At 46.0% G+C, this 138361-nt stretch overlaps 2 protein-coding genes and 1 pseudogene across 9 annotated transcripts; all 3 read right to left on the reverse strand.

Moving 5' to 3' along the window:
* Positions 1 to 22594: 22594 nt before the first annotated feature.
* Positions 22595 to 100397, reverse strand: LOC147008439 (uncharacterized). Of its 8 annotated transcripts, XM_085864758.1 has the most exons (12): positions 99806 to 100397; positions 97672 to 97805; positions 91186 to 91385; positions 90803 to 90917; positions 74785 to 74983; positions 74404 to 74541; positions 58982 to 59158; positions 58599 to 58736; positions 53889 to 54066; positions 53506 to 53643; positions 51656 to 51769; positions 47561 to 47699 (listed from the first exon to the last, which is right to left on the reverse strand). In XM_085864758.1, the coding sequence occupies exons 1-9, from the start codon at positions 99870 to 99872 to the stop codon at positions 53999 to 54001; spliced, it is 1236 nt and encodes a 411-aa protein (XP_085720884.1). In that variant the 5' UTR covers positions 99873 to 100397; the 3' UTR covers positions 47561 to 47699; positions 51656 to 51769; positions 53506 to 53643; positions 53889 to 53998. The 8 variants fall into 8 exon arrangements, with proteins under 8 accessions (XP_085720881.1, XP_085720880.1, XP_085720878.1 ...); XM_085864751.1 differs by lacking the exons at positions 47561 to 47699; positions 51656 to 51769; positions 53506 to 53643; ... (1 more) ...; positions 58599 to 58736; positions 58982 to 59158 and adding an exon at positions 68159 to 70343; XM_085864755.1 differs by lacking the exons at positions 47561 to 47699; positions 51656 to 51769; positions 58599 to 58736; ... (5 more) ...; positions 97672 to 97805; positions 99806 to 100397 and adding exons at positions 22595 to 25048; positions 34876 to 35013; positions 35263 to 35440 and having other exon boundaries at positions 53889 to 54026.
* LOC147008440 (signal recognition particle RNA) lies at positions 76087 to 76225 on the reverse strand (annotated as a pseudogene).
* Positions 100398 to 111045: 10648 nt separating the features above from the next.
* On the reverse strand, positions 111046 to 121043 carry LOC147008441 (uncharacterized). Its single transcript, XM_085865097.1, has 4 exons — positions 120325 to 121043; positions 112422 to 116649; positions 111774 to 111879; positions 111046 to 111211 (listed from the first exon to the last, which is right to left on the reverse strand). The coding sequence occupies exons 1-2, from the start codon at positions 121041 to 121043 to the stop codon at positions 114651 to 114653; spliced, it is 2718 nt and encodes a 905-aa protein (XP_085721223.1). The 3' UTR covers positions 111046 to 111211; positions 111774 to 111879; positions 112422 to 114650.
* Positions 121044 to 138361: the final 17318 nt, after the last annotated feature.

The raw sequence follows: 138361 nt of genomic DNA on the forward strand, positions 1-138361 counted from the left end.
AACTGTAATGTATCAGTCAGGGAAAGCAGTTTGAATGCACCATCAATCTTTTGTTGCACTCCACACACAGAAACCTCAGATCCATTCACGAGCCCAGCCTCCTCATGCCGCCATGTTCCCGCCTCACGATGACCGCACTTCCCGTTGATCTCATACATGAGTACATGACATCTCCCCCCCTCCCATTAAGTGTGAAAATGCATGAAAAATGAACACAAGAGTGATGAAGAGACTCGTAAATAATACAAAGATCATGAATATATGAGTAACGGCTCCAAATCGAGGCGGAGAGGAGACTTTGGAACTCTTGATGATCGTCGGGGTACAAAGCCAACTGACGCTGGTGGTGCTGCTGCTACGGCGTTATTGGGGTCAGCCTCAGGGAGTGGTGCAGTACCAACTTCGCTCTTCACAGGTTCAGGGAGTGGTTTCTGTGAATTTGTGAAGATGACATCATTTGTGAAGATGACAGGATCGCAAGACCGATACCGGACATGATCAAGGTGTCTCCGGACGACTCAATTGTCCTCAAGATTGATCTTGTCGGACAACGGTTGTGAACCCTCCTTGGTAGCCAAGCCTTTCCGCGACCAAAGTTTTTTTTCACAAACACCGGGTCCCTGATGTTTATAGAGTGCTGTACTGCATGTTTGTCATGATGAAGTCTCTGTTTCCACTGATTTTGATGCACGACCGACGCCACGTCTGGTCTTCGACAATCCGGTCGTGTACTCAAACGTGGTTTCATCAACAGCTCAGCTGGTGTCACCCCCGTTGTCGTGTAGGGAGTGATGCGGTGAGTGAAAAGCAAACGTGATAGTCTGGTCTGAAGGCTTCCGCCGTGTATCTTATTTCGACCAGACTTGATGAAACTCACAGAGCTTTCGGAGAGTCCATTTGAAGCTTGATGGTGTGGGCTCACAAACTTGTGGATTATACCGTTCAGGTGGGTGAATTCAGTGAATTCAGAGCTTGAGAAACAGGTTCCATTGTCAGTGACTATCACGCGTGGCAAACCATGAGTGGCAAAGCACCGGCGCAGCCTCTCTATCGTCGCGTGTGAGGTTGCTGTATATGTTACAAAGGCATTGATCCATTTCGTGTGAACATCCGTAACAATAAGGACCATACGGCCGTCGATTGGTCCTGCATCGTCAGGATGAATCCTCTGCCATGGTTTGGTGGGCCATTCCCAGGGATCCAGTGGCGCCTTTGCAGCGGCGTTTCGACTGCTTTGGCACGGATAACAATGTTTCACGCGCTGTTCTATGTCAGAGTCAAGGTGAGGCCAGCAGACGTAGTTCCGTGCCAGTGATTTCATTCTTACAATGCCTGGATGACAATCATGAAGCTGATCCAAAATCTTTGTGCGCAAGTTTGGGGGAATGACCACTCGGCATCCCCACAGCAAGCAGCCATTCTCGACACTTCGTTCATTCTGCCTGGCCTTGCACGAATACAATTCAGGGTCAGCATCGTGTCGAAGGCCCCACCCTTGCCCAGTCGCATGAATGACCTTGGAAAGAAATGGGTCATGCCTGGTGTAGGTCCGTATCTGGTTGGCTTCGATTGGGTTGTGATTCAAAAATTCCATCAGAGATATCACGCTGCTAGGTGCAGGGGGGTGAAACACTTGTGTCCGGAATTGGCAGGCGACTCATGGCGTCTGCATTTGAAATTGTGGAGCCAGGTGTGTACGTCATGTCGTCGTCATATGCCGAGAGTGAAAGTGACCAACGTATGATACGAGGTGGTAAGACCTTTGAGGGAGCTTTTGTTGGACCAAACAAACTAATCAGTGGTTTGTGGTCCGTGTAAATCGTGAAATGTCAACCGAAGACGTACTGATGAAATTTCTTAACTCCGAATACAATGCCAAGTCCTTCTTTGGCCAGTGACTGTAGTTCTTCTCAGCTGGGGACAGTGTATGAGATGCGAATGCGATTGGTCTATCTGTGCGATCTGGCATGATGTGTGACAAAACAGCACCAACCCCGTACTGATCGCATCACACGATAGGACCATGTCTTTGTCTGGTTCAAAGTGAACGAGCACATTTGAAGACTGCAGCATGTCTTTTGACTTCTGGAAGGCTGATGACTCTGGAATGTCCCATTTCCAGCTGATGCCTTTTTATCCCTCAGCCCGAATTGGGCTGAAAAAGGGGTATTGTCGTCATAGGCGTTGTCTGGGCGTCCATCCGTCTGTCAACTTTTGGTTTCCGTCAATTTCGAGGAGAACGCCTTCTCCGATTAAATGCATTTTTGTGGGGCGTGTTGGGGTTGAGTAGAGGAAGGTTCCTTTAGAAAATGGGCGCGCTGCGATTTTCAATGTGGCCTCCATGGCAGCCATCTTGAAATTGGTTTCCGTCGATTTCGATGAGAACGCCTTGTCCGATTTAATCCATTTTTGTAGGGTTTGTTGGGGTTGAGTAGAGGAAGGTTCCTTTCGAAAATGGGCTCGCTGCGATTTTCAGTGTGGCCGCCACGGTAGCCATCTTGAAGTCTGATTGATTTTCAATATGACGTCCAACGTGCTCTAACTGACTGCATCATCGTGATATCACTGCTTCCTTTTACAATGCATGGGCTGAGGGGTTACGCCCGCTTTGCAGAGCTATTTTTTATTTTAACCAGCAAATACAGTGGGCCAAGCATGGCAACAATGTTTGGGATATACCTGCTGTAGTACTGCAGCATGCCAATGTAAGCCGAGAGTTCAGAAATGTTGGTCGGAGATGGGGCGTCTTTGATTGCTCTGATCTTGTACGCCTCCCAGCTTGCTTCACGCAGGTTGAACTCGTCAATACGGCCGAGGGACGTGGTGATCGAGTCGCGTATGCAGGGAAATAACGAGTTGGTAGGCCAACAGCTAACTGCAATAGCTCAGCTTACTTTCCATGCACTCACCAGAATCCCATCCTTGTCACCATGTAATGTGTCAGGCAGGGGAAGCAGTTTGAGTGCACCAACAATCTTTTATTGTGCTCCACACACAGAAACCTCAGAACCATTCATGAGCCCAGCCTCCTGATGCCACCATGTAATTAGTTTTCTTGGACAAGGATAACTCAAGTATACAGCTATAAACTTGTCTGTTTTTTATTTTGCAATCCTCGCAATAAATGATCTGAATTCTGAACCAGAGGAGTTTATTCCATCTATCTCTAATTCCAGCAATCTTTGTGTGCGTGTGTGTGTGTGTGTGTGTGTGTGTGTGTGTGTGTGTGTGTGTGTGTGTGTGTGTGTGTGTGTGTGTGTGTGTGTGTGTGTGTGTGACCGCTGTTTCTCGACAACCACTGGTCCGATGTAATTGAAACTTGCCAGATATATTGCTGGGGACCTGAGGATGTGTCTTTTCAAGGTTTGATATTAATCAGACAAGTGCCTCCCAAGTTATGGCCATTTATTTACCAACCAATGACAGGACACGTTGTTGCGTGGGCGTGGCCGATGGGGGAAGGGAACCTCAGCCGCGCTCCCCATTACGGGTTACAACGTACGGGCTTCCGGATAGTGATGACTTCCTGTATTCGAAAATTTCTCGATTTCTTATGCGCATTTATCGATAAACACAATGCCCCAAGTTATGATCGTTTTTATATTAGACGGTGCATAAATTTCGGTAACATCAGAGTGAGCTGGTATGCTCCGAACCAGGAAGTACAAAAAAATTTCTCTCTCTTCTCTTCTCTTTTTCTTTTTCCTTGCGACGACATTGTGAAAAGGCAAAATACGTTGGCGCTAATTGAATAATTGGCCATTAAAACAAAATTGTGAATAATCGTAACTGCGATATGCGAACTTCCGGGCCACGCACGTACGGGCATGCGATAGCGAAGAAACGGTCTGTGTGGTTGTTGTTTCTTGCCCGCGGTTTGAATTTTTTTTTTTTTTTTTACGGGCACGTACGAGTCTGAGGAAATAAATTCCATGACAGTTTTGGCGTAGTCACGGCAGGGATGCAAACCTGAAGGAACAAGAAACGGTGGAGCCACAGGAACAAGAGGTGAACGCTGACTCGCTGAAAGGACGAGGACCCTGGGTACCTGCAAAGAATTAAGGTGAGGAGCCCTTTTGATTATCCTCAGACAGAAGCTGGAGGACTCGTGATTGTTGGATGATAACAAGGAATTGAAATATAGAGCTCATGTACTTGTGTTATGCTTGGTGTTGGTTTAATGGTTGGAGTGGTGGGCTTGGGATCCTCCGATCATGAGTTTGAATCCCACTCGGCTGTTGAATTAATACCGGGTGTGGTTGACTCTGCCTGTTATCCTTCTGAGTTCAGCAAAATAAGTGCCAGCATGCTGGTATCCCGTGTCAGAGTGGTTACCCGTCCAGGATTGTGCCCATGAGCCAAGGACATGGCTGAAGCTGCTTAAGCACCACCGATGCTCTGCACAGAGAATGGTCCCAATGGATGGATGGTACTTGTGAATTTTTTTTTGTATTAATTTGCATATTGTACATTAAGTGTGTATGCCTGGTGTTGGCTTAATGGTTCGGGTGGTGTGCTTGCGATCCTCGGATCCTGAGTTCAAATCCCACTTGGCTGTTGAATTAATATCAGGTGTGGTTGACTGTCTGTTATCTTTGTGAGGTTGGCAAAATGAGTGCCGGCTCTCTTGGTGTCCTGTGTTCAAGTGGTGACCCATCAAGGATTGTGCCCACTCGCCCAGGAGACTGTCTTGGCAGCACCAGAGCCCTTCTGTGTGGTCCTGATGGATGTGTGGATGGAGGTTACGTGTTTGTATTGTTTGAATTTAGTTTTTTTTCATTTAAGTTGCATATTGTTTTTTTTGTTGTTGTTTTTTTTACACTAATGAGCAAGATGGGTGATAGATCAGAGAAGGTGAGTAAAGTGGATTTACCTTAGAAGGAAGGGTATGTGTGCGAGTTACGTGTGATCATTATGGAGAGGGGTCATCAGGTGATATAGACAAGTGGTATGAGTTGACAAAAGATTTTTGAGGACAGGTTTTCCAAAGAATGGTACATTCGAAAGAGGTAGGCGAGAAAATCTGAGGAAGGAATTGGACAGGAGAAGTGGTGAAAAGAAACTCACAAAGGATGTGGATTGGAGAAAGTTTTCCCATGGGGAGAGGAAAGCAGAATAAGAGATGACAAATCAAAATTGGCTTAGTCTGAAAGATAGCTGACAAAGAGCACAACGTATGATGTCAGAAGTGACAAGGCAAATCGCCATTAGGACAGATGAGGGAAAAGATAAACAAAAGGGGAAGCCCAACCTCCAAATGGTTTCAACACAGGGCTGGAACAGAGACAGTAACTGAGGAAGTCGATGATGAGGAAGAGGTGCCTCCGGCATATCATCATGTTACACCCAGTATGGCTGAGGAACCTTCATCCAGGTATGAACCAGGAGCTCTCAAGGGGGAGCCTTCACTCCGCTTGCAATGCAACCCGATTTTAAAAAGGTAGGTAGTGTTCAAGGTGCAGTGGAGTGAGAAGAATCAGTTACCACAAGTATGACCGCTGAGAGACGAGAAGCAGCGAATCAAGGAAACGATAGCTCCGTTAAGAGCATTCCCAGGGCTGTGAGTGGGACAAGTTAGCTATGTGTCCTGACCTTGGTCATCAACAGAGTTACAAACAATAGCGGAGGAAATATCATCGATTGAGGAATATCTGAGACAATTTGGTGAAGAATTGGAATGAATCATACAATGCCATTGACCAACGATACGCGGCCGAGACATGCTGTTAAAATTGACAATGCGAGAGGGATTATTTCAACAGTTGAAAACAACTGCGGAATGGGAAGCTGTGCCATTTGGACGGGATGGTTTTCCAGAAGCAGCTAAATAGTGAGAATTTCAAACCTTCAGACAAGTTATTGGGAATTTGCCAATACAAGTGGACTGGGATAAGGTTCAATCGTGAAAGCGGAGAGTCGGTGAAGATCCATATGATTATTTGGAGAGGTTGAGAACTGCCTTTAGATCATCTTCTGGAATGGATGACAACAACATAACAGTTCCATTGAAATGAATGGGTTGACTGTCAAACTCCAAGGAGATGTTAAATTGTGTATCGGCTGGGAGGCGAAGGAAATGAGAGAAATACTGGAGGAAGCTGTTCATTGCACAGGACAAATGGAGCGAAATCAAGGGACACATTTCACAGGGCAGGTAGTGAAAGAGTTGTGCTTTGGAGTTGAAAATAAAACAACATTTCCGTTGCCCACATCACCCACAAACTGCAGGAACTGTACAAAGACATTATGGTTTCCTGAAAAATGAGTTAGCCAAGATTTGTGAACAAACTAACATTAAATGGCCGGATGCTATACCATGAGCACTAAATGGCTCTGCGATCAACACCGAGCAGCAGAACAGGTCTTTCTCCACATTAAAGCTCGATGGGTAGACCAATGAGAGTGCCATCCTCAGCCCCCTTAACGACGAAGCAAATGGATATCCATCAGATGGACGACACTATGCTTGAATTCTGTGTTGCATTAACATGTGTTGTGAAAGCATTTCGTTCACAGTTAAAAGAAGCATGACCTGGACCAGCTACCAATGAGTGCCATGGCTTCGTCTCTGGAGACTTCGTCGATATCAAGTCCCATAAACGAAAAAAACGCTCCAGCCAAGGTGGAATGGACTTTACCTGGTGCTACTGACAATACACACTGCGGTGAAATGCGAGGGTCGACAAACATGGATCCACTCACTCCAGCCACTGCAAGAGAGCCAGTGGAGTGGATGGCCAAAACGAAAATCCTTGAACTGTCCGTACACACTTTCATGGCTAATGATAACCCTCTCATGTACCTTCATTGTTTTGTGATAATCAACTCGATGGGGGCTAAAGGTGCTGTGCCACCAGCTGATTTAAGTCCACCTTGTGGTATAAATGTTAACTTACCAAACAAAGAAGCTTACATACTTGCTAAAAATGGGACAAACACCAACCAAAGTACACACCACCAACACGTTAAACACCTGAATAAGATGAAGTATACCATTGCACAAACACATGAGTAAACATCCACTGAACACTTTCTTCGCAATATCTTCACACCATGCTCACAGTATGAACAAGAGTAAGTGTTGGGTTTGTTCACAACTTCCTCACTCATCCAAGCATGGGTTGCCCCTCTTGGCAGTCCCACTGCAAGGGGAAGACATATGCGGATTATTGGAACGTAGACAGAGTAACCCAACTTTGAGGAAAGAAAACACCAGGGGTAATTCAGGAAAAAAGGGGGATACAGGTGTACTGATTATGAGGAATGGTACTTTCCAAAGTTTTAAACAAATACAGTCCAATTAACAAATATGTAAGAATTGAAGGTACACCCACCTCATTTTGAAGTTATGAAAAGATAAATGGGGATGGTTTGTCTCATTCGGCGGAAAGGCGATGGACGTTACTTTGGTAACTCAACATGTAAACATGATGCTGAACAAGGGTGGCAATTAAAGGACTGACCACCGGGGTCAGGATAGGTATGAGTAGATTATCTCACCAAACCCCAGCCAGCCTGAAATAATACCGACTTCATATGTGGACACGGATATCCATGGTTACCTTTTGGATGGGCAGGCTCTTGTTATGCAGGAGCATAACAGATGCAGACAGATGAAGAGAGCTAAATACCATAACAAGGGTTGGGGATTTGGGTCTTCGATGAGGGGTCTCGCTTCAAAATAAAATAATTCCTCTTCTTTCCACCTTTAGAATAAACTCCCTCACTCTGTTCAATCCCAATCTTTCCTCCAAGCCTTCAAAACAGCTGTTCACCACTACCTCTTATCGTCCCCCATCCAAATCCTCGATCTTTTCGACCCCCGTAACCTCTTTCTCTTTCTAACCCACCTCTTTCAAATTCCCTGCTTTCCTTCCTGAAAGTCCCTGGAGTGTGCATCTTGTATACCCAATGTTCCCGCCCCATCCCTCTCCCTTCCACAGATCTAATGTCTCTGTTCCCCACTGTTTTGTCCTTCCCACTCCCACCCCCTGGTCTCATGCCCCCCTTGCTGTGTGTTGGCTCTCATATGAGCCTCGACAAAGCATACAAAAAAAAACGAATATTTGGTGCGATAGGAGCAAAGATTCGATAGTTTATTTTCATTGGATTAATGTTAATCATTGCTGTTATTGTGATTGTGAAGTGCTTGTCAATATTATTAACAAAATGCAGAATGAAAGATGTGACCCAGCTCATGGTTACAGAACCTGAAGGGGTTGGAATGACCCAGGAAACAATAGAAGAGACCTTTGAGGGATTTCACCACATTGAGATCGAAGATTTGTCTGAGGATAAAGAGAAAGCTGAAAATGACGTGACCGTGATGTGATTGAAATGATGGAATTCTGAAAAAAATATATTTTGCTTTCCCTTTTACACTTCAGACACAACCTTCCCTTTAATGTGATTATGCTTCAGACATGTTCTACATTTAATGTGCTTCTATTAAAAGGCTCTGTGCTCTCTGAGTACATTCATACTGCTTCGATTCTCCATGTAAATTACATTCAAAATTGAGTAAAAATTTAATTTAAATTGTAAACTTATGTCGTTTAAATCCGACATTCAAACAATTCTTAATAATGATGATAATTATGATTAATTGGAGGCCAATGATCTTGTCCAACCCAAGTTGGGGTTATTGGACATCTCTTCTGTAATCAGGGCATGACACTTCCTGGGAGGATTGATAGTTACAGTCCAAAGAGCAAGGAGCGGTCTATCCACACTGGTGGTCCAGTCCTGACTGCGTGTCTTCATCTTTCATCAAAGGGTACGCCACGACTGACAAAACGACCAGTGACGGGCGAGATCTCAACGGAGAGGCGGCCTATGAGGTTTCGTCATGTCACGACCCTGCTCCCAGGAAACACCTGGTGAAGGCTGACTCGTCTCAATTCCCCCATGAGGATGGTGTATGCTCTTGATGACAGACAAATTGATCCTAATATCAATTTGAATTGAAGATTTCCAAATTTTAAAATGTGATATTGTCCTTTATAGGACAAGAGGAGGAAATTGTAAAAGTGAAATCCAATTTTTGGATCTTTGTGAATGGAAGCACATTAAATATACTCTGTTCTGAGAGTTTATTGAACTTCAAAGCTAAATGTTTCTTTTAAAAATAAAACAACTTGCTGACACTCAGAGCCACAGTTAAAAGATCCTTGTAAAACTGACAGCTGATCAGATAAGCTGAGCTAAGTAAACATGGGTTGTATGTCACAAGAGTCACCAGAATATGCTGAACTATATTGTTTAACCGAGCTTTATCAAGGCAAATAAATAAGTACTTTAAGTTCATACACAATTGTTGATACACTTTGCAGACGCAATAATAATTATAAGAAATATATTCCTTTAAAGTTCATTCGAATTAATTACAGGAATTTAGATTCATACACATGTATCGATCATACAGTATATATGAAGCTTTTAATTATTTGATAATTGGATGGACAATGTTTCACTGTAACAATGGCTTTTATTATAATGTGTTAATTGATTCATGACTGCGAAATTGTGAGTCTTGCAGTTGTGTTCGGCAAGGGTGACATCTCGTGCCAAGCTTTGTACATTACATCGAGATCACCCAAACTACACGTCTCAACCTTCTCTTACCATTTGAGATTCATCTGTGGAATGAAAATGCTCTTCCTCTCTTTCGTTATCGATCTCACAAGAGAAGTGAATTCTGTATTTTTTCTGTGAGACCCACTTGGCTGTGCCTGGATGGGTTTGAGGGGAGGGGAGTCGCGGCCCAATGAAACCCGAATCCTATCGAGGTTCCTCCTGACTCCGTCTTTGCTCTTTACTTCTTTGGGTTCCTTCTTGGTCTACCCTTTCATTATACTATGAATTCAAGTCTCTAATAATCTGCTAAAAAAATGTTTTCAGTGTTAATTGTACAAGCAAGCCTCTTTGGAGATGTTTTGTTTAATCCCTGTATTACAATGAAAAATTTGCAAAATCTTGAGGTTTGAAAAACAACTTGTAATGACAAAGATGTTAAAAGAAATTTCCACAACCATTTCTGATTAAATATGTTGACAACAGATATCACTTCACAATGTATAAATATGGATTCTGTGTGGCTGTAAAAGTTTTTTTGAAACTTTTCTTGGACAAGGATAACTCAAGTTTACAGCTTTAAACTCCTGTCTGTGTTTTTCTTTTCCTGTCCTCGCAATAAATGATCTGAATTTCTGAACCTGAGGAGTTTATTTGATCGGAGGAAATAAATTCCACAACATCTCCCGCATGATTGTGCGTGCCATGACAAACGAACCGTTACCCAAATTGAATGGAAATATATTGCAAAAAAATAACAACAAAAAAAGAACCATGATTAGTCAAACAATAGGAGCAAAAATGTTATGTGTGATGTCCACACGAAGGTCAGCAACAGATGTAAGTGCTATAGCCCGATACTGGACACTAAGTATTATGATTACTTGACAGAATCGGTCAGATAAGCAGGCGGCCTACGCGATCGAACAGAGGTCAGGGAAGAACAGCCTACGGGTCGTGCTTGGAACCTGTGCTCCAAACGGTCGTCACTGAAGTTGAGGGAATCCTGAACTCCAAACCCTTGGATTATGTGTCTTCAGATGTTGCTGACATCGACGCTGTTATGCCTGGCGTGCTATTGACGGGATGCCATGACGCATCACCAACCCGAGTGGTGTATCCTGCTGCAGAGCTGTTCGGACGCCGTCGTTGGCATCACAGCCAGATCCTCGTGGACCATTTCTGGTCCAACTTTATTAATTTATTTCCAGGATTTTGTTTTTGCACACATTGGATTGAAGAATAAGCGGGGAACGAGAGCTTTAATGTGGTGGTTAAAATGGTACCGCAGGAGGAATCCTGAAGAATAAAGCGTCATGGACACGGAAGGAGCACACAAAATGATATCGAGTAATACTTCTCGAAGCAAGAGAAAAATTTATTATATTACAAAAAAGGAGCACACGAACATTATGGGTAGGTTCGGGAATTGTTCAAAGAAAAAGAATGTTGATGCACTCTGTCTGTCGGATCGTCGGTCACCTTTCCAAATATAGTACGAATTTTCATCAACGACGCATGATGTATGTATGATGTACGTATGATGACATGATGTACTTATCTGTCATCATACGTGTACACGGAGAGCAACAAACACCAGGAACACCAATTATGTAATTGAGGAAGCCCGGAGGGTGCACTCGGCTGGGTCACACTCTTATATTCGGTTCCTATCTTTGACAAATGCTTATTTCGCAATTGTCCTTTGTTTCAACCTAACTCCATGGCGCAGACAGACCGCTCCCTGGGAGGAGTTCCATCCTTCGGGGCAGCTCCAGATGGTCTCCATGGCGGTCAGGGCTCCCCCTGCACCCTTCTAACCCAAGGAGAGAGCTACCCGCTCCACAAAAGATGGAATCGCATGCCAACCCCCGATTAACAAATCACTCAGTAAAATCTCCATCCAAAAACTGCTCGGGCTCAAGGTCTGAGTCTGAACTCGTACTTAACTGATGCACATCCAGTTACATTTTAATATTTATGCCAGAATCTGCAGCATCTTGGTCCACATCCATATCTGCATTTTCATCTTCCTTTCCAAACATTACATACAAATCATCATTCTCAAGTTTAGCTGCTGCAATCAATTGAATAAGTTCCTCATCTTTAATCACAGGTGTCTGGTGCACAAAGGTATACATATTACAAGCAGGTGATACATTGTGGGCAAGGGTGGCAGGGGGGGTGTACAATAGTGGTCGTGGGAGGTGCAGGGAAATTGTCTCACTCATTGGAAAGTCCCTTTCCCGAGCTCCAGAGAAAAGTGTCATCTCAGGTTCGGGCTTGGTTTCGTGCTTCTTGGGTGTTGCCTTCAGATGCCATTCTGTGATGCACTTTCGCAAGCCAGCCATAATGGCTGCTTTGATTTTCGACAACATAATGAACATTCCAATCATCACAGCCAATCCTGTCAGCAATAATCTGAGAATAGTTTCCTGCTCAACCTCCAAACAATCCTGCAACCATGCTCAGATCTTCCACCCGAGATTGTAATTATGATACTTTGCAGCCTTCTTTCTTATGTGTCCTCCCAGGTCACAGAAATATACAATTTAATGATGCCTGGGGATCCACGACATTATTCATTCGTATCCTTATATCTATCCTTGTCCCAGTTATCCCTTCATGTCACACTATGCCTCGTTTCAGGTGTACAGTGCCTAAGTCCCCTTTATCCCGTGTCACACGAGGTGCCTAATGATATATAAGGGTCATATAAGTGTTTTTTTCCCATCCCACGCCTTTCTCATGGAATTGGTCCCAATCTTTACCTTCTTCCATGATTGGCTTACCTTCTCACTTGACAGCTACATTGGGTAACCAGTAATACCTGGAAGGGTCCGGTCCAACGTGTCTTCAGGACGTTCCGCCGTTTGAACACCTTGTTGTTCACCCAGTCGCCGGGCTGGATGCCGCGATGTTCCTCTGCAGCTTGGTCCCAGTAGCGCTTGTCTGACCTGCTGTCAAACTCTTTCACAACCTTTGTTAGAGCAGCACAGAAACTAATCTTCATGCACATAGGTCCATATATTTTACAGACATTTTACCAATATTATAATCTGGTGTTGGCTTTGCGCTTGGAGTGGTGGCTTGGGATCCTCGAATCCTGAGCTCAAATCCCATTGACCACCGAACCAACCCCAGAGGGCCGACTCAGCCTGTCACTCCTCCAAGACTGGAAAAAATGAACATCAGTAATTTGACCTTTGGCACCTCATCGCCTTTGGCAGCAAGTACCCCCAAAAAGGGTTAAGATGTTCCTATAAATCATCCCCTGGTGTCAACCAAATCAGCAAATCATCCACACACTGTACCAGTAAGGCTTCTGGCAAGTTGAAATTGAGCCTCTGTCCAAACAACTGACACCCATCTTTTAAATAACTTCACCATAACATCAGCACAAAAATGCAACCCAAGCTTGTTAATCTTTCAATTAACAAATTATGGCACTACATGAAAATTACAACTGCACCTTCCTTGCTTTCATTGATGCAAATTGGTCTATGATGTGTTCAAAGTCAGTTTTTTTCAGTTTCTTCTCTTTCTACACTCAGCAGAGCGAGATCACAGAGTCTGCCTTGACCCATGGAGGCTCTCAAATACAAAAGTATTCGTTTTAACTTGCTGAATGATCTCTCACAGCTGGCGATGGAAACTGCGATGTTTAGCATTCTCTAAAATAGCAATGCGAAGATCAGGGAAAACGCTCTCTTCACTTGCCAGGAATCTATATATTATGTATGCGAATTTGTATTTTCACATCACCTGCACCCAGCACTTGCTCACCTAAACAAGGCTTGCCCGAAACACGGAAACAAACCCAATTTTGATTCATGACTCATGTCCCATCGAAGCCCTGCACCAAGAACTCTCGAGACAGGCATGCATTCTGTCCGCAGCCCACAGCCGTCACACACAGAAAATGCTTCTCACCACCGTGTGGTTTAAATCATTCTAAGCTCGTTCACATTGACTCATTCCTCATTCTAACATGTCGTACAAACAAAATAATATTTCTCTTCCAAAACCAGTTTGTCCACGATCTCAAAGACGAGCTCACTCCAGCCTCCCTCCAGTCTGGCAAATCTCGCACACGGCCCAAATCATGCCAGGGGTTGGGGTGTTGAAGGTACTCTCTCGGTGTTAGAGTACCCTTGCCCCGGTGCTGCAGACACCGGGGCAGATGATGAGCCATGTCCTGTTATTTGGCTCGGGGTCGGTGCTGATGCAGCCGCATCCTTAGTTTTCCGCTCTCCACCTTCGAGTTAACCCTGAAGCTTTAGCACTCGACCCGCCAAGGTTGCTTGCTTGGCTGTGCTTGATCTTTTATTCGCTTCCTCCTGCCATATTCCGGACGTCAGTGGCGTTTCCTTCATGGACAATTTATGGTGTCTTATCAACTCTTCCTGCAGATTCTGCACGACCGGCAGTTCAAACGACCCGCCATTTGGCCACGGTAAGTCATCCTTTAGCGTCCATTCCGCCCGGCAATCATTTTGTTTCACTGCTACCATCCCATGTGAACATTTGGGAAGCAGGTGTATCCCGAGGAGGGTCTTTCTTCTCTCGTTTTCCTGATCTGTTTCCCATCACTATTGCTGAACCCTTCCCTGGAGTTGTTTTTGGGGCCGACTCGACGTGCAGGCCACCCTCTCGTCGTTTCTCCTGCCTCCTTCACGAAGCAGATCGCAGACACACACAGCCGTCCCCTACACAGCACATCACGACCCCCACCAGTCGTTTGTCATCCAGCCGAGGGCAGACTCGGCATGCTCAGGTTCAGTTTTCTCTCCCGGCAGATTCAGCACTGCCTTTCCTTTTTTCGCTCGCCTCGAAGCCCGACTGCCCAACTCGGTGCTCTCAGTTTTATCACCTTTTCTTTTTGGGGCGCGCCCCTTCACGAAGCCTATTGTCCGGACTATTGTTCACGGACTATTGTCCGGAGAGAGAAAGGAAGAAGAAGAACCTCTCGGTCCACCACCAATGTGCCAATGATGAACAGCCTCTTGCACCTCCCGACACACATGGAGCGTCCTTTTACCGAACAACCTGGCAAAACATGCATTTAATGGGGGATCTGGGCTAATCCTATATTTAAAAACACACTGAGGGCCATTTCCGCAACAATATACTCCATTAAGCTTTTAATTATTTGATTATTGAATGGACAATGTATCACGATAATAATTGCCAAGCTTCGTGTATTACATCGATATTTTCCAAACCACACATCTCAACCTTTTCTTTCCATTTGAGATTCATCTGTGGAATTATAAATGCTTTATGATATTAACACAAGTCTCTAATAAACTGCTGTTATCTTCAATTATATTAGGGTTGGGTTAGAGTTAGGGTTAGGGTGAGTCGTATCTTTCCTTTGTATTGAAAGATGCTTGACCTGCCAAGTTAAGATATAATAAGCAGGCTGACCTTTCAAATAACTTTAATTCAGTTGCCTGTCAGTTAAAAGCTATCTTACTTTCTGAGATTTTTTTTTTTAATAAAAGGCACCAACAAGTTGGACAGGGAATATAAGTTCAGTACAAACTGGAATGTGGGTCGAAGGAAAATGTCCGGATGTATTCACTCAGCTCTAATTGTTTCAAGATGGTATATTTCTCCAGTGTGGGAGAAGCAGACTGATTTTTAACCTCCATCTATCTTTCATTCCAGCAATCTGTGTGTGTGTGTCTGTATGTGTGTCTGTCTGTCTGCAACCACCATTTCTAGACAACCACTGGGCCGATCTGATTGAAACTTGCCAGGAATATTGCCAGGGCCCTGCGGATTCAAGGTTTGATATCAATCGGACGAGCGGTTCCAAGTTACGGCCATTTATCTGTCAACCAATGACAAGACACGGTGCTATGACGTCAAGATATGACGTCACAATTAAATTTTATTTATTTATTTTTTTGCACAATTGACGTCACAATTCTTTTTCTTCTTCGTTTGGTATGACGTCACAATCAATGCTGGGGACCTGAGTATATGCCTTTTCAAGGTTTGATATCGTTCTTCATCCGTTTCAGCTGTTTCCCAAGTGTTTCCCAAGGTTTGAATTAATTGTTCAAATTATTAATTATTCCCAAGGTTTGAATTTTGCCAAGGGAAAGAGCTGTTTCCCAAGGGTTTGAAAGCTGCTTTTCACAAGGTTTGAATTAATTGTTGTGCTTGGTCGACATTTGTGAATACATTTACAGAGAGGGGCGAGAGAGGAGTGGGGAGAGAGGGTGGGCAAGAGAGGGGCGAGAGAGGGAGGGCGAGAGAGAGGGGCGTCACAATTCAAGAGAGGGGGATAGAGGAGAGGGCGAGAGAGGGGGATGGGAGAGGGGGTGAGAGTCGGGGCAAGAGAGGGGCGAGAGAGGGGGACGGGAGAGGGGGGTGAGAGTCGGGGCGAAAGAGGAGGGGCGAGACTAGGGGAGAAAGAGGGGGGGGTCACATATATTCTTCTTCTTCGTTTATTATGACGTCACAATTGACGCTGGGGACCTGTGTATGTTTCCCAGGTGTTTCCCAAGTTATGGCCATTTATGATACGGTTGGTCAGATCTAATTGAAAAAATGCCCCAATCCAGTCGTCGTTTACGAGAGCGAAGGAACGAAGCTGCACATACTGGCATGCACCTTCGGGCCCACACTAGTACAATATAAATAAATTAAAATACTCAAAAGAGTTGAAGTTTGACATCATTCTGGAAATCTGTGCATCATTCGGTGCCGGGAGAGGATCAACACGTCTGGATTTGAAATATATGTTTCAACCATTCAACCAGGTCAAGCTCGGGCTGCACGAAGGCTGAAGCTAAGCCTCACCTGGGGAATGTCAAGACCTGTCAAAGTTGGCGACTGCAGATAAGCTCCAACCAAGGAATGTCAAGACTTGACAAACTGTGGCGCCAGTGTTTGGAAATAAAAAAAACTACTTTACCTTTGTCATGTTTGGAAAAATATAAAAGGACTTGGAAATAAATAAAAGGACTTCGCTTTCTCACGCTTTTCAGAGATCTGGAACGAGTCTGTATTCCGATCACTCCTGTGCGCATATGTATGTGTTTGTTGATGCTGTTTGTTCAATAAATGCTCAAATGTGCAGGATGACTTAGAAATTTCTTCCACAGATGAAACCTCAAAAAAAAAACAACCAAACAAGCTCGGAATGACACCACATTATTAGAACACATTATGATGCCACATGAAAACACCACAATCCTCTAATGGATTACCATCACAATCCTCTTATGGATTACTATCACAATACTCATGGATTACCATCATAATCTTCATGGATTACCATCACAATCCTCTTCTGGATTACCATCACGATCTTCATGGATTACCATCACAATCCTCTTATGGATTACCATCACAATACTCATGGATTACCATCATAATCTTTATGGATTACCATCACAATCCTCTTCTGGATTACCATCACGATCTTCATGGATTACCATCACAATCCTCTTCTGGATTACCATCACAATCCTCATGGATTACCATCACAATCTTCATGGATTACCATCACAATCCTCTTATGGATTACCATCACAATCTTCATGGATTACCATCACAATCCTCTTATGGATTACCATCACAATCCTCTTCTGGATTACCATCACAATCCTCTTATGGATTACCATCACAATCCTCTTATGGATTACCATAACAATCCTCTTATGGATTACCATCACAATCCTCTTCTGGATTACCATCACAATCCTCTTATGGACTACCATCACAATCATCTTATGGATTACCATCACAACCCTCTTATGGATTACCATCACAATCCTCTTATGGATTACCATAACAATCCTCTTATGGATTACCATCACAATCCTCTTCTGGATTACCATCACAATCCTCTTATGGATTACCATCACAACCCTCTTATGGATTACCATCACAATCCTCTTATGGATTACCATAACAATCCTCTTATGGATTACCATCACAATCCTCTTATGGATTACCATCACAATCCTCTTATGGATTACCATCACAATCTTCATGGATTACCATCACAACCCTCTTATGGATTACCATCACAACCCTCTTCTGGATTACCATCACGACATCTTTTCATGTTGTGGGATTGCGATGGATACACACGTACAAGGAATCACAAGGATATTAAATACAGTGGAGGCCATCCAGCCCATCATGCCTGCGCCACATCAACACCGCTCCAATTTATTAACACCAGATCAAAAGAAGAAAAATGCAAAAACATTTATTGAAGTGGTTTTTTTTTGACGTTGTTCCATCACAATCCCACAACAAAAGTAAGTCGTCAAAAGATATCGTGATGTTAAACCATAAGTGGATTGTGGTGTCGTATCGTGGCCTCGTAATGTGGTGTCTTTCTTCATTGTTATTCTTCTTCTTCATGAATCACAATCCCACAACAAAAGGAAAATGTCAAAAAAGATATCGTGATGCTCATCGACAAGAGGATTGTGGTGTCGTATTGTGACATCATAATGTGGTGTCATTCCTCCCTTGTTTGGTTGTTTTTTTTGAGATTTCATCCCTCCATGTTTTAAAAAAAGTTTTTCTTGTGTAAATATTTTCAAGTGTTTAAGTGTTTGTTAGCTCCACCACCAAAGGTGGACGGAAGTTATGTTTTCACCCGTCTGTCTGTCTTTCTGTGAACAGAATATGTCAAAACGCTGTCAAAAAGATTCGGAGGAAATTTTGACAGGTTTTTATTTTTATTTTTACACATTGTCGAGGCTCGAACGAGAGGCAGGCCGACGATGACGTCACTTCAACAACAAAATGTGGTTTTATGAAGATGCTGGCAAGGTCCAAGAGATTTCGATGTAAAAAAAGGTTCCAGAAGCAGCCAGAATCCTGACACCGAAGCACAGGCGGTGGATGATACTCATCATCAGTTCAGGGCGACAACAAGTACGAGCACACCTGTGATCAAGGAATCCGCGACGAGTTTGGTCACGTCCCTGAGTTTGCCATCTTCGGATCTGAGCAGCAGTGACCAACTCAGTGAAGAAGTAAAATCTTTTCTGATGACAGATTGCCTGAAGAGTTAAAGAAGGAGGCCTGAGATGAGGCACCTGCACCGGTATCGTTGGTGCAGGAACCGGTGCCAAAGGAACCGTTAAAGAATAAGATTAACTTCTCAAAAGAAGTCCGTGCTTTAATCACAGCACCACGACATGGTACACACGTCACCAGGCAGGGATCTTCTTCATGTTAAACCGTAAAACCGTTACAAGACAGCCGAACCTCATGGCAACTCTTCTTCCCTTTGTCCATGGCGTTGGGAACAGTCGGAAGTTGAGAAACACAAGACGTCGCAGGTGTCCTCGTGTCCCCGTAAGACGATAAGAGCAGGTTGAGTTCTGTTTCTCTGTTTCACGTTTACCTGTTCATTCTCGAACCATTCATTCCCACAACAACTTCCGGTATTCCTTCAACCACGCCCCCTCGTGATCCACCAATCACATTCTCCCAGGGCGTGTTTTCCCCGCCCCTGATGACGCTGCTCAACCATCCAATCGCAGAACCGCACGAACCTTTGATTGGATGAACGTCCAACGTGAAAGTAAAAAGGAACAGGTGTGAAACTGCAGAGACAAGGTGGAAATATATGGAGAACTGAATACAGAACGTAATACCTGTCTGATAAATCCACCTGACATTCCAATCGGCACAGGTGAGAACCGGATGTCACGAGGCAGCACGAGATTTCACCTTGACCTCTCGGTCACGTGATGTCCACGAGCCAATCGAACGGCTCGGCAAAGAACACTTACAAGGCAATAATTTCATTTATCCACCAGGGGGCAGCACATAATCAATTAACAATAATGGTGAATGTATTACAATAATAACTAGAACGGGCACTCATAGAGCGCATACCTTCGCCGCCACTACTTTTTTTGTTCTTGGTATGAGTGTGGGGAACTGGTTTCATATGAATGGTCTTATGACACAAACCACATGTCTATAATGTCATGAGCCCCCCCGACTTTCGGGGGCTACGGTCTAAACAACAATCAACTCACGTCGTTTTGGCGAGTCTTCACTCGCAAGCTCGGTGAATACAACGTTTCAACAAGAGAAGGTAATCTCGTTTGATGCTGGTTTCATGCAAATCGAATAAGAATTGACTGAGTTATGCCGAAAACCGCATATTTTTCAAGGGCGTGACCCCCCCCCGACATTTTACCCCAACCGGTGACATGTGTTATGACGTCATTGTGTCACAATATTGGGCATTAAATTATGAATATTTTGGTGCTGCGTTCATGTAAAGCGGACAAGAATTGACCGCATTATGACAAAAACCGCATATTCTTTAAGGTCGTGACCCCCTGACCTTTGACCCCTAACCGGTAACAAGAATATGGGCGTCATTGTGTCATATTGCATATCACAAGATGAGGCGTTGAATTCTGAACATTTTGGCGTTCGTTGCATGCAAATTGAATAAAAATTGACCGTGTTATCGTAAAAAGACGATTTTGACCTTTTTGTGACCTTGACCTTGACCTTTGACCCGAACGATCCCAAAATCTAATCGAATGCTTCCTGGCTAATAACCAATCATCCCACCAAATTTCATGCAATTCGGTTTAATACTTTTTGAGTTATACGAATCACAAGATTACAAATAAATAAATAAATAAATGAATAAATAAATACACGCCGACCAAAACATAACGTTTCACAGAATGCGAAGGTAACAATTTTTAAAGTGAAATATGTGGACACCTTGACAGACAGACACAAACGCACACAGACACATCAAACACATTGGACAAATACAACAGTTCAGGAAAGGAAAGAGAACCACCCCCCCCCCAAAAAAAAAATATAATTGGAGACAAAGACCTTGAGTGCTTGGGTGTTGAAAACAAACTCAATCTGGAAATGATAGCTGGAAAGATAAAAAAAAAAACACCAACGTATGAGGAAGCAAACAACAGGAGAAAACAAAATCACATGTTTGAGAGTAACCCGAAGAGATTCTTCCACGAATTAGGGAAACAAAAGCAGAATGTGTCAACTCCCCCTGAAAAAGAAAAAATGGGGAAGCATTCTGGAAAGGAATTCTTGGAGATCGAAAGGAACATAACAAAGAAGCAGAATGTATCGTGGACTTTGAAAAGAAGCACCATGAAGGTCGAGGAAATGTCCAGAGGTATTATTGATGAAGAAATAAATAATTAAAAACAGCTTCATAAAATGCCACCAAACTTTAAAATCCAGGCGCAGATGGAATTCCAAACTTCTGGCTGAAACAACTTGATGCTCTCCACAATCACAACGCGAGGACATTCAAACAACTGATCCAAGAGGAAAAGGAAGTGTGTGAGTGGTTCGGAGAAGGAAACACATTTCTCTTCAAAAAATCTGAAGAAACCCAACTTCCTCACAAATACCGGCCAATAACATGTCCACGGACAACGTACAAACTTCTGACAGGAAGCATGAGAGAAATGATGTTCCAGAACCGAACCCAACAAGGACGTTGAGAGGTTGAACAAAAGGGCCACCACCCACGACTGAACAAGGCCACCCACCTGGATGGACCACAAGATAACTTTTGCGAGTGTTCCACATTCATGGATGATAAAATGCGTGTAAATATACAAAATCAATGCCCAAGGAATCAAACTGATTGAGAAAGCAATGGAACTCTGGAATACCACGTTGATAGTACAGCACTCAGAAGGAAATATCGAAATACCAGATGTGAAGATATGGTATGGGATCTTCCAGGGAGGCAGTCTTTCCCCTCTCTTGGTTTGTCTTTCTCTGGACCCACTAAGTAACCTCATCAACAAACAAGGACATGGATACACCCAAACAACCAACAGAAGAACATCCAAATAAACAGGAAAGGTGACACACCTGCGATACATGGATGATTAAAGCTCTTCCTGACCCAGCTGTTTTAGCTGTTGAAGGTCTGGTTGGGTCCCAATAACACCAACCAAGGAATGAACTGGCCAGAGCAGATTATAAATCTCTCCCTCGCCTTTTCAATGCGGGCTGACTTTCCGACCTCCGGACCAAGGAGCCATGTGTGATCCATCCCAGCACCCAAAGGGCTGCAGTCTTGACACCATTCTGTCTCGAGGATGATCAAAACATGGTTGGATGATCTCACCCCCTCTGAAAACTCCTATCAACCTTTTGTTCAAAAATATTCCTCATCCCTGTAAAATTAGGCTGACCCCCAGATGGCTGCTGCAACAAAACTGCGAGTGATTTTTTCCTGAACCCGCAACAAGTCAGCTATGGCGTCAGCATGTTTGGAGGGTAAACAGACCTCGTCTCACTGAAAACTAGATAAGAATTCAAAGTTTCTATGTTCTGCAGAGTCGGGGAAAGAGTGTGTTGCTTGTGATGCCACGATTCTCCATATTGATGTTTGTGTTTGTTTTTCCTATTTAAATTGACTCAAATGCACAGGAGGAATTGAGAATTTCTTCGACACACGCTTGGAACAAGATCACCCGTTGGATACAGAAACACTGTATATTGTACAGAGAAGTCCCCCAAAAAACCCCAAAATTTCCCCAAAACCAACAACTTTTCCAATCATGAATTTCTAAATTTTTTTTGAGGCACTCGTGGGAGACCTTGAACACAGAAAAGACCCGAACATAACAGAACAAGAACATCATGGAAGGGGGGGGGGCGAGGACATAGCAACAACAGGATGAAGGTACAATGGAGGGTCACTTGGATTAAGAATGGGCATGGGAAAGATTGAGATCAGAGGGAGGTGGGTGGACAATGAGGTGAACAAGCTGAATGCAAGCTCAAACACAGCAAGAGGGGGAAAGGAAAACTAGAGATGGCATAAGAAAAGGATGGTGAGGAAGAAGTGCAGAAAGCACATTAATCTGGAAAGGAAGAGGTCGGTTTGTGGAGGACTTTTACTTTGGAGAGGGCTTGGGGAGGAAAGGAAGGCTTGGAGAGGGGGAAAAAGATCATGAGAATGGATTTGGGGTGGGGGGCGGGGCGGTGTTGGTGAATCGCCATCATGAAGACGGAAGAGTCAGATTGAAGTCTGAGGAAGTTGGTTCCACAGGCTGGAGAAAGGAGTAACAAATGAGTGGAGGTGAGCAAAGAACCTGGATTTTGGGAGTTTCAACAGAAGTGGGTGACTGGAAGACCGAGAAAACCCTTTGGAGCAAAATTCGGGGAAGGGGGTACAGAGCAAAGAAGAGGGGTGCAGGACCAGAAATGAACCTGAAGAAGACAGAGAGACCACAGGTGTGAGGGTAAGAGAACCAGAGACAGCTTCATCGCTGGAGATTCCAATGATTGTGACGGACTTGGTTTCTATGGCATCAAGAAGTGCAAGGTGAGGTAGTGGTGCCAAAATTTAATGAATCGCTTCTACTTTTCACATTATAATGTCATTGTTTGTGTAAAATCATTTGTAAAATTACTGTAAATACAAAACGTATGACAGAGAAGTACATTAGATGCGGAATATGTCATCGTGCTGGGAAAGAAACTCGAAGACCAAGCAATCAAATGAAGCCGAGAAGTGCAAACACCAAACAAGCACCAAAAATTGGGAATCCCATGGAAAATCCTGAACACTATAACGACGACAACTACGACTACATCTACCACGACTACTCGTCAGGTCAGGCCAGATTAGATCTGTGACTTGCTACAGGTATCTTGTAAACATGTACTAACCTGTTCCATGGTCTCCCCCACCAGGCTTTTTGGTGAGGAGGGTGTTTGGATATGGACACTCAGCAGGATTAAAAACAAAACCTGTCAAAGGGCGGAGGAGCTCCTTGTGAGCCAACGGACATCCATATCTCGTGCCAACTATGTCTGCGAAATCCTCCTGCAGTTGGGTTACTTTTTTATTAAGAGGATGGTGGCAGGATTTGCACTCCGGCCACCGTAAAACCCTTCATTCCGCAAAACACAAAAACCCAAAGAAATCTGAAAACCCACTCCGTGGGAGTACCTCCTGTTCAGCTTCCCTTCGCAGGGCAGCTTACCGGATGACGGGATTGGGGCAAAGCCTTCGGGACCCCCAATCTTTGATGATGGGAGGGAAACCACGGTGTAACATTCCCGGATCAGATTAACTGATTTAATGATGTTTAATTTCAGGTTAGTAGGCATCAAAAGGTGAATATTTTGAAAGGAATGTAGATTTTCTGTAAACACTGTACTCTGACTCGTTCTCCATCCCAGTTCACATGACGTCTTCCAAGCCACTGCAAAGGTGCCTTCTTTCTCTCTCCCCAACTCTTTCCAGATCTTTTTTACAATCTTCCTGCTCTTTTCTCGTTCTCCCAGTTGTCTGTGTATATTTGTAGATGTATCTTTTTGTATTTTAAATTTCTCTTCTTTGCAATCGATGGCGCTGGATTTGCTGTTATTTACAATCCCATGTGTGACATCATCCTCACACCTGTTCATGGAAAATTTTTGCTTTGAAGTATTCTTGGATGTCCAGATGCAAATGATGGATGATTAAACGCTTTGTTGCACACAGAACACTTGTAAGTTTTCTCTGCGGTGTGTATTCTTTGATGTTTATGAAAGTTAGATGAATGATTGAATGCTTTGTTGCACACAGAACAATTGTAGGGTTTCTCTCCAGTGTGTATTCTTTGATGTGCTGATAGATTTGATGGATTGATGAAGGCCTTGTTACACACAGAGCACTTGTAGGGTTTCTCTCTGGTGTGTATTCTTTGATGTCTCGATAAAGTTGATGAATGAGTGAAGGCTTTGTTACATACAGAACAATTGTAGGGTTTCTCTCCGGTGTGTATTCTTTGATGTTTATGAAAGTTAGATAAATCATTGAATGCTTTGTGACACACAGAACAATTGTAGGGTTTCTCTCCGGTGTGTATTCTTTGATGTCTCGATAAAGTTGATTGAAGATAAAAGACCTTGTTACACACAGAGCAATTGGAAGGTTTCTCTCTGGTGTGCATTCTTTGATGAGTATGTAAGTTCGATAATTGATTAAACGCTTTGTTACACACAGAACACTTGTAAGGTTTCTCTCCGGTGTGTATTCTTTGATGTGTCGATGCAGTTGATGAACGAGAAAAGGCTTTGTTACACACAGAACACTTGTGGGGTTTCTCACTGGCGTGCAACCTTTGATGTGTCAACAGATATGAATCAGAAGCAAATCCCTTCTGACACACAGTGCACCTGTATGACGTCTCACCTGTGCATATTTCAACACATCCTTTTAAACACGATGAGGAGGTGAAGTTTTTGTTGGTAACAGCAAAATTGTTTGTCTTCTCACCTCTTTGGCTCTCCTGTTGCAAGACAATGATACACCTGTCACAGTTGTTGTTGTTTGAAGACACACCCCTAAACTTGTCAACTTCCTGACAAAAAGTATCTGTCAGGTGATGATCGAAAGAAACTTCTTTGTCCAATGATGAGGAACAGTTGACACTTGAAGACGTATCACTTTTTTTCTCTGCAAATTAACAATGGAACCAAAACATCAATAAATTACTTTTACAACTTAAACAGCACTCGGAGAGCACATAGTCTCACCTTGCACGTTCATTCTGTACAAAATTACCATTATTAACTGAACACCCAATATCATGGCCACGACTATCATGGCCCACATGCTCGTATCATCCATGCACCCTATTATATCAAATTGTTTCTTGGAATGGGTTATTTACGTCAAAAATTTAATTATCCACTCACGTCTGGTCAATGATCGGAGCCTGGTGTTGGCGCAGTGGTTCGGGCAGCGGCTTGGGATCCAAAAGGTCCTGAGTTCAAGCCCCATTGAGCCACTGAATTAATATACCAGGGGGTTGACTCAGCCTGTCATCCTTCCGAGGTCGGCGAAATGAGTACCAGTATACTGAGCCGGTGTATACCCCGGTTAAAATAGGTGTACCATATCCCTGTGTCGTAAGAGGCGACCAGGGTTGCGTCAGGAAGGGCATCCGGCATAAAACATGTGCCAAATCACTATGCGGATCATACGGATGATCGGCTGTGGCGATCTCGAATGGGGGGAGCCGAAAGAAGAAGAAGAGGAGTCTGATCAAAGATCAGATAAATGAAGTTTCAGATTTTTCAGAGGATTTCAATTCAACCAATCATGGCTGGAAGAAGACTTCACTAATGACGTCATCATTATCACTCAACACACCCCATGGGGAGTTGATAACATGCAGTTTCAATTTTTTTCGTTGAGTGGTTTCAGGGAAAGTGATATACAAATGTTCCCTGTAATTCAATATGACTGCCTGCCATACCATGTGACATATGACGACAATGTTAACAATAAAAACAATCTCCATCGGGAGTTCCTCCTATGTTTAATATTTTGTATCGATCGGACAAGCGGAAACAGAGAAAACTAGAGGGGGAGCACTCGGTAGAGTGCAAAACCTCCGCCGCCAATACTGCTCGGTCACTTAAGTGAACCTGATATCCTATTCATTCAATTTGACATCAACAGTGCTCACAGAGTTATAGTTTGCAACTTTCCCTTTTACTTTTAACTTTTACATACTTAATTCATTCGTCATAACCAGATTCCTTGAGACAGAAATTGATTTTACGTGGGTATATCCACCTGAAGTTCCAAAATCAGCCGCAATTATATTTGTGGCATGTTTTTTTGTTGGAAATCACTTATAACATGTAGAAATGCAAAAAAATAAAAAAATCGAAATTTTGTTGAAAAAAAATTTGCAAAATTTAATTTTTAAAGTGAAAATATGAAGATGTGGACACATAGACAGACAGACACAAACGCACACAGACACAACAAGCACATTGGACAAATACAACAGTTCAGGAAAGGAAAGAAAAACCCAAAACTAAAAATGGAGAATTCAAAAAATAAAAAACAAACACAAAATTGGAGACAAAGACCTCGAGTGCTTGGGTGTTGAAAACCAACTCAATCTGGAAATGATAGCAAGGAAGATTAAAAAAAAAAAAACACCAACGTATGAGGAAGCAAACAACAGGAGAAAACAAAATCACATGTTTGAGAATAACCCAAAGAGATTCTTCCACGAATTAGGGAAACAAAAAGAGAATGTGTCAACTCCCCCTGAAAAACGAAAAGATGGGGAAACATTCTGCAAAGGAATTCGTGAAGATCGAAAGGAACATTACAAGGAAGCAGAATGGATCATGGACTTGGAAAAGAAGAAGCAACATGTTGAAAGAGGAAATGTCTGCAGCCATTATTGATGAAGAAATAAACAATAAAAAACAACTTCAAAAAATGCCACCAAACTTTAAAATCCAGGCACAGATGGCATTCCAAACTTCTGGCTGAAACAACTTGATGTTCTCCACAATCACAACGCCAGGACATTCAAAAAAACTAATCCAAGAGGAAAAGGAAGTGCATGAGTGGTTCGGAGAAGGAAACACATTTCTCATCTAAAAATCTGAAAGAACCCAACGTCCTCATAAATACCGGCCAATAACATGTCTACTAACAACATACAAACTTCTAACAGGAATCATGACAGAAATGATGTTCCATCACCGAAGCCAACAAGGAGGTTGAGACGTAGAACAAAAGGGCCACCACCCATTCCAGGCCGTACTTGAAGATTTCAAAATGCGAAGAACCAAATTGTCCACCACCTGGATGTACGACTATAAGGAAGCTTTTGACAGTGTTCCACATTCATGGATGATAAAATGCATGCAAATATACAAAATCAATCCACAAGAAATCAAACTGATTGAGAAAGCAATGGAACTCTGGAATACCACCTTGAGAGGACAGCACTCAGAAGGAAATATCGAAATACCAGATGTGAAGATATGGCATGGGATCTTCCAGGGAGGCAGTCTTTCCCCCATCTTGTTTTGTCTGGCTCCAGACTCACTGAGTAACCTCATCAACAAACAAGGACTGGATACACCCTCACAACCAATAGAAGAACATCCAAAGAAACAAGAAAGTTGACTCACCTACAATGCGTGGATGATTTAAAGCTCTTCCTGACCCAGCTGTTTTATCTGATGAAAGTCTGGTTGGGTCACCAGAACACCAACCAAGGCTGAACTGGCCAGAGCAATGACCACCACACGAGGAGACACCGACAACGCTGCCAAAGCGGACTCAGCAATGGCAACAAAACAAGTTCAGAGACACTGACAGCAGCTGCATTGGCCTTGGCAACAATAAACAACTCTTAATATAAGAGGCACCAAAAGTGAGGAAGATATGAAATACTGACAGTTTGGATCAGGAGACAGAAGAGAGGAATAATGTAGGAGACGAAACGGAAGAGGAAAAGGAGAGAAAGGCTGTCTCCTGAACTGCTCAACTTAATGTGGTGCAAGAAAGGCACATTCTCTGAATTTAATGTGAAAAAGTTAATTTCAAAACTTACTCAAACAGGAAAGGAGGAATCTGGAGTCCACAGAATGCTGAGAGTGGGATACTGTTACGAATTTGGAAGGTTACTGCACTCAACATTCAGGTCCCTATAGAACAGTTATATCGGTAAAGTGTGTGTTTATAGTTAGGGCCCCCTACCTGTGTCTAACGGGAATTACATGTGTGCGCTGCGGAGATTCGCTTACAACAAACCTCCTTCACTTCACTCCACACACCGACGCCATCGCCCACGTGCGTTCGGCCACGTACGTGGGCGGAGATTTCCATCACCTCAGACCGGGACTCCACCCAGGAAGCCAGGGGCATGCCCCTTGTCTAATCAGGCCACAGAAGGCGGTTTTCCCACACACGCCGGCCAATGAGAGTTGAGATGGCCACAGAAGGCGGTTTTCCCACAACACGCCGGCCAATGAGAGTTGACATGGCCACAGAAGGCGGCTTTCCCACAACACGCTGGCCACTGAGAGTTGAGATGGCCACAGAAGGCGGTTTTCCCACAACACGCTGGCCACTGAGAGTTGACATGGCCACAGAAGGCGGCTTTCCCACAACACGCTGGCCACTGAGAGTTGAGATGGCCACAGAAGGCGGTTTTCCCACAACACGCCGGCCAATGAGAGTTGAGATGGCCACAGAAGGCGGTTTTCCCACAACACGCTGGCCACTGAGAGTTGAGATGGCCACAGAAGGCGGTTTTCCCACAACACGCCGGCCAATGAGAGTTGAGATGGCCACAGAAGGCAGCTTTCTTACGACACGCCGGCCAATGAGAGTTGAGATAGCCACAGAGAGGGACCTTCCCACGACGCCCCGTCCAATGAGGGTGGAGAGTGCGTCAGACGGCGATGTGCTCACCCTGGAGGAGAAAGGAATATAAGAAACGCCAGGCTGGGTAGTGAGGGTGGAAAAAAGGATCGAGGTGGTGGAGGTCGTCGTAGTGGTAAAAGGGTTGTGGTCGTCGTCGTGGTGATCATCATCATCATCGTGTTGCGGGTTCGAGTCCCGCCGAGCTGGATCATCGTCGCCTCTGATCTTCTCCTTGGCCTTAGTCGATTGGTGCGTGGCCGATTGGAAAGCGTGGGACCTGGTGGTTGGAGCGGAATCGTGTTGCAGGTTCGAGTCCCGCCGAGCCAGATCGTCGAAGACCACACGAAGTGGACAGGTCCAAGCACAGGCTCTGGTCAGTAGCTCACCTGTCCTCGAGCTGGAGGCCTTCATAAAGACCATTGGGGTCCTTTTCTGTGTGTGTGTGTGTGTGTGTGTGTGTGTGTGTGTGTGTGTGTGTGTGTGTGGGCCCGTCTTTCAGTAGCGACTGTATAAGTACTTGTGTGTAAATTTGCATCCTTTATAGTCGGTTTAACTCTGCCCTTTATGTGTTCCTTCCCCACCTATTGTAAGTAAATATCCATTTGTTGAATGTTTCAGCTTGTCCTCGTCCTTTCCTTCATTGGTTTAGCACGGTGCGTGTTGGGTGATTAAAAAGGCCGTTGCTGCTGTAGTAGTGCATTTGGACCGGTAACTTTTGGTTAATTGGACCGGTAATTGGACCGGTAATTTGGACCGGGACCTCGGTAACCATCCGCTCGGGTTACGCATGGGTCGAGCACGGAAACGGCTCGTCTCGTTTGGAGTCCCTTTATAGAGAGAGTAGCGACATAGAGGGTCCGGAAAAATCTCGTCACGTGATTGCGTAGAGCCATTTTGAGTCCATCGCGGACAGGATCGCACGCATATTGGTCAGCGTTTTAACGTTCCCGCTGTACGGAGCGGGTTCTCATTTGTGTTTTACATCGATTTTACGACAAAATGACAGGTTGTTGCAGCTTTGGGTGCACAAATAGAATGGAGAAGGGATTCAAGATGTATAGATGTCCATCAGATGCTAAAAGACGGAAAATCTGGGAGAACAGAGTCAGTCGTGTTGGATGGAAAGCAACTTCTTGGTCAGTTCTCTGCCAGGTCAGTGTGATGGTGGTCATGGTCCCATATGCGTATATTTGTGTGCTGCGAGTGAGACTGGCCTTTGCTTTGGCTTTCCAGGCTTGTTATTCATTACTCGTGGATTAATTAGCACTTGAAGGGGAAGGCATCTTTATTTAAAATTAAGTTTGAGTTGGAGTCTTCGAGCTGGATCAATTACTATAGGGTCGAGATCATGTCTCCAAAGTCAGACTCAGACTCAAAGTCAAAGTCAAACTAAAGTCAAAACAAAGACGAATGAAAGGAGAACGGGCTAACACGGCTCACTCTTCAAAGGCAGGGTTAGGGTCAACACTAACCCTCATTCTGACCATAACCCTAACCCTAAACCTAAATCTAACCCCAACCCTAACTTTTAAGAGTAGGTTATACCAAAGATTTAAAATCTATTGGTGTGGGTGTGGACTGCCAGATCTCAGGATACGAAACAGGTCGACACCCCATAGAAGCAGAGAAGGGAGCCCATCGAACTTCTGAGTGTAGAATGGTTGGGACTGGCTTTTACCTTCAGGGAATGAGGAAAACATGAGGGAAACATAAGGGAAATGAGGGAAACAGGGAATGAGGGGGCCGGGTGGGGTGGGCTACTCTATTTTTGGTGGGATTAATATATGATCGGCAACATGCAGCAAAGTTTAGATTAATAATTTAATTATGAAAATTAAACAAACACAAATATATACCCACACACGATAAACAAGGTCAAACAACTGCAGAAATACAAAGATAACACTTAACATTGTATTGTACATGTACATGTATAAGCAGGGAGGTGAGAGTTCGAGTCTCGCTCTCGCCTCCCTGAAATTAAAATGAGGCTGAAATAAGCAGCACGTGGACTTGTCGAGTTCATTCCTTCTTTCTCATGATTCTAAATGTCTGTGACTGTTAAATCACAACCAGCTCTGTGAATTTCTTCTTTATCTTATATGGCTCTTCGGTGTCATAAATCTTCTATTTTGTCATCTTCACATAATTTGTCCATTAACAACATGGAAAAGACCATTCCCATCTCTCATACATAGAGAACATCATGGAATACACTGACACGGTTCAACGAACTAGCGCCATACGGCGGCTCCGCACGCACACCGCACTGAATGGACTCAAAATGGCATCAAATCGTGAGTTGTCGCTACTCTCTCTATAAAGGAACTCTCGTCTCTTTCGAGCTCCGTCGAGGGTGTGAATTCCTCAGTAGCTCGCCACGTGGGCTTCAAGGTATTTTGAAGTTTGGCAAATAACCCTGTACACGTGGTTGAATTATTGACAATTCACAGTCCTGTAAGGGACCCGTCCGTACCTTCGGAGTTATCCGAGGGTAACGATCTGAATTCCGCCCCCACCCCCCCCCCCCATATTTCCGCAGGGCGCTCAAGGTCCGCTAACAACCCCCTTCTGGAAAAACTGCCAAAACCAAGAATCACTGCTCACCACTCTTTCATTCCTCTTTTTCCCCATCTTTTGACCCATCAAAGAATGACCTTTGTCAGAGAGGTAAAGAAGAACCCAACCACCATTCTGACAGAACTACAGAGTTCTTTTACTGAGATGGGAGAACCTGTTGGAAGGACGAACGTCTCTGCAGCACTTCAAAAATCAAGGCTTTATGGGAGATTGGCGAGACGGAAGCCACTCCTGAGAAAAAGGCACGTGACAGCACATCTTGAGTTTGTAAAGTCACGTGAAAGACTTTGAGAGCAAGAGGCAAAATATTCTGTGGTCTGATGAGACGAAAATGGAACTCTTTGGTCTGAATGCAAAGCACTGCATCTGGCAGAAACTGAGTGAGGCTCCTCATCCATCCAAAACCATCCCTACTGTGAGGCATGGTGGCGGCGGCATCATGTTGTGGGGATGCTTTTCAGAGGCTGGGACTGCAAGACTTGCAAGGCTCGAGGGAACTATGAATGAACCAAATACAAGCAAATCCTTGAGGAATTGGCTGTCTGATGTTGGCTTAATGGCTTGGGTGCCGGGCTTTGGATCCGAGGGTCCCGAGTTCAAATCCCACTCAGCTGTTGAATTAATACCAGGTGGGATTAACTCGGCCTGTCATCCTTATAAGGTCGGCAAAGTGAGTGCCAGCATCCTGGTTTCCTGTCGGAGTGGCGACCCGTCCAGGATTGTGCCCAATAGCCAAAGACACTGGTTAAGCAGCACCAACGCTCTGCACAGAGTATGGTCCCAATCTCCTCCTCCTTGAGAACCTGCTTCAGAGTGCAAAAGACCTTCGACTGCGGCGAAGATTTACGTTCCAACGGGACAATTACCCTAAGTATACAGCCAAAGCAACACTGCAACACAACAAAGTATTGACTGAGAGGGTTGAATACACATTGACGAAAGACATTTCAGCTTTTCAGTTTTCATTAATTTTTAAAAATTTCAAAATATGTTTTCTCTTTGCCATTATGGGGTATTTTGTGTTGATCAGTGACAAAACATTTAAATTTAATCCATTTTTCAGTCAGGCTGGAACACAACAAAATGTGAAAAAGTCGAGAGGTGTGAATACTTGATGAAGGCATTGTAGGTTTCTCCCATAAAACACCACAAAGGGCACATTGGTGTCTTTATTTTCTTTCTGCCGTGACATCCTCTGGGTGGGTAACTGGTGCACTCGCTTCGGTGCCTCGAGGTGGAGACGGAACACTGTTGTTTGTGTCCTTTATAACATCTTTAAAAACAGTAAGTTTCCTGTTTGGAATGATTTTCAATTTTGTTTCAATTTTGCAGGCAGATTAAAACTATTATCTTCCTCCTCTCCAAGCATGTGCGACCGGGACGGATGCATCGCCAAAGTACTGACAAACTACAGGTTTGTTTTCCGATTAATGTTCAAAATATAACTTTCAACTGAAATGGAGTTGTTCCTCGAACATAAACTGATGTTTGTCGACAGATTGACAGACAGACAAAGTGAACAAACTGCTTAACTCCACCTTTCACTTCGTGTGTGTGCGGCAAGGAACAAAACAAAATAAAAAATAATTGAGCTTTATGTGTTCCACCAGTAGAAGTACCCGTCGCTTCCCTGACGGATTTAATCAAACGACGGAACATTGTACTTGTAAACATTCTGCTCCATTCACTCCATCATTTTTCCGGGGTCACCTTCCCTCTGCTTGGAAGTCAGCTGACATCATCTTCATGAACCATCCTTGCTGCTTCCATCTGCACATGGCGTGAGCAAATTTCACCTCCGCTTCAGTGCGAAGTTCATTCTTGTTTGCTTTGGTCTGAACCTCCGCTTGAAATAAATGAAATGAAACATTCCCCTTCACTCGTGCTGCCTTCTGCTCCTATTGCGCTGCCTTCTCTTCCCCTCAAGCTGCCTTCCCCCTCTCACGATGCCCCTTCCCCCATCACGATGCCCCCTTCCCCTCTCACGATGCCACCTTCCCCCATCACGATGCCCCCTTCCCCTCTCACGATGCCCCCTCCCCCTCATGATGCCTTCCCCCTCACGATTCCCCCTCCTCCCTCACGATGCCCCCTTCCCCTCACGATGCCCCCTCCCCTCATGATGCCTTCCCACCTCATGATGCCCCTTCCCCTCTCACGATGCGCCCTTCCCCTCTCACGATGCCCCTCCCCCTCATGCTGCCATCCCCTCCCGTTGTGCCACCTCCCCATTACCTCAACAGCAATCAATTAGCAGATCACAGCAGGATAGCCAAGAGGTACGTATGATCGCTCTCAAATGTCTTGCCTGGGTTTGCATCCTGACCCAGCTATAAACTGTCATCCCAGTGTTTCACAGGCAGGGTGATTCATAAAAGTGTGTGATGTCTCCCAGATGGGTGTAAAACTCGGCGTCACATCTGCCTGGATCCCCCCTCCTCTCCCCCTCCACACTTTCCTCCCTCCCCTCCCCCTCTCTCACACCTATCCCTTTCTATCCCACCCTATCCCTTTCTCTCATCCCTATCCCTCTTCCTCACCCCTTTTTGTCTCTCTCCGATCCCATCCCTCTCTCTGCTCACCCGATCCTTCTCTCTACTACCCCTCTTCCTCCTTTATCCTTCCCCTCCCTCCTCTCCCTCTTCCCTTGAATATTCCCATCAGCGAAGCGACAGGTAGTATTTGCTGGTAAACAAACACGAATTAAGCTTTAAATTTTACATTTTCACACTTTCCTCAATTAAAAGAGGTTATGATTAACTGTAAATTATTTAATTCGTCAGGTGCTCATGAGAGTTCACGTCCCTGACCCTTCGTGAAGGGTAATGTTGTTAAACGTGTCCTTTATGATCCATCCATGAAGACCACACTGTACAGAGAGAGCATCAGTGCTGCAACAGTCGTTACCTGGGTTATTGGACACAATCCTGGACAGGTGACCACTCTGACACAGGATACTCAAACGGCTCAATCACCCAGCAAGCTGGTATCACTTTGCCAACCTCAGAAGGATGACAAGCTGAGTCAACCCCACCTGGTATTAATTCAACAGTAAAGTGGGATTTGAACTCAGGACCCAAGTAAACCAAGTCCACCACCCTAACCATAAAACCAACACCAAGTATACCTGAATGATATTTCACCAAAACAGATAAACAGAGTCGGGACAAACACACCGATCCCATGACAATGGTTATATAACAGTTCTTGCAGCAGGTCAAAGGTCGAGGTCACATCTTCAGGTCAAAATTTCGTGAAAAATGATTTTGGGTCAAACTTTGACCTTGAACTTGTGACTTCAATCCATCGAGCAGAATTAATTAGTTTCCTGGTAAACTCTCACCAACTCTGCTTTACAAACAGCCGACGAGTTTAGTGGTAACTAAGTTCACCCTTCACATCTTTAAATATAATATTGAACATAATTTGGCCTTAAATAAGTTTGTTACAGGATGAGCTATAAACTCCCAACCTGGTGATGCACAGGGAAGGTGTTGCATCAGTGAGCATACCTTCCTCTGAAAGCAAAGGCAAGTCTCTTGTCTTCTCATCCAGTGATTCCTCGACGACGTTAAAGATGCCACTGGAGTCCTCATGAACAGGCCATTGTGTGCCGGTGCAGAGGCCCATCATCACGAGTAAATCTTCATCTGATTTGTTGTAAACAAGATTAAAGAGGAATCGAATGATGAAGTGATGAGGTATAAAATGATGTCATACAAGATGTCATGTACAAGAGGGAGGGTAACATGTCATGGATGGGATTTCGGTTCACAATTCAATTCCGGCTCCGCTCCAGACATAGTGACATTCACTAAATCAATGAGTTCCTGTGTTAGTACACAGCACGGATCAGTACGGGAAACACAAGTTCTCGGTACGGAGTGAACGTCACGTACCGGGTCTGGACTCCTTGTCCTCGGGTGAACCGACCATGGACCCGCGGTCTTCTGGAGAACCTGCTGGACCGACCACGTATCCTCCATCGGAGCCGCTCTGAGATCTCGGGTCATGGTGGACCGCACGTCGTGTCGGGTGAAGGACGGTACGCTGTGGTAACCGAGTGAAGACCGCGAGCTGTTTGGGGAAAATGCGAACCGCGAGATCGCGGTGTCTGATTGGTTCCCGCCACATCACGTGTCCATGATTTAAAATAAATACAAAGATTGAACGTTTCGTTTTAACGGATTGTTTGTGTTTCAGATTGTGTTGTGAAAGTGGAAAATCAAGTCCGAGTTCGTCGATGATTATTCCCTCGATACGAAACAACGTTCTTTATTTTCTGTTTTTGTATTTATCGACAATCTTCCCTCCATAACGGAGTTATATATGGGTATGTGGGTATGTATGTGGTTGGGTGATAAAAATAAACAAATAAAATGTTGCCAATTAAACTTGATTGAAAAGTAAATGTATTGTTGGAACCCTTTCATGAGAAATATCCTCAAATACAACATGATTATTACATTGATGTGCTTGAACATGTATCTGTTTTTAGAATAATATATATTTGCATTTTAAATGACCTTATATATCTTTTGTACTGGAAGAGGATCAATCTGCTTGGTAAAAAGTGCCTTTAATTCCCCAGAACAGATTGGCCTTCCAATTAATCTTTAATTATAATTCAGTGTAACAGAATTACCAATTATTTTATATACTGTGCTTATTAAGGGATTCTCATGTACAACCAGTAGTTATATTGGTGTCTGAAAGTCTGGTTGGAGACACTATGTCAGTTTCAATGGAATGTTTGCTCAAGGTGATATCCAGGTATTTTCTTACACTCTTGTCAGCTTCAGATTATATATTGTTGCAGGCTGGGGGTCGGGTGAGAAGACCACGAGGTTGGGGAAGCTATCTCGGCTCCCACCAGACTCCCCGGAATTGTAGGCCGTCACACACGGATAATTCCGTGATGCGGCGGGTCGCTTAACCGACCGTGGACGCCAATAACTGAACCACGTGACTTAGGGTTTTCCGTCGAGTTAATCCAGTTACCTAAAAATAACCACGTGATTTAATTACCGGGGAACATGCCCTCGGTATGCCTTGTCCGAACCGGATCACTCCACCGGACTGGATGCAGCCGAGCAACACTGCCAAGGACGTACCGGCTTAGTGCTAAAAGGAACGGATTGTTGGGAATAAAGTCCCGGGTAAGCTAGGATTCGGACCATGATGGATCAATGGAAGAAAAGACAAAAACGAGCAGGAAACATTCCAAATAAAAATTTATTAACAATGGGCGAGGAAAGGTATGTGGTACGATCAAGATTTATTGGGGTGTGTTGTGCAGCGATAGGGGAGAGAGGTGTGGTGCAGCAATAAACAAGCAACTTATAAAAGCAGACAGAGCAGACCGAACCCGAAAATAATAATAACGATCTTCTGCAGGCTTACTTACATAGACAGGCGCCAGGACACACACACACACACACACAGAAAATTCGATGAAGAGGGATTGAGGCAAGACAGGAGAGGAGTTGAGGCTACCTTTGTATAACTGGTATCTTTGTATAACTGATACGCGGAACCCGAACAAGCCCGCAATACGTTTGGGGGGAGTGCTCCGTGGTGCCGCACCCCAACTGACACTTCGCTCCTCGCCACCGTGGGCGTGAAGGAGGGGCTTGAGTTGGAAGGGTGTAGTCAGCGTCATGTGGGTGGTAAAGAGGAAGAGGAGCCCAGTGATGACGACAGAAGGAAGTCGAGGTCCAGGTTGAGCGGCAGGGCAGCAGAGAGAGAACGAGGAGTCCGCTCGGACCTTTATACGCCTCGCAGCGCGGGGTGGGGGGCCACTCCGAAACTCGGTGTCGTCACCCGAATCGGGTGTTCTGATTGGCCCCGACCCCCTGCGCGGCCCGGCCACAATGGCCGGAAACTGCAACACTCCATTTCCGGCAAGGTGACCCCGAGCTGTGGGAAGGTCTCACTCCGACCCCACGACATGACACGATTCGCCCACACTGAACTCCACGCCATGAATCGTCTTGCAAGAACCCCCGGGCCTTGCCCTGATGACCGGCCGAGGCCAGCGTCGGTCTCGCACGCACGCTCGTCCCCGACAAGCGCTGGCCAACGCGCCCGCTCCGTGTGCGCCAACGTGGCCCAAACTGTACAACATGCCCCCGCCCGATCGCAGCTTCACTAGTCATAGAGGCGAGGGGACGTTTGCAGGCCGCGAGGACCGAAGGTACAATGTTATGGCGAACCCATGCACAGACAGTAAGATGTGTCCATTCGTGCCCGGCGCTGTATGGTAACAGTCGCGAGCGGCATACGGGTCTGCATTCAAGCACATTCCGTACAGTGCGTGTGGATCCGCCATGAGGCACGTGGCCAGCGCTCGGGTGATGGACGAAACCCGATCGATATAAGTAGTCCAGAAATGGGTTGAAAAGTACGTGTTTCCCGTATCATGCACAACGTGGTGGGGTGTTGTCTTTCTGTTATCGGCCTCGGTACGCGTTCCGTGCAGGGTGAGCGTCGTGCTGGGTGTGTTTCCTGTGTTGTGGAGACACCATCGGGTGGAAATTACCGCTGCGAGTGCGTTTGGCACGCTGTGTTTTGTACGGAGGGTTGTTGTCTGCTTGGCCTTTGCGGAGGACCCATCTCACAGCGAGGGGCGCACGTGACTCAGATTTACCTCAGGAATAATCAGAGGAGTAGAAATGAAATGAAGAAGAAATGATGGAAGCAAACCGAGCTATGAGATCGTCGCAACGCACGCCCCTGTTGTCCCACTAGACAAAAGGGAAGGGACTATCTACACGTATATTAATGGAATAACTGTCTTGGACCACTATCTGTTGGATGCATGCGGTTCCGAGAACCGCAACAATATCTTTCCCTCGCCTTTTCAATGCGGGCTGACTTTGAACCTCCAGACCAAGGAGCCATCTGTGATCCATCCCAGCACCCAAAGGACTGCAGTCTTTACACCATTCTGTCTCCAGGATGATCAAAACATGGTTGGATGATCTCACCCCCTCTGAAAACTCTTATCAACCTTTAGTTCATAAATATTCCTTATCCCTTCAACATGAAGCTGACCCCCAGATGGCTGCTGCAACAAAGCTGCGAGTGATTCTTCCCTGAGCCCTCAACATGTCAACTATGGCGTCAGCATGTTTGGAGGGTAAACAGACCTCGTCCCACTGAAAACTACAAAATAATTCAAAGTTTCTATGCACTGCAGAGTCGGGGAAAGAGTGCGTTGCTTGTGTTGCTCCGATTCTCCGTATCGATGTTTGTATTTGTTTTTCCTGTTTTAATTGACTCAAATGTACAGGAGGAATTGAGAAATTCTTTGACACACGCTTGGAGCAAGATCACCTGGTGGATTCAGAAATACTGATTGCACAGAGAAGTCCCCAAAACCCCCCAAAACCCAACGACTTTTCCAATCATTAATTATTATTATTTGAGACACTCATGGGAGATGTTGAACACAGAAAAGACCCAAACATAACAGAGCAAAAAGAACATCGTGGAAAGGGGGGGGGGTGGAGGCAGGGACACAACTACAACAGGGTAGAGGTATGGAGGGTCACTTGGATGAATAATGGGCATGGGAAAGAATGAGATCAGAGGGAGGTGGGTGGACAAAGAGGTGAACAAGCTGAATGCAAGCTCAAACACAGCAAGAGGGGGAAAGGAAAACTGGAGATGGTATAAGAAAAGGATGGTGAGGAATAAGGGGGAAAAGTACATTAATCTGGAAAGGAAGAGGTCGGTTTGTGTTGGGCTTTATTTTGGAGAGGGTTTGGGGAGGGCTTTACTTTGGAGAGGGCTTGGGGAGGAAAGGAAGGCTCGGAGAGGGGGAAAATATCATGAATATGGATGGGGTGGGCGGGGGGGGGTGTTGGTGAATTGAATAGCTATCTTGAAGACGGAAGAGTCAGATTCATCAGTCTGAGCAAGTTGGTTCAACAGGCTTGAGAAAGGAGTAACAAATGAGTGGAGTTGAGCAAAGAGCCTGGATTTTGGGAGTTTCAACAAAAGTTGGTTCCTGGAAGAAAGCCCTTTGGAGCAAAATTCGGGGATGGGGGTACAGAGCAAGGCAGAGGGGTGCAGGACCAGAAACTAACCTGGAGAAGACAGAGAGACCACCGGTGTGAGAGTAAGAGAACCATAGACTCAGCTTCATTGCTGGAGATTCCAATGATTGTGATGGAATTGGTTTCTCTGGCATCAAGAAGTGCAAGGTGAGGAAAGGGTACCAAAACTAAATGAATCACTCTTACTTTTCACATTATGATGTCATTGTTAATGTAAAATCATTCCAAAAATTACATTAAATAATGTTATGACAGAGAAGTTCATTAGATGCGGAACATCTCATCGTGCTGGAAAAGAAAATCGAAGAACAAACAAACAAATCAAGTTGAGAAGTACAAACACCAAGCAAGCACCAAAATTGGGAATCCAATCAAAAATCTTGAACACTATTTCCATGACTACTTCAACTACAACAACGTCTACTCCGACCACAACGAGTCCGCACGCCCAGCTAAGGGGTGCAGTGATACACTTTTGTGGATTGATCCATTGACATGTCGTTCCCTTGGGACAGGGGGATCCTGAGGTTCGAGCTGACATTTTGGAATTTTTTGCCCGTGGTGCCGAAGATTGTTCGCAAAATCCCGAAGACGCACATTATATTCACTCCCGATTGGAATGTTGTGAAATTCCCACATTTCCATGAAAAACGTTGTTATGAAGTCAATAAGACAATAAAACATCAAATTGAAATCTCCATCTGAATTTGGATCAACAATTATGCCGTGAAGTGATGATGTAATCATGACAAAGGTGATCCCTCAAGACATTTCCCTTCGATGTTTTGTTATTCCTTTTTCAGGATTTCAAACCCATACAGATCCTTGTTCTGCTAGTTTCTCTTCTCATAAATTGCTTTGGATGATTGTTCTAGTTTTTATGTTGTCACAGAATCACTCCCGTTGCTCTGATTAACTGGTGCAATATCAGCGCTCTTTAACGTCCAGGTTCCTTTTGCAGATCCTGGTATCACATTTGGTTCGTACTTGGAAGAGTTCTCTGAGACTGGGATATTGATGCTTTTGCACATGTGTTGGTGGATTGATCTTAACACCTTGTTGTGCCTTTGTGTGTACAGGTGTTCTGACATGAGGTTTTTACATCCCAAGAGATGGTGATGGTGTTTTCTGTTTCTACCTTACAGAATCTGCACCTGTCCTGATTGACTCCATCCGGCCATCTTCTTAAAGTGTCCATGGTGTTGGGTATTTGCAGTGCCTGCAGAAAGTCTACACCAAATTTTCAAATTTTTCACCTTTTGTTGCCTTCCAGCCCGGAATTAAATTACATTAAATCAGACTTTTTCCCTGTTATTTACCCACCGTCACCGACAACTTCTAAATTAAAAAACAAATTCTCCAAATTTCAGTAAAATTAATTAAAAACACAAAACAAGAATATCTTGGTTGGATAAGTGTCCACCCCCCTGAGTTAATACTTGGTGGAACACCTTTGGCAGCAATTACAGCTGTGAGTCTGTTGGGATTGTTCTGTTGGGATCAAGCAATGACAGTGCCAACACATTGATTGGGCAATATTTGCCTATTCTTCCACACAAAACTGTTCAAGCTCAGTCAAGCTGCATGGGGAGTGTTGATGGACAGCAATCATGAAATCATGCCACAGATTTTTGATTGGATTTAGGTCGGGGCTCTGACTGGGCGACTCAAGGATATCTTTTTGTTCCTTCGCGACTCCAGTGTGGCTTTGGTTGTGTGCTTCAGGTCGTCGTCATGCTGAAAGGTGAACTTCTGTCCCAATTTTAGTTCTCCTGCAGAGGGCAGCAGGTTTTCCTCTCGGATCTTTCTGTGTTTTGCTCCATCCATTTTCCGGTCTGTCCTGACAACTCACACCCTCACCATGTCTCTCCGAAAGGACCGTCTCGAACCCCCCATCTATTTTCTCAACAATCGTCTTCAAGAACTCCTTTCATTCAAGCTTCTGGGTCTCATTATTTGCCATGATCTTTACTAGGAAAGCCACATCTCCAAGCTGGCCTCCAAAGTCAATTGCCAACTTGGCATCCTCCATTGTGTGAAGTCCTTCCTTGACACACCTGAGATTCAAACCATTTACCAAGCTTTCATCCGCAGTCTAATGGATCACTGCTCCCCCCTCCGGGGTGGTGTTCATGCCTCACACGGAGCTCGACTTAACGCTGTGGAAACCAAGGCTTTTTGGATCATTGGTAACTCCCTGATCATTGGGATCTCAAGCTGAGTCGTTGGATCTCTCACCAGAGGCAGGTCGGTGGTCTTTTTGTCTTCGACCATCTCCTCCCTGGCCTTGTCCCCGCTGCTCTGTCTGTGATCTGTACCCCTGATATTGTTACGGATCTGGCAGCCATTTGCACACAGGCAGCCAGAGTCCCAGAAGTTCAGTTATTTCGATAAGTATGTGTTATAGTTAGGGTCCCATCCCCTGTATCTAACGGGAATTACATGTGTGTGCTGTGAAGTTTCTTTATAGTTAGTTTTTTCAAACAAATCCCTTCACTTCCTCAAACCACCAACTCCATTGTCCACGTGTTTTTGGCTAAAGGCGTGGGCGGAGCCTCGATCGCATCAGATCGAGGCTCCGCTCTGAGGAAGGGCATGGAGCGTTTCCTCCAGCCAATGGGCGAAGGGCGAGCAGGGCCGAGGCGCTCCAGCCAATGGGAGGCCAGAGTGCCGAAAGCGACTACAGAGCCTCTTCGGGGGGTGGGCCTCCAAGACGCCCCGACACCCCCCCCCGAGACGCCCCGTCCAATCAGGAGGCTCATCTCCTCAGGGCCGGCTCCGCCCACGCCAGATGTCGTGTTCGCCCCGTCCAATCAGGAGGCTCATCTCCTCAGGGCCGGCTCCGCCCACGCCAGATGTCGTGTTCGCCCCGTCCAATCAGGAGGCTCATCTCCTCAGGGCCGGCTCCACCCACGCCAGATGTCGTGTTCGCCCCGTCCAATCAGGAGGCTCATCTCCTCAGGGCCGGCTCCGCCCACGCCAGATGTCGTGTTTGCCCTGTCCATAGAGAAAGAGTAGAGTGGTTGTCAAGACCAGAATACGGGAGTCATTGTGGCCTATTGCTTTTGGTCTGTCGTGGTGGCTTGGTCTCGGTCGTGGTCCTTTGCGGTGGCTCCTCGTGGTGGTGGCGGCTGAGCAGCCAGGGTCGTGGGCCCGTGGATTTCGGGACGTGGGTTCGAGTCCCACCGTGGTGGGTTGGAGTCCGGTGTGACCGCACGAGGCGGGAAGTTACCTGGCCTGGCTCTGTTCCCCCCAGCTCGCCTTCCCTCTGGGCTGAGGGGCCGAATAAAGACCCACGGGGTCCATTTCTTTTGTGTGTGTGTGTGTGTGTGTGTGTGTGTGTGTGTGTGTGTGTGTGTGTGTGTGTGTGTGTGTGTGTGTGTGTGTGTGTGTGTGTGTGTGTGTGTGGCGCCAGTCTGTTAGGTAGAATTGTTTAAGTGTTTCCTTTTCATTGCACATTGCCTGCCTAATATTCGGTTGTAACTCTGCTCTGTGTCTCCCTTCCCGATTATTGCCCCCATTATAAATAAACCCCCAATTGTTAAATGTTCCAGTTCGTTGCCTGTCGTTTCTACCACAGACCCAGCACGGTGCGTTTTGGGAATTCGGGAGGCCGTGTGCCGTAAGTTGTCGTTTGGACCGACGGACTTTGGTAATTCCGCTCAGTTGCACCGGACCGAGGTCGCCAGAGCAACCCGGTTCGACAGAGTCCGTCGAGGGTGTAACTTCCCCGGTAATTTGACGACGTGAGGACTTAGGTATATTGAAATTCGGCAATTAACCCGACCCCACGTCGTATAAATATTGGCAACCACGGTCCGCTAAGGGACCCGTGAGCTTTCAGACTTATCTGAGAGTCACGACCCAAATCCCGGGGTGTTCGGTGGAAACGACCCCACTGCTCTTCCTCGTGGTCGTTTATCGCCACCGAACCCCAGCCCACAACAAAATTTCCTCAAGGACTGACAAAACTCCCCTTCTTCTGAAAATGTCAAAATCAAGAATCACAGCTCACCTTCACTCTTTCATTCCTCTTTTTCCTGCCTCTGGAATAAACTCCCACACTCTCCTCCCTCCAGGTCTTCAAAGCAGCTGTTCACTACCATCTCACATCTTCCCCTATCCAAAATCTTGATATTTACTGCCCCCGTTGATCCACCCCAAACCCACCTCCTTCAACTTCTCTGTTTTCCTTCCTGACAGTCCCTGAAGTGCTATCCTTTTTATCCCATCCCATCCCTCTCCCTTCCACAGCTATCCTCTTCTCTTTTCCCCCCACTATTTTGCGCTTCCCTCTCCCTCCCTTCTTGTCTCCTGCCTTGTGATATGTTTCTGTGTATTTGTTCTCACACAAGCCTCGACTTGGTACACAAAAAACTATAAAAAGTGCCCCAGTCCCTGATGATGAAAAGCATCCCCATGACATGATGCTGCCACCACCAGGCTTCACAGTAGGTGTGGTGTCCTTTGGCTGATGCGCTTTGTTGGGTTTGCACCAAATGTAGCGTTTTGCATTTTTCCCAAAAAGTTCCATCAGACCACAAAACTTTTTTCCACATGGCTTCAGAATGTCTGGAGTGTTTTTTTGTATTCCTCAAACAGGACTCAAGGTGGGCTTTTTTGTGTCATGTCTCCCTTCTTCCCACCTGACCGTAGAGCCCAGACTTGTGGAGTGCTTGGGATATTGTTGTCACATGCAAACCAGTAATCAGTCCTTGCCATGAAGGCCTGCAGCTCTTTCAAAGTTGCCATTGGCCTCTTGGTGGCCTCTGATCAGTCTCCTTGCTTAGTCATCCAGTTTGGAGTGACGGCATGATCTCGGCAGGGTCTTGGTGGTACCACACACTTTCCATTTCTTAATAACGACTGTCTTGACTGTGCTCTAAGGAATATGCAAGGTCTTTGAAATATTTTTATACCCATCCCCTGATCTGTGCCTTTCCACAACTTTATCCCGGAGGTCTTTTGAAAGCTCCTTGGTGCTCATGGTTGATAATTTGCTGTGAAATGCACGACCCAGCAGTGGAAACCCACAGGAACGGCTGATTTTACTCTGAAATCATCAGAATCACTGCAATTTAAACAGGTGGTGGTCAATAAACCTGGTGTGTGATTTTGAAGGTAATTGGTTCCACCTGAGCTGATTTACAATTGCCATTATAATGGGGGTGGACACTTATCCACCCAAGATATTGTGACGTCCACGGGACTTGAACAGTCCCGCCAACGTAGAATGAGCCGAAACGATGGAGGCGGTTTATTCTTATAACCCAAAGATGGCGGTTCTAATCGCTCTACCGCAAACGGGACGAGGAAGGTGGCACGAGTCGCTTTTCACTGAGTTAATGATGTTTATTTCTCTAACCAGAAATAATAAGACTCGGCAAGAGGAGGGATCCGGGGCGATTCGACGGGATGGTGGTGTGGGTTCGGGCGTGGGGAAAACACAGACAATTACAATGGATATACAAATCTCAAACCGTCTAAGGCGCCAGGTACACACACACACACACACACACACACACACACACACACACACACACACACACACACACACACACACACACACACACACACAAAACGTAGCTGGTCCTGGTAGTCAGGCTGGATCGTGGTGTAGACTCAACAGTCCCTGGATTGGCGTCGGACGAGCTGGCGTTGCGCTCGTCAGGGTCAGGAGACACCGTGGTGCTGTCGACCTCCTGGTGTCAGCGCAAGTCCGCTCACAGCCACCAGGGAACCAGTTCTGGCGCCAAGTTGCGAGCAGGAGAGGGAGGCAGGTCCGCCCGCCGTTCGACCCCGTACTCCGAGCCAGCAGAACCCCAGAGCCAACCGAGCTGAGGGACGAGGCACAGCGAGGCCACGATGAATCCAGCATCGAATCAGCGCAACAAAACAGCACGCTCCCAGCACAACAGCCTCCACCAAAACGGTCTTTCTTTGCCAATCTTCTTCCTCCCACCCCTTTTCCCCGAACAGAACCTTTTTATCCTCGAGTCCTCGTCACTTCCAATCGAGCCGTTTTATTGGCCCTCCGCCGTCGCCTTCCGCAAATCGTGATCACGGGGCGGAGCCATCCGCAGCACTGTCCTGTGACGTCACGGCAAGCCTCCAGGGAATACTAAAAGGGTTTACGCAGACAGACTTACCCTAACCCGTGTCCCTATCTAATTACGTGACAATTATCATTTCCCCCTTGAAGAAATGGACATTTACAAGACAACTTATCACCACTGAATTGCTACTTATTACATCGAGATCCTGGTACACTCGAACAGCATGGCATACCTAATTAAACATCCTAATGTTTGAATGTTTGAATTAAACACCCTTTGAATGCATACCCCCCCCCAGACGTAACAATATTTTAGTTTTGTGTTTTCAATTAATTTTCTGAAATTTGAATTTGTTTTTTCACTTGGAAGTTGTGGGTTACGATGTGTAAATAAAGGTGGAAAAACTCTGATTTAATGTATTTAATTCCAGGTTTTCAGGCATCAAAAGGTCAAAATTATGAAAGGGGGGTGTAGACTTTCTATAGACACGGTACTCTGACTCGTTCTCCATCCCAGTTAACATGACATCTTCCAAACCACTGAAAATGCCTTCTTTGTCTCTCCCCAACTCTTTCCAGATCTTTTTACAATCTTCCTGCTCTTTTGTCGTTCTCCCAGTTGTCGGTGTATATTTGTTGATGTATATTCGGTGATTTCTCTTCTTTGCAATTGATGGCGCTGGATTTGCTGAAACTCCATCCCATGTGTGGCATCATATACTCGCACCTGTTACTGGAAATTCATTGCTTTGATGTATTCTTTGTTGTCAAGATGCAGATGATGTATGATTGAACGCTTTGTTTCACACAGAACAATTGGAAGGTTTCTCTCCAGTGTGTATTCTTTGATGTGCTGATAGAGTTGATGATTGATAAAATGCTTTGTTGCAAACAGAACAATTGTAAGGTTTCTCTCCAGTGTGTAATTTTTGATGTCTCGATACAGATGATGGATTAATGAAGGCCTTGTGGCACACAGAACACTTGTAAGGTTTCTCTCCAGTGTGTATTCTTTGATGTGCTGATAGAGTTGATGACTGATTAAATGCTTTGTTGCAAACAGAACAATTGTAAGGTTTCTCTCCAGTGTGTAATCTTTGATGTCCAGATAAAGTTGATGGATTAATGAAGGCCTTGTGGCACACAGAACACTTGTAGGGTTTCTCTCCAGTGTGTATTCTTTGATGTGCTGAGAGATTTGATGACTGATTAAATGCTTTGTTGCACACAGAACACTTGTAGGGATTATCTCCGCTGTGTATTCTTTGATGTCGAGATACAGATGATGAATGAGTGAAGGCTTTGTTGCACACAGAACACTTGTAAGGTTTCTCTCCGGTGTGTATTCTTTGATGTCCAGAAAAAGTTGATGGATTAATGAAGGCCTTGTGGCACACAGAACACTTGTAGGGTTTCTCTCCAGTGTGTATTCTTTGATGTGCTGATAGAGTTGATGACTGATTAAATGCTTTGTTGCACACAGAACACTTGTAGGGATTATCTCCGCTGTGTATTCTTTGATGTCGAGATACAGTTGATGAATGAGTAAAGGCCTTGTTGCACACAGAACACTTGTAAGGTTTCTCTCCGGTGTGTATTCTTTGATGTCCAGATAAAGTTGATGGACGACAAAAGGCCATGTTACACACAGAACAAATGAAGGGTTTCTCTCCGGTGTGTATTCTTTGATGCATATGTAAGTTAGATAAATGATTGAACGCTTTGTTACACACAGAACAATTGTAAGGTTTCTCTTCAGTGTGTGTTCTTTGATGTGTATATAAGTTCGATGACTGACTAAATGCTTTGTTGCACACACAACACTTGTGGGGTTTCTTCCCCGAATGTATTTTTTGTGAACACTTGAACGGTTTGTGCAACCTTTGATGTGACAACAGACATGAATAAGAAGCAAATCCCTTCTGACACACAGAGCACCTGTATGACGTCTCACCTGTGCATATTTCAAAACATGCTTTTAAACACGATGAGGAGGTGAAGTCTTTGTTGGAAACAGGAAAATTGTTTGTCTTCTCACTTCTTTGGCTCTCCTGTTGCAAGACATTGATACATCTGTCGCAGTTGTTGTTGTTTGTCGACACACCCCAAAACTTGTCAACATCCTGACAAAAAGTCTCTGTCAGGTGATGATCGAAAGAAACTTCTCCGTCCAATGACGAGGAACAGTTGACACTTGAAGACTTTTCAAATTTTTTCTCTGCAAATTGACAATGGAGCAAAAACATCAATAAATCACTTTTACAACTTGAACAGCACTCGTAGAGCACATTGTCTCACCTTGCACGTTCATTACCTTCGCATTCTGCGAAAGGTTATGTGTTGGTCGCTGTGTATTTGTTTATTTATTTATTTGTGAATATGTGTGTTTGTTTGTTATTCGCATCACTCAGAAAGTATTGAACCAAATCGCTTGAAATTTGGTGGGATGATGGGTTATTATCCAAGGAACATTTGGTTAGATTTTGGGAGCGATCGGGTCAAAGGTCAAAGTCAAGGTCACGGAAAGGTCAAATTCGTATTTTTACCATAGCGCGGTCAGTTTTGATGTAATTGGCATGCAACCGATGCCAAAATGTTCAGAATTCATTGCCCAATCTTGTGATGGGCGACATGACACAATTACGTCATTACCCTTGTTAGCGGTTGGGGGTCAAAGGTCAGTGGGGTCACGACCTTTCAAAATATGCGGTTTTTGTCATAACACGGTCAAATCAAAACCGATTTGCATGAAACCAACACCAAAATGTTCACTGTTCTGTTCCCCCCACTCTCATGTCAAGAACAAAAAAAGTAGTGGAGGCGAAGGTATGCGCTCTACCGAGTGCCCATTCTAGTTCTGAATAAAATTACCATTATTAACTGAATACCCCACTATTATGGCCACTACTATCATGGATCACATGATCGTATCATCCATGCACCCACAATTATGTTGTCGTCAATGATCTACACAAAATACCCATAATGACAAATTTAAAACATGTTTTTGGAAATTTTAACAAAAAAACCTGAAATATCTTGCCACAATAAGTACTCAACCCCTTTACTCTGGCATTCCAAATTGAGCTCAGGGCATCCAAATTCCTTTGATAATCCTTGAGATGTCTCCACAACTTTCTCCCTTGTATCTCTCCCTGGTTCATCCCTCCTATGTCGGCCTATGTGGGAGAGTATGTGGGCCTCTCATTCTCTCACCGCAGGCAGGTCAGTGGTCTTTCTGTCTTCTACTGTCCCCTCTCCGGTCTCGCCGCCCCGTTTGATCTACAATGTCCCCCCACCCCCATATTTCCGCAGGACTCTTAAGGTCCGCCAACAACCCCCTTCTGGAAAAAAACTGCCAAAACCAAGACTATCTGCTCACCTTCACTCTTTCATTCCTCTTTTTCCCTGCCTTTGGAACGAACTCCAACACTCTCCTCAATCACACTCTTTCCTCCAGGTATTCAAAACAGCTGTTCACAACCACATCTTATCATCCCCCATCCAAAACCACGATCTTTTCTACCCCCGTTAATCCACCCCAAACCTACCTCCTTCAAATTCCCTGCTTTCCTTCATGAAAGTCCCTGTAGTGTCCATCTTGAATACCTCGTGTTCCCCACCCCATCCCTCACCCAACCACAGATCTCCTCATGTCTCTGCTCCCCATTGTTTTGTCTTTCCCTCTCCTGCCCCCCACCCCCTCTTGTTGTGCGCTGTGTGTTCGCTCTCATACGAGCCTCGACAATGTATACAAAAAAACAACTTGATTGGAGTCCACCTGTGGCCAATTCAAATGATTGGACATGATTTCGAAAAAGAAACACACCTTTCCAGATAAGGTGCCACAGTTGAGAGAGCAGAAACTCTTCCATGAAGTCGAAGGAACTGTCTGTAAAACTCTGAGATAAAATTGTGAGGAGGCGTAGATCTGGCGAAGGGTATGAAATCAATTTCTTGTGTTGAAACGTCCCAAGATCACAGTGAACTCCATCATTCGGAAATGGAAAGAATATGAACTACCCAGACTCTTCCTAGAGTTGGCTGTCCGAACAAACTGAGCAACCGGGAAAGAATGACCTCTGTCAGGGAGGTGAAGAAGAACGCAACGACCACTCTGACAGAACTACAGAGTTCTTTCACTGATATGGGAGAACCTGTTGGAAAGACAAAAGTCTCTGCAGCATTTCAAAAATCAAGGCTTTATGGGAGATTGGCGAGACGGAAGCCACTCCTGAGAAAAAAGCACATGACAGCACGTCTTGAGTTTGTAAAAAGTCACGTGAAAGACTTTGAGATCTAGAGGGAAAACATTCTGTGGTCTGAAGAGAGGAAAATGGAACTCTTTGGTCTGAATGCAAAGCACTACATCTGGCAGAAACTGAGCACAGCTCATCACCCATCCAAAACCATCCCTACCGTGAAGCATGGTGGCGGCGGCATCATGTTGTGGGGATACTTTTCAGCAGCAGGGACTGGGAGACTTGCAAGGATAGAGGAAACAATGAATGGAGCCAAATATAAGCAAATCCTTGAGGAGTTGGCTGTTTGATGTTGGCTTAATGGTTTGGGTGCCGGGCTTTGGATCCGAGGGTCCCGAGTTCAAATCCCACTCAGCTGTCAAATTAATACCAGGTGGGGTTAACTCGGCCTGCCATCCTTACGAGGTCGGCAAAGTGAGTGCCAGCATCCTGGTTTCCTGTCGGAGTGGCGACCTGTCCAGGATTGTGCCCAATAGCCAAAGACACTGGTTAAGCAGCACCAACGCTCTGCACAGAGTATGGTCCCAATCTCCTCCTCTTTGAGGAGAACCTGCTTCAGAGTGCAAAAGACCTTCGACTGCGGCGAAGATTTACGTTCCAACGGGACAATTACCCCAAGTATAGAGCCAAAGCAACGGTGCAACACAACAAAATATTGACTGAGAGGGTTGAACACACATTGACGAAAGATATTTCAGCTTTTCAGTTTTCATTCATTTATTAAAAAAATCAAAAAATATGTTTTTCCTTTGTCATTGGGGGTATTTTGTGTTGATCAGTGACAAAACATTTAAATTTAATCCATTTTGAAGTCAGGCTGGAACACAACAAAATGTGAAAAAGTCGAGGGGTGTGAATACTTGATGAAGGCATTGTAGGTTTCACCCATAAAACACCACAAAGGGCACATTGGTGGCTTTATTTTCTTTCTGCCGTGACTTCCTCCGGGTGGGCAACTGGTGCACTCGCTTTAGTGCCTCGGGGTGGAGATGGAACACTGTTATTTGTGTCCTTTATAGCATCCTTAAAAACTAAGTTTCCTGTTTGGAATGATTTTCAATTTTGTTTCAATTTTGCAGGCAGATTAAAACTATTATCTTCCTCCTCTCCGTGCATGTGAGATCGGGACGGATTCATCGCCAAAGTACTGATAAACTACAGGTTTGTTTTCCGATTAATGTTCAAAATATAACAAACAAATGGAGTTGTTCCTCGAACATAAACTGATGTTAGTCGACAGATTGACGGACAGACAAAGTGAACAAACTGCTTAACTCCACCTTTCGCTTCGTGTGTGTGCGGCAAGGAAAAAAACAAAATAAACAAGGACAAATGTGGCCAAGAGCAGCGTCCTAAAGGTTTTGTCTTCACCAGAAGAAGAAGAACAAGAAGAGGAAGAATAAAAATAATAATAATAATAAAAAAACAACAACTTCCGATATTTCGTCACGTGCCATCACGTCACGTACGTTATGGACGATCTTCTTTCATGACGAGAAAATAGTGTATTTACGAAATTACAATATATTAAATGGAATAATCTTTAAATCGTAACGTGAACTTTTTGAAACTTAAAAGCAAATGTCCGAAGATATATAAAAGTTCATGATGGACGCTCTCAAAAGGCACCCTCAATGTGAGGCTCTATAGAGGTGTTTAGTATTTAAGGAGATCCGGATCCTGTGTATAAAAGAGCCGAGTCCTAAGGTTTTGTCTTCACAAGAAGAAGAAGAGCATGAAGAACAACAAGAACAAGAAGAAGAAGAACAACAACAACAACGCCGAGCTCTCTTAGAGCAGCGTTCGCTGCACCAGACGCTGCTAAAAATAATTGAGCTTTATGTATTCCACCAGTAGAAGTACCCGTCACTTCCCTGACGGATTTAATCAAACGAGGGAACATTGTACTTACAAACATTCTGCTCCATTCACTCCATCATTTTCCCGGGGTCATCTTCCCTCTGCTTGGAAGTCAGCTGACATGAATCCATCCCTCCACATCATGAACCATCCTTGCCGCTTCCATCTGCACATGGCGTGAGCAAATTTCACCTCCGCTTCACTGCGAAGCTCATTGTTGTTTGCTTTGGTTTGAACCTCCGCTTGAAATAAGTGTAATAAAACATTCCCCTTCCCTCGTGCTGCCTTCTGCTCCTATTGCGCTGCCTTCTCTTCCCCTCAAGCTGCCTACCCCCCTCACGATGCCCCCTTCCCCCCTCACGATGCCCCTTCCCCCTCATGCTGCCTTCCCCCCTCACGATATTGCTTACCCCTCAAGCTGCCTTCCCCTCACGATTCCCCCTTCCCCCCTCACGATTCCCCTTACCCCTCAAGCTGCCTTCCCATCCCCTTGTGCCACCTCCCCTTCCCTCAACAGCAATCAATTAGCAGATCACAGCAGGATAGCCAAGAGGTACGCATGATCGCTCTCAAATGTCTCGCCTGGGTTTGCATCCCGACCGAGCCATAAACTGTCATCCCAGTGTTTCACAGGCAGGGTGATTCATAAATGTGCGTTGTCTCCTAGATGGGTGTAAAACTCGGCGTCACATCTGCCTGGATCCCCCCAACTCTCCCCCTCCACACTTTCCCCCCTCCCCTCCCCCTCTCCCTCTCTCACCCCTATCCCTCTATATCCCACCCCTATCCCTTTCTCTCATCCCTATCCCTCTTCCTCACCCCTTTTGGTCTCTCTCCGATCCCATCCTTCTCTCTCCTCACGCTCTCTGCTCACCCGATCCTTCTCTCTTCTCCCCCTCTTCCTCCTTTATCCTTCCCCTCCCTCCTCTCTCCCTCTTCCCCTCTCACCTCCATCCCCTCTCACCTCCCTCCTCTATCCTTCCCAACCCTCCTTTCCCTCGTCCCCTCCCTCCTCTCCCTCTTCCCTTGAATATTCCCATCAGCGAAGCAACAGGTAGTATTTGCTGGTAAACAAGTAAACAAACACGAATTAAGCTTTAAATTTTACATTTTCACACTTTCCTTAATTAAAAGAGGTTATGATTAACGATAAATTATGCAATAAGTCAGGTGCTCATGAAAGTTCATGTCCCTGACTCTTCGTGATGGGTGATGTTGTTAAACGTGTCCTTTATGATCCATCCATGAAGACCACACTCTGTACAGAGAGAGCATCAGTGCTACAACAGCAGTTACCTGGGTAATTGGACACAATCCTGGACAGGTGACCACTCTGACACAGGATACTCAAACGGCTCAATCATCCCACAAGCTGGTATCACTTTGCCAACCTCAGAAGGATGACAAGCTGAGTCAACCCCACCTGGTATTAATTCAACAGTCAAGTGGGATTTGAACTCAGGACCCAAGTAAACCAAGTCCACCATCCGGACCATTAACCCAACACCAAGTATACATTTATGATATTTTACCTAAACAGATAAACAGAGTCGGTACAAACACACCAATCCTGTGACAATGGTTATATAACAGTTCTTGCAGCAGGTCAAAGGTCGAGGTCACAGCTTCAGGTCAAAATTTCGTGAAAAATGGTTTTGGGTCAAACTTTGACCTTGAACTTGTGACTTCCATCCATCGAGCAGAATTAATTAGTTTACTGGTAAAGTCTCACCAACTCTGCTTTACAAACAGCCGACTTGTTTTCGTTGTAATTAAGTTCACCCTTCACATCTTTAAATGTAATATTGAACATAATTTGGCCTTAAGTAAGGTTGTTACAGGATGAGCTACAAACTCCCAACATGGTGATGCACAGGGAAGGTGCTGCATCAGTGAGCATACCTTCCTCTGAAAGCAAAGGTAAGTCTCTTGTCTTCTCATCCAGTGATTCATCGAGGACGTTAAAGCAGCCACTGCAGTCCTCAAGAACAGGCCATTGTGTGCCGGCGCAGAGGCCCCTCATCACAAGTAAATCTTCATCTGATTTGTTGTAAACGTGATTAAAGATAAATCTAATGATAAATGAAGTGATGAGGTGTAAAATGATGTCATACATGTACAAGAGGGAGGGTAACATGTCATGGATGGGATTTCCATTCACAATTCAATTCCGGCTCCGCTCCAGACATCGTGACAATCACAAAATCAATGAGTTCCTGTGTTAGTACACAGCACGGATCAGTACGGGAAACACAAGTTCTCGGTACGGAGTGAATGTCACGTACCGGGTCTGGACCCCTTGTCCTCGGGTGAACCGACCATGGACCCGCGGTCTTCCGGCGAACCTCCTGGACCGACCACGTATCCTCCATCGGAGCCGCTCGTGGATCTCGAGTCATGGTGGACCGCACGTCGTGTCGGGTGAAGGACGGTACGCTGTGGTAACCGAGTGAAGAGCGCGAGCTGTTTGGGGAAAAAGCGAACCGCGAGATCGCGGTGTCTGATTGGTTCCCGCCACATCACGTGTCCATGATTTAAAATAAATCCAAAGATTGAACGTTTCGTTTTCACGGATTGTTTGTTTCAGATTGTGTTGTGAAAGTGGAAAATCGATTCCAAGTTCGTCGATGATTATTTCCTCGACACGAAACAACGTTCTTTATTTTATGTTTTTGTATTTATCGACAATCTTCCCTCCATAACGGAGTTATATATGGGTATGTGGGTATGTATGTGGTTGGGTGATAAAAATAAACAAATAAAATGTTGCCAATTAAACTTGATTGAAAAGTAAATGTATTGTTGGAACCCTTTCATGAGAAATGTCCTCAAATACAACATGATTATTACATTGATGTGCTTGAACATGTATCTGTTTTTAGAATAATATATTGTTGCGAATTCGCGCCCGCCGGCGTGCGAGCGGCCACGTAACCCGAATCGCGGCACGTCGCCCACCGGACGGACAATTCTGTCGTGACCCTCTCGGACTAACGCCGGGAACTAGTCACGGGTGGGCCTTTCGGCCTCACCACGATCGTGCCAATCGGCCCCCCGCGTGGGATAGGGTTGTTCGCCAAACTCGACCTACCTAAGTACCCACGCGGAGGGTAGACCGGGCGATCGCACCTCGCCGCAGGTCGACTCCGGACACGGGCCACTGAAGCGACCCGTTCCGTACTATCGGGATAACCGAGCGGTGTTATATCGTCGACCTCGACGGTTCCGATTAATTATCGGGCGTATTTTGCCCACTACCAACCCTTTACGTGAAGTAAGATGGAGATTCAATTCAAGAAAAGACGAAGCAAAACGGGAAAACAGTTCAACATAATGCACATTTATTCCGCGGCACACGGAGAGCACACAGATACAATTACAACAATTATGCACCTACAGCAAATGCTACAAAAGAAACACAACAATGCAGATCTACTACCGACTACGCGAGCACATGGCAACACTTACACAGTTTTACTTTACAGACGGCGCCCACAACACATTTACTCAAAAGCAAAAGAAAAGGGCCACCCTCAAAGACACCCTTGTCTTTGAGGGGGCAGACGGGGCCTGTGGGCCAATATTTGCGCGGGACCTGAAAGAGTGGTCAGGTCCGCGAGACCGGGTGGATCCTCCCCGTGTCTTTGTGATGAGCCGCCAATGATGGGGCGCGGCGGCGCCCCGACTCCGCGCTCCTTCGCGGGTTTTGTTGGCACCGCTTGGAGTTGGGTGGGAACGGGGCCCCCTTTTCGCACTATCTCAGCGCGGGGGGGGGGAAGGGAGTGGGGGAATTGTTGATGCTCTGGGGAAAGAGGATAGCTGGCTTGCTTGGGTCCCGCGACGAGCTCGTCGCCGACCGCCGTCTTCCTTGCCTCGGACCGGACCCGAGCTATTCGGTCTCTTCCGCCATTCTCCTCAGCCGACTGCAGCAAACCACTTGTACGCCCTCGCCTCCCGACTCACTCCGCGCTCCAACCCGACTCGACCGCGCTCCAAGCTCCAGGATTCCCCTCTCTGCAGCTCCCCGACAGACTCCGAACCCCGACAGACTGCCAGCTCCACTCGGCTCTCCGACCTCTCCAGACTGACTCTTCCAAAACTGACTGCCAAATTCACCCCGCGCTCGGCGCTTTATAGGCCGGCAGGAGAACCCATATGCAAATTTCTGGATCAGAACGAGCTCGGGGGTGGAGCCATGCTCGCCCATTGGACGGAGGAAAAAGGGGCGTGAGTCTCCCCTGATCCGAGAATTTGTATATCCCGATTCTACTCCGACGCGCCTGGAGGCGGGGCCAAACCGACCCGCGCTTGCTGATTGGACGGATCAGAAGTAGGCGTGTATCATTCCTGATCCGAATTCTCCTCGGAAAGGCCGCACTTTGCACTCGCGGTTTGGCGCGCGTCCCGTTCGAGGCCAGGACAGCCTGACGCTCGGCGTTCACAAGTGGTGCGGGAATGGCCGCAGAAGGAGAGGTGAAGGTGGTGGAGGGTTTATTGTGGTGGTTTATGGCCATGGCGACGTTTGGAATGGCGGTGATGCGATGTTTGCAGGAGCGAGTTGTGAAGGTAAAGGTCGTGGCTGTTGGCGTTGTTGTTGTTGTGAAGCGGCGTTGCGGTTGGTGGTTGTTGTGTGATGGCGGTTGAGACGTGGTTGGTTCAAAATAAGGATAGAACAGAAAAACGGCTATCTCAAAGGGTCGCAGCCCGAATGGATCACATTTATTCCCTCTAAACAACGGGTTTGGGCGAACTACACATGTACTTACAGAGATATCTCACCTACGGGACCTGAATGGTGGTTTGCGAATTTCCTCAACCGCAACAATATATAAAAGTTCATGATGGACGCTCTCAAAAGGCACCCTCAATGTGAGGATCTATAGAGGTGTTTAGTATTTAAGGAGATCCGGATCCTGTCGAGAAAAGAGCCGAGTCCTAAGGTTTTGTCTACACAAGAAGAAGAAGAACATGAAGAACAAGAAGAAGAAGAAGAAGAAGAAGAAGAAGAACAACAACAACAACAACAACAACAACGCCCGAGCTCTCTGAGAGCAGCGTTCGCCACACCAGACGCTGCTAAAAATAATTGAGCTTTATGTATTCCACCAGTAGAAGTACCCATCACTTCCCTGACGGATTTAATCAAACGAGGGAACATTTTACTTCCAAACATTCTGCTCCATTCACTCCATCATTTTTCCGGGATCAACTTCCCTCTGCTTGGAAGTCAGCTGACATGAATCCATCCCTCCACATCATGAACGATCCTTGCCGCTTCCATCTGCATATGGCGTGAGCAAATTTCACCTCCGCTTCACTGCGAAGCTCATTGTTGTTTGCTTTGGTTTGAACCTCCGCTTGAAACAAGTGAAATGAAACATTCCCCTTCCCTCGTGCTGCCTTCTGCTCCTCTTGCACTGCCTTCTCTTCCCCTCAAGCTGCCTCTCCTCACGATGCCCCCTTCCCCCCTCACGATGCCCCTTCCCCCTCATGCTGCCTTCCCCCCTCACGATGCCCCTTCCCCCTCAAGCTGCCTTCCCCGTCACGATGCCCCCTTCCCCCCTCACGATTCCCCTTCCCCCTCATGCTGCCTTCCCATCCCGTTGTGCCACCTCCCCTTCCCTCAACAGCAATCAATTAGCAGATCACAGCAGGATAGCCAAGAGGTACGCATAATCGCTCTCAAATGTCTCGCCTGGGTTTGCATCCCGACCGAGCCATAAAGTGTCATCCCGGTGTTTCACAGGCAGGGTGATTCATAAATGTGCGTTGTCTCCTAGATGGGTGTAAAACTCGGCGTCACATCTGCCTGGATCCCCCCTCCTCTCCCCCTCCACACTTTCCCCCTCCCCTCCCCCTCTCCCCTCTCACCCCTATCCCTCTATATCCCACCCCTATCCCTTTCTCTCATCCCTATCCCTCTTCCTCACCCCTTTTGATCTCGCTCCGATCCCATCCTTCTCTCTCCTCATCCTCTCTGCTCACCCGATCCTTCTCTCTTCTCCCCCTCTTCCTCCTTTATCCTTCCCCTCCCTCCTCTCTCCCTCTTACCTCCCTCCTCTCCTTTGTCCTTCCCAACCCTCCTTTCCCTCGTCCCCTCCCTCCTCTCCCTCTTCCCTTGAATATTCCCATCAGCGAAGCGACAGGTCGTATTTGCTGGTAAACAAGTAAACAAACACGAATTAAGCTTTATACATTATATTTTCACACTTTCCTCAATTAGAAGAGGTTATGATTAACGATAAATTATGCAATAAGTCAGGTGCTCATGAAAGTTCATGTCCCTGACTCTCAGTGATGGGTGATGTTGTTAAACGTGTCCTTTATGATCCATCCATGAAGACCACACTCTGTACAGAGAGAGCATCACTGCTGCAACGGCAGTTACCTGGGTTATTGGACACAATCCTGGACAGGTGACCACTCTGACACAGGATACTCAAACAGCTCAATCATCCCAGCAAGCTGGTATCACTTTGCCAACCTCAGAAGGATGACAAGCTGAGTCAACCCCACCTGGTATTAATTCAACAGTCAAGTGGGATTTGAACTCAGGACCCAAGTAAACCAAGTCCACCACCCGAACCATTAAACCAACACCAGGTATACCTTAATGATATTTTTCCAAAACAGATAAACAGAGTCGGTACAAACACAACTATCCCGTGACAATGGTTATATGACAGTTCTTGCAGCAGGTCAAAGGTCGAGGTCACAGCTTCAGGTCAAAATTTCGTGAAAAATGATTTTGGGTCAAACTTTGACCTTGAACTTGTGACTTCCATCCATCGAGCAGGAATTAATTAGTTTACTGGTAAAGTCTCACCAACTCTGCTTTACAAACAGCCGACTAGTTTAGTTGTTGCTAAGTTCACCCTTCCCATCTTTAAATATAATATTGAACATAATTTGGCCTTAAATAAGGTTGTTACAGGATGAGCTACAAACTCCCAACATGGTGATGCACAGGGAAGGTGCTGCATCAGTGAGCATACCTTCCTCTGAAAGCAAAGGTGAGTCTCTTGTCTTCTCATCCAGTGATTCCTCAAGGACGTTAAAGCAGCCACTGCAGTCCTCAAGAACAGGCCATTGTGTGCCGGCGCAGAGGCCCCTCATCACAAGTAAATCTTCATCTGATTTGTTGTAAACGAGATTAAAGATAAATCTAATGATGAATGAAGTGATGAGGTGTAAAATGATGTCATACATGTACAAGAGGGAGGGTAACATGTCATGGATGGGATTTCCATTCACAATTCAATTCCGGCTCCGCTCCAGACATCGTGACATTCACTAAATCAATGAGTTCCTGTGTTAGTACACAGCACGGATCAGCACGGGAAACACAAGTTCTCGGTACGGAGTGAATGTCACGTACCAGGTCTGGACCCCTTGTCCTCGGGTGAACCGACCATGGACCCGCGGTCTTCCGGAGAACCTCCTGGAACGACCACGTATCCTCCATCGGAGCCGCTCGTGGATCTCGGGTCATGGTGGACCGCACGTCGTGTCGGTGAAGGACGGTACGCTGTGGTAACCGAGTGAAGACCGCGAGCTGTTTGGGGAAAAAGCGAATCGCGAGATCGCGGTGTCTGATTGGTTCCCGCCACATCACGTGTCCATGATTTAAAATAAATACAAAGATTGAACGTTTCGTTTTAACGGATTGTTTGTGTTTCAGATTGTGTTGTGAAAGTGGAAAATCGAGTCCGAGTTCGTCGATGATTATTCCCTCGATGCGAAACAACATTCTTTATTTTCTGTTTTTGTATTTATCGACAATCTTCCCTCCATAACGGAGTTATATATGGGTATGTGGATATGTGGGTATGTATGTGGGTATGTATATGGATATGTGGGTATGTATATGGATATGTGGGTATGTATATGGATATGTGGGTATGTATATGGATATGTGGGTATGTATATGGATATGTGGGTATGTATGTAGGTATGTATATGGATATGTGGGTATGTATATGGGTATGTGGGTATGTATGTGGGTATGTATATGGATATGTGGGTATGTATGTAGGTATGTATATGGATATGTGGGTATGTATGTAGGTATGTATATGTGGGTATGTATATGGATATGTGGGTACGTATATGGGTATGTGGGTATGTATGTGGGTATGTATGTGGGTATGTATATGGATATGTGGGTATGTATATGGATATGTGGGTATGTATATGGATATGTATGTGGGTAAGTATATGGGTATGTATGTAGGTATGTATATGGATATGTGGGTATGTATATGGGTATGTGGGTATGTATATGGATATGTTGGTATGTATGTGGGTATGTATATGGATATGTATGTGGGTATGTATATGGGAATGTATCATCTACTCCTCCGGGAGGATTTGACCGAGGAAGCTGAAACTTTCAGGGATTAATGAGGGAACTCCGACATTGTGTCTGTGCAAGTTCCGATTGATTCCATCAAGTTTTGAGGAAAAAGTTAATTCACCCAAAGGTGTGGGGGGGGGGAGTGGGAACATAACTGGAATTATCTCAGGTATAGAACCACGATGTGTTATATCAGCATAAAAGCAGTACTCACATGTTTTTTTCCTGTATGTTCGCCGGGTTAATGTTTATTTTCAGGAGCAATGGACGCAGCAGTCCAATGCTTATACACCTCCCAAAAAGGAATGCGTCAGAAGAATGTATTGCACGTGTCGATGCAAATTTCTCCAAAATTAGCATTATGGGGTTGAGGGTGATAAAAAGAAACAAATAAAATGTTTCCAATTAAACTTAATTGAAAAGTAAATGTATTGTTGGAACCCTTTCATGAGAAATATCCTCAAATACAACATGATTATTACATTGATGTGCTTGAACATGCATCTGTTTTAAGAATAATATATATTTGCATTTTAAATGACCTTATATATCTTTTGTACTGGAAGAGGATCAATCTGCTTGGTAAAAAGTGCCTTTTCTTCCCCAGAACAGATTGGCCTTGCAATTAATCTTTAATTATAATTCAGTGCAACAGAATTACCAATTATTTTATATACTGTGCTTATTAAGGGATTCTCATGTACAACCAGTAGTTATATTGGTGTCTGAAAGTCTGGTTGGAGACACTATGTCAGTTTCAATGGAATGTTTGCTCAAGGTGATATCCAGGTATTTTCTTACACTCTTGTCAGCTTCAGATTATATATTTTTGCAGGCCGGGGGTCGGGTGAGAAGACCACAAGGTTGGGGAAGCTCTCTCGGCTCCCACCAGACTCCCCGGAATTGTAGGCCGTCACACGGATAATTCCGTGACGCGGCGGGTCGCTTAACCGACCGTGGACGCCAATAACTGAACCACGTGACTTAGGGTTTTCCGTCGAGTTAATCCGGTTACCTAAAAATAACCACGTGATTTAATTACCGGGGAACACGCCCTCGGTGTGCCTTGTCCGAACCGGATCACTCCACCGGACTGGATGCAGCCGAGCAACACTGCCAAGGACGTACCGGCTTAGTGCTAAAAGGAACGGATTGTTGGGAATAAAGTCCCGGGTTAGCTAGGATTCGGACCATGATGGATCAATGGAAGAAAAGACAAAAACGAGCAGGAAACATTCCAAATAAAAATTTATTAACAATGGGCGAGGAAAGGTATGTGGTACGATCAAGATTTATTGGGGTGTGTTGTGCAGCGATAGGGGAGAGAGGTGTGGTGCAGCAATAAACAAGCAACTTATAAAAGCAGACACAGAGCAGACCGAACCCGAAAATAATAATAACGATCTTCTGCAGGCTTACTTACATAGACAGGCGCCAGGACACACACACACACACACACACACACACACACACACACACACACACACACACACACACACACACACACACACACACACACAGAAAATTCGATGAAGAGGGATTGAGGCAAGACAGGAGAGGAGTTGAGGCTACCTTTGTATAACTGGTACCTTTGTATAACTGATACGCGGAACCCGAACAAGCCCCCAATACGTTTGGGGGGAGTGCTCCGTGGTGCGGTACCCCAACTGACGCTTCGCTCCTCGCCACCGTGGGCGTGAAGGAGGGGCTTGAGTTGGAAGGGTGTAGTCAGCTTCATGTGGGTGGTGAAGAGGAAGAGGAGCCCAGTGATGATGACAGAAGGAAGAGTCGAGGTCCAGGTTGAGCGGCAGGGCAGCAGAGAGAGAACGAGGAGTCCGCTCGGACCTTTATACGCCTCGCAGCGCGGGGTGGGGGGCCACTCCTAAACTCGGTGTCGTCACCCGAATTGGTTGTTCTGATTGGCCCCGACCCCCTGTGCGGCCCGGCCACAATGGCCGGAAACTGCAACACTCCATTTCCGGCAAGGTGACCCTGAGCTGTGGGAAGGTCTCACTCCGACCCCACGACATGACACGATTCGGCCACACTGAACTCCACGCCATGAATCGTCTTGCAAGAACCCCCGGGCCTTGCCCTGATGACCGGCCGAGGCCAGCGTCGGTCTCGCACGCACGCTCGTCCCCGACAAGCGCTGGCCAACGCGCCCGCTCCGTGTGCGCCAACGTGGCCCAAACTGTACAACATGCCCCCGCCCGATCGCAGCTTCACTAGTCATAGAGGCGAGGGGACGTTTGCAGGCCGCGAGGACCGAAAGTACGATGTTATGGCGAACCCATGCACAGACAGTAAGATGTGTCCATTCGTGCCCGGCTCTGTATGGTAACAGTCGCGAGCGGCGTACGGGTCTGCATTCAAGCACATTCCGTACAGTGCGTGTGGATCCGCCATGAGGCACGTGGCCAGCGCTCGGGTGATGGACGAAACCCGATCGATATAAGTAGTCCAGCAATGGGTTGAAAAGTACGTGCTTCCCGTATCATGCACAACGTGGTGGGGTGTTGTCTTTCTGTTATCGGCCTCGGTACGCGTTCCGTGCAGCGTGGGCGTCGTGCTGGGTGTGTTTCCTGTGTTGTGGAGACACCATCGGGTGGAAATTACCGCTGCGAGTGCGTTTGGCACGCTGTTTTGTACGGAGGGTTGTTGTCTGCTTGGCCTTTGCGGAGGACCCATCTCACAGCGAGGAATAATCTCAGGAATAATCAGAGGAGTAGAAATGAAATGAAGAAGAAATGATGGAAGCAAACCGAGCTATGAGATCATCGCAACGCACGCCCCTGTTGTCCCACTAGACAAAAGGGAAGGGACTATCTACACGTATATTAATGGAATAACTGTCTTGGACCACTATCTGTTGGATGCATGCGGTTCCGAGAACCGCAACAATATCTTTCCCTCGCCTTTTCAATGCAGGCTGACTTTGAACCCCCGGACCAAGGAGCCATCTGTGATCCATCCCAGCACCCAAATGACTGCAGTCTTGACACCATTCTGTCTCGAGGATGATCAAAACATGGTTGGATGATCTCACCCCCTCTGAAAACTCTTATCAACCTTTAGTTCATAAATATTCCTTATCCCTTCAACATGAAGCTGACCCCCAGATGGCTGCTGCAACAAAGCTGCGAGTGATTCTTCCCTGAGCCCTCAACATGTCAGCTATGACGTCAGCATGTTTGGAGGGTAAACAGACCTCGTCCCACTGAAAACTACAAAATAATTCAAAGTTTCTATGCACTGCAGAGTCGCGGAAAGAGTGCGTTGCTCCGATTCTCCGTATCGATGTTTGTATTTGTTTTTCCTGTTTTAATTGACTCAAATGTACAGGAGGAATTTAGAAATTCTTTGACACACGCTTGGAGCAAGATCACCTGGTGGATTCAGAAATACTGATTGCACAGAGAAGTCCCCAAAACCCCCCAAAACCCAACAATTTTTCCAATCATTAATTATTATTATTTGAGACACTCATGGGAGATGTTGAAACAGAAAAGACCCAAACAGAACAGAACAGAAAGAACATCGTGGAAGGGGGGGGGGGTGAGGCAGGGACACAACTACAACAGGGTAGAGGTATGGAGGGTCACTTGGATGAATAATGAGCATGGGAAAGAATGAGATCAGAGGGAGGTGGGTGGACAAAGAGGTGAACAAGCTGAATGCAAGCTCAAACACAGCAAGAGGGGGAAAGGAAAACTGGAGATGGTATAAGAAAAGGATGGTGAGGAATAAGGGGGAAAAGTACATTAATCTGGAAAGGAAGAGGTCGGTTTGTGTTGGGCTTTATTTTGGAGAGGGTTTGGGGAGGGCTTTACTTTGGAGAGGGCTTGGGGAGGAAAGGAAGGCTCGGAGAGGGGGAAAATATCATGAATATGGATGGGGTGGGCGGGGGGGGGGTGTTGGTGAATTGAATAGCTATCTTGAAGACGGAAGAGTCAGATTCATCAGTCTGAGCAAGTTGGTTCAACAGGCTTGAGAAAGGAGTAACAAATGAGTGGAGGTGAGCAAAGAGCCTGGATTTTGGGAGTTTCAACAAAAGTTGGTTCCTGGAAGAAAGCCCTTTGGAGCAAAATTCGGGGATGGGTGTACAGAGCAAGGCAGAGGGGTGCAGGACCAGAAACTAACCTGGAGAAGACAGAGAGACCACCGGTGTGAGAGTAAGAGAACCACAGACTCAGCTTCATTGCTGGAGATTCCAATGATTGTGATGGAATTGGTTTCTCTGGCATCAAGAAGTGCAAGGTGAGGCAAGGGTACCAAAACTAAATGAATCACTCCTACTTTTCACATTATGATGTCATTGTTAATGTAAAATCATTCCAAAAATTACATTAAATAATGTTATGACAGAGAAGTTCATTAGATGCGGAACATCTCATCATGCTGGAAAAGAAAATCGAAGAACAAACAAACAAATCAAGTTGAGAAGTACAAACACCAAGCAAGCACCAAAATTGGGAATCCAATCGAAAATCCTGAACACTATTTCCATGACTCCTTCAACTACAACAACAGCTACTCCAACCACAACTAGTCCGCACGCCCAGCTAAGGGGTGCAGTGATACACTTTTGTGGATTGATCCATTTTCATGTCGTTCCCTTGGGACAGGGGGATCCTGAGGTTCGAGCTGACATTTTGGAATTTTTTGCCCGTGGTGCCGAAGATTGTTCGCAAAATCCCGAAGACGCACATAATATTCACTCCCAATTGGAATGTTGTGAAATTCCCGCATTTCCACGAAAACAGTTGTTATGAAGTCAATAAGACAATAAAACATCAAATTGAAATCTCCATCTGAATTTGGATCAACAATTATGCCGTGAAGTGATGATGTAATCATGACAAAGGTGACCCCTCAAGACATTTCCCTTCGATGTTTTCTGATTCCTTTTTCAGGATTTCAAACCCATCCAGATCATTGTTCTGCTAGTTTCTCTTCTCATAAATTGCTTTGGATGATTGTTCTAGTTTTTATGTTGTCACAGAATCACTCCCGTTGCTCTGATTAACTGGTGCAATATCAGCGCTCTTTAACGTCCAGGTTCCTTTTTCAGATCCTGGTATCACATTTGGTTCATACTTGGAAGAGTTCTCTGAGACTGGGATATTGATGTTTTTGCACATGTGTTGGTGGATTGATCTCGACACCTTGTTGTGCCTTTGTGTGTACAGGTGTTCTGACATGAGGTTTTTACATCCCAAGAGATGGTGATGGTGTTTTCTGTTTCTACCTTACAGAACCTGCACCTGTCCTGATTGACTCCATCCGGCCATCTTCTTAAAGTGTTCATGGTGTTGGGTATTTACAGTGCCTGCAGAAAGTCTACACCAAATTTTCAAATTTTTCACCTTTTGTTGCCTTCCAGCCCGGAATTAAATTACATTAAATCAGACTTTTTCCCTGTTATTTACCCACCGTCACCGACAACTTCTAAATTAAAAAACAAATTCTCCAAATTTCAGTAAAATTAATTAAAAACACAAAACAAGAATATCTTGGTTGGATAAGTGTCCACCCCCCTGAGTTAATACTTGGTGGAACACCTTTGGCAGCAATTACAGCAGTGAGTCTGTTGGGATTGTTCTGTTGGGATCAAGCAATGACAGTGCCAACACATTGATTGGGCAATATTTGCCTATTCTTCCACACAAAACTGTTCAAGCTCAGTCAAGCTGCATGGGGAGTGTTGATGGACAGCAATCATGAAATCATGCCACAGATTTTTGATTGGATTTAGGTCGGGGCTCTGACTGGGCGACTCAAGGATATCTTTTTGTTCCTTCGCGACTCCAGTGTGGCTTTGGTTGTGTGCTTCAGGTCGTCGTCATGCTGAAAGGTGAACTTCTGTCCCAATTTCAGTTCTCCTGCAGAGGGCAGCAGGTTTTCCTCTCGGATCTTTCTGTGTTTTGCTCCATCCATTTTCCGGTCTGTCCTGACAATTCACAGCCTCACCATGTCTCTCCGAAAGGACCGTCTCGAACCCCCCCATCTATTTTCTCAACAATCGTCTTCAAGAAGTCCTTTCATTCAAGCTTCTGGGTCTCATTATCTGCCATGATCTTTACTAGGAAAGCCACATCTCCAAGCTGGCCTCCAAAGTCAATTGCCAACCTGGCATCCTCCATTGTGCGAAGTCCTTCCTTGACACACCTGAGATTCAAACCATTTACCAAGCTTTCATCCGCAGTCTGATGGATCACTGCTCCCCCCTCCGGGGTGGTGTTCATGCCTCACACGGAGCTCGACTTAACGCTGTGGAAACCAAGACTTTTTGGATCATTGGTATCTCCCTGATCATTGGGATCTCAAGCTGAGTCGTTGGATCTCTCACCGGAGGCAGGTCGGTGGTCTTTCTGTATTCGACCATCTCCTCCCTGGCGTTGCCCCCGCTGCTCTGTCTGTGATCTGTACCCCTGATATTGTTACGGATCTGGCAGCCATTTGCACACAGACAGCCAGTCCCAGAAGTTCAGTTATTTCGATAAGTATGTGTTATAGTTAGGGTCCTATCCCCTGTATCTCACGGGAATTATATGTGTGCGCTGCGAAGTTTCTTTATAGTTAGTTTTTACAACAAATCCCCTTCACTTCCTCAAACCACCAACTCTATTGCCCACGTGTTTTTGGCGAAAGGCATCAGATCGAGGCTCCGCTCCGAGGAAGGGCATGGAGCGTTTCCTCCAGCCAATGGGCGAAGGGCGAGCAGGGCCGAGGCGCTCCGGCCAATGGGAGGCCAGAGTGCCGAAAGCTACGACAGAGCCTCTTCGGGGGGCGGGCCTCCAAGACGCCCCGACACACCCCCCGAGACGCCCTTCCAATCAGGAGGCTCATCTCCTCAGGGCCGGCTCCGCCCCATCCAGATGAAGTGTTCGCCCCGTCCGAAGAGAAAGAGGAGAGTGGTTGTCAGGAACAGAATACGGGAGTCATAGTGGCCTATTGCTTTTGGTCTGTCATGGTGGCTTGGTCTTGGTCGTGGTCTGTGGCCCTTTGCGGTGGCTCCTCGTGGTGGTGGCGGCTGAGCAGCCAGGGTCGTGGGCCCGTGGATTTCGGGACGTGGGTTCGAGTCCCACCGTGGTGGGGTGGAATCCGGTGTGACCGCACGAGGCGGGAAGGTACCTGGCCTGGCTCTGATCCCCCCAGCTCGCCTTCCCTCTGGGCTGAGGGGCCGAATAAAGACCCATGGGGTCCATTTCTTTTGGGTGTGTGTGTGTGTGTGTGTGTGTGTGTGTGTGTGTGTGTGTGTGTGTGTGTGTGTGTGTGTGTGTGTGTGTGTGTGTGCGCGCGGCGCCAGTCTGTTAGGGAGAATTGTTTAAGTGTTTTCTTTTCATCGCACATTGCCTGCCTGATATTCGGTTGTAACTCTGCTCTGTGTCTCCCTTTCCGATTATTGCCCCCATTATAAATAAACCCCCAATTGTTAAATGTTCCAGTTCTTTGCTTGTCGTTTCTACCACAGACCCAGCACGGTGCATATTGGGAATTCGGGAGGCCGTGTGCCGTAAGTTGTCGTTTGGACTGACGGACTTTGGTAATTCCGCTCAGTTGCACCGGATCGAGGTCGCCAGAGCAACCCGGTTCGACAGAGTCCGTCGAGGGTGTGACTTCCCCGGTAATTTGACGACGTGAGGACTTAGGTATATTGAAATTCGGCAATTAACCCGACCCCACGTCGTCTAAATATTGGCGACAACGGTCCGCTAAGGGACCCGTGACCTTTCGGACTTATCTGAGAGTCACGACCTAAATTCCGGGGTGTTCGGTGAAAACGACCTCACTGCTCCCCCTAGTGGTCGTTTATCGCCACCGAACCCCGGCCCATAACAAAATTTCCTCAAGGAACTCAAGGTCTGCCAAAACTCCCCTTCTTGTGAAAATGTCAAAATCAAGAATCACAGCTCACCTTCACTCTTTCATTCCTCTTTTTTACTGCCTCTGGAATAAACTCCCACACTCTCCTCCCTCCAGGTCTTCAAAGCAGCTGTTCACTACCATCTCACATCTTCCCCTATCCAAAATCTTGATATTTACTGCCCCCGTTGATCCACCCCAAACCCACCTCCTTCAACTTCTCTGTTTTCCTTCCTGACAGTACCTGAAGAGCTATCCTTTTTACCCCATCCCATCCCTCTCCCTTCCACAGATATCCTCTACTCTTTCCCCCCCCAATATTTTGTGCTTCCCTCTCCCTCCCTTCTTGTCTCCGACCTTGTGATATGTTTCTGTGTATTTGTTCTCACACACGCCTCGACTTGGTACACAAAAAACTATAAAAAGTGCCCCAGTCCCTGATGATGATAAGCATCCCCATGACATGATGCTGCCACCACCAGGCTTCACAGTAGGTGTGGTGTCCTTTGGCTGATGTGCTTTGTTGGGTTTGCACCAAATGTAGCGTTTTTGCATTTTTCCCATAAAGTTCCATCAGACCACAAAACCTTATTCCACATGGCTTCAGAATCTCTCGAGTGTTTTTTTGTATTCCTCAAACAGGACTCAAGGTGGGATTTTTTGTGTAATGTCTCTCTTCTTGCCACCTGACCGTAGAGCCCAGACTTGTGGAGTGCTTGGGATATTGTTGTCACATGCAAACCAGTAATCAGTCCTTGCCATGAAGGCTTGCAGCTCTTTCAAAGTTGCCATTGGCCTCTTAGTGGCCTCTGATCAGTCTCCTTGCTTGGTCATCCAGTTTGGAGGGACGGCATGATCTCGGCAGGGTCTTGGTGGTACCATACGCTTTCCATTTCTTAATAACGACTGTCTTGACTGTGCTCTAAGGAATATGTAAGGCCTTTGAAATATTTTTCCCCATCCCCTGATCTGTGCCTTTCCACAACTTTATCCCGGAGGTCTTTTGAAAGCTCATTGGTGCTCATGGTTGATAATTTGCTCTGAAATGCACGACCTCGCAGTGGAAACCCACAGGAACGGCTGATTTTACTCTGAAATCATCAGAATCACTGCAATTTAAACAGGTGGAGGTCAATTAACCTGGTGTGTGATTTTGAAGGTAATTGGTTCCACCTGAGCTGGTTTGCAATTGCCGTTATAATGGGGGTGGACACTTATCCACCCAAGATATTCTAGTTTTGTGTTTCAAATTAATTTTCTGAAATTTGAATTTGTTTTTTCACTTGGAAGTTGTGCGTTACGATGTGTAAATAAAGGTGTAAAAATTCCGATTTAATTACAGGTTTCCGGCATCAAAAGGTGAAAATTTTGAAAGTGGGTGTAGACTTTCTATAGACACTGTACTCTGACTCGTTCTCCATCCCAGTTAACATGACGTCTTCCAAACCACTGCAAAATGCCTTCTTTGTCTCTCCCCAACTCTTTCCAGATCTTTTCACAATCTTCCTGCTCTTTTGTCGTTCTCCCAGTTGTCGGTGTATATTTGTTGACGTATCTTTTTGTATTATTCATTTCTCTTCTTTGCAATCGTTGGCGCTGGATTTGCTGTAAACTCCAGCCCATGTGTGGCATCATATACTCGCACCTGATACTGGAAATTCTTTGCTTTGATGTATTCTTTGACGTCAAGATGCAGATGATGGATGATTGAACGCATTGTTACACACAGAACAATTGGAAGGTTTCTCTCCAGTGTGTAATTTTTGATGTCTAGATACAGATGATGGATTAATGAAGGCCTTGGGGCACACAGAACACTTGTAGGGATTATCTCCGCTGTGTATTCTTTGATGTCGAGATACAGATGATGAATGAGTAAAGGCCTTGTTGCATACAGGACACTTGTAAAGTTTCTCTCCGGTGTGTATTCTTTGATGTCGAGATACAGTTGATGAATGAGTAAAGGTCTTGTTGCACACAGAACACTTGTAAGGTTTCTCTTCAGTGTGTATTCTTTGATGTGTGTATAAGTTCGATGACTGATTAAACGCTTTGTTACACACAGAACACTTGTAGGGTTTCTTCCCGGAATGTATTTTTTGATGACGACATAAATTTGATGAAAAATAAAAAGCCTTCCGGCATTGTGAACACTTGAAGGGTTTCTCACCGGTGTGCAACCTTTGATGTGACAACAGATATGAAGAAGAAGCAAATCCCTTCTGACACACAGTGCACCTGTATGACGTCTCACCTGTGCATATTTCAACACATCCTTTTAAACACGATGAGGAGGTGAAGTTTTTGTTGGAAACGGCAAAATTGTTTGTCTTCTCACTTGTTTGGCTCTCCTGTTGCAAGACATTGATCCACCTGTCGCAGTTGTTGTTTGTCGACACAACTCTAAACTTGTCACCATCCTGACAAAAAGTCTCTGCCAGGTGATGATCGAAAGAAACTTCTCTGTCCAATGACGAGGAACAGTTGACACTTGAAGACTTTTCAAATTTTTTCTCTGCAAATTGACAATGGAGCAAAAACATCAATAAATCACTTTTACAACTTGAACAGAACTCGTGGAACACATAGTCGCACCTTGCATGTTCATTCTGAATAAAATTACCATTCTTAACTGAATACCCCACTATTATGGCCACGACTATCATGGATCACATGATCGTACCATCCATGCACCCACAATTATATTGTCGTCACTGATCTACACAAAATACCCATAATGACAAATTTAAAACATGTTTTTGGAAATTTTAACAAAAAAAACCTGAAATATCTTTCCACAATTCAATGGTATTCAACCCATTTGCTCTGGCATTCCAAATTGAGCTCAGGGCATCCAAATTCCTTTGATCATCCTTGAGATGTCTCCACAACTTTCTCCCTCGTATCTCTCCCTGGTTAATCCCTCCTATGTGGGCCTATGTGGGAGAGTATGTTGGCCTCTCATTCTCACACCGCAGGCAGGTCAGCGGTCTTTCTGTCATCTACCGTCCCCTCTCCGGTCTCGCCGCCCCGTTTGATCGACAATCGACAATGGACATTGCCAAGAGCACAGTGAGCTCCATCATTCGGAAATGGAAAGAATATGAACTACCCAGACTCTTCCTAGAGTTGGCTGTCCGAACAAACTGAGCAACCGGGAAAGAATGAACTTTGTCAGGGAGGTGAAGAAGAACGCAACGACCACTCTGACAGAACTACAGAGTTCTTTCACTGAGATGGGAGAACTTGCTTGAAAGACAACAGTCTCTGCAGCACTTCAAAAATCAAGGCTTTATGGGAGATTGGCGAGACAGAAGCCACTCCTGGGAAAAAAGCACATGACAGCACGTCTTGAGTTTGTAAAAAGTCACGTGAAAGACTTTGAGATCAAGAGGCAAAATATTCTGTTGTCTGAGGAGACGAAAATGGAACTTTTTGGTCTGAATGCAAAGCACTACATCTGGCAGAAACTGAGCACAGCTCATCGCCCATCCAAAACCATCCCGAGCGTGAGGCATGGTGGCGGCGGCATCATATTATGGGGATGCTTTTCAGCGGCAGGGACTGGAACACTTGCAAGGATAGAGGAAACTATGAATGGAGCCAAATACAAACAAATCCTTGAGGAGTTGGCTGCCTGATGTTGGCTTAATGGTTTGGGTGCCGGGCTTTGGATCCGAGGGTCCCGAGTTCAAATCCCACTCAGCTGTTGAGTTAATACCAGGTGGGGTTAACTCGGCCTGTCATCCTTACGAGGTCGGCAAAGTGAGTGCCAGCATCCTGGTTTCCTGTCGGAGTGGCGACCTGTCCAGGATTGTGCCCAATAGCCAAGGAGACTGCTGAAGCAGCACCAACAATCTGCATAGAGTAAGGTCCCAATCTCCTCTTCCTTGAGCAGAACCTGCCTCAGAGTGCAAAAGACCTTCGACTGCAGTGAAGATTTACGTTCCAACGGGACAACTACCCCAAGTATTCAGCCAAAGCAACGGTGCAACATAACAAAATATTGACTGAGAGGGTTGAACACACATTGACGAAAGACATTTCAGCTTTTCAGTTTTCATTAATTTGTAGAAATTTCAAAAAATATGTTTTCTCTTTGTCATTGGGGGTATTTTGTGTTGATCAGTGACAAAACATTTAAATTTAATCCATTTTGAAGTCAGGCTGGAACACAACAAAATGTGAAAACAACAATGAACAACAACAACAAAAAAGTCGAGGGGTGTGAATACTTGATGAAGGCATTGTAGGTCTCACCCATAAAACACCACAAAGGGCACATTGGTGTCTTTATTTTCTTTCTGCCGTGACATCCTCCGGGTGGGAAGCTGGTGCACTCGCTTAGGTGCCTCGAGGTGGAGACGGAACACTGTTGTTTGTGTCCTTTATAACATCCTTAAAAACAGCAAGTTTCCTGTTTGGAATGATTTTCAATTTTGTTTCAATTTTGCAGGCAGATTAAAATGCTAATCTTCTTCCTCTCCGTGCATGTGCGATCGGGACGGATTCATAGCCAAAGTACTGATAAACTACAGGTTTGTTTTCCGATTAATGTTCAAAATATAACTTTCAACTGAAATGGAGTTGTTCCTCGAACACAAACTGATGTTTGTCGACAGACTGACGGACAGACAAAATGAACAAACTGCTGAACTCCATCTTTCACTTCGTGTGTGTGCGGCAACAAAAAAAAAACAAAATAAAAAATAATTGAACTTTATGTATTCCACCAGTAGAAGTACCCGTCGCTTCTGGGATGGCTTTAATAAAACGACGGCTAGTTGTACGTGTAAACATTCTGCTCCATTCACTCCATCATTTTCCAGGGGTCATCTTCCCTCTGCTTGGAAGTCAGCTTACATCATCTTCATGAACCATCCTTGCTGCTAACATCTGTATATGGCGTGAGCAAAAATCACCTCCGCTTTGCTGCGAAGCTCATTGCTGTTTGCTTTGGTTTGAACCTCCACTTGAAATGAGTGAAATGAAACATTTCCCTTCCCTCGTAATGCCTTCTGCTCCTCTTGCGCTGCCTTCCCCTCTCACGATTCCCCCTTACCCCTCACGATGCCCTTCCCCCTCATGCTGCCTTCCCATCCCGTTGTGCCACCTCCCCCTCCCCCAACAGCATTCAATTACCAGATCATGGCAGGATAGCCAAGAGGTACGCATGATCGCCCTCAGCTGTCTCGCCTGGGTTTGAATCCCGACCGAGCTATAAAGTTTCATCCCGGTGTTTCACAGGCAGGGTGATTCATAACTGTGTGTGTGTGTGTGTGTGTTGTGTCCCAGATGGGTGTTAAACTCGGCGTCACATCTACCTGGATCCCCCCTCCTCTCCCCACCAAACTTTCCCCCCTCCCTCTCTCACCCCTATCCCTCTCTCTCCCACCCCTATCCCTCTCTCCCACCCCTATCCCTCTCTATCACCCTATCCCTCTCTCTCCCAGCCCTATCCCTCTCTATCACCCTATCCCTCTCCGTCACCCCCTTTGGTCTCTCTCCGATCATATCCCTCTCTAGACTCACATTGTCCTTCTCTCTCCAACCCCTCTATCCTTCTTCATCCTTCCCCTCCCTCCTCTCTCCCTCTTCCCCTCTCACCTCCATCCCTCCTCTCCTCTATCCTTCCCATCCCTTCTTTCCCTCGTCCCCTCCTCCTTTCCCTCGTCCTATCCCTCCTCCCCTCTTCCCTTGAATATTCCCAACAGCAAAGCGACAGGTAGTATTTGCTGGTAAAGAAGTCAACAAACACGAATTAAGCTTTATATATTACATTTTCACACTTTCCTCAATTAAAAGAGGTTATGATTAACTAGAAATTCTTAACGAAGTCAGGTGGTCGTGAGAGTTCACGTCCCCGACCCTCAGTGATGGGTAATGTTGTTAAACGTGTCCTTCATGATCCATCCATGAAGACCACACTCTGTACAGAGAGAGCATCAGTGCTGCCACAGCAGTTACCTGGGTTATTGGACACAATCCTGGACAGGTGACCACTCTGACACAGGATACTCAAACGGCTCAATCCTCCCAGCAAGCTGGTACATTACTTTGCCAACCTCAGAAGGATGACAAGCTGAGTCAATCCCACCTGGTATTAATTCAAGAGCCAAGTGGGATTTGAACTCAGGACCCAAGTAAACCAAGCCCACCACCCCAACTATTAAACCAACACCAGGTATACCTTTTTGATATTTCACCAGAACAGAAAAACAGAGTTGGTACAAACACACCTATCCCGTGACAATGGTTTCATAACAGTTCTTTCAGCAGGTCAAAGGTCGAGGTCACAGCTTCAGATCAAAATTTCGTGAAAACTGATTTTGAGTCAAACTTTGACCTTGAACTTGTGACTTCCATCCATCGAGCAAAATTAATTAGTTTCCTGGTAAACTCTCACCAACTCTGCTTTACAAACAGCCGACGAGTTTAGTGGAAACTAAGTTCACCCATCACATCTTTAAATATAATATTGAACATAATTTGTCCTTAAATAAGGTTGGTACAGGACGAGCTATAAACTCCCAACCTGGTGATGTACAGGGAAGGTGTTGCATCAGTGAGCATACCTTCCTCTGAAAGCAAAGGTAAGTATCTTGTCTTCTCATCCAGTGATTCCTCGACGACGTTAAAGATGCCACTGCAGTCCTCAATCACAGGCCATTGTGAACCGGTGCAGAGGCCCATAATCACAAGTAAATCTTCATCTGATTTGGTGTAAACGGGATTAAAGAGGAATCGAATGATGAATGAAGTGATGAGGTATAAAATGATGTCATACATGTACAAGAGGGAGGGTAACATGTCATGGATGGGATTTCCATTCACAATTCAATTCCGGCTCCGCTCCAGATATCGTGACATTCACTAAATCAATGAGTTCCTGTGTTAGTACACAGCACGGATAAGTACGGGAAACAAGTTCTCGGTACGGAGTGAACGTCACGTACCGGGTCTGGACTCCTTGTCCTTGGGTGAACCGACCATGGACCCGCGGTCTTCCGGAGAACCTCCCGGACCGACCACGTATCCTCCATCGGAGCCGCTCGTGGATCCCGGGGTGTTCTCTCTGAGATCTCGGGTCATGGTGGACCGCACGTCGTGTCGGTGAAGGACGGTACGCTGTGGTAACCGAGTGAAGAGCGCGAGCTGTTTGGGGAAAAAGCGAACAGGGAGATCGCGGTGTTTGATTGGTTCCCGCCAAATCACGTGTCCATGATTTAAAATGAATACAAAGATTGAACGTTTCGTTTTAACGGATTGTTTGTGTTTCAGATTGTGTTGTGAAAGTGGAAAATCGAGTCCGAGTTCGTCGATGATAATTCCCTCGATACGAATCGACGTTCTTTATTTTCTGTTTTTGTATTTATCGAAAATGTTTCCTCCATAACGGAGTTATATATACTAGTGCGTGCCCGTAGGTGCAGCTTCGTTCTTTCGCTCTCGTAAACGACGACTGTATTGGAGCATTGTTTCAATTTGATCGGACCAACCGTATCATAAATGGCCATAACTTGGGAAACACCTGGGAAACATACTCAGGTCCCCAGCGTCAATTGTGACGTCATATCAAACAAAGAAGAAGAATTGTGACGCCCCTTCTCGCCCCCCTTCTCTTGCCACCTCCTCTCTTGAATTGTGACGCCCCTCTCACTCACCCCTCTCTCCCTCCCCTCTCCCGCCCCTCCTCTCTCCCCCTCCTCGTCTCTCGCCCCTCTCTCTGTCAATGTATTCACAAATGTCTGCCAAGCACAACAATTAATTCAAACCTTGGGTAAAAACAGCTTTCAAACCCTTGGGAAACAGCTGTTTCCCTTGGGAAAATTCAAACCTTGGGATTAATTAATAATTTGAACAATTAATTCAAACCTTGGGAAAAAACAGCTTTCAAACCTTGGGAAACACTTGGGAAAAGCTGAAACGGATGAAGAACGATATCAAACCTTGAAAAGGCACATACTCATGTCCCCAGCGTCGATTGTGACGTCATACCAAACGAAGAAGAAGAATTGTGACGTCAATCATGCAAAAACCCCATTAATTGTGCCGTCATAGCACCGTGTCCTGTCATTGGTTGACAGACGTTATTGGTCATTATTGGTTGACAGACAATATGCTGTTCGTCTTTCTGCTGCTCCCGTTAGGGGTCGCCACAGTGGATCATCCGTGATGATCCGCATTCTGATTTGGCATAGGTTTTACGCCGGATGCCCTTCCTGACGCAACCCTGTCCGCCTCTTACGACACAGGGATAAGGATTGGGTTTCGCCATAATTCCGGGCTGCCCTACACCCTCTCAAAGCGGCCCAGTGCAGAGCTCCCGTCCTCAAGCGATCCTCCAACCCAAGCCTCCAAGTAGCCGGATTACAGGCGCACGCCACTACGCCCAGTAGGTTGACAGACAATATAAAGGTCGTTATTGGTTGACAGACATTGGTCATTGTATCACGTTATTCTTTTTATTACTGTCAATTATTGTGCTATTATTATTATTAATAATTACACATTAATATGCTGTTATCATTATTCTGAGATATATTTGGGAAAAATGGCATGATAAGGTGGAACGACATTTCAGCTGGGATATATACACCTTTCTAACACTGAAAAAAGCAATAAAATGGCCGTAACTTGGGAACCGCTCGTCCGATTGATATAAATCGTCATCAATTTCGAGGCACATCCGCGAGTCCCCGGCAATATTCCTGGCAAGTTTCAATCAGATCGGACAGGTGGTCGTCGAGAAACGGCGGTCGCAGACAGACAGACACACACACACACAGATTGCTGGAATTATAGATAGTCTAGTGCGGGCCCGTAGGGGCGTGCCAGTATGTGTAGCTTCGTGCCTGCAGTATCAGGTCCCCATCATAAATTGTGATGTCATAGCAAACGAAGAAGAAGAATTGTGACGTCAATCATGCAAAAAAAATAAATAAAAACAAATAAACATTAATTGTGACGACATCGCACCGTGTCTTGTCATTGGTCGACAAATAAATGGCCGTAACTTGGCAACCGCTTATCCGATTAATATCAAACCTTGAAAAGGCACATCCGCTGGTCCCCAGCAATATTCCTAGCAAGTTTCAATCAGATCGGGCCGTCAATCGTGCAAAAACAAAAAAAAATTTTAAAAATATTAATTGTTACGTCATTCGGATGTCATCGCACCGTGTCCTGTCATTGGTCGACAGATAAATGGCCGTAACTTGGGAACCACTCGTCCGATCGATATCAAACCTCGAAAAGGCACATCCGCGGGTCCCCGGCAATATTCCTGGCAAGTTTCAATCCGATCGGACCAGTGGTCATCCGGTTATTAATAATTTGGGAAAAGATTGGCATGATAAGGTGAGAAGGTGGAACAATACCTTCAGCTGCCATATATACACCTTTTCAACACTGAAAAGGCAGTAAAATGGCCGTAACTTGGGAACCGCTCGTCCGATCGACATCAAACCTCGAAAAGGCACATCCGGGGGTCCCCGGCAATATTCCTGGCAAGTTTCAATGAGATCGGACCAGTGGTTGTCGAGAAACGGCGGTCGCAGACAGACAGATAGACAGACACATAGAGATTGCTGGAATTACAGATAGATATATGGGTATGTGGGTATGTAACATCTACTCCTATGGGAGGATTTGACCGAGGAAGCTAAAACTTTCAGCGATTAATGAGGGAACCCCGACATTGTGTCTGTGCAAGTTCTGATTGATTCCATCAAGTTTTGAGGAAAAAGTTAATTCAGGACCCTTCGGGACCCCCATTCATGATGACAGGAGGAAAACCATGGGGTAACCTTCCCGGATCAGATTACGGTCACGTTTGTGTCAGAGTGGTGCTCAGGTTTCTAACACCAGACGACGGTCTCCTTGGGTTAACATGAGGCTGTCCCTTCGGGTGAGTGCCTGGAATGTCCTTTCCATAAGAGGATGATCACCTGTCTCTGTTATCATCTGAGCTCAAGCGTTTAACCCGAACACCTTTCGCTTTGTGTGCTTGTGGCAACAAAAAAATTAAATAATAAATAATTGATCTTTATACGTGTTTTCCACCAGGAGAGGTACCCGTCTCTTCCCTGACGGATTTAATCAAATGACAGCACATTGTACTTACAAACATCCTGCTCTATGATTTTCCCGGGGTCATCTTCCCTCTGATTGGAAGTCAGCTGACATCATCTTCATTAACCATCCTCACGAAACAACGTTCAAATACAATTTTTTTATAATGAAACTTTTCATTCACACCACAGCAGGAAAGCCGAGACGTTCGCATGCTCGCTCGAAGCAATCTAGCCTGGGGGTTCGAGTCCCGACCCAGCTATAAACTGTCACCCAGCGTATCACAGTCAGGGTGATTCATCAATGTGTGTGTGTGCTGTTAAACTGGACGTCACATCTACCCGGAGTGCCTCCACCCCCTCTCCCCCACCCTCCATGTTGAGTGGACTGCAGCACGTATGAATCAGATTCGGCTCACGGGTTCCAAACCCCTTTTTCCCACGGGGCTCCTGGGTTCCAACCCCCTTTTTCCCCCGGGGCTCCCTAGTTCCAAACCCCTCTTTCCCCCGGGGCTTCCAGGTTCCAAACCCCTCTTTCCCCCGGGGCTCCCTGGTTCCAACCCCTTTTTTCCCCAGGGACTTCCGGGTTCCAAGCCCCTCTTTCCCCCGGGGCTCCCTGGTTCCAAACCCTCTTTCCCCCGGGGCTCCCTGGTTCCAAACCCTCTTTCCCCCCCGGGGCTCCCTGGTTTCAAACCCCTCTTTCCCCCGGGGCTCCCTGGTTCCAAACCCTCTTTCCCCCGGGGCTCCCTGGTTCCAAAACCCCTTTTTCCCTAGGGCTCCTGGGTTCCAAACCCCTTTGTTTTTTAGCAGCGTTCGCTACGCGAGATGCTGCTCATGGAGAGCTCGGCGTTCTTCTTCTTCTTATGAAGACAAAACCTTAATCTCGAGGACTCGGCTCTTGAAAAAACAAGATCCGGATCTCCTTAAATACTGAGCACATATCCACATCCTCACATTGACGGTGCATTTTGAGAGCATCTATCATGAACTTTTAAATATATTCGGACATTTGCTTTAAAGTTTCGAAAAGTTCACGTTACTATTTAAAGATTATTCCATTTATCGTATTGTAATTTGGTAAATACATTATTTATTTCGTAAATACACGATATATCGTAAATACGTAAATACATTATTATGCGTTTCGCTATTGGCTTAATCAAGGCACGTGACGAAATATCGGAAGTTGTTGTTGTTGTTTTTTTTAAATAAATTTTTAGCCGACAAAATCTTTAGGACGCTGCTCGTGGACACATTTGTCGTTGTTTTGTGTACCTTGCCGAGGCTCGTATGAGAGCTCACGCACAACGCACAGCAAGGGGGGCATGAGACAAGAGGGGCAGGAGTGGGAAGGGCAAAACAGTGGGGAACAGAGACATTAGGAGATCTGTGGAAGGGAGAGGGATGGGGCGGGGAACATGGGGAATAAAAGATGGACATCACAGGGACTTTCAGGAAGGAAAGCAGAGAATTTGAAGGAGGTGGGCTTGAGTGGATTAACGGGGGTAGAAAAGATCGAGGATGGGGGACTTTAAGAGGTGGTGACCAGCTGTTTTAAAGGCCTGGAGGTAAGAATGGGATTGAATAGAGTGAGGGAATTCATTCCAAAGGTGGGGAAAAAGAGGAATGAAAGAGTGAAAGTGAGCAGTGATTCGTGATTTTGGTATTTTTTACCAGAAGGGGGTTGTTGTCGGAGCTTGAGCGCCCTGCGGAAATACGGTGGCGACAAATCGCAGCGAAAGCAGAGGGGAGGGGGGCGAGGCTGGAGGGGAGACGGTAGAAGAGAGAAAGACCACCGACCTGCCTGCGGTGAGAGAATGAGAGGCCCAAAGACTCAGCCTCATGACAGGCGATGCCAATGATCCGAAATGCCTTGATTTCCACAGCATGAAGCCGAGAAAGGTGGGAGGCCGGAGCACCAGCCCAGAGGGGAGAGCAGTACTCTTATCAGGCTGCGGATGAAAGCTTTGTCCGTGGTCAGGAGCTCAGGTGGGCCATGGAAGGACTTTGCACGATGGAGAATTCCCACGATGGAGAAGGCGACTGGCTTTGGAGGCGAGGTTTAAAATGCGGCTTTCCCAGGAAAGATCATGGCAGATAGTGAGACCCAGAAGCTTGAAACAAAGGACTTTTCCAGAAGATTGTGGAGAAAGTGGATGGGGGGTTTTCTAAACGGTCCTTTCAGAGAGACATAGTGAGAGTGTGAGATTTGTCCGGATTGAAAGACATGTTCAACGTGTTGGACCAGTTTGTGATTTTAGCCAGATCTGCAGGTAGCGGAGAAGCTGCTGCTTGCCGGTCTTTGGGATGACAGATGGTATGGCAGAGGGTGGAATCATCAGCAAAGAGATAAAGAGGATTTAACAGAGAGTCGGAGAGATCATTGCTGAAAACCAAAAAAACAACTGGGCCCAGAACGATACCTTGTGGATCTCCAGCCTGGACAGGAAGAGGGGATGAAAGAACTCCATTTAAGGCTGGCCTTGGATACCATAGGAAGAGAGTTTGGTGAGCAGGGCAGGGTACCAGACCGTGTCAAAAGCACACGATATGTCTTGGGATGTCGCTCTGATTTCATGTCTGGCATTGAGGACCTCCATCCATTGTTGGGATAGCAGCAGCAGCATATCCAGGGGAGAGTGACCTGGTCTGAAACCAAATTGATGAACGGAAATCAGGCCATTGGAGAAGAGGAAGGATTTAATGTCTGAAGAAATGATGGATTCCTTCACTTGCTGATGATTGGGAGAAGGTTGGTTGGTCTGCAGTTGCAGGGATCTGTTTTTGTACCTTTTTATGCAAGGCAGTGATGTTTGCTGATATCCAAGCAGATGGCAGATGACCTTGAGCAAATGAGAGGGTGAACAGAACAGAGAGAGGGTGAGCAAGAACAGAGGAGCAGGTTTTTTGGACACGTGGGCTGATGCCATCTGGACCGGTTGCACAATGTGAGTCGAGGTTTGACAGCAAGCTCTCCACCTTGTCAGGAGAAAAGGGACAGTTGGGTGCGACTGGTCAGGTGAGTAGAGAAAGCGATGGGTTTGGGAAACAAAATTTCGATGCAAACACCAAGTTTCGGCATTCAGCCTTTTCACATAACGTGTAAGCAGTGCGGCCATTTGAGGAAAGGGAGGGGATGGAGGGGGAAGATCCACCAGAAACAGATTTGATGAGATGCCACCAGGATTTGAAGGAGGGAGAGAGGTTTGAAAGTTCAGACAAGAAAGATGTTGTTTTCTGGCTCTCCTGAGAGTAGGCACACACTTGTTCTGAGCTTTATGGAAGGAACTGAGATCACCCTCAATTGGGTTTGCTTTCCATGAAGCAAAGGCAAGTTGTTTCAGGACAACTGCCTCACCACAAGCTTCAGTGAACCATGGGCAGGAGGAAGGGTAGGACAACTGAAGACGAGAGGGGATAAATCTGTGCATGAGGGAGAGCAAGTTTCTTTGAAAGAATTCCCAGGATGATTTGATGTTGGAGAAAGTAGGGATAGGAGACCAGTCTATAAGTTTGATGGCTACTTGAAGACCCTGCCAGTCAGCCGGAGTGAAATGCCAGACTCGACGGCGGTGAGGTGGTTCTCTGATAATAGCCAGAGAGATGTCCACTTTGACAAGGGTTGATAACATCTGCAAAGTTTCAATTATTTTCGTTGAGTGGTTTCAGAAAAAAGATATTCAAATTTTCCCCTTCATTCAATAATGCTGCCACACCATGTGACATATGACGACAATCTTAACAATAAAAACATTCTCCATCAGACCTTCCGAAGTTTAAAATTTTGCATCGATCGGACAAGCCGAAACAGAGAAAACCATTTTTAAAGTGAAAATATGAAGATGTGGACACGTCAACAGACAGACACAAACGTACACAGACACACCGAACACAATGGACAAATACAACAGTTCAGAAAAGGAAAGAGAAACCCAAAACTAAAAAAGGGAATTCAAAAAATATAAAACAAACACAAAATTGGAGACAAAGACCTCGAGTGCTTGTGTGTTGAAAACAAACTCAATCTGAAAATGACAGCGAGAAAGATAAAAAAAATAAATACAAAACACCACCGAATGAGGAAGCAAACCACAGGAGAAAACAAAACCACATGTTTGAGAGTAACCCGAAGAGATTCTTCCACACTCCTTTGCTCGCTTCAATCTCAGTCCTCCCTGCAGGTCTTCAAAGTTGCTGTTCACCACCATCCCATATCTTCCCCGATCCAAAATCTTGATATTTACTACCCCCGTTGATCCCCCCCACCCCCCATACCCACCTCCTTCAAATTCCCTGTTTTCCTTCCTGAAAATCCCTGTAGTTCCGTCTTGTTTTCCCATTCCCCTCCCTCTCTCTTCCACAGATATCCTCTTGTCTTTTTCCCCCACTATTTTGTGCTTCCCTCTCCCTCGCTTCTTGTCTCCTGCCTTGTGACATGTTTCTTTGTATGAGCTCTTACACAAGCCTCGACTTGGTATGCAAAAAAACAAATAAAAAGTGCATCAGTCCCTGACGATGAGAAACATCCCCATAACATGATGCTGCCACCACCAGGCTTCACAGTAGGTGTGGTGTCCTTTGGCTGATGTGCTTTGTTGGGTATGCACCGAATGTAGCGTTTTGCATTTTTTCAATGAAGTTCCATCAGACCACAAAACTTTTTTCCACATGGCTTCAGAATGTATGGAATGCTTCTTTGTACACCTCAAACAGGACTCAAGGTGGGCTTTTTGGTGTAATGACGTCCGTCCTTCTTGCCACCTGACCGGAGAGCCCAGACTTGTGAAGTGCTTGAGATATTTTTGTCACATGCAAACCAGTGATCAGTCCTTGCCCTGAAGGCTTGCAGCTCTTTCAATGTTGCCATTGGCCTCTTGGTCGCCTCTGATCAGTCTCCTTGCTTGGTCATCCAGTTTGGAAGGACGGCCTGATCTCGGCAGGGTCTTCGTGGTACCATACGCATTCCATTTCTTAATAATGACTGTCTTGACTGTGCTCCAAGGGATATTCAAGGTTTTTGAAATATTTTTATACCCATCCCCTGATCTGTGCCTTTCCATAACTTTAACCCAGAGGTATTTTGAAAACCCACAGGAACGGCTGATTTTATTCTGAAATAATCAGAATTTCGACAATTTAAAGTGGGGAAAGCCAATTAACCTGGTGTGTGATTTTGAAGGTGATTGGTTACACCTGAGAGAGTTTACAATTGCCGTTATAAAGGGGTGGTGTGGGGGGTGGACACTTATCCCACAAAGATATTCTAGTTTTGTGTTTTTAATCAATTTTTTGAAACTTGGATAATTTGTTTTTCAATTGGAAGTTGTGGGTTATGATGCATAAATAAAGGTGTACAAAGTCTGATTTAATGGATTTATTTCCAGGTTATAAGACATCAAAAGGTGAAAAATTTGAAAGGGGGTGTAGACTTTATTCAGACAATGTACTCTGACTCGTTCTGCATCCCAGTTAACATGACGTCTTCCAAACCACTGCAAAGTACCTTCGTTGTCTCTTCCCAACTCTTTCGAGATCTTTTCACAATCTTCTTGCTCTTTTGTCGTTCTCCCAGTTGTCAGGGTATATTTGTTGATGTATCTTTTTGTATTTTTCATTTCTCTTCTTTCAATCGATGGCGCTGGATTTGCTGTTATTTCCATCGCGTGTGTGGCATCATATACTCGCACCTGTTCCTGGAAATTCGTTGCTTTGATGTATTGTTTGATGTCGAGATACAGATGATGAACGAGCAAAGACCTTGTTACACACAGAACAGTTGAAGGGTTTCTCTCGGGTGTGCATTCTTTGTTGTCTGGACACAGATGATGAATGAGGAAACAACATATTGCACACAGAACAGTTACAGGGTTTCTCTCCAGTGTGTATTCTTTCATGTCTATGGAAGTTCGATAATTGATTCAACGCTTTGTTTCACACAAAACAGTTGAAGGGTTTCTCGCCGGTGTGTATTATTTGATGTTTCTGAAAGTTTGATAAACGATTGAACCCTTTGTGACACACAGAACAATTGTAGGGTTTCTCTCCAGTGTGTATTCTTTGATGTGTTGATGCAGTTGATGAATGTTTAAACGCTTTGTTGCACACAGAACACTTGTAAGGTTTCTCTCCAGTGTGTATTATTTGATGTGCTGACAGATTTGATGGAGTAATGAAGGCCTTGTTGCAAACAGAACAGCTGTAGGGTTTCTCTCCGGTGTGTATTCTTTGATGTTTATAAAAGTTAGATACATGATTGAACGCTTTGTTACACACAGAACAATTGTAGGGTTTCTCTCCAGTGTGTATTCTTTGATGTGTTAATGCAGTTGATGAATGCTTAAACGCCTTGTTGCACACAGAACACCTGTAAGGTTTCTCTCCAGTGTGCATTCTTTGATGTGCTGATCGAGTTGATGGATTAATGAAGGCCTTGTTGCACACCGAACAGTTGTAAGGTTTCTCTCCGCTGTGTATTCTTTGATGTTTATAGAAGTTAGATATATGATTGAACGCTTTCTTACACACAGAACAATTGTAGGGTTTCTCTCCGGTGTGCAATATCTGGTGCTCATGTAAGTGTGACGACAGATTAAATGCTTTGTTGCATACAAAACACTTGTGGGGTTTCTCCACTGAATGTGTTTTTTGATGACGAAATAAATTTGATGACGAACTAAAGGCCTTCCGGCATTGTGAACACTTGTAGGGCTTCTCACCGGTGTGCAACCTTTGATGTGTCAACAGATATGAAGAAGACGCAAGTCCCATCTGACACACAGTGCACCTGTATGACGTCCCACCTGTGCATATTTCAACACGTCCTTCTAAACACGATGAGGAGGTGAAGTTTTTGTTGGCAACAGCAAAATTGTTTGTCTTCTCATTTCTTTGGCTCTCCTGTTGCAAGACATTGATCCACCTGTCGCAGTTGTAGTTGTTTGAAGACCCCCTAAACTTGTCACCATCCTGACAAAAAGTCTCTGTCAGGTGATGATCGAAAGAAACTTCTTTGTCCAATGACGAGGAACAGTTGACACGTGAATACGTTTCAAATATTTTCTCTGCAAATTAAGAATGGAGCAAAAGCATCAATCAATCACTTTTACAACTTGAACAGCACTCGTCGAGCACATCGTCTCACCTTGCACGTTCATTCTGAATAAAATTACCATTATTAACTGAACTCCCCACTATTATGGCCACTAGTATCATGGCCCAAATGTTCGCATCATCCATGCACCCTATCATATCACATTGTTTCTTGGAATGGGTTATGAACGTCAAAAAATGAATTAATCACTCACGTCTGGTCAAAGATCAGATAAATGAAGTTTCAGATTTTTCAGAGAAGGATTTCAATTGAACCAATCATGGCTGGAATAAGACTTCACTGATGACGTCATCATTATCACTGATCATATCACCCCATGGGGAGTTGACAACACTTGCAAAGTTTCAATTATTTTCGTTGAGTGGTTTCAGAGAAAATGATATTCAGATTTTTCCTGCAATTCAATATGACTGCCACACCATGTGACATATGACGACAATGTTAACAATAAAAACATTCTCCATCGGGAGTTCCTCCTCTGTTTGAAATTTTGCATCGAATCGGCCAAGCGGAAACATAGAAAACAATTATTAACGTGAAAATATGAAGACGTTGACACATTGACAGACAGACACAAACACACAGACAAACCGAACACATTGGACAAATACAACAGTTCAGGAAAGGAAAGAGAAACACAAAACGAAAAAAGAGAATTCAAAATGTAAAATGAAACACAAAATTGGAGACAAAGACCTCGAGTGCTTGGGTGTTGAAAACAAACTCAATCTGGAAATGATAGCGAGAAAGATAAATAAATAAATAAAAAACACCACCATATGAGGAAGCAAACAACAGGAGAAAACAAAATCACATGTTTGAGAGTAACCCGAAGAGATTCTTCAACGAATTCGGGAAACAAAAGAAGAATGTGTCAACTCCCCCTGAAAAAGAAAAAATGGGGAAACATTCTGGAAAGGAATTCTTGGAGATCGAAAGGAACGTAACAAGGAAGCAGAATGGATCGTGGACTTGGAAAAGAAGAAGCACCATGTTGGTTGAGGAAATGTCCCCAGTGATTACACTGAACAACAAAATTTTTTTACTGGAGATGTGTAAAATGATTTAGACTAATTTGGGTACGCTGATTTCAAAAATCATAACCGTTTTGCTGTATCACGTCAGGATTTTCAGAAACAGAAATACTCCCATTGCATAGAAGTCAGGATTTCAATGAAATTTACAAAAATTCATTTATTCATTTATTTCATCATGAATGCTTCAAAATTATAGAAATTACAGAAAAACTCCACTAGAATGTAATTAAAAATGCTTTAGGCATTTGGCTTTGCGTTTGTGCTGCTCTGTGTCAGTTTCACGATGCAGGAACCAGCAGAAATCGCCCATCATGTTCGGGTTGTGCCGCCCTTGGTAACGCGTCTCCATGAGTGAAATCTCTTGGTGGAATCGCTCGCCGTTCTCGTCCGAGACTGCTCCCAAGTTGTCAGGGAAGAAGTTCAGGTGCTGGTGTAGGAAATGGATTTTCAGGGACATCCTGGAGCCAAGTTTCCTGAAGGACTCCAGCAGCTGCTGCACTATTTCTTCATAGTTGTCCGCGCGCTCGTTCCCCAAGAAGTTGTCCGTCACAGCTTTGAAGCTCCTCCACGCTGCCAGCTCTTTGGGGTTTAGAGTTGTCGGAAAAGTTTCGTCCTTCATAATCTGTCGGATTTGCGGTCCAACAAAGACACCAGCCTTGATCTTGGCCTCCGACAAGGTGTTGCCAAACTTTTCCTTGAGGTATTCACGCCCATTCAGATCCATTGCCCATTCCCACGCCCATTCAGATCCATTGCCCGTACAAAACTTTTCATCAAGCCGAGCTTTATGTGGAGTGGTGGAAGGAAAACCTTGGCTGGGTCGACAAGGGCGACATGCTTCACGTTGTGTCGACCAGGTACATGCTCTTTTGGCTCTTCCCAATCTTTCTTCGTCCAGTGATTCTTGTCGTCTCTGCTATCCCAGAGACAAAGGAAGCACATGTATTTCGTGTAGCCTGACTGCAGCCCTAACAACAGCGCCACCACTTTCAAGTCTCCGCAGATGTGCCAGTTGAAGTCATTGTACTTGATGGAATCAAGCAGCTGCCGCATAGTCTCATAGGTCTCTGTCATGCCGAACGCGTGAGCCAGTGGGCCTGATGGTTTCTCGTTGCCATTGTGGAGCAAAACAGCCTTCAAGCTGTTCTTCCCCGAGTCGATGAAGAGGCGCCAGTCTGCAGGATCGTGATCACACCCAAGTTCTTTCAACAGACCGTTGATGTCACTGCAGAATGTCATCGTGTCTTCCATCTCAAAGAACTCAGCCATGTCTCTGTGACGTGCTCTGAACAAGGATATCTTGGTGTTAGGTTCAAGTAGATTCCACTGCTGCAGCCTTGATCCAAGCAGCTCTGCCTTCGCCTTTGACAGCGAGAGATCTCTTACAAGATCATTTAAGTCTCCCTGGTTCAGAAGGTGTGATTCTTGAGTGTCGGGTTCAAAAGGTTCATCATCACCATCCTCTTCACCACTGCTTACAGCTATGTTCTGATCAGCTGGAGGTGTTGGAACGGGGTTCTCGTCATCATGAGGCACAGGTTTACGAGCAGAGACACAGTCAGCGTACTTGATGTGACCTTTATTCTTCTTGTTGAAGCCGGCGATGCTTGTGCAGCAGAAATAACAATCATCATGATGATTCTGCGGCTCACGCCATATCATGGGCACCGCAAATGGCATGCTCGCGCGCTTGCCCACCAACCACTGAGTCAAGGTTGTGTGACAGCTTGTGCAGCAGATGTGTGGTGCCCAGCTCTGTTCTTGGTCCCCCACCGGACACCCGAAGTAGTGAAAGTAGGCGGCCTTCATTTTCACTGCTGTAGATATACTTCGCTGTTGATCTTTTTTGGTATACCGACCACAGACATAACAGAAGTTGTCAGGATGATTGGTACAGGAACGCCTACTCATCTTTATCTGAAAGAAAGAAATATAACACAAGTTAACAACAATTGTACGAAATAGACATGTTAAAGACATATGTAAATTTCATTGAAATCCTGACTTCTAGGCAATGGGAATATTTCTGTTCCTGAAAATCCTGACGTGATACAGCAAAACAGTTATGATTTTTGAAATCAGTGTACCCAAATTAGTCTTAATCACTTTACACATCTCCAGTAAAAAAAAAATTTTGAAATTTGTTGTTCAGTGTTATTGATGAAGAAATAAAGAATTAAAAACAACTTCAAAAAATGCCACCAAACTTTAAAATCCAGGCCCAGATGGAATTCCAAACTTCTGGCTGAAACAACTTGATGCTCTCCACAATCACGACACCAGGACATTCAAACAACTGATCCAAGAGGAAAAGGAAGTGCATGAGTGGTTCGCAGAAGGAAACACATTTCTCATCTAAAAATCTGAAGAAACCCAACTTCCTCACAAATACCGGCCAATAACATGTCCACAAACAACATACAAACTTCTAACAGGAATCATGACAGAAATTATGTTCCATCACCGAACCCAACAAGGAGGTTTGGAGGAAGAACAAAAGGGCCACCACCCACGACTGAACAAGGCCATTCTTGAAAATTTCAAATTGCGAAGAACCAAATTGTCCACCACCTGGATGGACTATAAGGAAACTTTTGTCAGTGTTCCACATTCATGGATAATAAAATGCGTGTAAATATACAAAATCAATCCCCAAGTAATCAAACTGATTGAGAAAGCAATGGAACTCTGGAATACCACGTTGATAGTACAGCACTCAGAGGGAAATATCGAAATACCAGATGTGAAGATATGGCATGGGATCTTCCAGGGAGGCAGTCTTTCCCCTCTCTTGGTTTGTCTTGCTCTGGAACCATGAGTAAGCTCATCAACAAACATGGACATGGATACACCTGAACAACAATGGAAGAGCATCCAACGAAACAGGAAATGTGACTCACCGACGATACATGGATGATTTAAAGCTCTTCCTGACCCAGCTGTTTTATCTGTTGAAAGTCTGGTTGGGTCACAATAACACCAACAAAGGGTAAACTGGCCAGAGCAATGACCACCACACGAGGAGACACCAACAAGGCTGCCAAAGCGGACTCAGCAATGGCAACAAAACGAGTGAAGAGACACTGACAGCAGCTGCATTGGCCTTGGCAACAAAAAACAACTCTTAATATAAGAGGCACCGACAGTGAGAAAGATATGAAATACTGACAGATTGGGTCAGGAGACAGGAGAGAGTAATAATGTCGGAGACGAAACGGCGGAGGCAAAGGAGAGAAAGGCTGTCTCCTGAACTGCTCAATTTAATGTGGCGAAAGAAAGACACATTCTCTGAATTTCATGTGACAAAGTTAATTTTAAAACTGACTCAAACAGTAAAGGAGGAATCTGGAGTCCACGGAATGCTGAGAGTGGGATACTTCAGCGACCACATTCCCTGACGACAAAGAACCAACTTCAGCCCGCTGTATGTTGGTTGCTCTCATCTACTGGTCGGTCGACTCCTCAAATCTACTTCCCTGCTGTTGTCTTGAAAATGACTTCAAAGGAGGCATCTCATTGCTGGCCTTATTGAAAAGGCAGCCTGCCGGTTCCTCCACTCTCTCCTCACATGCTTCCAGTCACGTATTGTCCTTCATTGCTTGGAGAACCCCAATTCAACCTCCCTCTGAGACAGCTTGATCTGTGGAATAGGGTTGTTCTCCATGTTGGGGTGTTACAACGCTTTCACCCTCGAAGGACTTTTGCGACACAATTAGCCTGTCGGATTCATCCGATATGCACCCACTGGACAAAATCTTTTGGACATGGTCACAGCCAACCTTTCACCCATTTATAACCTGCTGTGGTATATTTTACAAACTGGATACCTGAGATAAGTTGTCACCTGAAGAGTCGTGAGTTTACGACTCTGATTGACACAATTATATTTTTGTCACTGATATACACAAAATACCCCTTAATGATAAATTGAAAACATGTTTTTGGAAATTTTAACAAAAAAACCTGAAATGTCTTGCAACAATAAGTATTCAACCCCTTTGCGATGGCATTCCAAATTGAGCTCACGGCATCCAATTTCCTTTGATCATCCTTGAGATGTCTTCACAACTTTCTCCCTCGTCTCTCTCCCTGGTTAATCCATCCTCTATATTAAAGACCTGAGCCTCGTTCTGGTGGAGGAGTTGCTCTCTTCATCAAAGACTCTATTCCTCTCTCCATGCACTGCCCTCACTCCCGCACACCCCAGGAATACCTCTGGCTACGGCTTCCCCTCAACTCCCACCTCATGTTTATATGTGTACTGCACCATCCATCAAACAGTGATGACTCAGCTTCTCGCCTGGGTTTGAATCCTAGACCGAGCTTGAAACTGTCATCCCGGTGTTTCACAGGCAGGGTGATTCATAAATGTGTGTGTTGTGTCCCAGATGGGTGTTAAACTCGGCGTCACATCTGCCTGGATCCCCCCTCCTCTCCCCATCCACACTTTCCCCCCTCCACTACCCCTCTACCTTCTTCCTCTGCCTCTCTCTCGTGAAAAATGATTTTGGGTCAAACTTTGACCTTGAACTTGTGACTTCAATCCATCGAGCAGAATTAATTAGTTTCATGGCAAACTCTCACCAACTCTGCTTTCCAAACAACCGACTCGTTTTGTGGAAACAAAGTTCACCCTTCACATCTTTAAATATAATATTGAACATAATTTTGCCTCAAATAAGGTTGTTACAGGACGAGCTATAAACTCCCAACCTGGTGATGCACAGGGAAGGTGTTGCATCAGTGAGCATACCTTCCTCCGAAAGCAAAGGTAAGCCTCTTGTCTTCTCATCCAGTGATTCCTCGGGGACGTTAAAGATGCCACTGCAGCCCTCAAGAACAGGCCATTGTGTGCCGGTGCAGAGGCCCTTCATCAAAAGTAAATCTTCATCTGATTTGTTATAAACGAGATTAAAGAGGAATCGAATGATGAATGAAGTGATGAGGTATAAAATGATGTCATACATGTACAAGAGGGAGGGTAACATGTCATAGATGGGATTTCCATTCACAATTAAATTCCGGCTCCGCTCCAGACATCGTGACATTCACGAAATCAATGAGTTCCTGTGTTAGTACACAGCACGGATCAGTACGGGAAACACAAGTTCTCGGTACGGAGTGAACGTCACGTACCGGGTCTGGACCCCTTGTCCTCGGGTGAACCGTCCATGGACCCGCGGTCTTCCGGAGAACCTCCCGGACCGACCACGTATCCTCCATCGGAGCCGCTCGTGGATCCCGAGGTGTTCCCTCTGAGATCTCGGGTCATGGTGGACCGCACGTCGTGTCGGGTGAAGGACGGTACGCTGTGGTAACCGAGTGAGGAGCGCGAGCTGTTTGGGGAAAAAGCGAACAGGGAGATCGCGGTGTCTGATTGGTTCTCGCCACATCACGTGTCCATGATTTAATATAAATACAAAGATTGAACGTTTCGTTTTAACGGATTGTTTGTGTTTCAGATTGTGTTGTGAAAGTGGAAAATCGAGTCCGAGTTCGTCGATGATAATTCCCCCGATACGAATCAACGATCTTTATTTTCTGTTTTTGTATTTATCCATAATCTTCCCTCCATAACGGAGTTATTTGTGGGTATGTAGCTGGGTATGTAGGTGGGTATGTATCATCGACTCTTCCGGGAGGGTTTGACCGAGGAAGCTGAAACTTTCAGCGATTAATGAGGGAACCCCGACATTGTGTCTGTGCAAGTTCCGATTGATTCCATCAAGTTTTGAGGAAAAAGTTAATTCAGGACCCTTCGGGATGATAGAATATGGGGTATCCCCCCGTTTTCAAGACCCCCATAAATGATGATAGAAGGAAAACCACGGGGTAACCTTCCCGGGTCAGATTACGGTCACGTGTGTGTCCCAGTGGTGCTCAGGTTTCGTACACCAGACGACGGTCTCCTTGGGTTAACCTGAGGCTGTCCCTTCGGGTGAGTGCCTGGAATGTCCTTTCCATAAGAGAGGATGATCACCTGTCTCTGTTATCATCTGAGCTCAAGCGTTTAACCCGAACACCTTTCGTTTCGTGTGCGTGCGGTAACAAAAATAATAATAATAAATAATTGATCTTTATACGTGTTTTCCACCAGGAGAGGTACCCGTTACTTCCCTGACGGTTTAATCAAATAACAGCACGTTGTACTTACAAACATCCTGCTCTATTCACTCTGTCATTTTCCCGGGGTCATCTTCCCTCTGATTGGAAGTCAGCTGACATCATCTTCATTAACCATCCTCACTGAACGATGTTCAGGGGCCACTCGCCTGCGATGGACCCACGTCGGTCTGCGGTCACTTCGACATCGATGTAAATACAATTTTTTTTAATGAAACGTTTCATTCACATCACAGCAGGAAAGCTGAGAGGTTCGCATGCTCACTCGAAGCAATCTTGCCTGGGTTCGAGTCCCGAACCAGCTATAAACTGTCACCCCGGTGTTTCACAGTCAGGCTGATTCATCAATGTGTGTGTGTTTGTGTGTCTGCTGTTAAACTGGACGTCACATCTCCCGGAGTCCCTCCCCCCCTCTCTCCACCCTCAATGTTGAGTGAACTGCAGCATGTATGAATCAGATTCGGAGTGAGTCAACCAGAGGGGTGCAAAGGTCACTCTGTATGTGCGAGTGTGCGTGCGTGCGTCCAGACAGGCCTTTTCCAGGTAGACCAGGTGGGTTTTAAATGCTCCCACATGGTTTTATAGGGAACCGGCGGTTAAAAAGAAAACCAAGCTGTTTGGGACGTCGTGCAGCACCACGAGGATTAGGGAGGGACGGTGCACAACTCGAATAAAACTACTGAATTGTCTCGTTGATAATTTATTATTTAACTTGTACAACAGCAGACTCTGAATGTTTGTTGAGAATGGTGACGATGACCCTCAAAAACTGTCGATCTCCTCCAGGTGAGGAACCCACCTGTGGTGGGGAAGAACCGTCATCGAGGGGAAAGGGCAAATGCACAATCGAGCAAAAGGTCAAACTGATCAAAGTGCAGAACGGACCAGGTGAAGAAACACCGACCAGGTGTCATCACGTGATCGACTGTAATATCATATTTATCAATTAATAACTATAATATCGTGCAGAGCGCACGGTAGTTGTAGTTTTGAAGAATTTGTGGATTTGAAATGGTCACATTGAGATTGCATTCTTGAATTGCATCATAGTTTGTGGTTTGAGGGGCAAATGTGTTTATACGGTCGCCATGGAAACTGATGACGTCAGGCATTTGCGTTTGCCAATTATGTGGAGCGCTTCGAACATAAATGAGTGGGTTCCGATGGTAAGTCAAGGTGATGATGGTGTAGCGGTGTGATGGTAGATTGGTGATGGTAAGTAATAATGGTTTTGATGGTGGTGGTTGATAAACGATGCTTGATGATCATGGTAAGTTGGAATGGTGAGTCTGGTGAAGTACCTGCTGTTCCGGCGGTTACCTGGTGCGATGAGTACGTGCTATTCCAGAGAACTGTGCCAGGTGTTGTCAGTTCCTGCTGTTCTTGAGAACACCTGGTTCATCAGTCAGTACCTGCTACTCCAGAGAACACCTGGTTCGTCAGTACCTGCCGTTCCAGATGTTGTTGGTATAGTACATATAGATTCAGGAGTGGCAGGTGAGCTCGATTGGTCGACTGCCCCCTTCGGAACGTGAACCCTTCTTCCGATCACAATGAAGGTTGTCTGTCCTGTTTGCGCACCTGGATTTGTGGACCTCATTTCGTTCCGAGAACATTTTGAACATTCCTGTTAATTCATGAACTTTTTCAATTCATGAAATTCAAGTCATATTTCCTAATTCTTATTTAATTAATATAATTGTCGTTTATTAATCTCATGTCGTCATGTCACTCATGTCGTTTTGGATTCTCTCCAGAACTTGATCCTCAAGATGACCCGGATTGCTTCCTGTACCAAACCGAGCGGCAACAACATTGTGAGCAAAGCATTGAGGATCGACTTCATCAGCAAAGACGTGCAGGATCTTCTGGAAATGCAAATCAAGAAAAAGTTCGTCCAGCATCAATGGGGTCTGCCAGGAACCAGGATTCCGCGCCGACGTCGGTTCACCATTTTTCACACAGAAAACCCACGCGGTTCACCATTTCCGAGGAACGTCCACTCCCCTTCATTTCCAAAGAAACGAGACAAATGCTGGAGTGGCACCTCGTCAAAAAGGTCACGCACAAGCGCTGGAAACTCCCGGGCGCGATTTTAGGTTCGGTTGAACGTTTCAAACTGCCAGCTTCCAAGGTCATGGACCATGCCGGTGTCATCGAGAAGAGTAGTGGACCCTTGGGTTAAGAGGATCTGTTCGTTGACAGCACAACTGGTTCAAACTTTGAAAAAGACTGAAGACAACAAACTATACGATTAATGGAGGAAGGAAAAGAATGTTTGACGAACAATGTTTATTCATTCCTCACTCCTTCACTTCTTCGCCCGTTTCTGCTGGAATGTGTACAAGGCTGAGACCTTTCCACCACTTCAACAAACATACACACGCCATTTGTCTTGTTCATTTTCAATAAACAGTGCTGACGAATAATTTCCTCCACATTTATTATTACGTCCACCACCGTATGCGTGTGTGTGTGTGTGTGTGTGTGTGTGTGTGTGTGTGTGTGTGTGTGTGTGTGTGTCGTTGATTGTTATGTCCATAATTCGGGTTTCAGAAGGTGGAGCGGAGTCCTTCCAGGTCTCGAAGTGTCCACCTCCGATTCGGTGAAGGATCCTGCTTCACGGCCTCAGTTGTGAAGTTTTGTTGTTCTCAGAGTTTTGTTCCTTGGTCTCTTTTCAGGATATTCACGGAGCCCCGGACAGCCTCCGACTGTAGTTCGTTTGTAGTCATGTTCCCAGGGATGCTTTGTTGGATCTCTGTAAGGTTCTTCTTCATCATTCCTGTTGTTTCCAACTCCCACTGGTACAATTTCGGTGCTTTTCAGCTTCCAGGATCTTTTCACTTCATTCTTGAGGTCTTCATATTTGGTCATTTTCTTGATTTCTGCATCGTTAAGGGGAGACCGGGGTAAGGTGAGCCACTTTCACATTCTTCATCACAGTTGCCAAACAAATCGGTTTTGCTTACTGAAAATGGTGCCTCGGTGACTTCGTATCGTTGGGCATCCCTCCAAATCAAAGCATTGTCTTCACCAAGTGCAGTTTTCCAGTAAACCTCACGAATAAAAATGTTGTCTAACGGCTTAACTTGCTTCGTGGGCTAAGTTGAGCACATGCAGTGATGGGGTAAATTGAACCATATGGGGGTAATAAGAACCACGAAGAGAGGTGCGTGCCGCAAGTCAGGGAAAAAAACATTTCATCACTCAAATTTTGCAATTAACTTTATTAACAATTTACAAATCATTATTATAAACCAACTCAACTGATATTTAGCGTGACGAGCAACTGCTGGAGAGACGGAATCAAAATTAACTAAACTCGTTTTAATGAGGTTCCAACGAATTTCTTCCAATAATAATTTCTTCTCCAGTAAAACACTGACCCACGTACTGGTTACGTCTCCGCTGACGAAGTCTCCGATGGCATTATGTTTTCGGATTGTCCGTCCGTCCGAAAGTACACCCGTCCCAGCTAATTTTCTCTGTTTTCTCCGCAACCACTTGTCGGATTGAGACAAAATTTTCACCACAGGAGCAACAACTCGCGTAGAATGTTTTAATGATAACTATGACGTTATAGTGGTGTGGCAGCCATGTTGGAAAAAAGGAAAAACTTTGGACCTCTGCATCTCTGCAAACTGCACAAAGGAAAAAATTGAAACTTGGCACATGTGAAGTACTCTCACGGGAAATAATTCATTACTTTAAAATGATGTCAAAGGTAGCTTAATTATGCTGTCATAATTGCGAATGTCGAACGGTTTATCCGACCAGGATAAAAAATTTTGAGGGTCATCCCGGGCTAAAATGGTCGACAGAAAAAAAAAATGATGACGCTATCGATCACGTGATTCGGCAGCCATATTGTTTCAAAAGCAAACAAACTTCAAAATCTCTGAAATGGTTGAACAGATTGAGGCGAAACTTTGACACATTATTGACACTTAACGAAACTTTGACCGCCTATCCATTCGGAACAAGAGGGTTCACACACATGACGTTATGGGTCACATGTTTTGCCAGACATATTGGATTTACCCTAAAACCTATTAAAAAAAACTTCTTGTGCAGAACAGTTGGACAGATCGAGGGGAAACTTCACACAAATGTTCCCTAAGCCTTGGGTGTGCAAGTTTGTTTCGGAATAATTGATAGGTCACATGGTTTGGCAGACATATTGGATTGAAGAAAAATATTAAATAATGTTTTCCCTGGAAACACTTGATTTATCGACATGAAACTTCACAATGATGATTGAGTCGTGATGGGGAATACATGTTGTAAATTTCAACTTGATCCGACACATGGTCGGGCCGTCATGATTATTTAATTTGTTGATCTGTGTTCTTTTTGATTATTATTTTTTGAATGAGGATCACTTGGCTGTTCCTGGATGGGTTTGAGGGTCGAGAAGTCACAACTGAAATGGGAATCCTATCCAGGTTCCTCCTGATGACTTCATCTTTGATTTTTCCTTGAACTGGTTCCTTTGAATGACTGTCAGGACTGTCCCCATTTGGTCTTCCATTTGATTTGAATTTAATTTATTTCAATCCCATTCTAAATTCAATTAAAAAATAATAAAAAATGTCATGGGTCAGGGTCAGGTGTCCAATCAAAGCGGGACGTCATCACGACGGGACGTCGGACATGGAACACCTTCGTTCTTGGCTGCCAGCTTTGTTTGTTTCAATTGGTTCATGAATCTCCACTGTTCGTCCCTCATGCTTCATGCGTAGAATACGCTTTGCAGTGGAGGATGATTTCCTTCTCCTCTAAGCTCCAGCTCTGTTTATGTATTCTTCTCCGATTCATCTGTGACCTAGTAGTTGTTGGTTGTGGAACAGGCGACACCTTTTTAACTTTGTTGTCGAGCTCTGTCCTCTCGTGAGGCAGAGATCCCATTCCTCACTGGAGAACGTGCAGTCATTATCCTTTTCAGCAAACATCATGGCTGCTTGGTGTGGAAGCACTGACTTCGGCATCAGCCTACCAGAGGTCTGTGTCCCTTTACTTGTTTTTATTTGTTTCCCCTTTCTTTGTTTGGCATATTTTTGTTGCAGTCAGCCATCTTGCTTTCCCCAAGAGGCCGCAGGACCACGGCTGCTTGAGAGGGGTTACCGATGACACTTAAAGGAGTCGTGCCAAAAGGTATGTGCCAGAGTTGTGTTTCCGCCTGCTCGCTTTCTCCTCTCTGGTTTGCTTAATGGCTTGCCATCGCTCGGAGTCACCCACAGGGGAGTTATCCACAAACAAACTCTTCTCACCAGTGTGAGTTAGTGTGTGGAATTTCAAGATTGATAACTGATTAAGAAATTTAGAACACACGGAACACTTGTGCAACTTATCCCCAGTGTGAGTTCGTTTGTGTCTATTCAAGGTTGATAATCGACTAAAATCCTTAGAACACACAGAACATTTGTACACCTTCTCCCCAATGTGAATTAGTTTGTTGTTATTCAAGTTTGATGAGAAACTAAAATCCTTAGAACTCACTGAACACGTGTGCAGTTTCTCCCCAGTGTGAGTTCGGTTGTTGTTCTCCCATTGGTTGGAATGATGACTGAAATGATCTTCCTCGTTGAAGAACTGTGCAGAGTTGGTGTACGAAACGGTTTTCATTTCTTTCTCTGCAAAGAAAAAAGAACCGCCAAAACGAGTTAGATCAAGATGTGGTAACTGCAAAGAATTGTGGGATATAATCAGTGTCAGGTTAATTCAATGTTGGGGAAGTGAGACTTTCTTTCTGAAGGAAAGAGAAATCGATGTTGCTAGTTTAACATGTTTGATGATTGCCAACAACCAACCAGCAAGATGAACTGAGATGATTGTTGAAAAACAGAACAAGAAAAACCGATTAGATATTGCAACCCTCGCCAGGACTTGTGTTGTGTGGTGCTGCGATGACTTTATAAGTCATGACTGATGACTGAGCTGGCAATGATGACTTTATAACTACCAAAACGTCCCGCTTTGATTGGACACCTGACCCTGACCCTCGAGTTTATTTATTTATTATTCAGCTGAATTCAGAATGTGATTCAAATAAATTCAATTCAAATCAAATGAAAGCGACTCCACTGGAGTTATCAGAAAGAACCCGAACAAGTAAAAAGCAAAGATGAAGTCATCAGGAGGAACCTGGATAGGATTCACATTTCAGCTGATACTCCTCTACCCTCAAACCCATTCAGGAACAGCCAAATGAGCTTTATTTAAAAAAAAAACAACACATAAAGCTCAAAACAATAAATAATTCTGCCTTTCAGACAATGTGTCGTCAAGTTTGAAATTCAAAACATGGGTTCCTCATCACGACTGCATTATATATGTGAAGTTTCACATCGATTGATGAAGCAGTTCCAAAGAAAATATTATTTTTCAATCCAATATGGCTGCCAAACTATGTGACCTATTAATTATTCCTGAACAAACTTAGACACCCGTGGCTTGGTGAACATTTGTGTGAAGTTTCCCCTCGATCCGTTCAGCTGTCCTGGAGAAGATTTTGATAGGTTTGAGGATAAATCCAACATGGCTGCCAAACCCTGTGATGTCAAATGTGTAAACCTTTGGTTCCTCATGAATAGGTGGTCATACATGTAAAGTTTCGTCTCAATCTGTTCAGCCACTTCACAAAAGGTTTTTGAACATACTTTTTTTTTAAACAAAAAACATGGCTGCCGAATCACGTGACCAATGACGTCATCAAATTTTGTTCTGTCGACCATTTTATCCACACGTGACCCTCAAAAATGTTTATACTCATCAGATGCAGCATTCTACACGTGCTATGATGACGTCAAAACGAAGGTATCTATGACGTCATGCTGAAAAAGACATTCCACATGAGTACTACTTGTCACGTGCCAAGTTTCAATTGTTTCCTTGGTGCGGTTTCAGAGAGAGGTCAAAAGTTTTTCCAACGTGGCTGCCACACCGCGTCGTCTATGACGTCACAATTACAATTAAATCATTTTACATGAGGAGTTGCACCGACGTTGAAAATTTCGTCTCAATCCGACAAGTGTTTGCGGAGGATAACACGAAGTTCTGTGCAGACAAACAAACAAACAAATGTGAAATCTCTCATGGAGTGACACTTGGTGAAACGGAACACCACTTGGTAGAGCACACACCTCTACCAGGGTGAACAGTTCACATTTTGTATCAACTGATGGGCCGGATCTGGATACAGATCTGAACCAGAATCGAATCGGCTTCAAGTTCTTGTCACCGAACCGACTCGTCCACAACTTCCTCACACATCATGATGTTTTGATCGTTTTTGTCGCCATCTCTCAATGTGGTGAAGAATCACTTTATAAAATTAAATAATTCTTCGAATCTGATCCGGATCTTCACCAAAATCGAATCAATTTGTTCTGATCACACAGCGAACCTGTTCTCCAAATCCCGTCCGAATCCGTGCACACCTTCTTGAGATATCGAGTTCACACACAAACACAGAGAGGGGTGAAAACAACCACCGAGCAACGTCTGTGGTGGAGGTAACAATGACGTGTGAAGAGGGCGGGGTGAGCACAGCGCGTGCACGGACCTCCCCCTTCACGGTGATGACGTCACACCGTCCCCAGCTCACCACACCCCAATCCCCCTCCCTACTAACCGGGCCCACTTTGCTGCCCCTGACAGTCGAGGAAACTCGCTGCGACCAGCAACACGTCCGCGTCCATCGCTGCTAATTCAAACGGAGGATCCCGGGTCTCAGGGGACCTCTTCCCGCCGCCTCCGAGGGTCGAGTGCCTTCAATGGGTGATGCACATCCCCAAACGAGATCCCTGATCACTCTTCACCCCTCACCTCGTCGAGTGCGGAACCGGAACGGCACCGAAACCCCGTCCTTACGTCTCGGACAAACGGACCATCGAACGTGCCGTGCTCCCCACGTCCGTACTTCGACGGCTCGGCGCGATCAGCGGCCACAGGCAGGAGGGGAAGCACAAAACTTCACCACAGCGCGTTGTTTACAAAATGGCGGGAGAGGCGAGCGTGAGGGGCGGGAGCATCACGTGACGCCAAAACCGCGGGCGAGTCGCAAAGAGCGGACTGGACGTCTGGATTCGGAGTGAGATCTCGTTCGTTACGCGTTGAAACCTGCAAGGACAGAGCAAAGAAAGGGACAAGAAAAGTATCGGCTGATGGTGAGACCCAGGAGCTTCCTCAAAAGGATTGTTTAAAAAGTAGATTGGAGTTTCCCTTTTGTGACGTTTCTCTTTGAGCCGAACACCACAAAGTTCACGTCAGACACGTTTGGAAGGAACCGCCGTCCGAACACGTCCAGACAGAGAGAGAAACAGGGAGGTAATCTGAGGTGATTTCTCTGAGGTTCGTTTTCCTGTCAGACTCGAGCTGCAAGGCCTCACGAACTCTTTAAAAAAACATTTCGGATGATTTCACAAAGGGAGAGAGAACATAAAAAAACCCCATCGAACTGACAATCCCATGGGATATAAATAATTAATTTATAAACAACATCGAACTGAATTTAAATAATTTATTTATAAACCCCCGATGTTAGAGTTAGGGTTTGGTCCTGCACTTGTAATTAATACATCGTGTGGAGAATAATCCGTTATAAATGGGTTTTTAATCCGAATAAACATCGTCCCTGTAATTCACGGAGTCTCGATATTAAAGTGACATTTCCCTAGCAACCACGTTCCTGTGACTCGTCTCCAAGGAGTGCCACGTGACCCGCAGAGCGGGTGAGCGAGCTCGGGGGTTCCCGCTCCGCCCACGACAAGCTCCGCCCACCACTTATGCCCGCTCCGCCCACCGCTTGTCGGCTCCAAATCATTCCATTGAGGGATTTAAGTCGATTCCGTTGCGTACGGGACATGGTGTGATTCATCTTTTCAAATATTCCCTTCATATGTTTGGACAATCGTTCGTCGAACTTCTTGTCATTGTCTTCGTCTTAAGCCGGCTCAGCGAAGAGTTCCAAACATTTATTCACAATGTTCGTGCGAATCACCTTGGCCTACCTGTGGTGATTTCACCTGGAAAGCAGGTTTTGTTTGAGTGAATGAGAATTCTGCCTTTCTGTTTGACACGGCACAAAGGTGGAAGATTTGAATCAGCATGCACATCATGAACCGTTCAGTGTACAAGTATGAGCTTCTTCCATGAGCCTCGACTATGTACAGGAAAAACAACAACAAACAAACTATCACCCCAGTGTTTCCCAAGCCAGGTGAATCATCAATGTGTGCCCCATCCCCCGGATTGACGTTAAACGGGATATCCCCAACAGCCAGTGGATGTTAAAGATGCCGGTGTCCTTCACGAAGAGTCGGCGAGCTATCGCCGGCACCCTGACTTCCTGAGTCGGAGCGGCGACCCGACCCGGCTTGTGTCGTCGCTTCGTAACTGCCGCAGCACCACCGACGCTCTCCGTACGTGACGATCGACGATGATGCTTTGGTCGTTACATCTTAAAAGGAGATTTTGGCGGGCACTGCATTCCACGGTCGTTCATTGCATTCGTCCATCACTCTCACAGCTGTGATGACGTCATCCAGACGAGCGCGTCACATTTTTTTTATTCGTTCGTTCCAAAGTTCTTCTACTTTTGAGAATTATCTGCTTATTTTATCGTAAAAAAAAAATGACATTTATTTTGAATGTTTAATTACTTCACACGGCCTTGCGCTGCAGCTGGAAGTAAGCGGTGTATGTTTGGCAGCACTGTTCAGTCGTTTCCGTGCGAGTACACTGAACGGATCAGAACGTCAACGGAACATCGTTTTACGTCCTGATCCGTTCAGTTTATTCGCTCTTCCACGAGCCTTGACTGTGTACAACAACAAAAAATCTGATGACAGAGATCTGCATTTTTAGAACTTCAGCATTTAATTTCAGATTAATTTTAACCCTAACTTACTTCCACAATTTCCCTCGTGGTTGTTCAAAGCTTCCAATATATTCTGACTCTTCCAATTTTGTCGAACTTGATGTACTAACTTTTAGCTGTGATGAATTTCATCTTTTTTATACACATTGCTGTGAATGAATTGATCCGTTGTTGATGCGGCGCAGGCATGATGGGCTGAATGGCTTGCGTCTCATTTCCTTGTGTGTATCTTCATTGTTGTTCACATTTATTCCGCTTCAAACTTCCCTTTCATTATTTCTCTTGTCCAAAAATGTTGCTTCCTTGATTCTTATGTTTTTATCTTTGTTCTTATTGTTGTCTTTTTGAAAATTTATTTGATTGTTCCATACACTGACTGTTTCCATTTTCTCTCTTTCCATCCCCATCCTTTTCTTCCGCCTCATCCTTTCCCACAATCACCATGTCATTTATTCCTGAAACCCTCTCTCGACTCCCATTTCACCACCATGTTGCCTCTCTGTGACCCTGTCCTCCAACTTTTTTTAAACCTTTTTATTCCATTTTTCAAGGTGGTCACACTTCAAAATTTATTTATCCTCTTTGGTATGTTGCCCAATTTCCATACTTTGATGATCTTGATGCAGCTCTTTATGCCTTGAACCATTTGTTGCTTTTTATACTTGCACAACTGTTTTTTAACTGCTGTTGTGTGGTGGAAAACTCGAAACCTTACTCAAGTAGCTCCAGTCACGAAACGGGTTGAATCTTTTATTTAATACCAGTCATAATTAAAACACCCCCTTTGAAGATAATTAATGGCCTTATTTAATTATATCGTTTGTCAAGGTGCATCCTCGGACACCTTGCCCCCCCCCCCCCGCTGGGGTCTGAAGGTGAATCCTCGGACACCTTGCTCCCCCCCGCTGGGGTCTGAAGGTGAATCCTCAGTCACATTGCTCTGCCCCGCTGGGGTCTTTAGGCGCTTCCTCGGACACCTCGCTCTCCCCCGCTGGGGTCTGAAGGCGAATCCTCGGTCACATCGCTCTCCCTCACCATTTTGTCTTCATTCGCTATTTTGTTCGGCAAGTGTTATAGTTTTCATATTAGGAGCTTGGAGCGATTTCATGCATTGCATGTTGCGATTTTCCACGATCTACTCTCACGGACTGATTAAAGCACATAATCGAAATGTAATTTGAGTTTGGAGGATCGGATGACGTGGACTAAATAACTCGAAGTCTGGAGTGAAACATGAAAATGTTACGAAATCGGCTATGTTTCGTGTTTTTTTTTTGTGGGTAGGTGTCATTTCCAATAAGCTTTCTATCGCTTGCCAAGCCAACCGTTCCTGATCAACCATTTAGTTGAAGGGCCTGCATGAGTGCTTAAGCCATTTGCCGAGCGCCCTACAGTTGATAGCAGTGCAGTTTCGTGTCCCAATCAGGACGTACAGTCGGCAGTTGCTACAAGGTAGAGGTACGTAGACAGCACACACGTACGTGGTACATGTGGGTCGATTTGGATCTGTAAAGGGACTCTCCACAGGTGTGTGTACACGTCTTCATACTTGGTTACGGGCACCGTGGTGGCAAAGTTTCATTCCATATCTTATGATGATGGCGGGTGGTGGAGGTTTTAACTTTTAACCTCAGCAGCCACCGTACGAGCGATCACGTTTTCCTTTGTCCTCGTGACCGTTTCTTAAGCAATTGATTATTTTATATGAATCGGGTGTGCTTTGGAAAGGTTACGTGATTTCTCTTTGTGAGTTTCAAAGCAAAATATATTTGATAGCACTCGATTTCCAAGCCGTTAACCGTGATTTCTAAATTAGAGCCAAATTTTTTCCACCCGTCACATGATGATTGGCAGCTGTTCATTAAAATTAATGTTAATGCAAATCTCCTTGAAACATCTCTAAAGGAACGTTGTTTTTTAATTTGTGTTTTAAAATTTCCCCCAAAAATGTGAAAGCCACTCAAGGTTTTTGGGTTGTATACAGTACATACTGCACTCGGTGATCACACTGACTCCAAACAGCCGATGACCGAAAAACTTGCAGATGTCGGCCGAGCACGAATATATCGTGTGTGTGTGTGTGTGTGTGTGTGTGTGTGTGTGTGTGTGTGTGTGTGTGTTTTGCTGATAAAGCATGCCATATTCTCTCTGCTAACTCCCTTACCCCACCCCTCTCCCTCTTTTTCCCATCCTTGTTCCACCCCCTCCTCCTACACTGCAACACCCTCCTCCTGCACCTCTCTCTTTCTGTCCCTGTCTTTCTCTCTCTCCCCCCCTCTCTCTCGTTGCCTTCCCTTCCTCTTATATTCCTTCCCCTCCCTTCATGCTGCCTTCCCTTCTCCCACCCCTCCTCGCTTCCCCCTTCTTCCTCGCTCCTCACACCTCCTCCTTCCTCGCTCCCCCATCCCTCTTTTTCTCCCACCCCCTCCCCCCACACTCCTCTCTTCGTATTCCCATCAGTGAAGTGACGGGTGGTATTTGCTAGTTTCAAATAAAGTTCTCGACAAGTTCTCCAGCTCCAACGTCATCCAACAAGCAGCCTTCCTGCTTCTGTCTCTCACGCTCTAATAATCCCCTTGTCCATGTGGATTCCCAACGGAAAATCCAGCAGCCGTGGCCTCCATGCCCATTGCTCGCACTGCGAGACCCTCACAGAGCCCACATGGGACCTGTTGATATTCTGCAGCCACCACACCCACCTCGGCCATGTTCCTCCCACGAGCTGTGCACTCCGTACAGCACATCAGTACTGTGGTGTGTTTTGAAATCCCCACCACGCCAGTGTTCCACGCAGAGTGATCACTACATCGTTTCACCACGTGACCCCTCCATCCACGTCTTCGTGCCCCTGTCTCTCCGCCAATTTTTGCGCGGGACACGTTGCGAATTTACCTCGAGTATTCCACACACGGGCGACGCGACCTCGACCTCCAGCACCGACAGCTTGATCGGGCACCGAAGTGTACGTTTCACACACCGGCGGTTCAGTGTCGGACACGCACACCATTGTTATGGCACCGGAATCGGGCAGAAGCGGTTCACCTACGGGTTCCATCTCGGATTTCCCTTCAAATTTTTAGCCGCATCTCGCGTAGCGAACGCTGGCTCCAAGAGAGCTCCGCGTTGTTGTTCTTCTTCTTGTTCTTCTTTTTGTGGTGAAGACAAAACCTTTAGGACTCGGCTCTTTTATATACAGGATCCGGATCTCCTTAAATACTAAACACCTGTACACATCCTCGCATTGACGGTGCCTTTTGAGAGCGTCTATCATGAACTTTTAAATATATTCGGACATTTGCTTTAAAGTTTCGAAAAGTTCACGTTACTATTTAAAGATTATTCCATTGAATGTGTTGTAATTTCGTAAATACACGATTTTCTCGTCATGAACGAGGACCCTCCATGACGGGTTTCGCTATTGGCTCCATCAAGGCACGTGACGAAATATCGGAAGTTGTTGTTGTTATTGCCTTTAGGACGCGGCTCTTGGACACATTTGGCCTTGTTTTTAAAACAACCGACACAGAGGTGTCCGGATTTTCGTCGTCAGACGAATTATACATGTAGATTCGTTTGACACACTTCATCTGGATGGGGTGTGGCCAACACTTCTGTGTTCATGAACGTCATTACCACGATTATGATTATGTAAATTGTTCCCACAGTCGTTTATTTTACAAGGGAGGTGTCACTTTCGATGGCAATGGCATACCGGGGAGGCACACAATGTTGCCCCCGGTGGTTTATCTTCACAAACAATCATTATATGAAACAAAATATTGAAGGAATAATTACAGGTCCGGGCCCTAGGGTCGTTACCCCGCCTGTCCACCCCCCCTGTCCTCAGCACCCCTGCTTTCACCAAGTCTCTCTCAAGACTGCATGAGGTAAGTATTCCATGAATACCATCTTGTTGTTTTGAGATTGTGATGTTTACAAACAAACATTTCTCAACTCAATCAGAAAAGTAAAATATTAAAAATATATCATGTGACCATTTAACCCTTTATGTACATGTAATGTTCTTTAATTCCACCTACAATCCCACATTGGAGTCCATGGAGATGTGCTTCGAGTGAAATTCATACTCCACAGGAAAGACAGAGCTCTGATTCAGATGTCTGATTCCGTTCAGGCTCAGCTTGGTAGGTTTGTATTTATTCGTTCTGTCTTCACGATAAGGCCCAAGTAACATGGAGTTTTGATATACAGCAGACCCTTCCCGTTGGTGGGGGTTACGTTCTCGAAAAACCCTGCGTCGGGCAAAACTACGATGCGCAAAGTTTGGACCTTATGGGGAAAAAATGGTTCGGGGAACTAACTCTGAAATGTATCGACTTTTTTAACCCAAACTGCAGTGGTAACGAGAAGGGCACCCTGTAGAGCGCATACCACTGCCAGGCTGAATAGTTTATGTTTTGTATCCCACTGACTGGCCGGATCTGGATTCGGACCTGAACTAAAATTTCGTACCGACGGAAAGTGGTCGCAGTGACGCACTGCTCCGGCGCATGCACTCATACCTGACCTGACCTGGTTGTGCATTTCACAGCGAAGACTCAACCATGGCACCGAGGAGCTTTAAACACACCTTTTGGATAAAGTTGTGGAAAGGCAGAGATTCAGGGATGGATATAAAAATATTTCAAAGACCTTGATCCCTTGGAGCACAGTCAAGACAATCATTAAGTGGAAGGTGTATGGGACTACCAAGACGCTGCCTATATCAGGCCGTCCCTCCAAACTGGATTACCAAGCAATGAGGTGACTGATCAGAGAGGCCACCAAGAGGCTAACAGTCACTTTGAAAGAGCTGCAGGCCTTTATGGCAAAAACTGATCACTGTGTGCATGTGACAACAATATCCCAAGCACTCCACAATTCTGGCCCATACTGTAGGGGGGGGCAAGAAGGAAGCCATGACTCAAAAAAGCCCACCTTGAGTCCTGTTTGAGGTGTACAAAAAAAACCACTCCAGAGATTATGAAGCCATGTGGAAAAAAGTTTTGTTATTTGATGAAACGAAGATGGAAACTTTTGGTCGAAATGAAAAACGTTACATTTGATGCATACTCAACAAAGCACATCAGCCAAAGAACACCATCCCCACTGTGAAGCATGGTGTTGGCAGCATCATGTTATGGGGATGTTTCTTATCAGCAGGGACTGGGGCACTTGTCAGGATAGAAGGGAAAATGGATGGAGCAAAATACAGAAAAAAATCCTGGAAAAAAACCTGCTGCCTTCTGCAAGAAACCTGAAATTGCGACGGAAGTTCACATTTCACCATGACAACAGCACAAAGCCAAAGCAACACTGGAGTGGGTGAGGAACAAACAGATAAATGTCCTTGAGTGGCCCAGTCAGAGCCCACTTCAGTCCACTGAAGGTGGATGGATATCTCAAAAAGTTGTGCACGGATTGGGATGAATTTTGGGGGACGGGTTGGGTGTGTGATAAGGAAGAATTGCTTCGATTTTGGTGAAGATCCAGATTCGAGAAGTGATTCTTCACCGTTGAGAAGAGATTGGGCCAAAAACGAAACATAACACGATATTTCAAAAGGATGTGGATGAGTTGGCGGAGGTATGCTCTCCACCGAGTGCCATTCTAGTTGTTTGTGTCTTCACTGCCCTACACTACTCAATCTTGTAACACTGTTTCATTTGTCCCTCTGTGACGCCAGTCTTGTATCATTTGAACGGAGTTCGTCTGTACAGCAACGATCTTCGTGTCATACTTTCTCGCCATCAAACGGTGCATATGCCGCAGGGACACGATGATCAGGTAACGACGTAGTCTTTGATGTGCGAGGGTCCGGGTTCGTTTGAAGGCACGCGATGATCACCGAAGGCTGTTTCATTCCGTTCCCGCTTTCACCGGCTCTCAACTTCATCGCTTCAAGAAACCTGGATCGAGGAACTTCCTCAATATCTGCTCACCATCTTCAACTCTTCATCTCTCGAACATCCTGTACGCTTGGTTCCTTTCCATTCGGTCTTCGTCCATCTTCTTAGGGTTCTGCTCGTGAGCTCACAAGTTATTGAAAAGTGCATGCATATGAAGTGCATGCAATCGACATGAAACTTCACAATTATGATCTAGTAGTGCTGGGGAATATATGTTTTAAATTTCAACCTGATCGGACGTATGGTTTGGTGGCCAGCATTATTATCTTTTTTGATCTCGGTTATTTTTTATTATTTATTTATTTATTGAATATGGCTCACTTGGCTGTGCCTGGATGTGTTTGAGGGTAGAGGAGTATCAGCTGAAATGTGAATCCTATCCAGTTTCCTCTTGATGACTTCATCTTTGCTTTTACCTTGTTCGGGTTCCTTCTGATGACGACAATGCAGGACTGCACCTATTTTGTCTTCCATTTGATTTTAATTGAATTAATTTTAATCCCATTCCAAATTAATTTGAATAAAAATAACGTCATGGGTCAGGATCGAGTGTCCGATCAAAGCGGGACGTCTTGGTACCCGGTCATCACTGCTGGCAGTTGTAAAGTGGCAGTTCTAGTTACGTCTGTTATTAATTACGTAACACACCAGTACACAAACACCACACAAAACTAAAAATATTGTATCCATCCTGACTTCCCATCTGAAATGTGTCATTCAGGCCGACGGTTGGCGAAGAGAAGCTGCGCAAGATGTTTTCGGACTCCGCCGGTGGAAACGTCCAAGCATTCAAGTTTTTTCAGTAAGGGAACGTTGTGAATGATTTGTGTAAATACCTGGGAGAGGGAGTTTGTTCAGGTGATGTGGATATTTTTTTTGAGCCTTTTAAATGATTGAGAAACAGCATCGGGATGATGGGGACACGGTCAAGGCGGGGGTGCGTGGGGAGGCTGAGGCGGGCTCTGACAAAGGGGGGTGTGGATTGAGCAAGGTGTGGGCACAAGTGAAGCACCAAAATTACTTACCTTGCTCGTTGTGCTTTACTTTTGGAGTCCGAGCTACCACGTGAACGCGAAGCGAAAAGTTTGGTTCACAGATTGGTTCCCTACTGTCGTTCTGTCTGTCGATATACGTCACTTTATGATCGAGGAATAACTTGAATTTCAATCGAACCTTGTATTTTGAACACAATTTGGAACATTAATCGAAAAACAAACCTGCAGTTGAGCATTACCTTGGCTCTGAATTGGATCCGGTCGCACACGCGCAAAGAGGAGTGAAATAATATTTTTTACCTTGTCTGACTCGACTTCGGTGGACGGAGGTTTCGTTTTCACCTGTGTTTGTCGAGCTGTCTGTGAGCATGACATCTCAAAATGTTATGTACAGATTCGGATGAAACTTGGTGGACAGGCTGGGTGTGCACCAAGGATTTTAATCGATTTTTGTGAAGATACGGATCTGGATTCGAGAATTTTTTTAGACGGGTTTGGTACGTGACAAGGACGAATTGATTAGATGTTGGTGAAGATCCGAATCCGGATCCGAGTCTTTTTGGGGAGGTCTCCACCAGCTTTGCTCAGTGAGATGGTGAAATCATTGGCCATTCTTCACGTGAAAATTGCTCGAGCTCCGCCAAGTTTGATGGGGGATCGTCGATGGACTGCAATCTTCAAGTCTCGCCGCAAATGTGAAATTTTGTTCAAGTCAGGACTTTGACCGGGCCACTCAAGAACGTTCATTTTCTTCTTATTCAGCCACTCCAGTGTGATTTTTTATCTTTGTGCTTCGGATCATCGTCCCACCTAGTTTCAGATTAATGGCCGACTCGAGCGGGTTTTCATCAAGGATTCTCTTGTACTTTGCACCGTCCATTGTCCCTTCCATCCTGACAAGCTTCCCTGTCTCTGCTGATGAAAAGCAACCCCGTAACATGATGCTGCCACCACCGTGCTTGACAGTAGGGATGGTGTTATCTGGGTGATGTGCGGTGTTCGGCTTACGCCAGACACAACGCTTTGAATTTAGACCAAAAAGTTCAATTTTGTCTCCTCTCACCACAAAACGTTTCTCCACTTGCCTGCGGTGTCATGCAGATGCTTTTTCACAAACTCCGTACGAGCTTTTCGATGCGTCTTTTTCAGTAATGGTTTCTTTCTTGCCACCTGTCCAAAGAGGCCAGCTTTGTGAAGGGAACGGGATATTGTTGATGGATAAACACTGACGCCTGTCTTGGACGAACAGTAGAACCTTGCAAATCTTTCAAAGTCATTGTTGGATTTGCAGTGACATCCCGAACCAGTTTCCTGCTTGCCCGGCTGCTGAGTTTGGATGGGCGACCTGATCTGGGTGTGGTCTCGGTGGTATGTTACGTCTTCCCACTTCTTAACGATGGATTCACCGTACTCGAAGGGATAATGAGTGATTTTGAAATTTTCTTATAACCCTCTCCTGAACGGTGCTTCTCCACCACTTTATGTTTGACTTCTTTGGAAAGATTCTTGGTCTTCATATTTGCCTTGTTGGTTAACCAAGTGTGTTGCACCAAAAAACTCCTTCGATAATCGGGGGAGATTATTTTTTTTTCAAGTTAAACCACTGATTACATACAGGTGAAACATAGTACACTTATTTTCTAACTTTTCGAACAATTAATTTACTCCTGAAGCGATTTAGGGTAAATTAGGCAAAGGGTTTGAATACTTATTCAACTGAGAATCATCTGATTTTCTCTGTTAATCTGACTTTTTCACATTGTAGACAAAATTATATGGTTTGTCATCTTGGTTTTCTGCTGGGCCTGACACATTTGGCCCGTAGCCCTCTGATTATATACTGTCCCACTTTGTTGCGTCAGATTTCCAAAAATCTTCTTCTCCAGACCCACCATTCAGAATGCTACCACATTTGGGTTACAACATTAGGACAGTGTCCTGATGGTAAATTACAGAGGCCATGCTGATCACGTGACCGGAAGTGTGACAAAATGGTGGTTGCGTAAATTCCATCAAAGAATCTTCTTCTCCAGACCCACCAGTCAGAATGCGACCAAATTTGGGTAACAACATGAGGTCAAGCTACAGGTTCAGTTGTCTTCTTTATTTATTTATTTTTAATTGTTGCAGTAACTGCCGAACGATGGTGAAACGTTTAGAGATCTTAATGCAATCCCACATGCCTTGTTTCACTTGAACGGATGTCGGTCTCCTTTCCAGGGAGACCCGTACGATGGCCTTGTTGCAGCTGGGCACTGTGGAGGAAGCCACCATTGCACTGATTAAACTGCACAACCATAATCTTGGTAACAAGGACTATCTGAGGGTGTCCTTTTCAAAGTATTCATGTCACTCAGAGATCAACTCTTGATTTCCAACACACCACCCTTCTCCACCCTGTCAATCACACCTTATTTTCACACGAACGTTTAAACATTCCAGTTCATACCAGTTCGTGTCTTTTCTCACTTTCGTGAGCCATTTAAAATTAAATGTGGGAAAAGAGACTCGAACTTGAGCACCTCCACTTGCTTCTCATAAATCTTGTAAATCTGTTTCATGGAACACTTTGGCTGTCTTTGCATTCCAACCGTTTTCTATGGCAATTGGAGAATTATCTTTTGCAGCTTATTTTATGAGGATTGCAAAAGATGAGGGCAGAGTGGCAGGACAAAGAGAGCAAAGTTAAAATGTTTCATCCAATTAATGTTAAAGTTTTCCATTAAGTTTATTTAAAAATGCTTTGCCACTTTGTATTGGCTGTAATCATTAAAACATTTAAATTCCTGATCCATTTTGCTGTCATTTTTTGCTCACCTGGAACATGATTGAGGTGAGCTTATGGGATGGCTCCTCGTCCATCCGTCTTCCCATCCATCCGTCCGCAAACAGCAACTTCTTCTCTGAAACTGCTGATGGGATTCTGACCAAACAAGGCGAAAATGATCTTTGGTGTGGGGTAACTCAAGTTTGTTCATGCCATGCCTCCTTCAAATATCAGCACATCATCATGAGGTTGAAGGGTCCGAAAAAGTACTTGGATTTTGATCGAGTTTGGCCACCGTTTTGGATAACAGGGAAACCTTTAACAATCTTCTCTCAAACCGCTGAACTGATGGCCTTGTTGAAGCTTTCAATTTGTGATCGATTTCCCATGAAAAACATTATTTGTTAACAATGACGTCATCAGTAATGTGGTATGGCAGCCATATTCAATCGCAAGAACACCTTTAAAATACCTTTTTCTGAAAGCACTCAACTGATCAATGTGAAACATAAAATATATGATCGACAACCTCTGGGAACATTTCATAAAAAGAAGCTGATCCGAAACACAACATGGCTGCCAGGTGAGGTATGGGAGCATGCATCGGAGCAGTGTGTCACTGCGTCCACTACTATGTGTGAACATCTTCATAGCTGTGGAGGAACTCTGGGAAGGGTTTGAAACAGCAAGCTGCTTACCTTGGGTAGGCCTTCTTGGGTTGCTTTATGCAGCTTCTTCAGCTGGAGGAGTGTTGGAGGTGTCAATTATTGGCCACCCCTCCCATCCTGGGCAGAGTCTCGAGCTGAGGTGATGCGAATCTCCGCCCACGTTCGTGGTTGAACGCACGAAGAACAATGGCGCTGGTCAGAGTGAGGGGAAGGTGTAAAAATAAAAGAAAAACCCTATCACAGTAACTCACAGCGCATTTACATTTAATCACCCATTAGACAAGGGAAAGGAAACCATCTATAAAACACATACCAATATAACTGAGCCACAGGACCTGAATGTTGTGTGTGATAGGTTTCCAAATTCATCACAATATATATATGTATATTGTTGTGGTTGAGGAAATTCGCAAACCACCATTCAGGTCCCGTAGGTGAGATATCTCTGTAAGTATATGTGTAGTTAGCCCCAAACCCGTTGTTTAGAGGGAATAAATGTCATTCATTCGGGCTGCGACCCTTTAAGAGAGCCGTTTTTCTGTTCTATCTTTATTTTGAGCCAACCACATCTCAACCGCCATCACACAACAACCACCAACCACAACGCCGCTTCACAACAACAACAACGCCAACAGCCACGACCTTTACAGTCACCACTCGCTCTCGCAATCATCGCATCACCACCATTCCAAGCGTCACCGTGGCCAGGGACCGCCACTTTAGACCCTCCACCGCCTTCACCTCTCCTTCTGCCGCCATTCCCGCACCGCTTGCGGGCACCGATCCTGGACTCGTACAGGGCGAGCGCCGAGCAGCGGGTGCAAAAAGCGGCCTTTCCGGGGAAGACGGATCACCAATGATTCACGCCCACTTCTGTTCCGTCCTATCAGCGAGCGTGGGGCGATTTGGCCCCGCCTCTAGGCGCGTCGAAGTAGAATCGATATCGTATGCAAATTCGAGGATCAGGAATGATTCACGCCCACTTTTCCTCCGTCCAATGGGGGAGCATGGCTCCGCCCCCGAGCTGATCCTGATCCAAAAATCTGCATATGGTTTCTCCTGTCGCACTATAAAGCGCCGAGCGCGGAGCAAAACGGGGGAGTTGGAGAGGTGTGGCAGCGACAGAGAGAAGAGTTTCTGTTTCGGGCTCGTTGTGGCGGCGGCGAAGCGTGGCAGCAGCAGCGCAGCAGCCAAGACGGGGTTCGGAGTCTGTCGGGGAGCTGCGGAGAGGGGAGGCCGGGAACGCGGTCGAGGTCGCAGTGGAGTCGCTCGTCGCGGGACCCAAGCAAGCCAGATATCCTCTTTCCCCAGAGCATCAACAACCCCCCCTGTTTCCCCCCGCGCTGAGATAGTGTGAGAAGGGGGCCCCGTTCCCACCCCATTCCAGGCAGTGCCAGCGAGGCCCGCGGAGTCAGGACGCCGCCGCCATTTTGCGGCTCATCACCAGACGGGTAGGCTCGACGCGGTCTCGGCCCCAGGCCCGTCTGCCCCCTTGTCGTTGAGGGTGGCCCCTTTTTCTTTTGCTTTGGAGTATATGTGTTGTCGGCGCCGTCTGTGAAGTAAAACTGTGTAAGTGTTGCCGTGTGCTCGCGTAGTCGGTAGTAGATCTGCATTGTGTTTCTCTTTTACATTTGCTTTTGGTGCATAATTGTTGTGTTTCTTTTACATTTGCTTTTGGTGCATAATTGTTGTAATTGTATATGTGTGCTTTCCGTTTGCCGCGGAATAAATGTGCTTTATGTTGAACTGTTTTTTTTCCCGTTTCGCTTCGTCTTTTCTTTAATTGAATCTCCATCTTACTTCACGTAAAGGGTTGGTCGTGGGCTAAATACGCCCAATTATTAATCGGAACCGTCGAGGTTGACGATAACACCGCTCGGTTATCCCGATAGTACGGAACGGGTCGCTTAAAGTGGCCCGTGTCCGAAGTCGACCTGCGGCGAGGTGCGATCGCCTGGTCTACCCTCCGTGTGGGTACTTAGGTAGGTCGAATTTGGCGAGCAACCATATCCCACGCGGGGGGCCGATTGGCACGATCGTGGTGAGGCCGAAAGGCCCACCCGTGACTAGTTCCCGGCGTTAGTCCGAGAGGGTCATGACGGAATTGTCCGTCCGGTGGGCGACGTGCCGCGATTCGAGTTACGTGGCCGCTCGCACGCCGGCGGGCGCGAATCCGCAACAAAATATATATATATATATATATATATATTTATATAAAAAAATATATATATATCTTCTTCCTCTTTCGGCTTGCTCCCGTTAGGGGTCGCCACAGCGGACCAACTGTCTCCATTTCGCTCTATCCTCCACATCTTCCATTGACACTCCAACCACCCGCATGTCCGCCCTCACCGCATCCATGAACCTCTTCTTTGGCCTTCCTCTTCTCCTCCTGCCTGGCAGCTCCATCTTCAACATTCTTCTCCCGATATACTCCGTTTCCCTCCTGTGCACATGTCCAAACCATCTCAATCTCGCTTCTCTCACTTTGTCTCCAAACCGTCCTACCTGCGCTGTCCCTCTAATACACTCATTTCTTATCCTATCCATCCTCGTCACTCCCAACGAGAATCGCAGCATCTTTAACTCTGCCACCTCCAGCTCTGCTTCCTGTCTTTTTGTTAGCGCTACCGCCTCCAAACCATACAACATAGCTGGTCTCACTACCGTCTTGTATACTTTCCCCTTCACTCTTGCAGCTACCCTTCTGTCACAAATCACTCCTGCAACTCTTCTCCACCCACTCCATCCTGCCTGCACTCTCTTTTTCACTTCTCTCGCACACTCTCCGTTACTTTGGACAGTTGATCCCAAGTATTTAAACCAATCCACCTTCCCCACCTCAACTCCTTGCAACTGCACCATACCACCACCCTCCCTCTCATTTACGCACATGTACTCCGTCTTACTCCTACTGACTAACATTCCCCTTCTCTCCAGTGCGTACCTCCACCTCTCAAGGCTCGATTCAGCCTGCTCCCTACTCTCCCTACAGATCATGATGTCATCCGCGAACATCATGGTCCATGGAGACTCCAGTCTGATCTCGTCCGTCAACCTGTCCATCACCATTGCAAACAGGAAAGGGCTCAGAGCCGATCCTTGGTGCAATCCCACTTTAATCTTAAACCGGTCCGTCATTCCTACCGCACACCTCACCGCTGTCACACTGTCCTCATACATATCCTGCACGATCCTCACATACTTCTCCAACACTCCTGACTTCCTCATACAATACCACAGCTCCTCTCTTGGCACCCTATCATAAGCTTTCTCTAAATCCACAAACACACAATGTAACTCTTTCTGGCCTTCCCTATACTTCTCCATCAACATTCTCAAAGCAAACATCGCATCAGTGGTGCTCTTTCCTGGCATAAACCCATATTGCTGCTCACAGATCATCACCTCTCCTCTCAACCGAGCTTCCACGACTCTTTCCCACAACTTCATGGTGTGGCTTAACAACTTTATCCCTCTGTAATTTCCACAGCTCTGCACATCACCCTTATTCTTGAAAATCGGAACCAGCACACTTAATCTCCACTCCTCCGGCATCCTCTCACTTTCCAAGATTTTATTAAACAATCTGGTTAACAACCCCACTGCCATCTCTCCTAAGCACTTCCATGCCTCCACTGGTATATCATCTGGGCCAACCGCCTTTCCACTTTTCATCTTCTTCATAGCAGTCCTCACTTCATCCTTACTAATCCACCCCACTTCCAGATTCACTATCTCCACCTCTTCCAACCTTCTCTCTCTCTCATTTTCTTCATTCATCAGCTCCTCAAAGTACTCCATCCACCTTCTCAACACACTCTCCTCGCTCGTCAGCACATTCCCATTTGCGTCCTTTATCACCCTAACCTGCAGCACATCCTTCCCAGCTCGGTCCCTCTGTCTTGCCAATCGGTATAAATCCTTTTCCCCTTCTTTTGTATCCAACTTCTCATACAGCTCGTCATATGCCTTTTCCTTGGCCTTTGCCACCTCTATTTTTGCTTTTCGACGCCACTCCTTGTACTCCTGCCGACTTTCTTCATCTCTCTGACTATCCCACTTCTTTTTCGCCAACCCCTTCTTCCTTATACTTTCCTGTACTTCCTCACTCCACCACCAAGTCTCCTTATCTTCCTTCCTCTGTCCAGATGTCACACCAAGTACCTTCCTAGCTATCTCCCTCACAACTTCTGCTGTCGTTGCCCAATCATCCCACCCATCTTTACCACCATCCAACGCCTGTCTCACCTCCTCCCTAAATTTCACGCAACAGTCTTCCTCCTTCAGCTTCCACCATCTGGTCCTTGGTTCAGCCCTCACTCTCTTCCTCAACCTCACCTCTAAAGTCATCCTACAGACCACCAATCGATGCTGTCGAGCTACACTCTCCCCTGCCACAACCTTACAGTCACTAATATCTTTCAGGTTGCATCTCCTACTTAAGATGTAATCCACCTGTGTGCACTTTCCTCCACTCTTGTATGTCACCCTGTGTTCCTCCTTCTTCTTGAAATACGTGTTTACCACTGCCATTTCCATTCTTTTTGCAAACTCTACCACCATTTGCCCTTCCACATTTCTCTTGTTGAGACCGTACCTCCCCATCACCTCCTCATCCTCTTTATTCCCTTCCCCAACATGTCCATTGAAATCTGCTCCAATCACCACTCTTTCATCCTTGGATACACTCTCCACCACTTCATCTAACTCACTCCAGAAATCTTCTTTATATTCCATCTCACACCCCATATGTGGGGCATATGCACTGATGACATTCATCATCACCTCTTCAATTTCCAACTTCACACTCATCACTCGGTCAGACACCCTCCTCACCTCCAATACCCTCTTGACATGATCTTCCTTCAGGATTATCCCGACACCATTTCTCCTCCCATCCACACCATGGTAGAACAGTTTGAAACCACCTCCAATGCTCCGAGCCTTACTCCCCATCCACTTGGTCTCTTGTACACACAGTATGTCCACCTTTCTTCTCTCCATCATATCAGCCAACTCTCGCCCTTTGCCAGTCATCGTCCCAACATTCAGAGTTCCAACTCTCACCTCCACACTTCTACCCTTCCCCCTCTCCCACTGCCTCCGGACTCGCCTTCCCCGTCTCCTTCTCCTCCTTCGCCCAGCAGTAGCACAATTTCCACTGGTACCCTGCTGACCACCGGTACCGGTGGCGGTCGTTGGTAACCTGGGCCTCGACCGATCCGGTATGGAAATTCGTTTTGTTGTCCGCATAATATATATATATATATATATATATATATATATATATATATATATATATATATATATATATATGTGTTTCTACGGTTCTCGGAACTGTATGCATACAACAGATAGTTGTCCTGAGTCAGTTATTGCATTAATATCCGTGGTTAGGTCCCTACCTTTTGTCGAGTGGGAAGACGAGGGAGTGTGTTGCGATGGGCTATTTGCCGCTTTTCGTTCGGTTATCAAATCATTTTTCCCTTCCATTCCACTCTTCCTCTTTTCACTGCTGAGGTAAATTCATCTCGCTTGCTCCCCTCGTTTCACTGGCCATAGTGTACCACTGTCAACCCGCTGTATCCGGTCTCGTTTTCTGAGGCAAAATCCCGACGTTCGCTATGGAAGCTGCGCCACCATCCACGTCCCCAAACCCAGACACGCGCGGCGTGGGTGGTTGTTGGTAGATTGAAAGGAAGAAGTTGTTTGTTGTAGATCGAAAGGAAGAAGTCGGTGGGAGTTGGTTGAAAGAAGGTCGAAGGCGTGAGAAGTCGGTTGGAAAGTGGAGAATTGAAGGAGGTGTTGTGAAAGTGTTCCTGCGGTTTGGCTCTGCCAACGTCTCGCCTCGACGGCCCGCCTACTGTAGTGGTCCCCGTCGACACGACCTCGACCAAGCCTCTTACCTGGTCCTGTCTTCTGCTCCATTCTCGGCCTTGGACTCCGCTCTTCATCACTCGTGCGGCTGTGGACTGAACTACACAACTTTTGTCGGGTGCCGCACCACGGAGCATCCCTCCCCCGAAACGCTCAGATACCGAGAAACTGTAACCTCAACTCCCTCCCTCGCTGGCTGCAAATGTTCCTTTCACAATTGGGTTTACTTTGTCTGAGTGTGTGTCTGAGAGTGTTGGCGCCTGTCCGTTAAGTAAGCCTGTTTAAGATCTTTTATTGTTGTGATTGTTGCTTTTATTGATCTCGCGTCAAGTCTGCTTTTGTAAGTTGCTTGTATAATTGTCGCACCCCACACCTCTCTCATCTTTCCCTGCATTACATCCCTTATAAACCTTTTGTTGTGCCACGTGCTTTTCCTCGCTTATTGTAAATAAATAATAATTGTAGAAATGTTCCCAGCTCGCCTTTGTCTTTTCCTCCATTGGTCCAGCATGGTTCGGATCTAAGTTCAGCCAGGTCTTTATTCCCAACAATCCGTTCCTTCTGGCCGGTTCGTCCTTGGCAGTGCCGCTCCGCTGCATCCGATCCGGAAAGGCGATCCATAGTTGGTGGAGTGATCCGGTTCGGACAAGGAGCACCGAGGGCGTGGTTCCCCGGTGGTTAATTAGGTAACCTGATTCGAGACAGGAGGACCCGAGGTCACGTGGCTGAGTTATTGGCCTCCACGGTCGGTTGAGCGATCCGCCGCATCACGGAATTATCCGTGAGCGACGGCCAACGATTCCGGGGAGTCTGGTGGGAACCGACGTAGCTTTCCCCCACCTAGTGGTCTTCTCACCCGACCCCGCAACAATATATATATATATATATATATATATATATATATATGTATATATATATATATATATATATATATATATATATATATATTTGTAAATAATATTTATATATATATTTATATATATATATATATATATATATATATATATATAAATTTTTGTTGGGCCCAATATGTTCCACTAAATCTAAGATACATGTCACGGGCCGTGTCGGAGCGCGGGCGGTCGATATGTCATCTCTGTTTGACATGTGGATATCTCTGTTTGATATTCATACATCTCGATTTCCTGGTGTTTCCCTTCCCATTGATGGAGTTTGACTTCCTGGTTTCTTTGTTCAGCTCAGAGTAAAACTTGATCGTGTTTTCGTTGGTTTCACTGTCTATGGTGTTGTTCACTGTCTATGGTGTTGTTCACTTTTGAGCTGCGGGAGTATCTGTTCAGCCTGAGGATGTCTCCTCAAAATTTGTTCACATTTCTGTTCGTGTTGTCTGCTGATCAGTTCAGTCTGTAGTACAAATTGCTGGTGTTTCAGGACATGTTGGACAACTGGGACTTGGTTTTGTTGAGATGGACTCGGGTTGAGGGGCAATCTTGGTCCGGTTCCTGCTGACTCCATCACCTATCCTGAAGGACCAAGCAATGAAAAGAAGTGTCCAGGTGAGTAAACAGAATAACATCAAAAACAAACTTCTCATCTTCATAAGAACTGTTTTCTGTTTCCTCTTGTTAAAAAAGCAAAGTATTTGTATTTACTCGCACTTCCTTCACACATCACCCACTCTCCCCCTCCCCCAACCTCGTTTACTTTTTAGATTCTTCCTCTTCTCCTTATTCTATTCAACCACTCCCCCTATTTATATTATTTATGACTTCCTGGGAAGATATTGGTGGTGGTTTCGGTGAGGGTGATTCTTTCAGTGGTGAATTGGAGAGGGTGATCCTTTTACATCTGGTTGAGAGGGAAGAGAGAATTTGGGGTTTACACCCAATGAGACACCGCTTCCTGATTCAAAGGTGACTCGGCACTCGGATCCTCCCTTGAAGACGAAGACCTCGCTGTAGTCCCAGCACCTCCTTCGATGACTTCGTATTTTGTTTGCAAGGTGAAGGTTACGTCCCAGATTGCTTGTTAAATTCCAAGACATTGTTTTTCGATCGCCGTTTGTCTCATTTTTTCGCTCTGTAAATGTTGCTGACGTGTCTCTTCATCTTTCAGTTTGTGCAGTTGATCTTCCAGAGCGGAAAGTTTAACTTTGCTTGTGTTTTGCTGAGACGTACCTGGTGGAGGAATACTTGGATTGACTCCGAATTCTGAAGACAAGATTGAGGCGTTTTGTTGGATTACCTGTTCAATTCGCCGGCGGATTTCATCGGACATCTGTCGTCTCTGTTCAGTTTCCTTGCTTATCTCTTCCACTCTGTGCTGAGATTCCAGTTGTTTCTCTTCACCTCGGAGTTTAGATTGCTGGTCATTCAGAGCAGGTAATGTACCTGGCGATTTATTTGGCTGAGAGGCACCTGGTGGAGAAAGAGTTGTTGCAAAATCAGAGGCTTTTTGAGAGATTACCTGTTCAACTTGCAGGTGTTTTTGTCCGGTTCCCTGATGTGTCTGTTCGATTTCTTTGTGTTTTTGTTCCCTTTGTTGGAGTTTAACTTCCTGGTTTCTTTGTTCAGATTCATCGTGTTTCCGTTTGATTTTCTGGCTGTGATGTTGAGATTGTGAGAGTATCCGTTCAGCTTGTGGATGCTTCCCTTCAATTTGTTCGCGTTTCTGTTCGTGTTGTTCACCTGTCGGGTCACTCCGGAGTCCAGATTGTTGGTGTTTCAGGACATGTTGGATAACTGAGACTTGGTTTTGTTGAGATGTACTCGGGTTGTCGGGTAATCTTGGACCGATTCCTGTTGGCTCCATCACCTATCCTGAAGGACCAAGCAATGAAAGGAATCCAAGTGTCAGATGAGTCAACAGACTAAAATCAAAAACAAATTTCTCATCCAGATAAGAACTGTTTTCTGTTTCCTCTTGTTTAAAAAAGGTAGTAAGAGGATTATAAAGGGATAAATCTGCCAACCCACGGAAAACCACGTAAAACAGAAAGGAAGGGAAATGATAAATTAGACAAAAATATTTTTGGCAGGAAGATGAGGGACTCGCCAGACAACGTCAACACTGCCTTGTCACATACATTTATTACGTACACTGATGCTGAACATACACTACGAAATAACTATTATAAACTTAACCCATTTAACCCTTCAGACAGATCCAAACCACGATCAATATTAATTGATGTTTTTTGTCTGTCTCTCAAGGTTGTGGATGAGTTCAGACAAAACTTGGTGGATGACTTGGTTATGTGACAAGAACAAGTAGATTTGATTTGGGTTCAGGATCGAATTCAGATCCGGCCGATCAGTGGGAAACAAAACGTAACCTGTTCAGCCTGGTGGAGGTGTACCCTCTCCCGAGTGTCATGAAACCTTGTTTGTTGTTGTTTTCTTTCTGTTCCTCCATCCTATATAAGGAAACACACAAGGAAATTAGATGTTGGTGGAGGCCATTGGGTCCATCATGCCTGTGCCAAACCAACACCGCAACAATTTATCAACACCGGATTCAAAGCGACGGTGGCGGTTCCTTTTCAGGGTCTCTGCCGACTTTCTCCAGGTTTTCTCTGTTTACTGTGTTTCTAGTTCGGCCTTGTGTTAAAACTTGTGCTTATTGTTGAGTTTTCATCTTGTGTTTCCTTGAGGCCTTCCCTTCCCCCGTTTGTGTCCCTCATCGTGTTTATTGTATTTTCTCCTTATGAACCTCAGTTTATATTTTCTCCACTTCTCCCTCCACCCTCCTATCCCCTCTGCTTCGTCTAAAAAAAAATAAAAACCCCTCACATTATACCTGACGTAACCACGTGACTTGCTGTCCCGACTCTTCTTCCTCCTTCTGACAATCCACCATCCACTTTTGTCGACCCACATTCACCAGACACATTCACGATTTTTAGCCGCGTCTCGCGTTGCGATCGCTGGCTCGAAGAGGGCTCCGCGTTGTTCTTCTTCTTCTTGTGAAGATAAAACCTTCATGACTCGGCTCCGGATACACGATCCGGATCTCCTTAAATACTGAACACCTGGACACATCCTCACATAGACGGTGCCTTTTGAGAGAGTCTATCATGAACTTTTAAATATATTCGGACATTTGCTTTAAAGTTTCGAAAAGTTCACGTTACTATTTAAAGATTATTCCATTTAAATTTATTCCATAAAGACACCTCCCCCTCTTCCCAACTCCTCAAATCTTGTACCTCCCCCTGCCACTCCCTTCCTCACCATACCTCAACAAAGTCTCATCCTTCCTCTCCCATCACCCTCCTCCACCTTGGACGTGCCTGCTCTCATCTCCCCTCCCTCTCAAAGCAACTTTCACACTGTTCCCCCTCCAAGCTTCCCTCTCACCCTTCTCCCTCCAAGCTTCCCTCTCACCCTTCTCCCTCAACTCTCTCCTCTCCCTCCAATCTTTCCCCTCACTTCCCCCTTGCTAAAGTTTCCCCCACTAACATCCACAAAACTGCCTCCTTCCTCCACTCTCTTTTCTATATCATCACTCCACCTCCTACAATCCTCAACTGCCCTCTGTCCCCTCTCTTACTACTCCCCACTGTACCCCAACCCATCACCACCGAGCCTTTTCTCCTCATCCCGCCCTCTTCCCAGCTCTTCTGCAATCTACCACACTCTTTCAATAACCCTCCTTACCTCCCCCCCTCCTCCCTCATCCTACCGTCCCCTCAAAGCCTACGCCCCTCCCTCTTCATTAACAGTGTGGACCTCAAATATCCGGGGCCTTCGCTCAAACCTCACAGATCGTTCCATACAGGTTGCCACTGACAAACCAGACATAATCTGTCAAACAGAAACTTTCCTCCTCCAAGATGTCTCTGACTCCCGAGTATCTCTCCCTGGTTAATCAAGTCAGGTATGGGAGCATGCGCCAGGGCAGCGGGTCGGCTGCGTCCAATTTCCGTCGGTACTCCAGGGGCCTCCGTCTGGCTATCCCCTCGGCAGATGCCTGGCCCATCCCCATCTCCTTGAGATGCCGATCAACCTGTTGCAAACACGAGGAACGTGGTCGGCCCATTGGCCTCCTCCACTCATGAGACTCCCTCGCTGAGAGAATCTGGTGAGCAGGATCAGCGTCAGGAAAACGAACCACATGTCCATGGAACACGAGCCACAGCCGCAGCTGACGCTCACGGACTACGCAGGTAACAAATCTCATTTGAGTCTCTCTCAGCAACCGATCATTGGACACAAAGTCCGACCAGCGATAGCCAAGGATTCTCCGAAGAGACCTGGTACCAAAGGAATTAAATCTCCGTCTCAGATCCTTGGTCAGAGTCCAAGTCTCTCATCCACAGAGCAAGACTGGAAGCACCAAGGACTTGAAGACTCGGACTTTCGTCCTCCCGCACAGGTACCGGCAGCGCAACACCCCATTATCCAGTGAATCCTGCCTCTAAACAAACAAAAAGATCAAGCTCATCCTGCCACTAAACAAACACGTCACCAAGCTCATCCTGCCACGAAACAAACACATGACCACACTCATCCTGCCACGAAACAAACACGTGACCACGCTCATCCTGCCACTAAACAAACACGTGACCAAGCTCATCCTGCCACGAAACAAACACGTGACCAAGCTCATTCTGCCACGAAACAAACACATGACCACGCTCATCCTGCCACTAAACAAACACGCGACCACGCTCATCCTGCCTCCAAACAAACACGTGACCACGCTCATCCTGCCTCTAAAACAAACACGTGACCAAGCTCATCCTGCCTCTAAAACAAACACGTCACCGCCCTCATCCTGCATCTAAAACAAACATGTGACCACGCTCATCCTGCCTCCAAACAAACGTGACCACGCTCATCCTTCCTCCAAATAAACACGTGACCATGCTCATCCTGCCTCCAAACAAACACGTGACTGCCCTCACGCCATCTCCAAACAAACACGTGACTGTCCTCACGCCATCTCCAAACAAACACGTGACTGCCCTCACGCCATCTCCAAACAAACACGTGACTGCCGTCACGCCATCTCCAGACAAGCACGTGACTGCCCTCACGCCATCTCCAGACAAACAGGTAACCACGCTCATCCTGCCTCAAAACAAACACTTGACCACGCTCATTCTGCCTCGAAACAAACATGTGACCACGCTCATCCTGCCCCCAAACAAACACGTGAACAAGCTCATCCTGCCTCCAAACAAACACGTGACCACGCTCATCCTGCCTCCAAACAAACAAGTGACCAAGCTCATCCTGCCTCCAAACATGTGACCACGCTCATGCTGCCTCCAAATAAACATGTGACCAAGCTCATCCTGCCTCCAAACACGTGACCACGCTCATCCTGCCTCCAAACAAACACGTGACCAAGCTCATCCTGCCTCCAAACAAACACGTGACCAAGCTCATCCTGCCTCTAAATAAACACGTGACCAAGCTCATCCTGCCTCCAAAGAAACATGTGACCACGCTCATCCTGCCTCCAAACAAGTGACAAAGCTCATCCTGCCTCCAAACAAACACGTGACCACGCTCATCCTGCCTCCAAACAAACAAGTGATCAAGCTCATCCTGCCTCCAAACATGTGACCACGCTCATGCTGCCTCCAAATAAACATGTGACCAAGCTCATCCTGCCTCCAAACACGTGACCACGCTCATCCTGCCTCCAAACAAACACGTGACCAAGCTCATCCTGCCTCAAAACATGTGACCACACTTATCCTGCCTCCAAACAAGTGACCAAGCTCATCCTGCTTCCACACAAACAAGTGACCAAGCTCATCCTGCCTCCAAACACGTGACCACGTTCATCCTGCCTCCAAACAAACAAGTGACCAAGCACATCCTGCCTCCAAACACGTGACCATGCTCATCCTGCCTCCAAACAAACAAGTGACCAAGCTCATCCTGCCTCCAAACAAGTGACCAAGCTCATCCTGCTTCCAAACAAACAAGTGACCAAGCTCATCCTGCCTCCAAACAAGTGACCACACTCTTCCTGCCTCCAAACAAACAAGTGACAAAGCTGATCCTGCCTCCAGACGTGACCACGCTCATCCAGCTTCCAAACAAACAAGTGACAAGGCTCATCCTACTTCCAAACAAACAAGTGACCAAGCTCATCCTGCCTCCAAACACGTGACCATGCTCATCCTGCCTCCAAACAAACACGTGACTGCCCTCACGCCATCTCCAGACAAGCACGTGACTGCCCTCACGCCATCTCTAAACAAACACGTGACTACCGTCACGCCATCTCCAGACAAGCACGTGACTGCCCTCACGCCATCTCCAAACAAACACGTGACTGCCGCCATCCTGCCTCCAAACAAGCACGTGACTGCCCTCACGCCATCTCCAGACAAACAGGTGACCACGCTCATCCTGCCTCAAAACAAACACGTGACCACGCTCATCCTGCCTCGAAACAAACACGTGACCACGCTCATCCTGCCTCCAAACAAACACGTGAACAAGCTCATCCTGCCTCCAAACAAACACGTGACCAAGCTCATCCTGCCTCCAAACAAACACGTGACCAAGCTCATCCTGCCTCCAAACAAACACGTGACCAAGCTCATCCTGCCTCCAAACAAACACGTGACCAAGCTCATCCTGCCTCTAAATAAACACGTGACCAAGCTCATCCTGCCTCCAAAGAAACATGTGACCACGCTCATCCTGCCTCCAAACAAGTGACAAAGCTCATCCTGCCTCCAAACAAACACGTGACCACGCTCATCCTGCCTCCAAACAAACAAGTGACCAAGCTCATCCTGCCTCTAAACAAACACATGACCAAGCTCATCCTGCCTCCAAACAAACAAGTGATCAAGCTCATCCTGCCTCCAAACATGTGACCACGCTCATGCTACCTCCAAATAAACATGTGACCAAGCTCATCCTGCCTCCAAACACGTGACCACGCTCATCCTGCCTCCAAACAAACACGTGACCAAGCTCATCCTGCCTCCAAACACGTGACCACACTCATCCTGCCTCCAAACAAGTGATCAAGCTCATCCTGCTTCCACACAAACAAGTGACCAAGCTCATCCTGCCTCCAAACACGTGACCACGCTCATCCTGCCTCCAAACAAACAAGTGACCAAGCACATCCTGCCTCCAAACACGTGACCATGCTCATCCTGCCTCCAAACAAACAAGTGACCAAGCTCATCCCGCCTCCAAACAAATGACCAAGCTCATCCTGCTTCCAAACAAACAAGTGACCAAGCTCATCCTGCCTCCAAAGAAACAAGTGACGAAGCTCATCCTACCTCCAAACACGAGACCACGCTCATCCTGCTTCCAAACAAACAATTGACCACGCTCATCCTGCCTCCAAACAAACACGTGACCACGCTCATCCTGCCTCTAAAACAAACACGTGACCACGCTCATCCTGCTTCCAAACAAACAATTGACCAAGCTCATCCTGCCTCTAAATAAACACGTGACCACGCTCATCCTGCTTCCAAACAAACAATTGACCAAGCTCATCCTGCCTCTAAATAAACAAGTGACCAAGCTCATCCTGCCTCCAAACAAACACGTGACCACGCTCATCCTGCCTCCAAACAAACAAGTGAACAAACTCATCCTGCCTCTAAACAAACACGTGACCACGCTCATCCTGTCTCCAAACAAACAAGTGATCAAGCTCATCCTGCCTCCAAACATGTGACCACGCTCATGCTGCCTCCAAATAAACATGTGACCAAGCTCATCCTGCCTCCAAACATGTGACCACGCTCATCCTGCCTCCAAACAAACACGTGCACAAGCTCATCCTGCCTCCAAACAAACACGTGACCAAGCTCATCCTGCCTCCAAACAAACACGTGACCACGCTCATCCTGCCTCTAAAACAAACACGTGACCAAGCTCATGCTGCCTCTAAAACAAACAGGTGACCGCCTCATCCTGCCTCCAAACAAACGTGACCACACTCATCCTTCCTCCAAACAAACACCTCACCATCCTCATCTTCCCTCCAAACAAACACCTCACTCCCCTCACCCCATCTCCAAACAAACACGTGACTGCCCTCACGCCATCTCCAGACAAGCAAGTGACTGCCCTCACGCCATCTCCAAACAAACACGTGACTGCCGTCACGCCATCTCCAGACAAGCACGTGACTGCCCTCACGCCATCTCCAAACAAACACGTGACCACGCTCATCCTGCCTCCAAACAAACACGTGACCAAGCTCATCCTGCCTCCAAACAAACACGTGACCAAGCTCATCCTGCCTCCAAACAAACACGTGACCAAGCTCATCCTGCCTCCAAACAAGTGACAAAGCTCATCCTGCCTCCAAACAAACACGTGACCACGCTCATCCTGCCTCCAAACAAACAAGTGACCAAGCTCATCCTGCCTCTAAACAAACACATGACCACGCTCATCCTGCCTCCAAACAAACAAGTGATCAAGCTCATCCTGCCTCCAAACATGTGACCACGCTCATGCTGCCTCCAAATAAACATGTAACCAAGCTCATCCTGCCTCCAAACAAGTGACAAAGCTCATCCTGCCTCCAAACAAACACGTGACAACGCTCATCCTGCCTCCAAACAAACAAGTGATCAAGCTCATCGTGCCTCCAAACATGTGACCACGCTCATGCTGCCTCCAAAGAAACATGTGACCACGCTCATCCTGCCTCCAAACAAGTGACAAAGCTCATCCTGCCTCCAAACAAACACGTGACCACGCTCATCCTGCCTCCAAACAAACAAGTGACCAAGCTCATCCTGCCTCTAAACAAACACATGACCACGCTCATCCTGCCTCCAAACAAACAAGTGATCAAGCTCATCCTGCCTCCAAACATGTGACCACGCTCATGCTGCCTCCAAATAAACATGTGACCAAGCTCATCCTACCTCCAAACACGTGACCACGCTCATCCTGCCTCCAAACAAACACGTGACCAAGCTCATCCTGCCTCCAAACACGTGACCACACTCATCCTGCCTCCAAACAAGTGATCAAGCTCATCCTGCTTCCACACAAACAAGTGACCAAGCTCATCCTGCCTCCAAACACGTGACCACGCTCATCCTGCCTCCAAACAAACACGTGACCAAGCTCATCCTGCCTCCAAACACGTGACCACACTCATCCTGCCTCCAAACAAGTGATCAAGCTCATCCTGCTTCTACACAAACAAGTGACCAAGCTCATCCTGCCTCCAAACAAACAAGTGACCAAGCACATCCTGCCTCCAAACACGTGACCATGCTCATCCTGCCTCCAAACAAACAAGTGACCAAGCTCATCCTGCCTCCAAACAAATGACCAAGCTCATCCTGCTTCCAAACAAACAAGTGACCAAGCTCATCCTGCCTCCAAACAAACAAGTGACCAAGCTCATCCTACCTCCAAACAAATGACCAAGCTCATCCTGCTTCCAAAAAAACAAGTGACCAAGCTCATCCTGCCTCCAAACAAACAAGTGACGAAGCTCATCCTGCCTCCAAACACGTGACCACGCTCATCCTGCTTCCAAACAAACAATTGACCAAGCTCATCCTGCCTCTAAATAAACACGTGACCACGCTCATCCTGCTTCCAAACAAACAAGTGACCAAGCTCATCCTGCCTCTAAACAAACACATGACCACGCTCATCCTGCCTCCAAACAAACAAGTGATCAAGCTCATCCTACCTCCAAACACGTGACCACGCTCATCCTGCCTCCAAACAAACACGTGACCAAGCTCATCCTGCCTCCAAACACGTGACCACACTCATCCTGCCTCCAAACAAGTGATCAAGCTCATCCTGCTTCCACACAAACAAGTGACCAAGCTCATCCTGCCTCCAAACACGTGACCACGCTCATCCTGCCTCCAAACAAACACGTGACCAAGCTCATCCTGCCTCCAAACACGTGACCACACTCATCCTGCCTCCAAACAAGTGATCAAGCTCATCCTGCTTCCATACAAACAAGTGACCAAGCTCATCCTGCCTCCAAACAAACAAGTGACCAAGCACATCCTGCCTCCAAACACGTGACCATGCTCATCCTGCCTCCAAACAAACAAGTGACCAAGCTCATCCTGCCTCCAAACAAACAAGTGACCAAGCTCATCCTGCCTCCAAACAAACAAGTGATCAAGCTCATCCTGCCTCCAAACATGTGACCACGCTCATGCTGCCTCCAAATAAACACGTGACCACGCTCATCCTGCCTCCAAACAAACACGTGCACAAGCTCATCCTGCCTCCAAACAAACAAGTGACCAAGCTCATCCTGCCTCCAAACACGTGACCACGCTCATCCTGCCTCCAAACAAACACGTGACCAAGCTCATCCTGCCTCCAAACACGTGACCACACTCATCCTGCCTCCAAACAAACACGTGACCAAGCTCATCCTGCCTCCAAACACGTGACCACGCTCATCCTGCCTCCAAACAAACACGTGACCAAGCTCATCCTGCCTCCAAACAAGTGATCAAGCTCATCCTGCTTCCACACAAACAAGTGACCAAGCTCATCCTGCCTCCAAACAAACAAGTGACCAAGCACATCCTGCCTCCAAACACGTGACCATGCTCATCCTGCCTCCAAACAAACAAGTGACCAAGCTCATCCTGCCTCCAAACAAATGACCAAGCTCATCCTGCTTCCAAACAAACAAGTGACCAAGCTCATCCTGCCTCCAAACAAATGACCAAGCTCATCCTGCCTCCAAACAAACACGTGACCACGCTCATCCTGCCTCCAAACAAACAAGTGAACAAACTCATCCTGCCTCTAAACAAACACGTGACCACGCTCATCCTGTCTCCAAACAAACAAGTGATCAAGCTCATCCTGCCTCCAAACATGTGACCACGCTCATGCTGCCTCCAAATAAACATGTGACCAAGCTCATCCTGCCTCCAAACACGTGACCACGCTCATCCTGCCTCCAAACAAACACGTGCACAAGCTCATCCTGCCTCCAAACAAACACGTGACCAAGCTCATCCTGCCTCCAAACAAACACGTGACCACGCTCATCCTGCCTCTAAAACAAACACGTGACCAAGCTCATGCTGCCTCTAAAACAAACAGGTGACCGCCCTCATCCTGCCTCCAAACAAACGTGACCACACTCATCCTTCCTCCAAATAAACACGTGACCATGCTCATCCTGCCTCCAAACAAACACGTGACTGCCATCACGCCATCTCCAAACAAACACGTGACTGCCCTCACGCCATCTCCAGACAAGCAAGTGACTGCCCTCACGCCATCTCCAAACAAACACGTGACTGCCGTCACGCCATCTCCAGACAAGCACGTGACTGCCCTCACGCCATCTCCAAACAAACACGTGACCACGCTCATCCTGCCTCCAAACAAACACGTGACCAAGCTCATCCTGCCTCCAAACAAACACGTGACCAAGCTCATCCTGCCTCCAAACAAACACGTGACCAAGCTCATCCTGCCTCCAAACAAGTGACAAAGCTCATCCTGCCTCCAAACAAACACGTGACCACGCTCATCCTGCCTCCAAACAAACAAGTGACCAAGCTCATCCTGCCTCTAAACAAACACATGACCACGCTCATCCTGCCTCCAAACAAACAAGTGATCAAGCTCATCCTGCCTCCAAACATGTGACCACGCTCATGCTGCCTCCAAATAAACATGTAACCAAGCTCATCCTGCCTCCAAACAAGTGACAAAGCTCATCCTGCCTCCAAACAAACACGTGACCACGCTCATCCTGCCTCCAAACAAACAAGTGATCAAGCTCATCGTGCCTCCAAACATGTGACCACGCTCATGCTGCCTCCAAAGAAACATGTGACCACGCTCATCCTGCCTCCAAACAAGTGACAAAGCTCATCCTGCCTCCAAACAAACACGTGACCACGCTCATCCTGCCTCCAAACAAACAAGTGACCAAGCTCATCCTGCCTCTAAACAAACACATGACCACGCTCATCCTGCCTCCAAACAAACAAGTGATCAAGCTCATCCTGCCTCCAAACATGTGACCACGCTCATGCTGCCTCCAAATAAACATGTGACCAAGCTCATCCTACCTCCAAACACGTGACCACGCTCATCCTGCCTCCAAACAAACACGTGACCAAGCTCATCCTGCCTCCAAACACGTGACCACACTCATCCTGCCTCCAAACAAGTGATCAAGCTCATCCTGCTTCCACACAAACAAGTGACCAAGCTCATCCTGCCTCCAAACACGTGACCACGCTCATCCTGCCTCCAAACAAACACGTGACCAAGCTCATCCTGCCTCCAAACACGTGACCACACTCATCCTGCCTCCAAACAAGTGATCAAGCTCATCCTGCTTCCACACAAACAAGTGACCAAGCTCATCCTGCCTCCAAACAAACAAGTGACCAAGCACATCCTGCCTCCAAACACGTGACCATGCTCATCCTGCCTCCAAACAAACAAGTGACCAAGCTCATCCTGCCTCCAAACAAATGACCAAGCTCATCCTGCTTCCAAACAAACAAGTGACCAAGCTCATCCTGCCTCCAAACAAACAAGTGACCAAGCTCATCCTACCTCCAAACAAATGACCAAGCTCATCCTGCTTCCAAAAACAAGTGACCAAGCTCATCCTGCCTCCAAACAAACAAGTGACGAAGCTCATCCTGCCTCCAAACACGTGACCACGCTCATCCTGCTTCCAAACAAACAATTGACCAAGCTCATCCTGCCTCTAAATAAACACGTGACCACGCTCATCCTGCTTCCAAACAAACAAGTGACCAAGCTCATCCTGCCTCTAAACAAACACATGACCACGCTCATCCTGCCTCCAAACAAACAAGTGATCAAGCTCATCCTACCTCCAAACACGTGACCACGCTCATCCTGCCTCCAAACAAACACGTGACCAAGCTCATCCTGCCTCCAAACACGTGACCACACTCATCCTGCCTCCAAACAAGTGATCAAGCTCATCCTGCTTCCACACAAACAAGTGACCAAGCTCATCCTGCCTCCAAACACGTGACCACGCTCATCCTGCCTCCAAACAAACACGTGACCAAGCTCATCCTGCCTCCAAACACGTGACCACACTCATCCTGCCTCCAAACAAGTGATCAAGCTCATCCTGCTTCCATACAAACAAGTGACCAAGCTCATCCTGCCTCCAAACAAACAAGTGACCAAGCACATCCTGCCTCCAAACACGTGACCATGCTCATCCTGCCTCCAAACAAACAAGTGACCAAGCTCATCCTGCCTCCAAACAAACAAGTGACCAAGCTCATCCTGCCTCCAAACAAACAAGTGATCAAGCTCATCCTGCCTCCAAACATGTGACCACGCTCATGCTGCCTCCAAATAAACACGTGACCACGCTCATCCTGCCTCCAAACAAACACGTGCACAAGCTCATCCTGCCTCCAAACAAACAAGTGACCAAGCTCATCCTGCCTCCAAACACGTGACCACGCTCATCCTGCCTCCAAACAAACACGTGACCAAGCTCATCCTGCCTCCAAACACGTGACCACACTCATCCTGCCTCCAAACAAACACGTGACCAAGCTCATCCTGCCTCCAAACACGTGACCACGCTCATCCTGCCTCCAAACAAACACGTGACCAAGCTCATCCTGCCTCCAAACACGTGACCACACTCATCCTGCCTCCAAACAAGTGATCAAGCTCATCCTGCTTCCATACAAACAAGTGACCAAGCTCATCCTGCCTCCAAACAAACAAGTGACCAAGCACATCCTGCCTCCAAACACGTGACCATGCTCATCCTGCCTCCAAACAAACAAGTGACCAAGCTCATCCTGCCTCCAAACAAATGACAAAGCTCATCCTGCTTCCAAACAAACAAGTGACCAAGCTCATCCTGCCTCCAAACAAATGACCAAGCTCATCCTGCCTCCAAACAAACACGTGACCACGCTCATCCTGCCTCCAAACAAACAAGTGAACAAACTCATCCTGCCTCTAAACAAACACGTGACCACGCTCATCCTGTCTCCAAACAAACAAGTGATCAAGCTCATCCTGCCTCCAAACATGTGACCACGCTAATCCTGCTTCCAAAAAAACAAATGACCAAGCTCATCCTGCTTCCAAACAAACAAGTGACCAAGCTCATCCTGCCTCCAAACAAACAAGTGACCAAGCTCATCCTGCCTCCAAACAAATGACCAAGCTCATCCTGCTTCCAAAAAAACAAGTGACCAAGCTCATCCTGCCTCCAAACAAACAAGTGACGAAGCTCATCCTGCCTCCAAACACGTGACCACGCTCATCCTGCTTCCAAACAAACAATTGACCAAGCTCATCCTGCCTCTAAATAAACACGTGACCACGCTCATCCTGCTTCCAAACAAACAATTGACCAAGCTCATCCTGCCTCTAAATAAACAAGTGACCAAGCTCATCCTGCCTCCAAACAAACACGTGACCACGCTCATCCTGCCTCCAAACAAACAAGTGAACAAACTCATCCTGCCTCTAAACAAACACGTGACCACGCTCATCCTGTCTCCAAACAAACAAGTGATCAAGCTCATCCTGCCTCCAAACATGTGACCACGCTCATGCTGCCTCCAAATAAACATGTGACCAAGCTCATCCTGCCTCCAAACACGTGACCACGCTCATCCTGCCTCCAAACAAACACGTGCACAAGCTCATCCTGCCTCCAAACAAACACGTGACCAAGCTCATCCTGCCTCCAAACAAACACGTGACCAAGCTCATCCTGCCTCTAAATAAACACATGACCAAGCTCATCCTGCCTCCAAAGAAACATGTGACCACGCTCATCCTGCCTCCAAACAAGTGACAAAGCTCATCCTGCCTCCAAACAAACACGTGACCACGCTCATCCTGCCTCCAAACAAACAAGTGACCAAGCTCATCCTGCCTCCAAACAAACACATGACCACGCTCATCCTGCCTCCAAACACGTGACCACGCTCATCCTGCCTCCAAACAAACACGTGACCAAGCTCATCCTGCCTCCAAACACGTGACCACACTCATCCTGCCTCCAAACAAGTGATCAAGCTCATCCTGCTTCCACACAAACAAGTGACCAAGCTCATCCTGCCTCCAAACACGTGACCACGCTCATCCTGCCTCCAAACAAACAAGTGACCAAGCACATCCTGCCTCCAAACACGTGACCATGCTCATTCTGCCTCCAAACAAACAAGTGACCAAGCTCATCCTGCCTCCAAACAAATGACCAAGCTCATTCTGCTTCCAAACAAACAAGTGACCAAGCTCATCCTGCCTCCAAACAAACAAGTGACCAAGCTCATCCTGCCTCCAAACAAATGACCAAGCTCATCCTGCTTCCAAAAAAACAAGTGACCAAGCTCATCCTGCCTCCAAACAAACAAGTGACGAAGCTCATCCTGCCTCCAAACACGTGACCACGCTCATCCTGCTTCCAAACAATCAATTGACCAAGCTCATCCTGCCTCTAAATAAACACGTGACCACGCTCATCCTGCTTCCAAACAAACAATTGACCAAGCTCATCCTGCCTCTAAATAAACAAGTGACCAAGCTCATCCTGCCTCCAAACAAACACGTGACCACGCTCATCCTGCCTCCAAACAAACAAGTGAACAAACTCATCCTGCCTCTAAACAAACACGTGACCACGCTCATCCTGTCTCCAAACAAACAAGTGATCAAGCTCATCCTGCCTCCAAACATGTGACCACGCTCATGCTGCCTCCAAATAAACATGTGACCAAGCTCATCCTGCCTCCAAACATGTGACCACGCTCATCCTGCCTCCAAACAAACACGTGCACAAGCTCATCCTGCCTCCAAACAAACACGTGACCAAGCTCATCCTGCCTCCAAACAAACACGTGACCACGCTCATCCTGCCTCTAAAACAAACACGTGACCAAGCTCATGCTGCCTCTAAAACAAACAGGTGACCGCCCTCATCCTGCCTCCAAACAAACGTGACCACACTCATCCTTCCTCCAAATAAACACGTGACCATGCTCATCCTGCCTCCAAACAAACACGTGACTGCCATCACGCCATCTCCAAACAAACACGTGACTGCCCTCACGCCATCTCCAGACAAGCAAGTGACTGCCCTCATGCCATCTCCAAACAAACACGTGACTGCCGTCACGCCATCTCCAGACAAGCACGTGACTGCCCTCACGCCATCTCCAAACAAACACGTGACCACGCTCATCCTGCCTCCAAACAAACACGTGACCAAGCTCATCCTGCCTCCAAACAAACACGTGACCAAGCTCATCCTGCCTCCAAACAAACACGTGACCAAGCTCATCCTGCCTCCAAACAAGTGACAAAGCTCATCCTGCCTCCAAACAAACACGTGACCACGCTCATCCTGCCTCCAAACAAACAAGTGACCAAGCTCATCCTGCCTCTAAACAAACACATGACCACGCTCATCCTGCCTCCAAACAAACAAGTGATCAAGCTCATCCTGCCTCCAAACATGTGACCACGCTCATGCTGCCTCCAAATAAACATGTAACCAAGCTCATCCTGCCTCCAAACAAGTGACAAAGCTCATCCTGCCTCCAAACAAACACGTGACAACGCTCATCCTGCCTCCAAACAAACAAGTGATCAAGCTCATCGTGCCTCCAAACATGTGACCACGCTCATGCTGCCTCCAAAGAAACATGTGACCACGCTCATCCTGCCTCCAAACAAGTGACAAAGCTCATCCTGCCTCCAAACAAACACGTGACCACGCTCATCCTGCCTCCAAACAAACAAGTGACCAAGCTCATCCTGCCTCTAAACAAACACATGACCACGCTCATCCTGCCTCCAAACAAACAAGTGATCAAGCTCATCCTGCCTCCAAACATGTGACCACGCTCATGCTGCCTCCAAATAAACATGTGACCAAGCTCATCCTACCTCCAAACACGTGACCACGCTCATCCTGCCTCCAAACAAACACGTGACCAAGCTCATCCTGCCTCCAAACACGTGACCACACTCATCCTGCCTCCAAACAAGTGATCAAGCTCATCCTGCTTCCACACAAACAAGTGACCAAGCTCATCCTGCCTCCAAACACGTGACCACGCTCATCCTGCCTCCAAACAAACACGTGACCAAGCTCATCCTGCCTCCAAACACGTGACCACACTCATCCTGCCTCCAAACAAGTGATCAAGCTCATCCTGCTTCCACACAAACAAGTGACCAAGCTCATCCTGCCTCCAAACAAACAAGTGACCAAGCACATCCTGCCTCCAAACACGTGACCATGCTCATCCTGCCTCCAAACAAACAAGTGACCAAGCTCATCCTGCCTCCAAACAAATGACCAAGCTCATCCTGCTTCCAAACAAACAAGTGACCAAGCTCATCCTGCCTCCAAACAAACAAGTGACCAAGCTCATCCTACCTCCAAACAAATGACCAAGCTCATCCTGCTTCCAAAAAAACAAGTGACCAAGCTCATCCTGCCTCCAAACAAACAAGTGACGAAGCTCATCCTGCCTCCAAACACGTGACCACGCTCATCCTGCTTCCAAACAAACAATTGACCAAGCTCATCCTGCCTCTAAATAAACACGTGACCACGCTCATCCTGCTTCCAAACAAACAAGTGACCAAGCTCATCCTGCCTCTAAAACAAACACATGACCACGCTCATCCTGCCTCCAAACAAACAAGTGATCAAGCTCATCCTACCTCCAAACACGTGACCACGCTCATCCTGCCTCCAAACAAACACGTGACCAAGCTCATCCTGCCTCCAAACACGTGACCACACTCATCCTGCCTCCAAACAAGTGATCAAGCTCATCCTGCTTCCACACAAACAAGTGACCAAGCTCATCCTGCCTCCAAACACGTGACCACGCTCATCCTGCCTCCAAACAAACACGTGACCAAGCTCATCCTGCCTCCAAACACGTGACCACACTCATCCTGCCTCCAAACAAGTGATCAAGCTCATCCTGCTTCCATACAAACAAGTGACCAAGCTCATCCTGCCTCCAAACAAACAAGTGACCAAGCACATCCTGCCTCCAAACACGTGACCATGCTCATCCTGCCTCCAAACAAACAAGTGACCAAGCTCATCCTGCCTCCAAACAAACAAGTGACCAAGCTCATCCTGCCTCCAAACAAACAAGTGATCAAGCTCATCCTGCCTCCAAACATGTGACCACGCTCATGCTGCCTCCAAATAAACACGTGACCACGCTCATCCTGCCTCCAAACAAACACGTGCACAAGCTCATCCTGCCTCCAAACAAACAAGTGACCAAGCTCATCCTGCCTCCAAACACGTGACCACGCTCATCCTGCCTCCAAACAAACACGTGACCAAGCTCATCCTGCCTCCAAACACGTGACCACACTCATCCTGCCTCCAAACAAACACGTGACCAAGCTCATCCTGCCTCCAAACACGTGACCACGCTCATCCTGCCTCCAAACAAACACGTGACCAAGCTCATCCTGCCTCCAAACAAGTGATCAAGCTCATCCTGCTTCCACACAAACAAGTGACCAAGCTCATCCTGCCTCCAAACAAACAAGTGACCAAGCACATCCTACCTCCAAACACGTGACCATGCTCATCCTGCCTCCAAACAAACAAGTGACCAAGCTCATCCTGCCTCCAAACAAATGACCAAGCTCATCCTGCTTCCAAACAAACAAGTGACCAAGCTCATCCTGCCTCCAAACAAATGACCAAGCTCATCCTGCCTCCAAACAAACACGTGACCACGCTCATCCTGCCTCCAAACAAACAAGTGAACAAACTCATCCTGCCTCTAAACAAACACGTGACCACGCTCATCCTGTCTCCAAACAAACAAGTGATCAAGCTCATCCTGCCTCCAAACATGTGACCACGCTCATGCTGCCTCCAAATAAACATGTGACCAAGCTCATCCTGCCTCCAAACACGTGACCACGCTCATCCTGCCTCCAAACAAACACGTGCACAAGCTCATCCTGCCTCCAAACAAACACGTGACCAAGCTCATCCTGCCTCCAAACAAACACGTGACCACGCTCATCCTGCCTCTAAAACAAACACGTGACCAAGCTCATGCTGCCTCTAAAACAAACAGGTGACCGCCCTCATCCTGCCTCCAAACAAACGTGACC

This window comes from Eptatretus burgeri, chromosome 19 (assembly GCF_056783735.1).
Source record: "Eptatretus burgeri isolate ZD-2024b chromosome 19, Ebu_testis_v1, whole genome shotgun sequence".
Lineage (NCBI taxonomy): Eukaryota > Metazoa > Chordata > Myxini > Myxiniformes > Myxinidae > Eptatretus > Eptatretus burgeri.

What these genes read in the sequence shown, in the direction of transcription:
- LOC147008439 (XM_085864750.1), bottom strand. Translation starts at nt 99,872, where the DNA reads ATGGACGCGGACGTGTTGCTGGTCGCAGCGAGTTTCCTCGACTGTCAG. An exon ending in GGGGCAGCAAAGTGGGCCCG is followed by an intron (nt 97,806 to 99,805) that starts GTTAGTAGGGAG and finishes TTTTCTTTGCAG; the next exon opens with AGAAAGAAATGAAAACCGTT. An exon ending in ACCTTTGCTTTCAGAGGAAG is followed by an intron (nt 47,700 to 53,505) that starts GTATGCTCACTG and finishes GTCAATTTGCAG; the next exon opens with AGAAAAAATTTGAAAAGTCT.
- LOC147008441 (XM_085865097.1), bottom strand. Translation starts at nt 121,043, where the DNA reads ATGGAGCCAACAGGAATCGGTCCAAGATTACCCGACAACCCGAGTACA. An exon ending in AAAGATGAAGAGACACGTCA is followed by an intron (nt 116,650 to 120,324) that starts GCAACATTTACA and finishes CGTGAAATTTAG; the next exon opens with GGAGGAGGTGAGACAGGCGT.